The sequence below is a fragment of the Agelaius tricolor genome, unplaced genomic scaffold, assembly GCF_023055355.1.
Source record: "Agelaius tricolor isolate 1412-34295 unplaced genomic scaffold, bAgeTri1.0.p SCAF_7, whole genome shotgun sequence".
Taxonomy (NCBI): Eukaryota; Metazoa; Chordata; class Aves; order Passeriformes; family Icteridae; genus Agelaius; species Agelaius tricolor.
In genome coordinates, this window is record NW_027269267.1 from 23,837,109 (window position 1) to 23,981,287 (window position 144,179).

Consider the following 144,179-nt stretch of genomic DNA (forward strand, 5'->3'; position numbering starts at 1 on the left):
AGAGTTAACAGATGAAATCTGAAATTTTGGAGGAAAAGTGATGTCATCCTCCTTGACTGGTGACTTTTCAAAGGCTGACAGGAAGCAGAGATGACCTAATGATTTTTTTGAGTTAGTCATAGCCCTTCAAGTCAACAAGCTACGAGATAAAAATGCATTTTACATTCTCTGATATTATGACTATAAACTGGACTCTAAGGATACCTTAAAATTCAGGATAAATGTAAATATATTTGTAATTCTTATTAATAATTAATATATTTGTACTCATTTTTTTGTATACACACATTTCTCAATATTATTGAACCTACTCCACACAGAAACTAAGAAGCCTTAAATTCTCATCATGTCACTTTTAATAAAAAGGAGATGCCAAATGCCACCCGTGTGACTTCATTGACACTCAGCTTTGCAGACACCCTGCTCACAGGAGCACAGTGTAGTAGCTGTGAATAGGGTAAAACTGGGCCAGAAAAAGGAATGGAAAATATTAGGATTTCCTTCCCAGTTTTGATGTGCACGCTTTACAGTGACTTGATTCACACACCAATTTGCCTTGTCTTTCAGCATAATCGTCAACAGCTTCTTGGCTGCTCTGAAGGAGCTATATTCGGTACTCTGCTGCTGCTGCTCATGAGGCGGGTGTCTGCTCGCCTCAGCCGAGCGCAGCCCAGCACTACCCCCAGCCATCCCCAGCCACAAGAACACTGCAGGCTGGAGCAGGACGCGCTGTGACCGGTGCGGAATCCACACCTGCTTGGAAACGGGGAGTAAAATAAGGCGTGACAATCCCTTTGGGACGTGCGAGGGGAGCTACTCGAGCGCGCTCCCACGCGTGGGGAAAGACCAGCTCCTCCCAGGGCTGTTACTGTGCAGCCGAGGGGGCCCCACCGCTCATTTTTAACTTTCTGCGGGGAGCGGACGGGACCGTCCCAGGTGTCCCTACAACACTGAGGGAGCGCAGGGCAGGCGCGGCAGCCGCCCGCACTTCCCTGCACCCCGTTCCCCGCCGCCCAGCCGCGCAGCCCCTCGGGCGGGACGCAGGGTGGGGAAGGAAAGCAGAGAGCACCGGGGCTGTCACACGGTTCCGGGCCGTGCCCGCGGCGAGGGGCGAGGGCCGCCCTCCCGCTGTGCGGCGGGGCCGCGCTTCCCCCGGCCCCTCCCCGCCCCGCCAGCCCTGAGCGGGACGGTGCCGCAGCGGCAGCGGCAAACCCCGCCCTCCGCCCCGCGTGTGGCGCGGCTGGGCGCACCCTCGCCATTGTCTGCGCGGCGGTCCTTGCCTACTGCGGGCACCGGCGGGCGGCGCGGCGCTTGTGGCCGCGATGCTGAAGGGCTGTGCGCCCCCTCAGACGCGGCAGCGGGCTCCAGCCCTGGGGAGCAGCAACCCCGCCTGCTGAAGACTGAAACTTTGCGTCTCCGCCGCTCCCTCTCCTCCCTCTTCCTCTCGCCCTTCTCCATGCGCTGAGCGGCCGCGGGGCGCCCGCTCGGCCCTATGGACGCCTTCAGCGCTGCCAAGGCCAAGATGGGGGCGAAGAGCGGCGGCGAGGCGGCGGCGGCGGGAGTGGCCGCGCCTCAGCCCGCCGTGCCGGCCCCCAGCCCCGCCGGTCCCGGCTCGCCCGGCGCGCTCGAGCCCGCTGCCTACAAGCTGGAGGACCTGGAGACCCTGGCCACCGTGGGTGAGTGCGGGAAGGAGGGGAACAAAGGAGCTGCCGAGGTGCCTGTCTGCGACCGTGCCCGACGAGAGGAGGTGCCCGAACAGCTGGCTGCTCCCTTCCCCAGCGCCCTCTTTTTTTGTATTTTTTTTTTTTTTTTTTTTCTCTCCGCCTTCCCCTCCCCGCTCCGCTGCCTTTTCTCCCGCCGCGCCACCGCTGGCCGGTGTGAGGGCAGCTGGGCTGGCTGCGGTGGCTGTAGGTGCCTGTGGGCGGCTGGCGGGGACGCGCCGCAGTCTCCGCGCGGTTCGGGAGCCGGGCTGGGGGAGGCTGTGGGCATTGTACGGCCCCGGCTGCGGGATCTGCAGCGGAGCGAGCCTGCACCCGGACCTGGGTTTGGCTTGTCTCTGGGAGGAGTACTGCCACTGCTGAAGCTGAAAGACCTTTTAGTATAAAACCTGGTTTATCTGGTTTAACTTCATTTACCTGCATCATGATAAAAAATTCATCATTTAAATTAGCTGTCGGGCCAGGGAAGAGATCAAACAGGTTAACCGAATGCAGGTGAGTGTATGTCAAACCCCCGACACGCTGTTGCCCTGAATATTGATGCAAAGATGCTTTACGTGTGTAGAATTTTGGTAGAAGGTAAGCTCTCATCTCACAGGTACCACGCTTACTAAAGCTGCCTGTAATCGGTGGCATTGTAGGGTAAATGTGCCTTATAAATAGGCATTTCAAACATCAGTGAAGTTCGTGGTGTTCATGTGTGCTGTATCTCTGTATTGTATTTGAACATACTGACAGTTGCATATGTTTTTGCATCTGGTTTGAAAGCTTGTATGTTCAACTACATGGAAGTTTTATTCACTTTTTCATTATAGGGCTGTGAAATTATTTTGGATATATTTATTCCAGTAAGTAATGTGATGTAAATCTTAATTTCCCCTAAGCTCTCTTCAGCCAAAAAGGTGTGATATAAACCCTTTCTTAGTGAAGTTAATGGCTTTAAACATGGAATTGGAAAGGCACAGGAGTGGTGTTGTTAATGAAGAATGCCTTAGCTTCTCTTGAAGTGCGTTGTGTTTTGAGATAGTGTTCCAATTTGAAATGTGGGCAGACATTTTACTGATAATTTATTTGAGATTATTAAGAGACTTCTTGAAAGGTTTGTAATGTTTTTTTTCCCTCCAGAAGTGGTTGCTTTTCTTCATTACATCATGACCATGTGGATGCAGTAGTCATCACTGAGGATTAAGACTTCAAGTAAAGCACAGATTGCAGAAAAGTAGTAATTTTAAAAGAGGACAGGGTAGTCATGGAAATATTCCTGCGGCCAATGAAGAAATGTGGCAGTAATCCTGGTGTCAATCTTAAACGGTATACCTTTATTAGAGTGTTCTTTAAGATGCTCTTTAGAGGCTAAGGAAAGGGAAAATTGTGATTCCACAGGATTTAAAGAGAGACTTAAAAAAAGGGAGACACTGCCTGTTACGAAGAAACAGAGAAAGAAATACAAGGTAAAAGGAGCAGATAGTTGCCTTTCAAGGCACTGACAGAATATGTAGTGTCCCTTCATTCTCTGTCTTTCCCAGCTTGATTTTTTTTTCTTTTTTTCTCAAATAGCTCTGTCTCTAAAGATGACCATTCTTTGCATCTCTTTTGAACTGTGCCATTGGTCATTTAATAGGGAAAATAAAGATAAAAAAAGATAAAACTGGAGAGGTATAAAACTGTGCACAGATAAATACATAAGGCCTTACATTGTCAAAGAAACAGAGCTGGCTTATTTTAAGTTGGTTGAAAAATGAATTTGTGACATGCCTGTGTATCTTGCTCCTGACTAGGAAGCAATGTTGCAGCCTTAAAGTGATACTGAAACTGAACACATGAGTACCTGCTCTGAGTGTCCAAGTTTATAAAAGATGCAGTGCCCCACTAATGCTTCTGTAGTGCATTAGTCGGGGATCTGAGTCAGGTCTAAGTCTGCCTGAGGTTGGGCAGCTCTGGGTGCACCTGCTAGCATGAAGCATTGGAGACCTGATTTAAATGGGCTGCAAGTTAAATCAGTGCAAAATACTGTAGGGTAGTAGAGTGGAATTGTTTTTTAGCTTGAGAAACTTTTTTGCTTGGCTTTGACCTTTTTTAATTCAGTTAGTTAAGTACACTGTAGGTTTATATCACGTGTACTGAAAGAGTATATCTACAGTTCTTTTTAGCAGTGGTTTAAGTCAGTATTACCTTATCCTCCATTTTGATCTCCTTGCACAAATAGATGGCATTAAAGTCATCAGTTTCACTTCAGCAATTTACAGTAGTCTGCAGTTTGACTGCTCTGATAAGGATAACCATTTTCTTTCTGCTGATGTTCTTGAAAGCTGTATGCTCTGAGATAATTGGAGATGTTTGGGGATGGGAGGGGACATACCAGAACTTCCTGTTATGTAATTTGTGTGTATCTCCTTTTTACTAGAATCATTGCTTATAGATATACCCAGGCTTAGAAATAGTTATGGCCATGGAAACTATCAACTTGAGAAAGTTAAAAGTCAAAATAAGGAGGTCAGTTCCATGCTCTTGCAGCTGTTTATGATTAATATTTAAGGTAACAGAATTGTGTTGGTGTCTGTGACATTGTAGTCATCTATGACTTTATGCAACTTCTCTCTGAGGATGGAATAAAATCCATGTAAAAAAAAAAGCTGACCGCAATACCTGCTTTGAATATAGCAGCTACTGTTTTAAGTATCCTTCATAGTCTCAGAGGATTAAAATCTCTCTGTTAACCTGACCACCATAATGCAGGCTGGATTTTCTGTGACATGTGTTTTCTGTGATTTCTGTTGGGATGTTCTGCCTGGTTTAGCAAAGAACTTCATGTAAAGGTGGGAAGAGCAAAAGGGAAGTACGGTTTAGTGTAATCATTCAGAGGGCATTTATCTCCCCCAAACATCCCAGGACTCAGCCTTTGTTTGAGTGTTTGTGGACTCTTTGTTAAAAGGCAATTGAAGCAGAGTCTGGAATACAAGTTTGCTTTGGAGGGAAGTGCTTTAATATTTAGTTGATAAAGTGAAGTTACGGCTTTGGGGAGGGCACAGGATTGGGACACATACTGGTTTCTGGCACTAAGAGAAGTTAAACAGGAAAAATATTTCTTTGAAGGTACTTCCTGAGGGGTTGAACATGTGGCTTTGAACCTTTGAAGTATATGGGTTTTTTAACTAGTCTCCTTGTATGAAAGTTGAACACTCTTGCTCTGGAGCCATTGAAGGTGCTTGGTTGTCCTCATCTTGTTTTGAATTAATTTTCCTTTCAAAGGAGGTTGAAATACAAATGTTTGCTCAGCACACTCAGAAACTGCTGTTCAGGCCAGGCTGAAATACTCTGTGAATCTCAGTGAATCTATGTACTCACCTGTGCCAAGATTGAGTTAGTTCTGTGCTGTACAGAAACAAAAAAATTATATGCCATGGCCACCATGTTCATTCAAAGTTCATGACCTTTGCTTACCTGAACCTATTTCAAACTTCTTGTGAGTCAGTGAAAAGGGGAGACTGAACACTAGTGGCATAGTTTCTGAATCATCCTTTGTTGTGATAGGCATTTAACATGGGCAGACTTCCTGTTCCAGAAGCCAGAGTGCCTGCAGTTGGACACCTGACACCTATCTTGAAATAGAGATACTAAATTTTTAATTATGCTGTAATGAAAAGGTAATTCAGGTAAACTAGAATAAGTAATATAGGAAAACCAGAAGGTACTTCTTTGTTTTTGGGTACATAAAGATGGGAAAAGTGTTACATTCCCAATTGAAATGCATAGTGGTGGAAAAGGGAGAAGGGAGAGAACACCAGGAGAAGATGACAAATTTTTTCTTATCCTCTCTCCTTTGAGATCTGTTTCTTGTCCATTTTTCAAAGTGCAGTGAATTCCATAGCAGACTATGTAAATGTAAATTTGGAGTTGCAAATCTGTTCAATTGATTGAAATATTTTAATTAGAGTATTTTTATGCAAAAAGATTCTTTTAAACTACTTTTCCCATGAAGTGCTTTACACTAAACAAATGCAGAATAAAAAATTGGGCATACCAGTATTTTCATTTTTATGCACATGGGAAAATTTAAAGGAGTTCATGGGAAAAATGAGGTGCTACATATTTTCAAATACTTAATTTCTCTATGTTCACACACAAAATATGCTAGCCAAATATATTTCAAGTGGCATTCTGTCAGCATGACAGTAGGTACACAGCTGTAGTCTAATGCCAGGAATTGTCTAAGTAAGAAACTGTGCCCCAGAGTAGCTCTTTACATGAAAAGTTCTTTACATGAAAAGAAGGCTGGTGGCTTTTTCCTTTTCTTGGAGGCTTAAATTAGTTCACTTTCTTACTAAGTGTTATTTTTGGTTTCACTACCAAGGTTGTCACCTATTTTAAATTTTCTAAGGAATGTATGAGCATTTTTTCCCTGTTTTGTCACATTTTCTTGATACTGAGATGATAAATAATAATCCATGATTTTACTTGGCAATGTTCTTGAATACCACAAGTTTTGAAAGAAAACATGGTCTGAATGTTGTGACTGTAATGGTGACCTGAATTCACCATTACGCTTGTACATCTTTGAGGCTTTAGTCATAAAGCTAAATGACTTGAATTTTGTTTTCACTCTCTGTATTTCTTACTTTATTTTTACCTCCCACAAAATGACACTTGTCCCAAAATAAATCATTATTGTTATAGCTGCTGTTCTAGAGAGAAATGACCAGGTGTGAGACTCAGCTTCCTTCCTTTGCTTTTCCTGTTATCCACTGCTGAGGTGAATTTCAATACCATAATGTTTATTGTAGATTAGGCAGCAACAGGTTCTTTCCCATAAGTTTCTTGTTCTCTTTAGGACAGAAAAAAATGGATTGAAACAAGTATTCTCTTTTATCTTTCAGAGAGGTCAGAAAAGTGAGAGTGTGTGGAAGAAGTCTGAACATGTGAAAATTGAAAGTTCACATTTCTGCTTTTCTATCTTCAGTGTTTAAAATCAGTCTTGAGGTAAATTGTTAGTGTTTGCCTGTCACCTGTTTCTTTTGTCTGAATCTAGTTTAGATATTTAACTGATTGAAGAAAGAAATTCAGTATTCTTTATCTGATGTTGTGAATTTGACAGTGTGTTCTAGAATAGGCTTCAACACTCAAATATGCTTCTTAAAGATAAGTAATTTGTAAAGTCCTATAAATAGCCCAGAGATGCCCAGAAGTGCTTTTTGCAATGCAAATAATCAGATAATCTGGGACACAACCAGTATTAATATTTCAGAAATAAGAAGCATGCAAAACTCACCCACAAAATCAAAAGCACCCAACACCATACCTTTCCCCTGCCAAGTTTACGCTTAAAAAAAAACTGATTTACCAGGTGAAAATACTTTGGAAAAACTCCTCTGTTAAGTGTTGTCTTAGCCCAAACTGAAGAAGATAAGAAACCTGCAGAGAAATGGAGGTTTTAACTATTTTTTTTTCTTTTTCCTTTTTCAGTGGGAAGAAACAGGAACTTAAAAGTGCTAGGGGTTGAAAGCATGTAGGCTCTTAGGGCTTGACTCAATTTTTTTCTATGTTTAGCTTCTTGAGCATGCATATCTGGACTGCTTGTAGAGGACAGAGAGAACAGCCTTTTGGAGATGACTGCATTGGTATTTTGGCTTTCATGTAATGAAAACTTAGCAAAACAAATCCCTTCTCAAAGTGCGTTTAATCCTGGTTTGGTCCACTTTTAAAGGTGATTGTCAGTGTAAATAAAAAAAAAAAGACAAGTGTGGTGAAATTTATATACTGTTTTGTTTATTATGAGAGACATAGAGGTGTATACAGCAATGAAGAGTGATTTTGTAAAGATAGGAACCTGTGTTTACCTTCCAAGGTCTTGTCTGGGCATAAGCTGTTTTTAACCAAATTATTTAGCTCAGTGTAATTCCCCTACTGTTGACACTTAGCAGTGTAAAACATTTTCAGTATTACCTTGTACTACTCAGGAGTAATTTAACATGTTATGTTTACTTGGGAAAGCATCCTTTAAACTGTGCAATATTTTAGAGGGATTTTTAGCAGCTTCAAACTGGTACATAAAATTTTCTGAATACTGTGTGTTAGTGTGCACCTGGGATATTTAGGGTAGAGCAATTCTCAAAATTAGACTATTTCTGCTTTCCCATAGAAAGACTGTCTTTCAAATGACTGAACAAGTGTTGATTTATTTTTTTAAAAAATAAAGAAGGGAGAGATATATGATACAACATTCTTTGCTAGTAATATTCGGTTTGTGAGCTGCACTGTTTGCACTTCACATTAGAGCACTGGTTTGGTTTCTTGTATAAAATATGGATTTTAACCCTTATTTTTAATACTGGAGTGGATCAAAGATGGTGATCTGTAGAATTTGGTCATGAAAACTTTTCACTTGGCTGCCCTTTTTCTTCTGGCCAGTTTCTTCACTCACATCCCAGCTTGGAGCAGTTGCTAGGTGGTCTGTTAATTGATTGACCATAACTTTTGTGTAAATGTATTATCTTTTTTCTTCAGGGGATCAATTGGTCTACTTAAACACATTTCAAATCAGACAAATTGTGTGTGTGTGTGTGTGTTATTTATTGCCAACCTATGCACATTAAATATAAATGAAGGAAGCATCCTTTTCATGTCACTGAACTGTATGGTACAACCTATTTCTGTATGCTACTGGTGGTGATGGAATGTGAGACTTGTCTGCTGGGTTGATCTGGCCAGTGGAACCATTCCCATAGTATCTGATTTTCTAGTCTTGTGATTCTTTATTTGTTAGGGAGAGTATTTCATAGTCCTTATGCTGGCCCGTTATCTTGTCTGTATATCAAGAGACTAATTTTTATGTGAAAACTTTGCTCTTGTTTCTTTCCTGGATATTTGGTTTGAGTATCACCCACAGCTTTCTATATTGGATATATACATATATACATTATGTGTGTAAATATGTATATATATTTAAGTTTACACAAACTCATAAATTTTAAGTTTTACTATTCTGCAGCTTGATAGAGGAAGAGTGAGAATATGTAATTCTCCTGCTCATTTTCTGTCAGCATATTTGTGCTTCTAAATGGCTCTCACACCAGATACTTGTTTCTAGAAACTATTCATAAGTACCTACAATATGTAGGAGCAGGTTTTTTATTTAATTTTTAAGCTGGTATATTTTTTACTTCCTTAAAGGATTGGTTCTGAGCTAATTTTGCATGAGAGATCATGTACCTATTATTTGTTAATTTGATTCTAATATGCAATTTGTATATTCAGGTGTAATTATTTATATTTTGTGTTTATTGGAGTGCTGGAGAAAGGGAACTCAAAGCAGAAGAGCTGTATATTATAAACAATTATCAGCAGTTATAACCTGTGACTTAGACTTGTTGTTTTTTGTATGTAGTCTTGATGTTGTCTAAGGCATATTTTTAAAAGCATTAAATCTAACAATGTGGCAAATTATTTTGCCTGGAAAATGCAATTATAGAACATCTGACATTGTCTAATACAAGAGGAAATCAGGTGAAGGTGCCAAGGTGTGGGAATTTTTTATTTTGTTTTCTGTTTGGTTGATTTCTTATTTGTTTGTTTCTTCATTATTCTTCATGATTCCTTCCAGAGAGGTAAGGGCTGATTACCAAAATCCTGTAAAATGACAGTTTGAATTGGCCATTATGCTGTGTTTTTTATGAGTTTTGGAATTGTTCTTTGCTAAAATGTAGCTTCTTACAGAGCATTCTTGGTATTTGTTAAAGTGTTGTTATGTTTGTTTAGGGGAATATGGTGACTCAGAGCAATTTGAAATATTAATAGAAATGACTCTGCCATTATTGTTAAAGGTGCAGGGTGCTCTCTGGATGGAAGCAAAATGTCTCGTTAGTACTGTCTTTTATGCCTGTCAGGTATTACTCCAGTCAGTAAATTAAATGCTCTGAAATGCTTTAGGTAGATGCTAAGGGAACTATCCCTCTACAGACTCTTCCAAAAACAGGCTAAACCGGTATAAGATTTTTACTTTGCTGATCTGCTAATGAGGATACACTGTAATAGCTGTATGTATGGCAAATAGAAAAATTTGGAGGGTCTGGTGGCTGACTGTGTTCATATTCAACTTTGGGTGCTATAATAGCAGACTCCATGTGCCACCTGCCCCAAAACTGATGACAGACTTCTAGCCTCAGAGCTCTTCCCTGCCAGCTTGGAGTGGCTTCCTGCAGCTCTTGGGGGCAGGAGATGATAGCCTGTACAGTTTCAATTTTCGTGGCCTGCCAAAAGTAACTTCAGAGTATACATTGTACAATCTTTCTTTGTTTTCAGGAAAATTAGTGGGTAACTTGTTGTCTGTCCCTGGAGAACAGTGAGGACAATGGTGGTCAGTCTGTTTCTGAATTGGGATTCTTGTCCCCTCTTTCATGAAAATTTTTCAAGTTGCATGTCACTATGTTAAGTTTGCATTCTGAGGCCATTAAATTCTCCCTGACTTCTGTGACTTTCAAAGGCCTTTAAAAACTTTAGCAGTATGTCTTTATTTAAACCACCCTGTTGTCACACTCAGAAGTGGTGAATTTAGAATTTATGGTGTAGCAGCAATGGTTTTTTTCCTCCTTTTTTTAGTAACCAACACAGTTTAATTCCCATATTTGTAGAAATTCTTCATTCTTTCATATATTTGAAAATAGTGAAATTTGGGTTATGATAAATTTAAAAAACATTTCTAAAATTTTCCCAGTATTGCACCTTAATTAAAATTATTTTGTTTGAAAGCTTTTATACATCTTTTCTAGTACTTTTACCTTTTACAGTGAGTAGCTGTGGTTCCTTGGATTTGTTTATGGAAAGTTTTTCTTGATTAAAGTTGGGTTTGTTTTGTTCTGTTTTTTTTTTTGTTTTTTTTTTCCTGCTACAAATGCCAGCTGGGAAGAAGCTGTGAGAAAGAGTGTGTCCTACCAGACAGAGCCATTAGAAGGAAAAGCAAAAGTAACTGGGAAGAGAATTGGAAAAAATCGGAAAAAAAACCCCTAACAGTTGGTGCAAAATATTTTCAAATACATGAAGATATATTTCGTATGGGGGGAAAAAAAGAGGTTTTGCAATTTTTTTTTCATTTCAGTTTTACACATTCATTCAGGTTTTATACATTCATCTGTTGAAAAATAGATACAAATTGGGGCACATCCAATCCTGATGCTGTAAAGTTTGTTACGTCTATCAATTTTAAGTATTTTAGGAAAATCAATTATATTCTTTGTTCTAATATGTGAAGGGTTTCTAGATTTATCTCAACTCTTTATCTGCAACACCTGACTTACTGTAAAGTAAAAGATTTATTGTGGTGGCAGTGGTGATAGTTTTTTGCTGCCTTGGTTCTTAGGCAGACCTAAATTTTTCAGTGCTCCTAAATTACTGTTGGTTGAGGGTTAGACAGAGTACAGCCCAGTTTGTTTGATTTGGCATAATTATGTGAAAACAATTTTTTTAAAACAATTTTGAACATGAAATACATATGATTTTGCTGTCTGCAAGGGATGTTTCTTATCAGTGAATTCTTGATCTGTCGAGAAGAGCTTGCAATACACAGTAATTGTAAGTAGAGAGGCAACACTGTGAAATGATAAATGAGGAAGACAACTGGTTTTGTGACTAATTCATCAGTGTCTCAGCAAGCAGTCTTTTTTTTTCTTTCTTTTTTTTTTATCCTGACACATTTGCAGGTAAACCCAGCTAACTTAAGGATAAGGCAGGAGTTGGTTTCAAAATTATTAATTTCATAGCTTAGTGTCTACCTGTTTCACATTGCTTTAAGAGTTTCCCATGAGTGTACCTAGGTGATAAAAGCTTGCAATATAGTTAATTTTACCTTTGAATTGCAATTGAAATGCTTTGGCATAGTATTTAGAGACAGGGTTTACACTTCTGTGTCAAATATTCTTTTAGAATTTTACTGACTTTGTGTGGTTGCTATTTGCATTTTAAAAAAGAGGGTTCTTGGTGAAATAGGGACTTAACAAAATAATAATTTGGGAGAAGGTTGGCAGGCAGTGGAGATGAATGCATATCTGAGGCTATACCTTTGGTACACAATGTTCAAATTCCTACTAAAAATGATGTTGGAAAAAGAAGGGAGAAGGGGGCTTAATGCTGTTTTGAGACACTTCCATTTTGTTTAGGTGGGCTTGTATTTCCTGGATAATTGCTTCTTTTCAGAGCAAAACCAGTAGAACTGAGTGAAAGTGTAGCTAGAAGCACAGTTGGATACTCTAGATGATTGTAAGTGAAGAAACTGATGTTACTAGTTCTAGATTTGATAAGTGAATCCAAATGTGTAGTTTTTGCTAGGTCATACTGGGTCTGCAGGGTCATCTATTCATGTGGAAGTAAGTGAGCTGTGGTGCTTTTTTTATGGATTTTCTGATATGCTCAAGTTGGGCACTCCTGAGTGAAATATGGATGGTTTATGTCCTGTAATAAAATATATTGATAAGCTTCTCTCTAATCTTTGTATGTTTTGGCATTTAAAATATATGTACAAGGGGGAAAAATCTCCTATTGGCAGTTGGGTATAATACCTATGGAGAGATTCAGGACTCCAGGTCCTCCCATGATAGTTGAGATTTCTAGTCCAATTTGCTTTGATTTTTGGTAGAAATGTTAGGAGCTGCATTGTTTGAGAACAAACACAACTTCATTGCTTGGCCTCCTCTGCTTCTCTGAAATGTGAATCTTGATGTAGAATTAAACACTGATTGTAATAATAGGACAGGAAAAAAAAAAAGAGCCAGATAGAAATGCAAGGCCACTTGAGGGAAGGAGAAAAGCCATACTGTGTTTGATCACTTCGCTTTGGAGAGCCTTCCACAGGATAATTTTGTAAGTTTTATAAGCAGACAATTATATTTTTTTTGGGGGGGGGAAGGGTGGAAACTATTTAATAATTTGCCATAAAGTACAGTCATCTCTAAGGAGTTTTGTATGTTGTACACAGACCTCATTTAAAAGACTGAAAGTAAACTTGACTTAAAAGGGCACTATAGTGAAAACAGGTACTTAGCTGTTTAAGCATTGATTATACTTAGCTTGTGTACTAGCATGTCCTACAAAGGATAACATTTAGTTTTTATGTCAAGAAGTTTGAAATTTTATTAGTCATTGTCAGAGCTTTCCTCTGGTACCTTGTGAGGAGGTGTATTTTAATAGTGCAGTGCAAGTTTCTTCTTCCATTAGCGATGTATGAGGACCTCATATACATGACACAATAATTTCATCAGTCTCTGTTTTGTCTCCTGAGACTTGTTCCTAGGAAATCTACAAGCATCTGAAACAAGCTTTAGTAACAGTAAATACCTAATATGCCTGATAATGTTTCTTGTTTGGCTGTTTCATCTGTCTTCAGGGAAGAAATATGCCTTTTAGCTTTGCTACCGAAAACTTAACATGCTTCACCTTTTGTAAAAAGTGTTAATGGATAATAATATAATCACCATCAGATCACCAGTAGCTTTCAGTTACAATTGATTTAAATATGAGCCGATGAGCAGGCCCAGATAGATTTGTGTTTATTTCTGATCCTAAATTCTGTCCCTGCCTTCTAAATTTAGCAGCTTTGAGCTTGTGTTCTGAATGTAGATTCTGAATTATAAATGATATTGAACTGTTTGTTCTTTAAATTGAAAACAAATATATTTCTGTTGAGCTGTGTGCTGTGTCAGCTATAGTAGTGAGTGACCCTCAGCAATGATGTTTCAATTTTGGAGAAATACAGTCTACAAAGGGCACATCAAGTACTCTTGGCGTGTGAGCTATAACTCATGAATTCAATTAGCTGTAATTGAATCTATCCTATCAAAGTGGTGTTGGATTTGCTATTCATTACTTCCTTTACTACTGACTGTGGTCTTGTTTTAAGTGTATCAGATGAGGTGCAGGTAATTCTGAGGTTGTATCGGGTGAGAGAATTGTAGAGTAGAAGTAAGAAGCAACTATGGCAGTAAACAACAGAACAAATTAACCTGAGTTTTGATAAATTGGTGCATGTGTATATGTCGCTTACCTGAGAAATTCAATGTATGATGAAGACATACCTAGGATGAAGAGTGAAATAGCAGAGTGAAATAACAGAAAATATGAAAGGAAATGTCGATTCTTAGGGAAAAAGTGGACTTGGTTTTATTTTCAAGATTTGAGTAGTCATAAAATCAGAGAATGCTGTGAAATTCTTGAAGGGGACCTTAAAGACCATCTAGTTCCAACCTGTCTGCTCTGGGCAGGTTTCTTCACTAGGTTGCTGAAAGCCCCATCCAAGCTGGTCTCAAACACTTTCAGGGATGAGACGTTCAGAACTTCTCTGGGCAGCCTGGGTAATCTAACCTAACATCTGGCCTAAACCTACCCTCTTTCAGTTTGAAGCCATTGCCCCTGTCCTGTCACTATCTGCCCATGTAAAAAGTAGCATTTTATTTTGGTTTTTTAAGACCTCTTTAACTGCCTCAGTAAGGTCTCCCCTGATCCTTGCTTTTTCTGGGCTTAGCTACCCAGCTCTCTCAGCCTGTCAATACAGGAGATGTGCTCCAGCCCTCTCATGACCTTTGTGTCCCTCCTTTGGACCCGCTCTAACAGGTCTGTGTCTCTCTTGTGCTGAGAACCCCAGACCTGGGTACTCAAGTGGGCTCTTAGCAGAGCAGACTGAAGGGGCAGAATCCCCTCCCTTGACCTGCTCACTCACGCTGCTTGTGATGCAGCCCAGGATGTGGTTGATCTTCTGGGCTGCAAGCATGCATTTCTTGTTAATAATTTCAAGTCTGATAAATTCTTTATTAATCACATATATTTACTCTTTAAATATATTTGTTCAGGGCAGCTAGTCATTGCAAATGAGCTTTATTCTGTAATCTTGTATGTCAATCTTCCTTTTGTGTGGAAAATAAGGTATTGTGTAGGGAGTTCACTTCTAGCCTCGCCTCTTTGTGACATATTACATCTTTCCACCTGTCTCTTCAGATGTATGAAATTTGCAAACTTTTTAAAAAAAATTTTGCAAACAAATTTTTTTAAAAATAAATATTGGACCTCAGATGATGTTATGCTTAAAGAAAAACAAAAGGAAAGATTGTACAGAAACAGTGTCCAGCACAGAAATGCCATCCGATTATCAGCCAAAATATCTTTCCTTACTGTTGCAAAATTAATGATACTGTTACAATATATGCCATAGCCTCTGAAACTTATTCTAATATTGACTTGATTTCCTTTTTCTTGTGGAGTTGCTTTCTTAAGAGTAGTTTGGAAAATCAGGGTTGTTTTGTGAAAGGAATTTACTTGTAGCATGTTTTGGGGTACTTTTTCATAAATTCTCAAATGTTCTCATCCTGGTGCATTTAAATAATGTCAGTTATGTACAGTGTTCTATTTAAAGTCTTATTTGTTGATTTGGATGGGTTCCTCGTGTATGATATTGATAGGTGTAATAACAGACAGAGATTGGATCCCAGTTTTGATACAGGAAGGAATGGAAAGTGTGTGCATAAATCTCGGGGGAAGGTGAAACTGGGACATTGGTAGAGTGGCTTTTCTTTCCTATTAAGGAACTGCACAGTAAAAATAGAAGAAACTACTACATCCATTCTGTGTTTCAGTCAAATAGTTGGCTGGTATGAAGTTAGAACTGAATTTAAGTTTAGCCTTACTTTTCTGCATTGTAAAGAAAAAACAGTGACTGGTCCATACAACCCTGAATAGCATGAAAAATTCAGACCATGGTCCTTTTCTGATAGGGTATTTAAATGTTAAATTGGCATTGGCATGTCTTCAGTAACATTAGGTATTAATACAAGTGATATTTTCAGTCTTTATTCCATTAGTAATGTATTTCTTGGACACTATCAAGATTTTTTCTAATATGTTTAATTGACATTTGAGAATGCAATTTGGAGACTGGGATTTTGAAACTTAATATTTGTGTTAGGGCTTTTGTTCCAGTTCCATATCAAATATAACTTTATTTGGATATTCTAGACTTACTTCCTCTTTCTTGGATAATAGCCCTTTATGTAGAGAATATGGTGATATTCATTGATATTCATTCTAGTGCCAAACAATGGTGATTTCATCACCTTATCTTGTACAGAGTTACACTAATTTTGTAAGGTATACCATGTGAGAATTTGGAAAGGTAATGGAACACATGAAGTAAATTCTAGATACCTAAGGCATTGTTATTCTGTAGTCTCTTAGGAATATCAGTTGATACTGCCTTCTGAATATAAACAAAGCCTTCCCTTTGAGGAATATTTTGTTCCACTCATGAGTTCTCAGTGTATTAACCTTTAACCAAATAAAAGTATATTTACAGTGCTTCTTCCAGATTGAGATAGTGTTTAAGGAGAAAATTCTTGTGGGCTTGTAGTTTTTTTGTAACATTTCATTTACAGAAGATAGAATGTAGGGTTGTAGTTGCACTGCAGCTGCTCGTAAATTGTAGATGCAAAGGAATTATTTGGGTCTTTTGGAAAGGCTTTCCTTTTGCTGTGGTTACAGTGCTGAGTCATTTGTTCATTTTATAGTAAGATCTCTAGTACTCACTACAATCCATTTAAAACAAAGATCTAGCAAAATAGGTTTTTTTAGAAATAGTTATATCAGAAATATTTTTCTCTGTCAGTATAATAGCTCAAGTTTGAGAGTAGTGTTTTAAATACCTTCTAAGACTATTGTGCTATATAAACTTGAATAACATATGTAAAATTACAGACTATTGAGATAAATTCAAGCTTGCAAATCGGATGTGGTTTGAACCATGATTATTTGTATACACAGTATCCTTTCCTGTGTGGAATGTTAAACTATATCAATATTTTGAAAAAAAAATGCCAGATGAATGAACTGACATTGTGAATACCACATTTGTGACACTGGGTCAGTAAGTCAGGTAACAGTACTGAAGATTATAAAGAAGTATTAGGTATCATTTTTTAGGCACACAGTTTGTGGTAATTGGGAGTGGGGCTGTGGCTGAGCCTCATCCCCAGCGGGGCTACAGCTGTGAAAAGCAGGTGAGCAGCACTGACAGCAATGAGCCATGGAAACATGGACAGCAAAGAGACATGGAGGGCCCAGGTGCACTGACCAGTCATGGAAGGGAACAGAGGGCACACAGGTGCAATGCATGAACATGAGGGGTATAAAAGGTTGGGCTAAAGAACAAGAAGGGCAGATGCTTGTGCCTTCTGATGTGGTGTGACTCTGGATGGGTTGGAGCCTTCTGAAATTCTGTGATGATACTCTGTGCATTGTGGCCCTCTCAACTGAGACATATGCTGTGGTGTATACTGTGATATCAGTTGGTGTAGGTTTCATGGCATGGAGCCTGAAGAATTCAGTGAGTTCCCAACAATTCTTTTTCAAGCCTTGCAAATTTATATACTTCCTTACACAGATTAGCATATTCTGTTTCAGTAGTTTCTGTGCCATAAGCGTCATGCATGTATCAGGCCATGTAACTTTGAGGTGGTCTCTTCTGAATGTAGACTTATGCACTGTAAACAACTATCAAACCTATGTGCATAGAGTCAGCAGAGGGAAATAGGTACTTCTGTGTTCATAAACTGAATGTGTAAAACCACTCTATTGAATACAGAAGTGCCTTTTTTCTCCTCTGTTAAATTGCCCAGAATTCCACGTGGCTGGTCCAAAGTTAAACTGTGTAATAAGTGAAGACGTTCCAGCTCTGGGTGTCTGTGAAGCCTGTTGATTCTATGCCTAAAAGATGGGAGAAAATGTGTCTCTCACCTTGTGTTGGGTTGCATATATATGCAATAACAGCTTGCATAATCTTAGCCTGCAACTTTAATTTTTTTTTATTGTACAAAGAGTTTTATAAGTTTCTACCATAAATTGGAACAGGCCAGGAATAATGGTATTTCTTTCAAAACATACACTTACTGTGTCTTTTAATGTGCAACCATGAAGAATATGGTATGAGTTATGTGGTGCTTTGTGGTAATCTATCTTTGAAAGTGGAAGTTTTACTCCAGTTTTCAAAGATACCAGTCCTAAGGTTTTAAGACATAATGTGAAGACTGAACTTTTTGATGAATTGAGGTCTTTAACTACTACTCAGTGGTCAGGCTTTGTCTTCCTTGGGAATGTCCCGAGGCTTTGTTTGTTTTGTTTTTGTGTATCCTGAGTTAGCTCTAGGTCAGTTTAAAATTTAAAAATGAAAGTGAAAAGTTTGATTGAAAAAAAAAAAAATAGTTGTTGACCATGGCTGAACTTTGATTTCGTTTTGCTTTCTTAATATTAGTGTATCAGGTTTTCAACCTGGTCTTTCCAGCTTTCTCAATTGTGCTGGTATGTTTCTGGACTAGGGCTTTTTGTGTGGTAACACAGATAATAGCAGGGGATAGGTAATCCTGGAACACTTTTCTATTAGTTGTCTATTTACTCATTTCCTGAAACACATGAGAGAAATAAAATGTCCTGAGTGCAGGACTTTAGGTCTTAAATGTAAGTCCTTCTTGTGTTCAAGCAGAAGCTCTTCAACCTAATTCCAGTTTTATACTTTACAATCATTGTAGTACATACTAAGTAATAAATACACAATCTGTTTGAAAAGTGTTTAGAAATGCAGCTTTTGTGCACTGTGGGGAATACCTCCTCTTGATTTGTGTCTGATTTAGCACTGCTTTCAGTGAAGATGGAAGTGAAATGTAATTGAAAGGAATGTATTATAAGAGGAACTAGTCCCTCAAAGGCTTCTGTCCAGCACTGGTGAAGGAGGAAATCGGTCAAGTACAAACAATGTGGCTTTTATTACCTTGGGTCAGCAATAATAAACCTTTGTACTTCACAAGACTTTATTGTTTGCCTTTTAAAAGGACACTATCAAGGGTATTAAGCTCATGCTTTCTTTGCATTAACATGGGACTGACTTGCAGCAAGTAACTGTTTAGGAAAAGCTGAGTTTCAGGACAAACCGAAAGATGATGATTGTGTAAAAATCATAAAAGTAGGTAGATACAAATATTTCTGGGTTGAAAAGAAAGGTTGCTAATCAGATACCAAATACCCCTATTTAGACTTATCAAGTTCAGAGGGGGTTGCTGCTCAAGTTTCTATCTGTGCTCTTGCATGGATTTGATTTTTATTAGACTCTATGTAGCATGAACTTCTTTGGAACTAAATGCTTCTAAATCCTTTATGGATTATTACATTAGTTAATATTGGTTAACATTACATTTGTTTCTCAGTCATAAAATTTTTATTTTCATGTATTTTTCTGGGATGTAAATGTGAGTTTTGAGCCATGTTTTGTAGTTGTTTTGCTGGCCACTTTAAGGTTTTCTTTTTTCTTTGGGGGTAATTGTAAGCTTACAGTGATGATGTGTATAATTCTTTGGTGGTGATATATGCAACCTCATAAGTTGAGCTGTGGCAACTGAAAGAGCAAAAAATGTTGGAACAATATTTCAAGTACCTGAACAGTTGTGTATCTCCTACAGAGGTTCTGTTTTAAACTTAGAAGACCTTATTGGCTGCTTCTTTTAGTTAAAGTTACCTGAAAAGGATTTTAGTCTGCTAAAACTTGTTATTGCTGTGACATGGCAATTTGTTCAGGTTTGGATGTTTTATTTTGTTTTGCAGATTTTAATTTTTTTTTTGTTCAAAACAAGCTAAATTTCTTCATGCTGAATTTGAGTAAACCAGCTAAAACAGTTCTGTAAATACTTCCTGTCACCAGGGAAATTGAAGATGAAGATAGAACTGCTGATAAATTATGAGAGAGAGCTTTACTCTCCTTATGGGTAAAAATTTGATTATGAGGATGAAACTTAGAAACTGAGCTTTTTTTTATTTTTTTTCCAATATGAGCTGTCCCTGTTCAGGTTTTTTTTTTCCTACTTACGTTTTTTTGGAAGGGGAAAAAGTACTGAGAAACACTTCTCATTAACTGAACAGAATACATGGAAAATGGTGTGTTAATGATTTGCTTGAATTGATTCTGTATGTACTACCAAAGGTAAACTGCAAGTTATTCATCCTTGTAGAAAATGAGAAGCCTTTTGGCTTAAACTGGTTCTGGGACATCCAGTTCAAAATACTGAGTGTACTTCTAATCCCAGCTCAAGAAGCAAGAGTTGTGTATTCACAACTCACATCTATTCACAGACACAAAATCAAAGAGTATCTGAAGAAAGATCAGGATTCATTACTTTGAATTGTATTGGAAAATGTTCCAATACAATTTTTTATTACTTCTTTTAAACAATCAAGACAAATCTTGTAGACTAAAATTCGGGGTTTTATAACCTGGCTTAGTTCTTTGCTCCTCTTGTTGATTTTCCTTCTTTACTGGAGTCTGGGTTATTTTGTATCTAATTTTGTTTGTGGTAACTTGAAGTGTAACACACTAGAATTAAATGGAGTAACTTTTGTGCTAAATGTCTGTTTGTGTTAGTTTACATTTTAAGGAAAATGTTTCATAGTGGGTTTAAACACTTAAAGATAATTAACACCAGTAGAAAAGATTCACTTTGAACACATTTGTTTAGAAAGAGTCCTGAATTACTCAAAACTTGATGGGAATTTTAATCATCAGTTAATGTACAGGAGGCTAGGTGTGGGATTTGCCTGCCTGGCTTTTGTTTTTGAGAAATTATTTGGAAAGGAACGAATAGGTTAAAAATTATTCCCTTTAATATTTACATTCTGAAAGTAGTTCATGTGCTTATTTTAACCTGTCCCTACCTGAAAGAATCAATTCTGTGAATAGGATTTCAATGCTACAACTTTTTAAATTCCAGAAAACATCAGTCTTTCTTGTATAATTTCTAATTTACTGATTCTTCTCCAGCTATTAAAATGTGACACTTTTTGATAATGCTTTAATTACCTGAAATTGTCATCAGCTGGAAAACAGAATTTAATTATACTCTGTATCAGTGTTTAGCTTGGCAAGTGTTACTAGCTAGACAGGTGCATGATTCTTAGTTTAAATTTACTTGTCTTTTAAAACATGGTAGGCCAGGTTTTAAAAAAAATATATTAATACAGATTGATAAGCTTCACTTCTAGCAAGTGTTTGGTATCATTTAAAATAAGCTGTTTGAATAGGCCTCCTTAATTTAGTTGAGGAAGTAGTATAAAACTTAGTTTCTAGGTGAAAAAGGAGTTCATCATTAAAGGTTTCTATTTCAGCAGTTTTTGTAAAAAACCCCAGTTTTGAAGTTGTGATCTATCTGTACTTCAAGTGTAATATTTAAATAGGTTAAAGTAGGAGAAATAATGATTTTGCAATGTCCTAGTTTCACTATGGAAGAAAAGCTTTATCATCCACTCACTCCTATGTTCATCTTCTTTTTATCAATGTTCTTTTTTTGGTCATTGTCATGTATTTCAGGTTGTGGAAGACTTTATAGAAAGAGCTGCAAAAATACCATTGAAGAACCAAGTAGGGAAATACTGATTTTATGAGAATTGTTCTGAAGATTGTGGGTATTAAAAGTTTTGAGAAGGGAGATGCATTTAGAATCAGTGTTCTAAAAGCTGCTTAGAAATTGAGAGGATTTATGGCTATCATAACCAGCAATCTGATTACTTTCTGGTTTCATTTATTTATTGGTTCCTAGTATTCTAAAATAAATTAGAAAGAGTGAAGAGAGAGAAAAAACTTTCAAGAATTCTGCATGTTTTGCTTAAGGGCACCCTGATATTTACAATATTTTTGTAGAGAGACAATAATTTGTGAGAAAAAAAAAAATCGAAACCCTGAAATTACAGAGGAACTTGCATCATTGATGTTCAGTTGATTGGCTCTTGTTGGAAATCAGAAATGTCTCTGAACTATGTGGAAAAACAGGAAACTTGACTGATGGGTGTTAATTAGCCTGGTGATTCCCATGTCCTTAGTTCTTAAGGATTGTAGTTCAGTAAGATTTAAATGAGTGGGTAAACAACAAGAGTTGTTGACACAACTTCCTGGTATTCTCTGGCATACTTGTGTGAATCTTGCATGAAATTGAAAAGGGACTAAACTGAATTCCATGCAGTTAAATGTAGTTTTAGTGGTGTGTTGTTACAGGCTCCTTTTATACCAAGTAAGAAAGAACCAAAAATTTGCAGTGTTTTGAGATCTTTGGAAATTTTTTGCAGCATCCCCTTTGAGTCAGAAGGTAAGCTGTACTTTGAACATGCATTGCTATTTTCTTTTTAAGTTCAACTGAGCTGGGATAAAGAATTAATGATACTGAGCTTTCAATTGATTTGACAACGGGTGTGGCTATCAACCAAAACAAAAGAGAAAACCAGTAGTATGCCAGTGCCAATAAAATTTTTGGAACAGGTAATCCAATGATCTTGCCTGGAATGTGATGGGCATAGTTCTTGCTGTGTACTCTCTCCCGTTATTGCTAAAGAGAAAGTCATTTTCTTTCTTCAAGGGATGCTTGGTGGAAAGGGAATCACAGCACAACAAATGAATGAGAAGCATAGAAGCAAGCTCATCTGGCAGGGCTGCCCATGGTGAACCCTACACGTGCATCTGTTTTCTGTGCTGTTAAGGTCTTAATCAGACTGTTTCTGATTTCAGTGTGTATTGTTGAAGGATACAAAAAAAGCTTTACAAAAATTGTGATCAGACATTTGTTTTGTTGATTCAGCAGTATGAGATGCGTAGTTCTAGACAAAAAAAAGCATCCTATCAAACGTCCTCTAACTTGTTAAATCAGAACCTGCTAAAGTAATAAAGATCTATAAAAGCAGTGATCTAAGATTTACAGTGAACAATCCACAGCTGGCTTGCAGAACAGTAAAGACACTGTATTTGGCATTTTCAGTGACATTGGTTAATGGGTTGGCACATTAATGAAAATCTAAACTTCGCTACTGTGATGTCCAGAATCATCATCATCCTCATTTTGAGTTGTCCTATTCATTTGCCAGCCACATCTTTTGTTGTAGAAGCCCACAGTTGCTTGTGCCTTGTGGTTTCCCTAAATCATTCTCCCAGGTGATTAATCTTCTGATTACCAGTCTGTTTGGGCAGGCTGGTTTTCCTTTGCTGTGCCACTTTTCCACTTTTTTGTCAAGAACTGACAACCCTCATTTCCTAGTCTAGTCTGTTGAAATTCAATCCCAAAATAAGACAGCAATTAACTGGCAGACAAAATTTGACATTTAGTAGTTAGTTTGCAATCTGATACATATCACTTAGTTAATGTCTGATATTTAACAGAATAAAGTCTGTTGTGCTTGTGGCTATTAGTAAAGACTAATGTGTCCTAGTAGGAAATGTTTCTTCTAGCTGTAAATAAAAGTGAATGCATCTGATGATTTTTGTAGGCATCTGTTGAAGTCAGGGCCAACACTTCTGGGACTCAGAAAGCAGCCCCCAGGGTCACAGAGCTCACATGACCTAGTTTATTCTTCATTAAAACAGATGGTATCTATCTGAGCACGGCAAACTTGGTTTTAAGAAAGAGCTGGGGATTAAAACAGCTGGGTCTGATTAATGGGAGCAAATAAAGAGGCAATCTAAGCAGCAAATTAATCATCTACATCAATAGCAAAATAGTCACTACATGACTACTCACTAAATTGTTTTAGCTGATCAAAAGTTGCAGGATTGTTTTACCTAGCATCAAAAGTATCTGAAATTGCATCAGAAATGTTCCCACATTCTTTATTCTTTTCTGCCAGGCTTCAAAGAAAACAAAATGGAAACTGGCTCTGGTGTTTTTGAATGGTATTAGCGAATCCAGCTTGTTTTGTAAGACTGAAAATACCCTACTTGTGTGTGATATATAGCCCAAGTTGGTCCTCTGCAGATTTTGGCCTCATCTCTTTGTGTTTAACATGAGAAGGTTACCTAATGGAGAAGATTGCAGGCATTCCTTCAAGCTCTGCAACCACATAAAATTTGCAGTGGGATCCAAGAATTTTGTTTCTGTTGTAAACAGATTATACTGGATTAGTGGTTAGCATTTTGCATATTTTATTCTGTTTGCCCATTTAGTCCTGAAAATCCTGAATTGTGTTGCTAACAGCACAGGCACTCTTCTTGCTACTGGTGGCCAGAGACCTTCACTTACCATATGCCTTAGCAGGGGGAAGGGGCCTGTGCAAATAAACTACAACTCTGCCTTCAGACTTGGTAAGAACAGCTGTTTTCTTGAGGTATGATCTTATCATGTAGGTGCTTTGTTTTGCTCTGAAACTCTGGTAACATGTACTAAATTAAACAGACAGATAGGGATATATGTGTAGGGAGTGTATGAAGCCATTGCTCTTCCTTCAGCAGGATAGTACTTGGTAGATCCCAGGGCAAATCCAGAATGGTACAATGTCCCTCGAGTTCTCTTGGTTTGAACTAAATATGAAATAAACATGAGTAGACTAAAGTGCAAATCTGTCAACAGTGTTTCCCTTAATTCTTACAGACAAGTGTAGAATATTTCCATCTTAAGGTAATCATAAGGAACATTTACTCATCTGTCACAAAAGGTCAGCTTCATTTGGTTCACACAGATGAACTCTGAGGTGATCGGGGGGAAATGTTGAACAGTTCTTTCATAGGGATTAACAGAAATTGTCCCATGAGTTAGGTGTCTCCTCACCTGGAGTGGGCTTTGATGGAAGAGTAATAACACTGCCTTTTTGCTGCCAAAAATTTTCCCTCAAATTTATATAGCTGGGCCTTTGTCTTGCTCAGTGCCACTTACTGCTTCAGGTTTTTAGTTTTCTTTTTATGAATGTGAGGGGCAGAATTTCCATCTACTCAAAACACAACAATCTATTCTTATAAAACGGATATACTTGACTATGCTAATCAACCACAATAACATCTTGTTGCAGCCTCCTACCTTCTCTATCAATTGCAAGGAAGAACACTTAAAGAATGTTAGCAGAAATGGCTAAAAGTATGAGCTGGTTTGAAGTGAGATTTTTAATTGCAGTAATTTATGCAAATTTTATGTAATTTATGAAAATTTTACCTGGTTATTTGAAGACTGGCTAAGCATAAAACAAAACAAGAAAAAGGCATAGCAATTAGTCCCATGGAAGAGTGGTGGGTGTGTGAGTACTGCCAGCTAATGCAGGCTTAATGGATTTTCTGAGAAGACTTGATGGGGAGAAAATGCATATCTTGAGAAGACATGTCTCAAAACAAGTGTTAGATGGCTTCTCAGTCTGTATGGTCTTGATTTTCATAGTTGCTGGCAAGTGTGCTCAAGATGTTTGAAAATAGACTGCCTGGGATCAGTTCAGCAATAAAACTGGTTAGGGAGGTTCTATGTTCTCGCCTGTCTGTGTGGTCGTCTGGTTTTCCCTGAGGCTTTGTAGATTAGGGCCTTGCCACTATTCTGGAATAGCCTGCCAGGCTTTGCTGTTCCTGACAGAGGTGTTTTTACGCAGAAAGTGTTTCCAAAGTTAGAACGATTGCTAAATAAGTCTCTGACAGGTTCTTCTTTGAAATTAGGTGGAACTTGTGATTTCTATTATTATTGTTGTTATTTCTGACCAGTGGTTTGTAAAGAGAAATTATTAGCATAAGGAAAAGTAAAGCATTCTAAAATAAAAATTTCTTAAACAAGTAGAACAAGTCCTGAAGCATGTAATCACTATAGATCTAGGAACAATTAGATATGTGTTCACTTTTGACTTTCCTGTTCGATATGTCTGTGGAAGCACTTTGTTTGTACAAGTATCAAAATGCATGTAAAACCACATTTGCTTATGGGGGGTTAGTATTGTTAATTTCCCTGAGTCCACATTGGGAAGTCTCAAAAATCAAAGATGGTTTCTAGTTTTAGTGTGCCATATGACTAGCATTATTTTTCACAATGTTTTTACTCAAAATTTAAATTTCAGCTCCTAATTCAGAAATAACAGAGTTAATTTTCTTTTTTTTTTGTCTGTACATGCAGTGTAAATGTAAGTAATCAGTATTTAAAGTAGTTTGAACAGGTGTCTCTGCTTGGAAACTTTTGGGCCATTTTTGGTGTTTGTTTGTTGGGTTTATGTTATTTGTTTGGGTTTTTTTTACTGCAGAAGCCTGTCCCTGAGCAAATAAAGTTGTTTGCAGTTATAGTCATGTAATGTGAGTACATTGTTAAAGGATTTCATTGCATGATAAATTTTCCAGGGTAACCTGATGGTTTACTTTGCTATAAAAGCAGGCTTTCTCTGAGATCTGTATATAGTTTTCATGGTTAAAGAACCGTAACTCAGGACAGGTGGGAATGTAAAACTTCTTTGATAGAATCTTTTGTGCTTCAACAACGGTAATGCTTGATGTGTTTGTGTAGTGAGAACTTTTATCTTGAAAACTGGCTTTGAAATCTGTATTGGTAGTGAAGCTGCAAATTCCATAAAACTGGATTGCTGGAGTTAGTAGTTTTTAGTGTTTTTTAGTAAATGCTGTCTTAAACAACATTTTCAGTGATTGGAAAGAAAAACTGTTAAATAACATAAAATATTTTAGCTGAGAATCCACATACAGCAAACAATACTTCAGGCATAAATTTAAGCTAGCAGAGGCAAAAATTCCCTTGTTTTTTCTCATCTCCCCAGTAATGCAATTTTAGAAGTTCATTTGTTGGTTTCTTGCTCCTACCTATCTCTGAAAAATGTACTTCCTTTCACATACGCACTCCTTTCCCTGTACCTGTTGCACATCTTAGGAAATTGTCTTTACTATAAATTGGTCATAACTGATCAACACAATCTGAAATCAAGTAACTAACCAGTTAATAATACTGCAACAGGTCTGTGTACTGCCTTTCCTAGGGTATGTGCAAGTGAGAGGATGATAGTGAACTGAAGTATTAAGCTTTTGACTTTTCTGGAGAGAGGGACCTTTCACAAGTTAGGTGCTTGGTTTTAATGCCAGATGTCCTTTATAGTGGTACATATTGCTGTCTGAGAATGGGATTAAAAAGATCAGGTGCACTGTTGTAATGGAACCTATGTGCCATTGTTTAATGAGCAGAAAAACAATAAGCAATCACCTAATGAGCTGAAATTTGTGTTGGTCTTCAAATGTGTAAAACTCTGCTGCACAACAAATAGCAGTCTGGCTAAATGTGCCAGTTTTAACTTTGATTTCAAACTAAAAGATACTCAGTTCAGTTATATATGATTGTCTTGAGTGCAATGCACTTAAAAGGAACTTTAATGACTGTTGAATAGAGAAATGCCTAATACTTTATTTAAAAGTCACTACATTTTTATTTTCCTTCTTTATTTTTTAGAGTGAGTTCAAAAAGGAGTACATTACTGTAAAAAAAAAAAAGGAGTGCCAGACAGCTGCTGTTTCCAAGTGATATAACAGTGAGCACTATAAGCAGATTTAAAAAAAAGTATTAATTTTTAGAAGGATCAGCAAATATTATGTATTTTTTCCCATCGCTTCCTTATCCTACTGAATTGCTTTGCCTCTTTGTGCACATTTAAGTTTATAATCTCCTCACCTGAATAATTGGAGTTCCTGTAGGTTTTAATTTAGCAAATTATCTTTGTACTTTTTCCCTTTTTATGCTAAGTTGATGTTTCTTCTCCAACTTTTCAGGCACAGGTACCTTTGGACGTGTTCATCTAGTGAAGGAAAAAATGGGCAAGCGTTACTTTGCACTGAAAGTAATGAGCATTCCTGATGTCATTCGACTGAAGCAAGAGCAACATGTGCACAATGAAAAGTCTGTCTTGAAAGAAGTAAACCACCCTTTTTTGATCAGATTGTAAGTTGTTTTATTTTTTAAATTCATTTCAGTCATACAGGAAGCGCAGTTAGAGTACTCCAGAATCTCATTGCAAGTTCTTAGGTACTTTACCAACACTGAATATTTAATTTCTCATATGTAACCTAGATTAAAATAGACTTTGGAATGAAGTACATATTTTAGAAGAGTCAAGAATTTAAAATAAAGAGGCATTATTTAAACATTGAAACAATTTATTATAAGGTGTTTTCTCTCTTATCTTCACACTGCAGAAGAGACATTTTCTAAAGTGAGAGGAAAATACAAATGAAGAATTGTTAGCTTTGGCTCATCAAAATGACTTCTAGGATGATTCTTGATGTTAGAATTGTGATGAAAGTATTTCTACATGTATGTGCTGTAGATATTGGTAAATAGCTAAAGATATTCCCTAGCTAAAGACTAGGGATATTCCCTAGCTAAAGACTTAAATAGCTAGTTTTTAAAAACTTAAGTGAACTTTTGCAAACTTTATTTTTAAAGAGTTTAAATAACTGCAGCATTTCTTGGACTTGTTATTCCTGTATTTGAGGCTGTTAAGTGATGGAACCTATTGAGAAGCATTGTTTAAACACAGTTCTTAAAGAATACTTCTTTTTTAGTGAAATTGAGGTAACTCTGATGATCCCAATGGTCCCATTGTTAAAGAAAGAAGGTATCATACTTTTCTGTTCACAGCACCATGGTGCTTCTTGTGTATCTGAGTCTAGATCTATTAATGGCATAACTAAACCTCTGTTAATTGCAGGTTAATTTCCATTAATGTTTTCTCATGCATGGATACATGGCCAGCTATTAACTAAGATTTGTTTCCATTTACCTGCCTTAATCAGTTTTACATAGAATTAGACAAAATTAGCATCAGTTAATCTAGCTGCAGGGAGTGCAGCTTCCTGCCAGGGTTAGGCAAGTATCAGAGGGAAAAGAAGAAGGGAACACCGTGGTAGTCACTCAGAAGATGGAATGAGCCCTGCAGGAGGAGGCTTTTTCCCTGGTGTGGTGTTGGCTTTTCCCAGCATCATGATGCTGTTAGTTTCCAGCTAGCGTTCAGAAATCCTGTGTGTGGCATAGTATCAGTAAGACAAGTTCTAGAATATGTAGAGATTGAGATTCATGGAAGAAATCAAGACGGAGAAGCTGAGTACATCTGGTTAGACTGGTTGAAGTATGGATGGAATGGGGGGAACAGGATTTTGTATATGTATCTGTGTACATCTTGAAATTCTTGAAAAGAAAACCCTACTGAAAACAACAAGCAAACTCCCAGACAAACCCCATCTCAGTAGGTCTGTGTCTCAGAAACAGTGGGAGTAGAGAAATTTGGGTGACATGTCAGAGACAGGGAGGATTCATGTTCATACAGAAGTGATCAAAAATCCAAACCAGGGGAGTTTTCCTGGATTTCATTCACACCTTATTCACAAAATATCAGATTTTTCAGGTTGCCAAAGGACACAATTCAAATAGTCCTCTTTCTATGCAAAGCAAACATTTTTCATGTCTTCTAGAGCTCTGCTTTTTCTGTTGAAATGTCCAATGGTATGTTGCATCAGCAGCTATGTTCATGTAATTGTCCATGAGATGCCTTTTTCCCTTGTCAGAGGAGACTCCAAGCAACATAGCTGAAGTGAGGTGGTTAAAATTTAAGTCACAAAGATATTTATGTGCTTTAGGTTAAACAAACCTTTGTGGATGATTATCACTAGATTGTATGACAAATAACACTTTCTGCAGTTTTTCGTGTAACTAAAAGATTTTTTTCAGCCACCTCCTGCCCAGTATGTGTTTGGTTTATTTTTCTGTTAATTATTTTACTGTAAGTGTTTAACAGAAACAGGGGAAAATTATATAGTTCAGCTTTAATGCCTTTAAAGTGTGTTATGTACATGGTCTGGTTTTTATGTTTTCAGTTAGCTTCACCATCTTTAACACAGATAGCATTTTCCTTTGGTTTCAGTGCAGCATAGTATTTCAGGATTTTATGATGGAAAATTATAAATTAATGCTGCAGATAATTGTTTTCTGGTGTTTGGAGATTTCATATGTTTTCCTATATGTAAAGAATGTTTTTTTTTCCTTTTCTGTTACTTTTGAGAAATACCTAATCTCAATATAGGGATGTACAGTTTTGCTGTAGACACTGGAATTATTCATCTACTCATTATTTTTTTACACTATTTTTTTCTAAACGCTTCTTAAGTGCTTCTGCAACCAACTGATCACTGGAGATTCCTAGGCAATATTTACTGACAATTGAGTAATGTGTCACATTCACTGTGGTGCAGCTCTTCATAGTGAGATGTAATGTTGATGTGTTTTTGAAGAGAGGAAGAATTACTAAAAATCAACTGTGTCTTGTAGCTGTATAAGCTGAAACAGGTTGTTTGTCTGTAGGATTTCACAGTGGCATCTCAAGTTTATGTAGCAAGCTGAATTGTAGAGTTAATGACACCACATGTTATTCTAATCACAGCTTCTGTGATTTTTTTCTTTTTGTATTACATTACCATTTAAAGCAGTCTGAATTGCAAGTACAGAAATTCTTAATTTTGCTCTTTTTCATGTATACCAAATAATGTATCCATTTTTCTGTGGATAGACAAACCTTTAAGAGTCAGTTTTTTAAGAAATTAATTCTGGTAAAAATGCTGTACTTAATGATGCAGAAGTTCCATTTTTTTCCCCTCTGTATTGTCAGATTTTGCTCTTCCTCTACTATATATATATATGTGTTTTGCTTTGTTTCACCCATTTCTGCTCTTCTTTCATTGTTTATTGTAGGTATAGCTTTGCCTAATTACATAAAATACATTTTCAGAGTGGTTTTGTGTAGTCTGTAAAGATGCTGTGAACATCATCAATAGCCAGTTAATGATGTTGATGACTGTGATCAGGAAGAAGTTCCTTAAAAGAAGAAGACAAGCCTGGGCTCTGCTTTCTCCATCACTGAGGCAATCAAAGATCTGTAGCTCGTGTCTGTTAGTCTGTCTTGTTTCCTTGGTTGCCGCAGTGCTACTGTCAAAAATAAAATCTTCTGGACTAAAAGTCATTCATGTGTTGTGGAGCTCAGTTTATGCTCACCTTTCCTGAGGCTCTATGCCCTGATTAACTAATGAGGTATTTGTGATAGTGCAGAAGCACTAGCTAGAAGCTGAAGTAGCTTCTGTTCTTGTATTGCTGTATCAATAAGGTAGGTAAGGATACAGCATTCTCTATCTTTTATTATGGAATTAGGGATAGTTCTTTGGTTTAAATGGCAGTGTTCTTCAAGATGTTACCACCTATTTGTTTTCCTTCTTTTGAGCTACATTTAGGGGTAAGGTGACTTGTTTAATGTAGATACAATGAAATAAAAGATAATTGAGGGGAATGTAGAAGAGAAGATTCCTATATTCTGTAATGAAGCATTTTAAAGCCACATATAACTATTTTCTTTCCTCTATACCTGTTCTTTATGTTTCTCTGGCTACCACAGAAATAGCTCTTAAATTAAAGGTAGTAGTCTGAGGAGTACAAGGTACCTATCCTTGGATTAATTCTGAGGTACAGAAATGAACCTTGTTCTGCTATCAATTTTGTTTTTGTGAAAGAAGATCAAGCCATAGAAGATCAAGGCTTGTCATCTGATGCTTTAGTTTGGATTGTGTATCTCTAGGGAGGAAGGCATAGGACAGGAGGACAACTCTTTGATGTCTAGTTTTGAACATATTGTCATGAAAGTCTTTACAAAAGCAGGTTCTGCTTACACCCATCACTTTGGTAATGCTTCATAATATAAAATGCAAGGTGTGTAAAAAGTGCCTGGTCTTTTTATTGGGTCAGTTATTTGGTGCTTAGAAGAGACCTGTTATGCATGATGAAACAGAATCTATCAATTAATGTTTTTTTCTTGTCCTGTGCTGTATTTACCCTCAGCTATCTGGTTTTGTAGTGTAGTTTAAGGTGGTTACTCAAATGTATTACATAATCCTGCTGGATTCTTGGAGGTTTTAATGTTTGCAGACAAGGAATCAGAAATTAGTTATGTACACGGTTGAGGTAGCAGAGGCCATTTTACAGACATTTACTTGTAAAGCAAATCAAAGACATAATTTCTTTATTCAGTAAAACAATACTTTTGTTACAGATTTTGGACCAACCACGATGAACGTTTTTTATATATGCTAATGGAATATGTGCCAGGAGGAGAACTTTTTAGTTACCTGCGCAACATGGGACGTTTCAACAATAGCACAGGACTGTTTTACTCGACGGAAATTATTTGTGCAATAGAATACCTGCACTCCAAAGAAATAGTTTACAGAGACTTAAAACCTGAAAATATATTACTAGACAAAGAAGGACATATCAAGCTTACTGACTTTGGATTTGCAAAAAAACTGGTGGACAGGTAAGTCGGGTTTTGTTCTGGTAATTATATTTTGCATGCTAAATAGTTAGAAAAAATGTTTGATTTCAGGTGCTCAGCATTTGATTTAACACTCCATGTGGTTCACACATATCAAATCCCTTAATATGAAGGAATGATAATCTTTAAATGGCTGAATGGAAATCAGTATTATCCCTTAGGTATAACCAGGACCCATATCACACATAAGCAAGGACAGAAAAATATTTTTCTGTTGCTCGTTTTGTATATTTAAGTTTTCAGCAGTCATGTTGGAAAAAGGGAGTTCAGGAAAATAATATGAACCAATACTAAGATACATAAATTAATCCTCCATACATACTGAATATGTTTTATAACTCAGGTTTCCTTCTAGTTTCCTTTTAGAGATTTTTGAAGAGTGATTTTAAAACTGGATACAGAGTTTTCACTAGCCTGTGGCGAAAATGAAACTGTGAAAACCTAGACAGAAACCATAAGGCCAGCTTCAGCAGAACTGATTTATTTAAATCTAGCTTCTATATTACTGATGTGAGTTTTGATAATGCAGAGGCTCCCCTCCCTCCAGTGATTTCTCTGTTCTCTCTGTTTGGACTACTCTTTCAAGACCATAATACATGTTTTTAAGAGTAAACAAGAGAATTGGGATTCAAGAAAAGGGAGGTAAAAACCAGTCTGTTCTATCAGAAGAGTGGTGTGACAAGGCTTGATGTTATGCCTTTCAGTCATCTCTTGAGGGAGACTGTATTTGATTGTTCTGATTGAGGCAGCACAGTGCTGAGTTAGGTGCTACGTAGGTGCTCATCCTCTTCAGTCATCAACCTGTTTGATGCTGCTTAAGCAACAAACGGGCCTGTTTGTGAGGAGAGTTCTACAAAGTCAATTTGAAAGTACAAACATAATTCAGCCACCATACACCATGATGTGAACACACCATGGTTACATAACTTGTTTTTCTACCCCTGATTCAGCTCAGTCTCTTTCCCACAGTTCTTTTCTAGTTAACCAAAGTAACAGGCCTGAGCCATGATTTTACAGGCCTTCCTTTTGTAAGGTTTTACTTATCAATAACAAGAAGCTGCTTAATGTATCCCTTAGGAAGTAAAAGTCAGATGAGACCAATGATGTCTCAAAATAGAGTCAAAAGTTCTATTAACCTTTAAGGTCTGAAAATCTGTTTTAAAACCATAGAATTTTATTATGAGTATATTAATTCAGTTTTCACTGGGCAAGTAAAAAGGCCTACAAATTCTGGCCTTTCATTTTAATACTTTGTTTTTAAAGTGAAAAAACTTTTTGCAGGAAGAGCTAACATATTCCATGTAAGAAAGTAGTACAATCTCTTTATAAAACATTTTCATACAAGTACTCATGACTTGCTCTTTATATGTATATACTGCCACTTAGTGGTAATTCTTGTTTTGTGCTTCTGTGAGTTTAAGGCACAAGGAAAAGTAACCCTTCATTAAATAAGGCGATAGTTCATATCAGAGTATATTTTTCAACCCGGTAGATGAGTCTCTAAGAGTAAATTTGTTCAAATATATTTTAGGATATCAAACTTAGTTATCAGTACTGTTTTAATTGGGTTTGTGTTTTCCATATTGCTTGGGGGCAGTGGAGTTGATCAGTTTTTGTAGAATCATAGAAGATTATAGTAGTTTTGTATTCATAGCTGATTTTCCTTCAAATGTACAACAGGTAACATGAGTGCAGAACATAAAATTGAAATGAGAAAAAACGTTATCAATTAGAGCACAGGTGGCACCTGTTTGCACCTTTGCACAGTTTGCACCTATGCAAATCTGGTTGAGTTTTTTGTGTTACTGGGTTTTTTTTTTTTTTTAAACTACATAGTATTCTCCCCATTAGCTGAAGTCATTTTCACAATGTTGGTTTTGTCACTGTAAAAATACACAGTTATCAACCCTTTATTCACTAGTGCCCTCCACTATGTGCTTTTGTTTATGGCATAGCCTATTTGATCAAAATTATAGGAACTGGTGTCATTTTTATGCATGGCAAATGTCTGTACACATGAATCTTATGTATATGGGTGTCAGTGAGTGTATAGATGTGAGCATATACACAGCATACAAGAATGGCAAAAAGAAGACATGAAGTATTTATGTTCTTCAAACATTGTGAGGTAACCTGCTCTCAGGATCAGCAGAGACACCCTAGAAAGAAGACACTTCACATAAATGAAAACATGGTCTGCAGAAGACTTGGGATACGATCCCACCTTCCAGATACATAATAGTTCACTGAATGATTCTGTAGCTGTTTAATTGGGGTTTTTCTGTAGACATTTTCCTTTCTTCCCACTGCCATGTGTAAAGGGATGAAATTTTCACCATGTCCCTCTATAGTTAAGCTGCTCTTCAGAAAGAGTGTCTGGCTCATAGCTCATGTTCCCACTGTGGAAAGCAGTCTGCACCTGTACCTTCTTGTTACTACAATTTCTGAAGGGCTAGACTCTTAATTTTTTTGTTTTTTTAGAGACAGAGGAGGTTTTCTTTGCTCCTTCTGTTCCTTGTTGGTATGTCCTTCTGTTTATCCTTGTTCCTCCCTTTTTACTCATAGTGTACGTTTAAAAACTCTGAATTTTTCTCCAAAACAGTGTATCTTTGCCTCAGCTGCTGTTTATTTCTTCTCTTTTCCACCTTGATGTTGCTTAACTGAAGACTTAATAACCTTTTCAGTTTCTTGTAAGTACATTCATATAAAATAGATGTGCCACTACTTCTAAAAAAGGGCAATGTCAAGAAGAAAGTTGGGGAGGGGGTTTTTATAAATTACTGTTACCTGAAGATTGTAAAAAGGATTTCTTTTGAACTTTACAACTGCTACATTAGTAGAGCTTTCTCTTTCTGAAATGCATATACCACTTTTTGGGTATATAGTATTTTTATTGAATTTTTTTTTTCTGTTCTGATTTCCTTTTTTTGTGTGGTTTTTGGTTGGGTTTTTTTTAGTCTGGGTATTTGGGGTTTTTTGGGAATTTTTGGGTGGTTGGCATTTAATTCCCATATTCTTTCAGAGAAGCACAAAACTAATCTGCATGCAGTTTTACGGGTTTTTTTATGGGCATATGTCACTCAGAAAGTTATAAATGTTTTAGGTAAAATTAAGACTCAAGTGATCTTTTTTTATTTTTTTATTTTTTCCCTGGAACTGTTAATTTTAGTTTATTCAGTTTACATTCCTAAAAAAGAAATTTACCTGTGAGTCCTTCTCGAAACTTGAGAAGTGATTAATCTTAAACACATTGGGGATAGTTTTGCATTGTTGCATAGGCTGGATGTGCCTCATGACTGTTCCACACAGTGGACTAAAGAGAGAAAGACTATGTAAGGCATAGTAAGTCTAGTTTGCAAAGTGTACCTTTTGTCACTGTAGAAGCAAGCAAGAATGTCTTGCAGAACAAATTTTTGTTGGCTGCATGCAAAACCATCTTTGTTAAATATACTTATGGAGAAACTGACAGAATACCAAAACAAATCTGGCTTATGTGCAAAAAGCTTGTCAGGTAAGGAGATGGATGCTGAATGGTGTAGAATGCTGAAACACATTAACCATCAAGACTGAACTTCTTCACACAGTACTCTTCAGTAGTTTCACAAAATTATTTTGTCGCTTAACATTTTAACCAGAGTAGATTCTATATTTCATGTTTTAAAATTGCATATTCAAGCTTATCAATTAGCACTTTCTTGTATTTCAGCTTTTATCTTGAAAATTCAGAAGAGTAACTATTTTGTAGCAGTTAGAAGGGAACAGTCTATTCTTAGCTTTTTTCATTGTAATTTATCCTCAAATAAGTTATCTGGAATTTCAGATAAATATGGAATAGCCATAAAATAGTAATGATAAAAAAAATAATTTAAAATATTATCTTTTTGTAGCATCTAGTTGATGTGTTTTCCAAAATAATAAGTAGTCTGTTTCATGGCCAACAAAAGAGGAAACACAAGTTGTGATCTTACAGCACAAATGCATATCTTAAAAAAGAGCATGAGTTCCAAGTTTTTGTGTAGTTAGTAAACATATATTTCTTGATTGAAATTAAGGAAGTAGTTAATGTGGTGGTAATAAATTTTATTTCCTAGTGCAGCTAGGAAACTTCAAATTGCATTGGCAAGTTACATTCACAATTTTTCTCTTGCTTGAATAAAAACATGGTAAAACTGTCAGCTGCTTCATTTGCATAGCTGCCTAAATCAGTGTGATTAAGTCACATGACAGATACAGATTTTTAAATTTGGGAGAGGGAGAAGTACTTTGTTTTAAAAGATGACAGAGCTTTGCTGTTAGTCTTAATTCCATAGTCCTGATCTAGGTAGCTGCTAGATGGCAGTAGTGTAAAGCAGCACTGTATGTAAAAATTCAGTATGCTTGATTTGGAAAATAAGAGTTTATATTTTTTAGATAAATTCATGATAAAAATAAAAATGTATTCTTTACGCTTACAAATGTAGTTTCAAGAACCTTGAAGTGCATTGGATGCGAAGTGTGCCTAAGGCTTCTGGCAGTTTAGCTGGAGTAATTTGGCTTTTGCCATAGTAAACTGAAGCTTAAAGAAATTCAAGTTGTAATTCTTCAGCTAAAGCCTTAACTGACTGTACAGTTTCCCTTTATCTTATTTTTATGAATCAAATGTTCAAGGTTTAAAAAAACCAACCAACTGGAAAAAAAACCAAAAACAAAAGTTCCCTTTAAAATATTGCAAGGAGTCATAGAATATGCTGAGTTGGAAGGGACCCATCAGAATCCTCAAATCCAACTCCTGGCCTGGCCCAGGACATCCCCAGGAGTCACACCATGTTGCCTGAGAGCATTTTCCAATCACTTTTTGAACTTTCTTAGGCTTGGTGCTGTGATCACTTCCCTGGAGAGCCTGCTCCAGTGCTCAACCACCCTGTGGGTGAAGAACCTTTTTCTGATATCCAACCTAAACCTCCCCTCACTCAGCTTCATTACGTTTCTTTGAGTCCTCTCACTGGTCAAAGAGTGACGAGATCAGTGCTTGCTCCTCTGCTTCCCCTTGTGAGGATGTTGATGACCACAATGAGGTCTCCCCTCCATCTCGTCCAGTCTGAACAGACCAAGTACCCTCAGCCCCTCCTCATAAGGCTTCTCCAGACCCTTCACCATCTTCATTGCCCTCCTTGGGACACTCTGGTAGCTTAAAATCTTTTTTACATTGTGGTGCCCAAAACTGCACACAGGGCTCAAGGTGAGGCCGCATCAGCACAGAGTAGGGTGGAACAATCATCTTCCTTGCATTCTCAGAAAAAAAGAAATTGAATTAGTATTACTTCTAAAGGTGATTGCTGTTCATCTTAATGCATTTGTTCAGGAGCCTGTTACCAGTTTGATTGGAGAAAATTCTTCCTCTCACAAACACTCAGGTTTTTTTGGTGCAAGTTAGAAATCATGTGGTGACCATTTGTGATTGTAGTCTTTGTCATATTTTACTAGAGCTCCTTTTAAAATCTGGTAGAATTTCCTTTCTTATTCTGTGCTGGGATTTCAATTTCTCTTGAATAGGTGAGCACATTTTCACAGTTTCATCTTCTGACTTGCCAGGGAAGGGTAATTTATTCAAAATGAGAGGACCTTTTTCTCTCAAGTATATATTTAAACCTAAGTCAAGGGAGTGAAGCCAAGCAAATTCTACATGGGTATTTTTACAATGAAAAGTTCACATTTCTGGAAGAAATTACATTACATCAGTATATTCTTATTTTCAAATATAATTTGGTCTTTGTAAACATAACTGCTTAGCTTCAGTTTGTTTCTTGTCTTTATAGACCTTGAGCTTCAGTTAGTTAGCAATATAAGAGTTTTATTTTGACCTTACCATAGAAAGCTATGATTAAAAATGACTTAAAAATAGATCACAAAAAGTATTGCCTACTTATCTCACACTTGCTTGACTAGCCTTGTAAATATTTTAAATAACTAAAAATACAAATGTTTCCCTTTTAATGAATATTGTGGAAGTGATGAAAGGTTAGATTTCAATACTATTTGAAAATCTTCATATATGTGCTATTATTTACTGATTTAAACTACTACTGCTTTAAAAACTCCTCCTTTCCTTTTCTTTTTTCTAAATGAAACTTTGTTTTTCTGGAAAAAGCCATTAAGATTGTCTTCTGCTGGGCCTATAAGAAGGAGTCCATGAAAAACACTGTTAATAATTCAAAACAATGTATAGTCTTAATGGGCAGAGTACCACAGCACCAGCTGGGAAACACTATGCACAGGTATTTTCTGAGACAGGAGGTTTCTTAATTTGCACATATCTGTGTTCCAGGAGAATTGGACAACATCATCAAAGCAGTCTGTTTAAATTTGTACAGGCCTTTCTCATTTCTCTATTCCTTTGTATAGTAAATACATAGGTAGGTATATGTTGGGTAGTTCTTATGTGTGTGTTTGGTTTTTCCTGTAACTGTTATTTCAGTTCCACTTTGATCTGCTATTGTTGTTTGTTTTGTGCTTTTTCTTTTCCCGTTCTTTTACAACCAGAACGTGGACTCTCTGTGGCACTCCTGAGTACCTTGCACCAGAAGTCATACAAAGTAAAGGCCATGGAAGAGCTGTGGATTGGTGGGCCCTAGGAATTCTTATATTTGAGATGTTGTCAGGGTAAGTGATAATTACTATATCATAGCAATATTACGTAATACAGAATTATTTGCTAGTTCTGTTTACAATATTTGGATAAGCAAATTTGGGCCAAATTTATTATTGATTTACTGGTTTAATTTCTGCCTTTAAAGAAAGGAATTGGGAAGCTTTACAAAACTACATATATCACTTGTTGTGGGAATGTTTTAGGGTTTTGAGTTTTTTGGTTTTGTTCCTTGTTTTGGGTTTGTGTTTTCTGTTTGGTTTGAGTTTTTTGTTTTGTTTTTCTTAATACTTTAACAGCTTCTCTTTTCCTTATGTGTTTGGAAACTCAGGTTTTGCTGAAGTTTAGATTTTTATTCACAAGGTCCTTTACATTTAAAGGGTAAAGAACAGGACTACTACTGTGATTAATTTCCAGCATAGGGAAATCCTAGTTACAATGGGAGCTTTAGTCTGTAAAAATGCACAGTGGCAAGTCGGAAGACTTTTATTAATACAATCTGTATTATAACGGAGCACTGGTTTTCTTTAAACCAGAGGAAGAACAGTGGAAAGCTTTATAGGTCTGTTTGAAATCAGTTTGCTCAAATGCTGCTTTTGCTGTTTTAGAATTTTTTTGATAAAGCAATGTTTTCAGAAGATACAAATTCAAACTGAAGAAATGGTTTCTGGCATTAATACAATAACCTATTCGTTACTTGTTGTGGTTTTCCTCTTACTTTGTTTTGTCTTGGTTGTGTTGTTTGAGGGCACTTGAAAAAGGGTTTGGATTTTTGAAAGCCATTGGCTTTGCTGTGGTGGGTGCTTTAGGACAAATGCAGGTGAAAGCAAGGTTTTCATAGCTTCTGAAGAAACATTTCATCAGTTTGATTTTCATAGTTCCACCTTCTTCATTGTTTCATACCTTCTGCCTGGTACCTGGCTCTGCACTCTACACCTTCTTGGTCCCTGGGTGCATCAGGTGTCCTCTGTGGCCTTTCCTTATAAATTTGCAGCCTTGTAGAATGATCAGAACAGTGTCCTTGCTTGGATTAATTCATCCTTTTCTCTGTGTATTTCTGTCATTTCAAAGTGATTTTGCTGATTCTTCCAGTGTTTGGACAAGCTTGTAATTTTGCCTGAGCAAGTAGCTCCCGTGATGAAAGGGTGTTCACTTCAGAGCTCTGATCCATTGCGGGTACTGCTGTGAAGTTCACTCAATAGCAATACAACTTTCCCTAGCACAACATTGCTACCCACTGCTTGCTTTCTTAGTGTCCTGAAGGCTTACATATGCATTGCCTTTGAATCTCATGGCAATTTGTAGACAGTAAAGCAATAAACATAGTTGCTGGCTGACCCAAGCATGCTTGGCTGACTGGTCTAATATGAAGTTGTTATTTATGTAGGCTGATTTGTAGAGACCAGGCTTCACCTTTTTTCCATTGCTTCCTGCAAGGTGAGCAGCCCAAGTTGGTCAAAAGAGTCCTTCTCAGAGAGAAAAAAGAGATTCTCAGCAAGCTTGTTGCCACTAATCTTAGCCTTAGACAGCTGGAAGACTGTAGATAAAAGTGTCTGGGCTGTAATATGAGCATAGGTGCTGCAGTCACCCAGCTGTGATTTACCTTCCTGCCATGGGTTTCAGTGTGACCACTCTCTGTTAGGTCTGTGTGGTCTCAGTGTGATTGGATATTGGACCTTATTTATTTGCATGCCTTACAGAGATGTTGGGATGATTCTCTCCACTAGACCACTACTAGAAATGTAGTTTACAAAGTTAACAAAGTCTACAGGTGGCGATCAAGCAAGATATTTGGAGTCACTGAGACCTCAAGACCGCAGGGTGCTGAAGTATGACTTCTGTATATTCCACTGAAACATGACTGGTATATTTTGCTCATTAAAAATGAGAGCAGCTGCTGTTGTTTCTATGTAGGATCTTCTGTGTCATGACACTGTCTGGCTCAGGGGATGAGACTTGGATTTCAGAGTGTGTGGCTTAAAATGAACACTTTGACTTTTAGAGACTTTTAACCAATAGAGATAGCTTACACTGTCCTAAAAGTCAAGTGAAGTTTTATATAGGCTGATTGACAGAGCAGCTGTCTGTTGTGTGTGATTTGCTAAAGTTTTTTTTATTACAGTATTTGTATAGACATGCTCTTTATAACGATTGAATGCTGCTTTGGATAGGGACTGGATCCAAGACTAAAAAATTAAACACAGCAGCATTCAGTCATTTCCAAAGCTGGAGTAGGGACTCCATACAAGCTTGTATGTTTGGAGTGTTTGTGTTTTGAGGCTTGTTTTTTGGGTTTTTTTTTGTTTGATCTGGGCTTTTTTAAGATGGGGATATACTACTTTCTTAGGGGTTTTTTTTAGGGGATTAAAGAAGGGTAGGGATTATGGCTTGTATGTGTTTCCTTTAGATGGGAATGTTGTCACAATGAATGTATGCTTTTAGCATTTTATAAGTTTTTTGCTGTTCTTGGCAATAGTGTTTTGAAGCACTTTTCCTCACCAGCTCAAGATCTGGCTAGATATTTAGTATCAAGGCTTTTATTACAGAAGCAGTCCTAGTTAACTTTATAATTCAAAATTCAAAGAAGATGTAAGAAATCTGAAAATATTTTGAAGGTGAACAAAACCTGACTTCAAGACTAAGTTATTGTCTGCAAGTAAATTAATGTCAGACATTTGATAGTTATTTCCTGAAGTTAGTTCTCTGAAGCCCAAAAGCAATTGAAAAGAATTGGTAGGTGTGCATGTAAGGAAATGGCCTCTCTAAAAACAAACAAACAAACCCACACCTTCCTGTGTTCCATAGTGTCTTATTTCCCTAACTTAATCTCTGGAGGCCCATTGAATTCTTCTTCTGCAGAAACTAGGTTTAAGGCAAGGTCCTGTTAAGGTTTAACATAGCAAGATACAGAAGGGGGGAGGAACAGGCAGAAGCAAGGGTGAGAAGAAAACTTAACAGATGAATAATACCAAGTTCATTCAGTTAATCTAAACAAGCTAAACAAACTGTCAATACAAAAACATCTATTTTTTGAGTAAATGAGTTCTGTTACAATTTAATGCAAAGAAAAATATACTTGTTATTTAACATTAGATAAGTTAGGTTGTAATTGTACTGTTATCAGATATGCAGCTAATACGAATTTTGTGTATTAATATGGGTTTGTGTTTTTTACTTTTGCTTTGGTTGTCATATGTGATGTGGTGGTCTGGCATTTTAGGTAGGTTAATGGTTCCTGTCTGCAGTTTCATATTCTCAGACCTGTATATTTTCCCTTGAGGTTTTACAGCTTCTCTTCTTCAGACTGCCTTGGAAACTTATGTCCGTGCCATTGTTATGCTTCAGTTAGCAAAAGGAATGGTTTGCAGCTGTTCTCCCGTTTACAGAGATGATATTTTTTGTAGCTTCTTTTCAGTTGGTGAAAAGGCAGCTGTTTGTATTTGTGTTGTGGTGTGAAGAAAGTCTGAAACTCAGGGGGATTTTTGCTGATTTATTAGGTAGCTTCCAGCACAATACTTGTGTTGTTTTGTTTAAAATCTGTGCTTCATGTCAATGAAGATTGACATTTATAAAAAGCATCAAAATCAAGTTACTTGGTTTGTCCATGAGAAAACTGCAGTCTTTCAAAGCTGTTGTCATTTTGCATAGAGTTCAAATGCACTTTAATTGCCATAAAATTATTATACCGCCAACTGTGATTTAAATTTTTCACAAGAACTCTAGACATAGTAGTTTTGGGTTTTTAAAGTGGGAAAGCAAATTAAAACAATGCAATGTAAAAATGAAAAAAATTATATGTACTTCTATTCTTCTTGATTTCACACCTCAGTAATGTACAGTAATCTGCTTACTGCAGCTGGTAGCTTTGTAATACATAGTTAAAAATATTCTAATTGCTTTATGCATATACATATTCTAATAGGTAATAAATAGAATATAGGGTTTGTCAACTTGCTGTGGAGAATGTGAATGATATTTATGTTGCTTGACCAAAAAAGAAACTATATGATAGTCTTTCTTGTGGTGAAAAAACTTGTGCATGTTAAATAGCAATCATGTTTTCCTTGTTCTTTAGTGTCAAAGTACGAATTTTTAATAGCACAAGTATTATTCCTGAGATTCTTCTATTTTTCAGTTAGCTGGGAAGTAGTTTTTCATAAAGAAAATACTCTTTGTGAAAACCAACAAAAAATGTCCGTTAGTCTTTCCCTGACCAGATAGTTTAGTCATGCTTTTCAGTGCTTTGAATTAGTATGGTTTTTTTACCATAAGCCTACAAATACCTTTACTCAATTATTCTGATGGAATTTGATTATTCCTGTGGCTGAAATTGACAGTATTTCAAAGGGAATGCTAATCCACTTGATCATCAGCTGAATAATGAAGATATTAATATTTCTGAAAACATAATGGAAATCATGTGTATTACTTGTTGAAGAATAAGCTAGTTTGACTACCATAAAATTTAAAAAAAGAGCCTGAAGTGAAGAAATGTTGTTTTCATCCTTGTTTTTGTGCTATCAGTGCTTTCCAAAGCCACAAGCACTGTATTTGTGTGCGTATGCACACAGTTAAGTTCTCTGAGAAAGTAATTATGTTAGAGAGATGTGAAAATACTTTATTTAAATTGTAATAGTGGTTGGATGTTTTTAATACGGTCACCACTCAAAAGCTGCAGGTTTTTTTAATTCTGTGGGGATTTTGAGGCAGAAGCATAGTAAGAGGGTTGTTTTGGTCATATTACGGAGGGCAAAGCAGGACTGAGATTACTGAATGAGTTATTCCATTCCCTTAGAAGGTTTCCTGTTTAACTTTTAAGAGCATGAGTGACACTTGGAAAGCTATCAGCTCTTGGGCTCAGCTGCCTGTACTGGCTGTACTGATGCACCTCTTGCAGCCATCAGGGATGTACTGTACTCGTGAAGGAAGCACAGCAGAAAACTTTCAATTCTTACTGGAGCTGTACAACAAGAAGTAGTCTCTCTGTTAGCTCATAACTTCATGAAGAACTTCATAGAAGCCATAAATGTAGAATTTTAATTACATGTTATTTACTATTCATCATGGGGAAGATTTTGAAATGAAAACTTTATCTGTCCCACACAGAAAGGCAGCTGCACTTGGAGAGTTGTGAGCAGTCTGACTGTTTCAAAAACCTTATCTAGCAAAACATATAGTTGAATTCAAGACGTACAACAAATAACTGAACTGCATAATGTATTCATGTGCAGGTCCTTTAACACTTTAGAAAGAAACTGATAAATAAGGGTGTGCCGGCAGTTACAGGACAAGATCAAAAATGGTAATGCTCTTTTGGAGAGTATATCCCTGGGTTTTAGAGATAAAAGCAAAGCATTTTCTACTTTTGAACTGAAAATTTTTTTCATAAATTATATTTTATGGCAATTGTGTAGCAATTTTATATTTTTCTCTTCTGTTGTTATATTTAAATTCTAATTCTGCATTCAGTGTGTTGCGTACAAAAATGTTTTCTGTTTTACAATGGCAGCCTTAAATTATTCTTCAAGATAATATTTGATTGGTAGCATCCTACGAAAAAGAACATCATCAATTATTTCTGAGGGGAATTGCTATAACATAATATTGCTTATAAATTTTTTAGAACTTCTTTTCTAACCTCTGAAATTTTTCTGTATTAAAATAGGTTTCCTCCATTTTTTGATGACAATCCATTTGGTATATATCAGAAGATTCTTGCTGGCAAAATAGATTTCCCGAGGCATTTGGATTTATATGTAAAGTAAGTCCATGACTCCCAACACTGTCTTTTCTATTCTAAATACCTCCTGATCACTGTTTCTAAAAATCTTTTTAGAAGACCTGATTTCAGATTCTGATTTTCTGAAACATCATATTGGAAGATATTTGATACTACATTTACACTTTCAGTCCAAATAAATTTATATATTTTGTAGACTTCAAGGTGGTGATACAGTTGTAAGATAGTATCTACCTATCTTTTCTGTTTATTATGGGTTATTAAATGCTTTTCCACCTTGTGGAAACCCCATTGGCATGTCCTTTAAGGAGGTCAAGAAGAGAAATATGAGGAAATAATCTGAGCAAAAATTAGGAGAGCAGGAAGAGGACCCTAAAACTGTTTCTATCCATAGATACATACCACTTAAATCACTCTCAGCATAATTACTTGAGTGATCTCTGCTACTTCGGAAGTTCTCGTGTAAAGTCAACTTAAATTTGTGATAGCAGGGGCCCAGTTCAATATGGAGTATTACATATACATGTAATGTGGGTTTAATTTTCAGTATTTAGCAATTGTTAAAAGTGTATTGTGGATGAAATAAGTTTTTTTTCCTATTTGAAAATTCCATAACTGAAATAATTTTTAGTAAACATTGGAACATGAGGAAATGCGATTATAAACATGAAGTTTCTTCTAAGTGACAACTGAGTGAATGAGTGAGGGAGTGAAGACAGGAAGTTACTCCTTTGTTAATCACTTGTGATGTTTTGATGGTGACTTCAGAGAGGCACTTGCTTACTGTGACTACTGGGTAAACATACAAGCAAAACTAATCATTTGAGAAAGTGTTTGTTTTGGTTTTTTTAAGTCTCCACTAAATCACTGGATGCTCTGAATGAAGCATGTCTGCTTCTCCTTAGGCTGACTAGTGTCTCATATTCTTGTGTCTTTGTAACAGTTTTCTCTTAGTAGCTCCACACAGTTCGCAGTTTAGTGTAGTCTTATCTGTTCTTCCTAATCCAATTGGTCTTGGAAAGAAAACTGATTATTTCTTGTAGTATTCTGTGCACTGAGCTATAATATTGTGATCAGAAGGAGGAGCACCTCAAATTAGGTAATCATCACTAACAGCCCATCCAATATAGTGAAAGCAGTTACAGAGACTAATAACCCCTGAGCCTCCTTTTATCCTGGCTAAACAATCCCAGCTCCCTCAGCCACTCCTTCTGGACTTAGCCTCCAGATCCTTCACCAGCTCCATTGCCCTTCTCTGGCCTCACACCAGCATCTCAATGTCTTTCTTCAAGTGAGTGGCCCAGAACTGGACACAGAAACATGAGGTGTGGTCTCACCACTGACAAGTAGAGGGGGCCAATCCTTGTTCTGTCCTGCTGGCTACACTACTCCTGTGGCTTCACTTACTTTCTGCAGTGAGTTGTGAACACAGTGTCTTGGATGTCAGCCCCTCTTCCTTCTTTTAAACCACAATATGCAGAACTGGATAGTCCTTGAACATCTCTGCATCATTACCTTAAAGCAAGTGCCAAGATTATTTTGTCTAATGAAGGCAGTCTTCTTACATTCTAACCCATCTGTTTTCTCTCTTCTTCCAATAAGTCTGGTCCTGTCAGATCCAGACTGTGTCTGAAGTATTAGTGCTATACAAAGTTTTAACACTCTGTTCTGAGGCAGCAAAATTGTTTCCCTTTCTGAACTCTGAGAGCACTTCTCTCCCTAGGGATATGTACTGCCTGAGCTCACAGGCATTTACATTTTTTACTCACCAATCCCTTATCACCCTCCTGTACTCTTTACTTTCTGAATTTGTACCACTTCTGCTTTCCCTCCTGATGCATGAATGTCACTCTTCCTTACTGCTTTTTTAAGGTTTTCTTTGCAAAGCCACTTTTGGAAACCTCCAAATGAAATGTCCCTATTACAGCATTTTACTGATTATTGCTCTGCAGAGACCTTCATGTAGAATTTGGTTCTCAAAAACATGCACCAGCATATCTATTGAATTAATTTTAACATAATTTTTAAATGAGTATTTAGAACCAATGTAATAAAGAACTACTGAACTATTATTGGTTTCAATTCAATGGATATTTCACTGGTCCAATGCAGCAAGTATCATATTTAGTAACAATACTGTATCAGCAAGTAAGCTCATCCCTTATCTGTTTTATGATGAATTTTTGAAGCAAGCCAAGAATGATCTATGAAATGTTTTCTGGTTTTATAGGAATGGGAAAGTGTCTTTGCCCATAAACTCTGTGAATCTCTTTTAGGGTTTCTGGATTTCTTTTCAGTCCTACTTCTGTTTTAAGTGTGCTTATAGTCCTCCTTGTAGCCTCTTCCATGATGAATGCTCTTTGTGAAGTAGAAAGGGATCTTTCTGCAAAGGTGACTGTGAAAGGAGTTGGTCACATGATTTAATCTAATTGAAATATTGATTGTTTGGAATAATCACAAGAGTTTTAAAAACTGCTTTCTACATGGACTTTTTTATTCATATATCTGGTAATTTTTTTCCAGTTGAATTTTAGAATTGTATTTCTGCCAAATGCAACAGCTTTTCAAACAGTCTAGCATATTCAGTTTATATGTTCATTTTGCACACACTTCTGTGATTTCAAGGATAGGTGACACTGCTATTTTTGGGAGGCACAGTAGACATTACAGGTAGGGATGGAGAGAGGCAGGTGTGTCATTGTTATGTTTGTGTTCTTTTCTGTAAATAAAACAGTTGACTTTCTTTAACCTTTGATATTGTTGAAAATTTGAACTAGCCATACTCTTTAATCTCCATTTCATGCTGTATGTCATCTCTCAGGAATACTTGAGATTATAGAAATAAGGATGGTTAAACTTACGTTCTTTCTTGTCATTGGTACTTCATGCAATCAGTCCAGAATCCAGTTTTCTAAAATCAAATAGCAAAATAATCTTTGAGATAAAATGTAACTGCTTATAGAAATATGAAGCCATATTTTCCTTTCAACTTGCAAGTAATCAAGCTAATTCCATAAATTATGATACTTACGGTTTATGTCATAGTTGTTTGGGGCTTAATATTTGAAGTATTTTGCTATTAATATGGAAGAGTTTTCTGTCTCTAAACTTCTTTTAGTCACTTAAAATGTTGATTTAGTTTTATGTAGAACTGTTCAATGAGCCAGTATCTCAGTGAGACTTTGTTTTCAATTAAATTATAGATGTTACTAGTTTTAAGCAGATTACTAGCTCTTCCATGGTTTCTCTGGATATTTAGCATAAAGATGAGGATGCAGCTTTATCTGCTTTTTTAATATATTTTAGTGTTGAGTTCTGACAAGCAGATTTGAGATCTGTTGGAGAAAAAAAAATTGATGTTTTGAGATTGGGCATGCTGAGCAAAATGCAAAAAAAACAAAGAAGAAAATGGTGCTACTTGGCAAGGGGCAGGGGAGGAGAGAGTGAGTTTTTTTCCCTTTGTTTCTTGGAAGAGTCTAAAAGAAATCTGCAAGAATTCTGTTAGATTCTTTTTTATTGCTTACTCTTAAATGTCCTAAAATATGAGGAAATGAATGGTCAGAGGGAAGCATGTCTATATTCTGTAACACTTGACAGTCAAATATAAATTACTTCTGTTTAACAAAGAACATGTTTTCTCTACTTCAGAGACCTTATTAAGAAGCTACTTGTGGTTGACAGAACAAGACGACTAGGAAATATGAAGGTCAGTGTAAAATCTTTAGTGTAAGATTCACACAAGGTTGAAAGAATTCTGTAGGAAAGATATAGACCAGCTCTTCATAGAATTTTTGATTTTATAAGCATGAAACACATACATTTCCCCATACATTACTTAGGTTATGCATTGCTAAATGCAAATTTAACTGTGTATTTCTGTGTTTCTGAAAATCCTTCCCCTATTTGGATTAATGCTACTCTTCCTGGTGGTTTTCCTCTCACCTCACCACCACCCTGTTCATTAATGTGAAAACCTAGATTAGACCAGAAACATGGTATTAAGTCCTGTAGTGCATGGTGCCAGCTTCATTTGGTTCTTTTTTTGTGGCAGTGTTAATCCCAGAAGGGCCACTAATCAAACTTGAAGTCTAAAAATTATTTTAAAAACATACAGGTTGTAGTGATACCTGGTCATTGTCTTGGTGGGGCTGATTAAGCGTTAAATACTCTTTTTAAGAGTTTAAGAGTTAAATACTCTTGCACCAGGAGGAATTGTTTACCCTAATCCAAACAAATTTATGAAGACAATAGATACTGAAATTAGCGTGTATAATCTTTCTCTTTGGAGACATCTAAAATTTTTATTTCTCTGGGGAAGGGATGTTAGAGGTTTGCTTTTTGGCCCAAAGCACCTTGAATGGTAAACATAGCTGAAGATGGTAAAAAGTGCACAATCATCCAGGGTTTTCTTAACATATTAATATAAATGCTTTAACCAGTTGTCCGTTGTTTTCTTTTGGAGCTTTTTTATGGCACAAAGTTAGACTGGTAAGAAAAAACAGGAAATAATGTTTTTCTTATCCTTCAGAATACTTTGTAGCCTTTTTCAGGAGAATTTCTTAAGCTGAAAGTTTTTCAACTCATTTACCTGTGAAAACTTTTATATCTTTGGACAGTTTTGAAGGAAAACAAAAATAAAAGCAAATCTTGACTTGTTCACGCATGGGCTTTGGTAAATGTGTTTGGCTGGGTTTTCTGTTTTCTGGGGATGTTTTTAGTCCATGGTTGCTTAGGTTTGTTTTGGGGTTTTCCCTACAATTGACTAAAATTCTTAAATCAAAAACAGTTCTAATTAAGAGCAGATTTTGGGGTGGGAGCACTAGGTCAGACTTGTGTTTGATCCTTTTCCATTGTCATAATTGTTTTAAAAATATGTAAATCCCACAAAACATTTTCTGGTGAAACATTCAGTCAGATCTGCTTTTGAGGGAACTATGTGAACTGTTCTCCTTGATGCCTGATTGGATATGAGCATGGATAGTTCCACTCCAGATAAATCTGAAAAAACCCAAATGTGTAATAATGCTTGGTTTTGTGGAGCTGTACGTGTTATAGTCTTGAGTGCTGTGCTTTGATCAGGCCTGAGACAGGGAACCAGCTGTTTTTCCCCAGTGCTTAATGCCTTGAGAACAAGTCTGTGCGTGAAACAAGCTTAATCATGAAAAAAAGAGACATTTGTGTTTCTTATATACATAAATAAAACAGGCACCCCAGAGAGAATAATCATTGCAAGGCAAATACACCTTTAGCTGTATATCTAAAATGAAAACAAATGTTTTAATATATTTACTTTCGTAACAGTACTGAGAACCTCTTGCTGTCAGCATTAAATGCCTGTAATATTTAAAAAAACCTATGTGCTTCCCAGACATTATTTTTATTTAAAACACCATCAACCCTCAGTTATTTTTTTATAGTGCAAGGATTAGAAAGTATATCTGAATATAAGGCATTCTCTAAAATGTTGGTGAAAACAAAAGTAGATAGGACTGTAATGAATGGTTTTGTGGGTACTTTAAAGCCTGTTCTTGATCTCCATTGTGTCAGAAGAATGCTAAAAAAAGCCCAAAGAAACCCCAAATCAAAATTACTTGGGTTTTATTGCTGGAACTCAGGACCTACTAGGTAATTAACACTATGAATTTATCCTTTAGATTCTTTTTATGATTATCACCTGAAAAAAAGAAAAAAGGTTAGACCTGATATTACAGTCCTTGTAATGAAATACATGGCATATATGTAAGCTTAAAAAATAGTAATTTTGATTTCTTTCCTTAAAGAATGGAGCTGATGATGTGAAGAGACATCGATGGTTCAGGTCTATAGACTGGGATGCTGTACCTCAAAGGAGACTAAAGGTACATTCTGCAAATACTGTATAGGACATCACAAGGAGAAATCATTGTTCATTTAGGCTGATCTGTTGAAGGTTTGTTGGCTGTTGCATCTGTGTGTTTGTGTGTGTATAAGCACATGTCTATAAGCACACTTCATAATTACATGCATATTGGCCTCTTTGCAATGTGGAGTTAATTGTATGAATGTCTGTTTGCATTTTTGTCTATATACAAACTGTCTAAAAAATCCCTGCTTTAGTTCACTGAGGATGATTTGTTAATACAGAATTTAGTTTTCACGTTTAGGTTTTTGTAAGTGATTACTTGTTGTAAGTGTTTTTTTATTTGCGGACATGGAGGGGATTGCTAATTTGTTGGTTTGATTTCGTTTTTCTTTTTTCCTTGTCCTTACATATATGGAGGTATTTTATTCTGGACTTTAAATTTTTGTACCAAGTTCAATTCAGGTAAATGTTTTAATAAAATGTAGAGCACATGGGAGTAGGAGGAATAGGGAAGGTGAAAGAGAAGGATTTATGAATGTAATTCCAACAGACTTTTTTATAGCACTGAATTCTAGTATTATATGAGGGCAGATGTTTGCAAAAGCTATCAACACTACAAAATGTTTTTAAAGTACTTTAGAAGTAAAACTGCTTTCTTTCTTTCCTTCCTCGGAGTTTTAACTTGTACAATTCCTTACAGCAGTGGTTTTCTGTAGCAGAGGTTGAGTTACCACATGCAGTCAGTCAAGTACAAATTAAACATTTGTTTTTATTTTCTTTGCATTAGTTTCTTCCACTTAAATTCCAGGTAGATACCTTGAGTTCTTGCAAAAATGAAAAAAAAAAGGAGACAATATTAATTTTCTTGATGTATTCTTGTAAACGATATCTAATACAAAGCTATAGATGTCTTTTCTCTCTAAGAAAAATAAGTTTACAGTGTTTTAAATGTGTGGGTTTGTTTTATTTTTAATCATTACTGCCACCAGTTGATATTTTTATGTATATGCATTGTAATGAAGTCACATTTTCCTAGGTATTTACTATAAATTCTGTTTACGAAACTTGCAAAGAACACAAACTGGATGATAACTTGTTTAATAATATATAAACTCAGAATATGGCAATCAAAGCAATAAAAAACAAATAGTATTAAAAATTATTGTTAGATGTACCATCAAATGTCTCAGGTCCAAACATCCTTTATGTGGCATTTTTATTTTAAAAATGAATCAAAAAAGAGTCACCATAGCATTCAGATTACTATAAATACAAAACTTGTTTCTTAATCTTTATGATGGTTGCATTAAGCTCTTGGAAGATGAAGTGGTACTTAATTAAACTTTAGAGTAGGGATGTGAAGTGGATCAGAATTTAACTTGGTTATTTGAAGACTATAGCTGCCTTTATAGAATTAGTTTTCATGATTTCATACTGATGAAGAGATTGAAAATATGAAATAATGCATACAATGCTCCATTTTCCTGGTAAAAAGCGTGAATTTGTCTATTGTATAAATTATGCATGGATTCATGGTCCCAATAAGGTCCTAAATATCAATATCATATAAACAATAGCAATGGCTGAAAGGGAAAAAATTGTTTCATTAATCATCCTTTCTCTCTTGTTTTTTTCTTTCTATGTGTCGCTTCACAAAACTCTCTTTTTTCTGCCAAAATGCTTACAGGGAGGGGGGGTATCAGGTGCTGCCCACAGTGGGGCAGACATTTCTCAAGGGCAGAGCAGATTCTGCACATTTTCCTCACCATCTGGGCAGTATTACTGTGACTGCCAGACACAAAATTAGGACTCTGCTTTTGGCTGAAGGTTAGAAGTACTATCATACAGGGACCTGTCTTTCCCATTGAAAACCAACTGATGATGACATCATTTTGAAAAGCCCATAAGATCAAATAAGATCTCATAAGCTAGTGGAAGCCAGACTTTTATCTTTTTGAAGATGTGCAGAATAGCATTTTGCTATACTTTATAATTCTATCTGTGGTATAACTTGGAGCCAGTTCAGTGATCATCCATAGGGTTTTCTCATTCTAAAGTGTTCTGTTGGATTCAGCATGATAATTAAGCTCTCAGTTGCTGAGAAGAGAATAGAGATGAATGTCCCTTGAGAGAGGAAAGGGGGTTTGCCCTTCATTAATACCTGCAATTAGTGAAATGTTCCTGAAGGGATCTTTATCTCGTAGTCTGTGGCCAGAAGCACAGAGCATTCTCAATATAGGATTTCAGACAAGTTAAAACTGTACTCTAAAGCTGATGAGCAATGCTAGAAATTGAAAGGATCCTCTGTGAAAACAAAAATAACCTGATACTTCTCTTGGCACCTTCAAGTTTCATAAAAACAGTCTGTTTGAATTAAGATGCTTTTATAACCATCCTTTTGAAATGAGTTATGGGGAAGCAATTTCTTTACCTGCTTGAATTTATTGCTAGGTTAGGAAAAAACACAGTTGGTAGACAGAAGTTAGTAATTTCAACCTCTTTAAAAGCAATCAATCTATTTGAAAGCAGTGAAGAGGAGGCTACCTTCAATATGGTAGCAGTTTCCCATGCTGCTATGAAGATTCTTAGTTGAAAGGAAGCTAGTGCTCTCAATAAAATAGGTATCTATATTAAGTGTATTAATTATCTAAGTGTCTTTTAGCCACATTATTTAAGTCTAAAATTGACAAAAAGTAGGAATGTGTATGTGTTGCTGCAAGTTTCTCTCTCTCGTGCCATTCATTATTAGGGAACAGGTGAACAGTAAATCTGTACTCCATTTGTTTAATAGAGCTTTTACAGAATAGTATGATGGAGAGGAGCTCATTGAGGAAACTACTAACATTTTTGTTGTGCTTCTTCTGACTAGCCTCCCATAGTGCCCAAAGTATCCAATGATGGGGATACTTCCAATTTTGAAGCTTATCCTGAAGATGACTGGAACAAGACACCTCCGGTACCTCCTAAAGATCTAGAAATTTTCAAGAACTTCTGAGTGTAACATCTACACTCAACAAGGTATGTCCAAATGTCAAGAGTGCCCTTGAAAACATTGCAGACCTGTGAGTGAGAACCATATGCAGAATTACATTTTCTGATTTATAATGGCTTGAGGTGACAAAAATCGCCTCACAGGATTTGGTTTTCTACATTCATGAAGGTTTATTTGCTTACAAATATTTAAGTCCTTCTGTCCTTAAATTTTTTTAAATAATGTGTAAAAAGAAATACCTAGAATGATTTGACAGATAAGGAAATGTGATAGTTTTCAACTCTAAGGTTTTACTACTCTAGAGGAATAAGGTTGTCAGATTAATTCTGTACCCTAGATATTCTCTCTTATAAATGTGATAGGTTGATACTTATTACTGAGTTCAAATAGTCCACCTTGAGTTTTGTGTTCTCTTTTTTTGTCTTAGAAACTGGAAGGAAATTGAAGTGCTAAGAGCAAGTCTGAAGAACAATGGAGTTCAGATATAAAGGAAGATTTTCTTTGTGGCTAAGAATGATACTGCATTCAGATATGTGTATTAGTAAATGTCAAAAAATATGGAGGCAGGCAGGAATAATTTTTTGCTGTAAACATTTGACCTTAGTTTATTAAATTGTAATAATGGTAGTCTGCTCTGAAGTAGACTAATTAAAATGATATTTTTAGGATTTTTTTTTTTTTTAACTTATGGTTGAATTAAGTTTCCTGCTATTCCCAGATCCTTTTTGCATAGTTAACTCATAGACTTAATTTTATAAGTTTATACTAAAGTTGTGTAATTAAAAGCACAAATTAGTATATATGTATATAATGGATACAATACAGCTAAAGCACAGGAATTGTGCAAAGATGTAAATTTTTGTACTTTGCAGAGTCTATGATTTTTATTTTTCAAATAATGTTTTTCAAGAAGTTCTTTAGGAATAAAAGTCTTAAAAAAGGATAAATGAGTTTTTCATCATCTTATATACATTTTATAATTCTTTGTAAAAAACAGAAATAATTACGTTTTAAAAAAGATTTGTACCTAAAATTTCCAATGCCTCACACTTACAACCATAGTACTTGAAAGCAGAAAGACCAGGGCATGTTTTATTGTCGTTAAAGATGTATCTTAAAGGCTAATTTAAGAAGTTCTGTTGCAATTAAGTCTTTTTGAAAACCAGAATTTTGAGTGATAATACCCTGTCTGAAATGAGATTCCTCACATGAAAACTCACTGTAAACATGCAAGTCAGTCCATCCTGATAAAAGGGCTTTAACTGGCTCTGACAGGAGTTCTTCCCTCACAAGTTTGTTGTCATCTCCAAATGTAAAGCATGAGCCATAACAGACCTTTTTCATTAGCGAAATAGTTGTTGTTGTATGCTGAACACTTCAGAATATCAGAGGGAAGACTGAATATTTAGTACAGCCTTATTTTTCTCCTCCTCCTTTTTTGAAATTGTCCTAGTCCCTGCTGCCAGCAATTTCATATGTACAGAGTTCAAACCCTAGATGCAGAGAGTCTCTTTTTTCATCCTGTGTTAACATCTTTCTAGCAGCTTGAGCACACTTTTTTGGAAGTATATGCAATATTGCTTATTTTTAAGTAGCACTAAATATCAGTATGTGCATAAGTATGTATCTCTATATATGAATGCACAAAAACATGAAGGTAGATTGAATACTAGGCAGAATGTCTTTTTTTAGGTTTTTTTTCATGTTTCATATTGTGAAACTTGTATTAATATAAGGGAGTTGATTTTGAAGTGCTTCAATTACAAAAAACACAATGGCATTTTTTAGGATGTTGTCAGTTTAGATAACTTCTAGTGAAATTACCATATTATATTTAGGCCTTTTTTTCTTCTCAGAACACATCAGCTCTCTGAAGGTCTACTAGTATGACTTCTGGCTCTACATAATACTGTTTGATTAGATCATACAGACAGTGTTTTCCAAAAACTACTCTCCGTATTTTTGATCTGAAAGCTATAAGAACTGTAGGCTGAAGATTTGTTTTTCTAAACTAAATCCTGAATGCCTACCAAGTAGGCATTCTAGTAATTGCTACTGAAATTACCATATTTATGATTTTATTGCAGATCTGTTACTGGAGTCTCCTTGTGGAAAAGTGATCTCAATTTTTTTTTTTTTGTTTAAACAGTACAGAAGTGCTATTGAGAACCTGTAACTTCTAGGATATTAGATTATTTCTTCATAAAGCAAATCTTCCTTAAAGAGATTGTATAACTCTTGTCAAAAATGCACGATGTGTAAAAAAATCAGGATATTTCAAAATGAAAATTCTGGAATATCACAAAGCTGTCTTGATGTTCTGTAAGTTGATGGCCGCAGCTGCCACTCAGTGAATATTGTGTAGGAATGTATAATGAAATACAGGACAATCCATAGGAAATTACAGTTTTAACCTAGTGTAAGTACCTTATTCTCTTGGAAAGATGAATCTGGCCCACTATGTTTGTATCTGTGGAATTAGTTATTCTAAATCAATTGGAAAAACTGAAACACATGAAACTCAGCTTACTTTGTGTAAGGGGGAGCAAGCAGTTGGAGAGTTTTCTTGATGTGTAAGTGTATGGTATTTTATGGACTCTGAATACATACATCCATTTCTTATTAGAAAATTTACATACTACAAGAAAGTGTGCTAAATATAGGATTTTTCTTCAAATTTCAAAGCTGCTCTGTGTTTAAGTCTTCAGATCTGAGTAAATTAAGTTGAAATCGAGTAATTTACCTCAGTGGCGGTTAGAAGTTTTGAATGCTTGAACAACAGGAAATAGTGAATTTTCTTTCTATGACTTTTATCCATTGCTGGCAGTGGATGCACTGACACTCATTATGATGGAGACTAATGTAGTGAATACAATGTTATTAATAATGATAATCCACTGACTTTACATTGTTTCCGAGCCATGTGTACCTATGCCTAACTACCAACCTCATCAGCATGCTTTCTAGTACAAAACTGCTTTCAGGTTTTTTTAAATTAAAATACTGAAGTAAAAAGTAAAACCAAAACATTTTTGAAGCATTATTTTAAGCGATCAGTTATTTTCTCTACAGTCCTGGACTTAATGAGGTGTTATTACCTGGCTGTTTTATTTATTTGCACAAGTGAGTCTGCTTTAAGTCTTTACTGGGACTTCATGGCCCGCTAATGTAGTTCTGTCTGAGTGCTCATGCAGGTAAACACTGCACTAGGAATTCTGGATTTATGGGTTTTTTTAAAGAAGACTAGAAGATTTTTTTAGTTCCTATTCAAGTAGGGTGTTCTCTGAAGTTCATTTTATTTTGATTCTTTCTGTTAATGTGTGCTGTTGCATATAGACTGTTGCATAAGGACTGTTGTCTTGCAAGAGAGCCCATAGGCCTTGGATATTCTACATCAGTGAACAAGAATGTTAAACATTAAAAAAACAACCTTTATTTTTGAGTTTTATATATATATATTTTTAATTGCCCAGTCTGAGGTTTTAAGTGATAAACATGAATTGTAAACTCGATTGCCTTGTAACCAAATGATATAAATGCTTCATGATTTAAATGAAGAACATGCTGTAGATTTTCCTGTAAATGAGCTTGATCAATGAATATGTGTGCTACTGAGCTTTAACTAATGTGATCTTCCACTGTAGAAAGACATTGTTATGGATCAAATATAGGTACTAAACTATGTTTAAATGGATAAACAGGGATTTTACAGTTTTGAAAGCAATGAAGATATGGCTGTTCCTCAGCCCATCTGCTTGCCATTCAGAAGAGTTGTGATGCAGTGCTTCCTATGCTATAGAATTATTTTTCAGCTTTCAATGACTGTAGCATGATTCCTTCTTGTACTGTACTGTGTACAGACTTCCCATGTTTTGCACTTTTCTATGGCAAACCTTGACTGCTTTATAAATACTCTGTTGTGTAGAACGTAGTGATAGTGGTAGCAGGCATTTGTGTGCTGCATAATCAGTTTGGACTGCTCGACTTGCGAGGTTCACCTGGGCTAATGTTGTGTGTTGCTGGTTGCTTGTTGTAGCTCATGTGTAAGTACTGTTCAAGTTACAAAGTCAGCCCTCATTGCACAATGAAAAATCACTGTGATCTGTACATAAACCCTAGTAAAACTTTATTGCTGTTTAATTTAATGTAATATCTGTCAAATCTGGATTCATTTAATAAACCTTTATATCTTTTCAAATGTTTAAATCTAGTTTGCTTCCATTTATGCTGGAAGGAGATTGGGGTTCTTCATCCAAGAAAATGGTGAAGGGGAGATGAAAGTAGCAGAAAAACAATTGTTCCTTCTTTTCACATTTTAATCCTTTCCAGAACAAGATGCAAGTATTGGAACAGATTTCAGATGGTGTCGAAGAAGCACCAAAGGTACATTTTCTAAACCATTTCAGGTAGTGCACCAATAATCAAAAGTGTTAATTTGAACTTCTCATTAAACTTTGATTATATGACTCTAATTCCTTTGGCATTTTAACAACTTAATGACCTGAACACTGTCCAGAACACTCAGTTCAATGTTTCTTTAAGCATTGAAAAATATTTTTACAATGTCTACTGACTTACCCTTTATTTCATCTTCCATCAAAACTTGAAAAGTTCATTTTTAACAAAATTTGTTTAGCTGTTTAAATTCCTTCTCTTGGGTCAAATGTATTTTATTTCTTACCACCTAGGTATCATAATATGGTGATAATTACATAGTCATAGAACCTACTGGATACGGTTTGGGCTAGTTAGGGGTTCACTTTTTAAAGATGGATTTTTTTTCTGCCTGGCTTCATTATAAATTCTGTGCATTGATGTTTTTCTCTTGTAAACCACCATGTCATGTGCTTCAAGAGACTGCTAATGGAAAGTGAAGGAACACTGCAATGAGCCCTGGCAAGATTTTATTCATGTCTTTGTCATGAATCAAAATAAATTTTCAGTTAAAACACAGGAAATTTTTTAATGGCAACAAGAAAGAATTTTGTTTGGTATCTTATTCATACCCCAGCCATGTGGCTGAGTTTTTGTTCATTTGTCCTGAGTGCTACATCTTTTTTGAATGCACATGTAACTCTTTTTATCTTTTCCAATAGAAGCCATTTAAAATACTTTTTCACTCATTCAGGGCAGGTAGGTTTTGTTCACTACCCCCAAATCTCTCACTTCATGCTTCATTAGGCCTTTTTAAGGCAAAACACTCTTAAAACTGCATTTGACAGTAGCCCGCTGTTCTGTGACCCCCTGTTAACCACTAAAGGTATGATACTATAAGGAATGGTGGAAAGCAGCTGGCACTGTTACATCTGGATCCTGCCCAGTACTTTGTGAATTCTTACATAATTCACAAATCAAGCCCTTCCACATGCAAACCCCTGCTAGCTGCTTCAATCTCAGCTGCAGAATTCAAGTGGCTTTTCACAGGGAAAGTAAAAGGCTCTTCTGCTACTCTCAGTAGAAGACAACTCCATTCTGTCTTTCATGCTCCCTTTCCATCTACCCTTCAAAAAATCACCACATATGAATATGTGTCAAGCTTTGTATTTATCCTTGAAACCAGAAATACTGTAAAATTTTAATGAGCTGAATTGTACAATTTTCCATGTATCCAAATACTTTTCCAGTTTTGTGCAATCATATTTCAAACTATTATTCTGTAAAAGTGCAGTGGTCAGTGGGGCTATTACACCAACTTTGACTTAAGGTAGGTTTATCTGATTCACTGCACTTGTTTCAATGCTAATGAGTTGCTGGGGCTGTTGAGAGTCTGACATCTCTTACTGCAGCTGTAGTTCAGGCCAGTGAAGTCTGTGTTGCATCCCAAAACTGATATGTGACCTTAAAGAACAAAAATGCAGGTCTGTCTTACTCCTAGTATGCAGAACTCTGTCGTGCCATGTAGGTGTGTCTCTACTGTACTTGTTTTTACATAGCCAGAGTACAGATAGATACCTTGAAAAGTGTAGTTGGTGTCGGATCAAACAACTAACCAAATTCAGATTTTTGCTTTTAGTTGTTCGTTGGGGTTTTTTGTTTGTTTGTTTTAGTTCTTCTCTCCAGTATGTTGTCTGTATTCTGGACAATTTTTTGCAATAAAGCAGGCAAATTAATGGGACAAAAATATTTGGGGGGTGGGAGGGGAAAGCTTGATTTGGACTTTAATTCGAGAAGAAACTTGATATGCTTGACCAGTACATACTTGCAAATGTAATCTATCCCTAAGTGCTGTAGTTCTATCACTGAATATTGTAGAAAAGATGGTGCCTGCTTAGGTTTATGCTGGCTTTTAAGTTAAAATTCCTGTTTTTCTCAATATTGTATCAAAAAATGTAGTTTTGGGAGTCAGAATTTATTTCAATTTAAGTCAGTAATCAGTCTAGTTTAGAGAATCCTTGGGACTAAAATCCCTTGGTTGGAGAAGGACAATCTTTACAATCATCATGCTCCTAATTTTCTGCCCAAGTGTAAGCTATGCAGAGGAGGTGGCCATGCTTTCATTGCCAATACTGTTGCAATTCACATGAAGAAAACAGCAGCTTGCTTGAGCCTGCAGAGCCTAAACTTAAATCTTTTCACCTTGAAGGACCAAGTCTCTTCTTAGAGCAGCTTTGAGAGAGTATAATTGAGCAACTTAACAAATATTAAGACAGGTATAGAAAAACTCTGCATTTTACAATGCCAACTCTTCGGAAGTTAAGCATTAGAGAGCTCAGTTTTTGATTTGGAATACAAAAGTAAAATATTCTGTGCTATTATGTGCTTCTGAAGTTTGGTGAACAAATGCCAAAAATATGGAATGTTTCAAATTGTGTATATAATATCTAGTAGCTTCTTTGGCCTGCTTTTATTTTATCAGTTACAAAGAAGCTGTAGTTGAATTTAGGGCCCTCTTCTAAATCAAGATGCTTGTGAAGCACTATTGAAGTGAAGCAGTGCTAGCCTGTGTTAATATAGTAAATAAAACATTCACAAGTTGCATGTCTTCTATTTGTACTGATAACCAGTTTCCTTTGATGCATGTTAACTAGATGGCTTAACATTCTGTTAGGTTTTGGTCAAGCAAATAAATAAGCAGCTAAGTAAACAGAAATAGTTTTTTTTTTTCCCTGTTAATAAAGCTGAGCTGTCAGTTGAAAACGTAAATGCATTATCAAGGAACAGCAACCTCATGTAAATGCATTATCCATAAACAGTAACCTCTTCAGATTAATAAATTCCTGCTTTGAATGTGTTCAGATTTAGAGTTTTTCTTATTTTTCTTTTATTTTTCTCTTATTTTTCTGTGAATTCTTACTGGGCTGTGCCTTGAAGCAGCACTGCAGTCCTGTGCCATGGCACTTGCTCCTCCTGCCACTGCCATCATCCATGTAGCAGCTGTAAGTGAGCCTGCTAACCCAGCTGATCTGTCAGAAATGTTTCCCTGCTGGCACCTGAACTTTGGATCAAAAGCGCTGCTTCCACCTAGCTTATATGAAAAGGAGTTTTCAAAAGCTGAGTGTGACTGAAGTCTTCCTATTCCCTGCAGGTACTTGCCACCAGGGAGTGTGACTATTGCAATGTTCTGTAAAATAAAACAAAATTCTAACAGTACATTTTGAACCTGTCTTCAAATATTTACATAAAGCTCATACATGTAATCCCCAGCAGAATCTTGATGATGCAACAAGGAAAGTGTGGTGGTGAGTCACTTAAGCAAATGTTGTTAGGGACTGAATCTGTGGTTTAATATCACCATCTGGCTATTGAGGAAAGGGAGATTTATAATAATTACAATAATTAGTAATTTTTTTAAAATAGATTTTCTAGGCAGTGTATCAGAACATGAGTGACCATTCCACTTGAGTCAGGTCTTTTTGCTGACTCTTGGTTTTGGATTTTGAATACATCTGAAGTCTGGTTTAGGGACATGGTTCTGCCAGTAATTTTCTGGGGTACTTTTGGGGGCTTTTTGTTTGAGTTTTTTTTTTTAATGTGGCTCCTGATTGTTGACATGCAAAATATGGCAGAATTGAAATTATTACATTAATTTGTTTAAAATTTTAATTAATACACTGAACTGGCAACCAAACAAGAAAAGACTATGCATTCAGTTTAGGAATAAGATATTTACCCATAGCAAAGCTTAGGATGCAAACTATTTTAAGGTTGGAAATAGAGTAATATTGTCTAAATAATCAAGTATCATGATGGTGGGCTGATTTCAATTCTTCAGCTGGGGATTAACACTGGGAGCTACTAGATAAGGAAAAAAAAAGAGGAAGTTTCCTTCTCTTCCAACCTGTCAATAATTATGTAGTAGCAAAAGTGTAGCTATGGCACTAGCCAGTATTCGGGAGTGAAGCTGGGATATGTACAGGGCATTTCTCAAAACTGCACTCTGGCTTGTGGTGATCCCAAGCAGCTTGTCCTGTGTTCTGTATCAGGTTTTACTGGGGTGCTCTCATGTTGGGAGTCACTCCTGAGAACGGATTGTTTGTTGTTGTCACTCTAAATGCCTCTTGTATTACTTTGAAGTATGTTTGATAGAAGTATAAAATCTTGCTTATTACCCCCAAAACCAAGGTTCACCTCAATAGAAAAGGAGCGTCTGAGTTAGTTGAGTTAATAGTATTAACCCTATCTTTTTTTTTTTTTTGTTACACTATCTTCATGAAATATTAAATGGTTCAAATTTTGGCATGTGATGTCACATTCCTTAAGCAAAGGAGGCCTTGCAACTTTAAAAGATGGGGCTTTTTACCAATTTTAATCTATTTATGTGACACATGGAAGTTGCCAATACAAGACAGTTCTCAGCTTCTGAGTTTGCTGCGGAGTAAAAATCTTTTGATTCATGGAGTGAAATAGCCTTCACTAAGATAACTTATCAGTCTAGGAAACAAACTTCCATTGGGCTTGTGGTGACAGACAAGATTTGGTGAATATTTTATATATTTCCAAGTATAAAATAAAAAGATTGAATGATCAAGCAGTGAAGTGATTATTTTTGTCAATGTAATTAAAAATTAAAACTAAATCGACTTTCTTATCATGCCAGTGCCAAAACCATGAGCAGTACCAAAAGTTACTTAATTTGTTGTGGTCTGTGTGCTGGATTTTCTATTTTCAAACTGTTGAAAAGAATAGTAATTAATACAATAAAAAATGCAAATGAAGGGTCATTTGCCTTGTATTGTCTTTAAGCTTCTAGTGTATTCTGTACATTGAGTGGAGATGTCATCCTACTTGAAATAATTAATTCCATAAGTTTTCTCTCTAAATCTCTTTAGTTGATCTGAGATTGGCATAACTTCAAGCAACTAAAAGAAGAAAATCTGCAAGAGGAATATAGAAACAGTCAATGACATTTAGAACATATGTTGTCCAAGAGTGTGAGGGTTTTGTTGGGTTTTGGTTTCTTTTCTCTGCATAGGGCCATATGCATATGATATATTGGAAGCTAAAACAAAAGCCACCTTGAGACACAGCTTTGAGTTACAGTATAGTTTCATATATTGCCAATAAAGTTCTTGCATTTACTTTTCTTAGTTCCTTTTAAAGGCATCAATAGCTGTATTTTCCTGTAATGTTTTGCAAGTGATTGCTTCATGTTCAAGCTTGTTTCCCTGTTGCCCCGAGGGTGACATTCAGTGGAGTTCACTAATGTTTATTTTATTGAAAAAATCTGTGATCCTGTTGTTTGTTTTTTTTCCTCAAAGTATTATGAGCAATAGCAGCAATACATTACAGATTCAAACAATGAATTATCATGAAAGACAATTAATGGGGAGACAAACAAAAGAGAGAACACATCCTATCATGGTAGAATATTTAAAAGGATTTCCAGTAGCATGATTAAATTAAAATTCTTTCAAACAAGACCTTACAGATGTAAAGTTTAAGGAATAATAAATAAGATTTCTCCTATTAATGTCAATAGTTCCATTTACCCAATTTATCTCAGTTTGCATGTTTTGAATAGTGGGAAGTTAGTAGGGCTGTATGTAAGCGTCTGGGAAAGGAGGGTGTCTGGGTAATGTGAAAACCTTGCCTTCTACAAAATGCTCTAGAAATGTAACACTGCAGAACAAATATTTACCTGTGGCAAGAAGCGGGGAAAAAATATATCTGCATTGCATTTATTGCCTGGTATCACCACAGCACATTTAGGCAGTGTACCTTCCTTTGCTCACGGGGGTAAATTTTTTCAAATTGGAAAAAGGACTATGTGAAATAAAAATCTTCAGTACTTATTTCCTTTGATACTGTATCCCTTTCTATGAGAATAAAACCAAAACCAACTAAAAAAACTCCACCACCCATGCAGTAGTTGATTTAAGGCAGATGCAGTTTCTAGGGGTGGAGAGAGGACTTGAAACTAAAGAACAGCAATGTCTTGGGAATGGGAGAGGAAGTGTTATATCCTTGGGTTTGAAAGTTTTCTGTCAGAATCTCATGCAAGTACTTTATGTTACACCAGAGGAGCTCAGGACTTCAAGGATCAAATTAGGTGGATTAATTTGAAGCAGGGGAAGGAAATACTTGGGAAAAGTTTTGACTTTCACTTGACCATCTCACAGAAGCACAGGGAGGTTGAAGTTGGAAAGGCTCTCCAGAGGTCAGTTTGCCCAACACCCCTGCTCAGACAGAGCCATCTGGAGCCAAAGGAACAAAGCAAAATTTTGTACTCATCTTAAGAGACATTCTTAGAACTGTCCTCAAAAGCTGAGAAAATAAAATATACACTTCTCTTTTTTTCCTGTATTTCACTGAAAAATAAAGCATTTATTTTTAGATTAATATTTTTTCCATTTTAAAGTTTTCTAAGCAGCCACTAATAACAAGTTATTATTTATTACTAATATAATTCATTGTTCTCACAACTTAAACTTCAGTGGAGTTTAAATTACAAAGTATGAATTTTGTTCAGTTCCTTGTGTTCTCAAATGCTACAGAAGGACTGTTTAACCTCTCTGGACTTAATAGAGGTCTGAAGTTGTGAAAGGGACCATGTGTTGGTGCCAGCTGCTGCACACTGGTTGCTCATGACAAGCAAGTCCTGATTAAAGGTGGTGCTGGATTTGCTGTCTACAGACAGCTTTGAATTTTCATTTGGAAGAAAAATGATTTTGTTGCTCAGCAAGTTCATGGTAAAAATTGTTACCTCAGTGATTTCCATGTGTAGAACCACAGTTTTCAGTAGTCACTAAATCTTTTTACCTCAGAGGTGTTCTAAATGGCCATGCCATTCAACCTCTGTTCTCTCAAGTGTGGAAGCTAGTGTGTCCTTCCTGTGGATTGCAAGGGCAGGTTGAATTTAATGCAGGACTCGATTCTCTGAAAACTGAGAAACAAAACCTGGTGTGCTCACAAGTGGCTGGGTGTGCACTCGATCCAAAGAGTGCTGCTTGTTGTGCAAAACACGTCTCTATCAGACAGAGAAATTGCACAAGAAACTAACTTGCAGCCAGTTCTTTCTATCGTGGAGTGACAAGCTGACAAATAATCACATCTTGTGGGGTTGTGCTTGCATTTTCATTTTCACCAGACACAGTCTGTCTGATTAATAAATGCTGATCCTACATGGCTGGCTGGAGTGTGGGAAGGGAATGTGTCTCCACAAAAAAGAGCCCAAGCATGATCCTGTTTGGCTTGCCAGCCAACATTTATCCCAGGCAGATGGGAAAGAAGCACAGCAAGACCTCTTGGAAAAGAGGTGTCCTGGGTCAGGGAAGGTGTCCAGGACAAAGGCTGGAGCAGGCTCATGTCTGTTCCTGGGGCTGGGTGGCAGAGTTGTGCCATAGGTCTGAAGACACATCCTTGCCTGCTCCCACCTGGTTTTACTCAAGCACCCCAAATGTAGAACTTCCATATTGATCATGCAAGGGCCCTCATGTCAACAAAAGAATTCCCTTTAATATTTTGGCTTTTGCTAATGCACAGAGTACATCTTCTTTTCTCCTCCCCTGAAAACTGTGCCATGGGAATTGGCCTGGAATACATGTAATTGAAAACAGAGAGAAACTGATGCCACTTCCAAGTCATGCCTTTCTTGTGATATACTCCTCATTTACTTAAGCATCGGTTTATGTACATACATTAGTAACACCATATATTTTTAATCCTCCTCTTTTGAAATACCATGTAATAGTTTAATAAATCATTTCAAAGTCAAGGAATATTTTTCCACTGTTAATTAACAGAGCCTGAGTTGTTCTTTGTCCTTTTGGTGACAGAAATATAGAGGAAGAATTATTCTCCCTCTAAATTAAAAAAAAAAATTAAAAGGAATAAAATAACCACAGAAGTACTTTTAAAGTATACTCTGGAGTCATATTTATTTTTAAACAATAGTAAATCATTTAATTGTTTCAACTAGGCTTTGTTCCAAGCAGTTCTAAATTTGGAGTTAAAAGAATTGATCTTAAAAAGATGTGCAGGAAAACAAAACTCTCTTCCTCTCTCCTTTCCTGTTTGAACTGATGGGAATTTGGGCTCTTTAGTTAATTTAGCATGCATTGTTCCTCCATGAACCCCTCTAGTCAAGAATCACAGAATGTCCTCTTCTCACAAGCAAAGCATGAATTTGTAATCCAGTATGTAATTTTTTTTTTTTCTTTAAAAATGAGAATGAACTATTAAAAACATTTCAGTAGTTTTGTACTACTGGGTGCAGAACCGATTGCACTTCCAGCGTGCAGCGTGTTGAATATGTTATACATTGCCCTCTCATGCTGCTGATCGCAGTGCTGGAAGTGTAATACACAGCAGCAAAATCCCAGCAAGATAACAGGAGCATCAATTGACACACACCAAGTGCTCTGGTTCCTCCCAATGGTCCTGATTCAAAAAGGAGGGATGTAACCGTATCAGGAGATGGGAACTCTGCCCCAAGAATTTAAGTAAATGGCCAGGGAGCTTCAAAATGTCCTCAGACAAAAGGAGATTCCACAGTAATGGAGAGGCTGTGTCTGCTCGCTTGGGGCATCACAGGCTTAGGACATTAAATGTGGACTTGGAGTATAGGGGGTTTCAAGAGTTTTTATCATGTTCTTGTGAGTCTGAAAAACTTCACAGAATTGAAATATATAGTTTATGATATTTATGTCTGCAAATACAACATCACTGGGTCAGGGAGGGTAAGAATACAAAACACAGTGAATTTAACTGGGGGGCATCTCATGGGACTATTTTATAAAACAAGGGTAATTTTGTTTTTCTTCGGGGGTTTTATTTCTTTTTGGTTTTTTTTCTTTCTCTTTTTTTTTTTTCTGGTGTTTTCCGAGAAGTTCTAGACTAGAGTGACACTTGTAGGTTAATCCAGATGAAGACTCTGAAACTGTTTAACTGAGTAACCATTAAGGCTCCCTATTCAGGTCAGCCAAGATCATAAAAGTAGTTCAGTTGTGATTTAAGAAGGCTGTGATGTTGCTATGCTCTGCTATCCTTTTAGGTTGCCTTTACTCGCTGAAAAATAGTTTTGTCATCACATTAATGTCTAGAATTTTGGCCAATACTTGAACATGGTCATGAGATTGGAAAGATTCTTTCTCCTATAATAGTTTAGGAGTTTCCAAACACTTAAAGAACATCATTTCTTTGTATGTCTACAAGTCTGTCTCCCTTAAGCCAGTAATAGGAGGTTAACATCATAATATTTCTGTTTTAGTTGAATGCAATTGTCATTATTAAATTGAATATATAAGCCAGGTATTTTGAGGGGAAAAAGGTATAGTATGTGGACTAGCACCAGAGAATGTGAAGGAAAAAAAAAAAAACAAAACAAAGTTGAATCAAAATTTCTATTTTATTTTGCTTTAAATAGTCTCACAGAGAAATAGCTGGGAGAGAAGTTAAGGACAAAGTGATTCAAGTGATTTGATTCATGAGAATGCCTCAAAACAGAATTTCACAGACAAGAAATATTTTACTAATACACCAAAATACTTTCAGATCCAGGTCCCAAATGGAGTCTTTTAAAGGTGTGATTCAAGAGGCTGGAAATGAGTCATCTTCACGTACAACAAGTGTGCCACGATCCAGTAAAGAGCTTCTGCAGACCTGTCACAATATGAGCTTTCCATAGTGTCCTACAGACCACATCCAAGTAGTGGGAGGAATTCTGAAGGCCTGCAGTACACTGGATTTTTGATTGTTGTCAGACACAAGTGCAGGGAGCCTGGCACCCTGAGTCACATATTTCAGCCTGAGTCAAGGCTTTGTACCTTCCAGGTGCTTATCCAGCACAGTCACTGAAAATGACCTGCTGGGGTCAAATCAGTCCTTAAATTAGTACAATGAGTACTTCAAATTCTTTGATACTTTTGTCTCTGTGAGTGTTGAAGCATCCTGGCCTTCAACATGCAGATCCAAGCAGCCACACATCTCCTCTGCCTCTCCTCAGGCATTCTGTAACTGCAGCATAAACACAGGAGTCAAAACGAGGAGTGGTCTTTTTCCACTGTGTTTTAGTAAGATGAGAATCTGTAAGCACAGTCCAAGGGGAAGAAAGGAAAAAGGGCTTGTGGGGTAGAGTCTGTGATCTGGGGTTTGCACTAAGAAGTGACAGCCAGGGAGTGAAAACAGAGCTCTGACAGCTCGTGGGGGGAAAAGTGAGATCTGAAAGAGCAACAGGACAGGAAAGGGAAGCTGTCACACAGCCAAAATTAATTTAAAAAGGAATGAGTCTGAAAGAACTTGAATGGAGAGATTTCATTTGCCTTGCATTCACTTCACTCAGATGAAAAAGCAGCCTCCCTAAAAAGTAAAAATATTTAAGGGTTTTTAGAAAGTTAGTAATAAGCTTGTTCTTACAGCCTGGGTCAGTCAGCAGAAAAATCCTCTTCTCCTGAGTGAAAACAGACCTGGCTCACCTCAAGCAGCTTTGCAGAGCTGCAGTCCTGTTCACTGCACGGGCAGGGCTCCTGCTCCTGGGGGCTGTTGCCATCATTTCAGCAAAGCTCGTTGCCTGCTGGAAGTCCTGGTTTTTGCTTTGGAGGCTGTAAATATAAATATACAGTTGTTTGTCCTCTCCTTGCAGTCCTTTCTTTTTTCTTTTCCTTTTTTTTTTTTTCCTTGTTTTTTTTTTTGTTTGTTTGTTTGTTTGTTTGTATTTTTGTTTTAGTGAATACTATTCTATTATATAGTGAGTTACTTAAATAAACTTATCTATTACTGTAGTTTTGTGTGAAATAGCATAAATTTTAAACTGGAATAGTGCAGAGGAACTTACTCTCCTTTCTTGAGCTTAAGTAGGCAGACAGATGTGCTCATAAAATGCCTCAATCTGATTGAGTGAAAGCCTCAAATCCTCTCCTACAGATTGACAAGGCAACTACAAAAACAGTCTCCCAATTAAATTATTTCCTTTAAAATAGTAGTTATTTAACCAGAATATAAAAAGGAAACAGAAGTTAAAGACCACTGTTTACTTTCTCATCCCTCACCATGTTTTTTCTTGAAGCTAGGTGATGCTAGAGGGGCAAGGATCAAGTATGGATGGGGTTTTGCAGCCTGGTAAGGAGGCTGGCATTCCATCCCCAAACCAGAGATTATTGCTGTGCAAGGTAAACCAGTCTAGCTGGGAAGCACACATCCCTTCTTTCTCAACATCCTACCTACTTTTGTAGTAGTCATAATTTGTAGTTGAACTCTTAGGAATTTGCTCGCTTTCTATTCCTGAGCCTGTAGGATAGAAGATCTTGGAAATACTGTGGCTCCCTGTCTTGGCTTATTAAACTTGTTTTGTTCTTTTCTTTCCTAAGGAAATTGAAAGGATAAGGAATAAATAATGAAAACCAGATTATTTTTTGTAATTATATAACAATCAAGTAAATAAGCAAAATGCAAACAGCTCAGATAATTACAGCTGTGTTGCCAAGCCTTGGCATTCTGTCTTAGTGAGTTTGACTGTCTCCATCCAGCTGAGTTTGCAATGAGACCGTGCTCATGGGAAGGGGGCTTGCTTGCCTCTCTGCTCTCTACACTTAACAGTTTCCAAGAGGGAAAGAAAAGCAGGATGCCAGCACAAATCCCATTTCCTTGCTCTCCATGTATTTTTAATCCTCTCCCAAAGCAGGAGCAAACAGCTCTGAGGAGAATGTGGATCATTTGTGCACGGTTGTGTGTGGAAGAGCTGCTGTGCCCTTCCATGGCTGTGAGCACAGTGATGATTAGCACTTACATGCAACACAATTCTGGTACAGCTGCAGGTCCTGGAGTGCTGCAAGTGAAGTTGGTCAAAGCCCCTTCTATCACAAGGCATTCTCCAGCTCGGGGGTTTACACTTGTATTGTGTTACAAAGGCCAAACTCCCTTCTTCCCCAAGGATACTCAGCACAGCTCCCTCACCCATCGCAAAGTCCAAATCAGAATCACATTTCTGGACAATGAGCCGGACTCCTGGCCCCAGGCCCAGCTCCTAGGTCTGGCTGGGGAAGCATAAAACAGCCTTGAAATCTGCCCTGAGCACACTGTGGAGCAAGACAGAGAGGAAAATGCCTTCTGCCCATCCGAAAAGCAGTAAGGGGAGACGGATGTGCCAGAGCTGGATGGAGCTCTTGATGGTGCCTAAATTAAAGGAAACATAACTCTCCTCCCACTCCTCAAATATTTGCTACATTGATTTTTGTCTGATTTTTCTCTAGCATAAGAAATTTAGGGGGTGGAAACCGAGATAATTTTCTGATAGAGCAAAAACATATGTTAACCTTGAGTGCTATCATGTTTGCCTCCAGCAGCCAAGAAACCTCAATTTTTGCTCCACATTATCACTGGGCAATACTTTGATCAGCAGAAAAAGTCTAGGGAAGTCCTCTGTGGAGATCAGAGGTTTGCTGGTGTGAATCAGAAGGGTGGCTGCTCTTGCTCAGCTGTGAGGTCCCTTGAAAGGCAGCTCCTCTGTTTCACTTGCTTGGTGAATAAGCTGGGCATGGTCTGTGCTGCTCATGGAGGGAAGGAAATTCTGGTAGATCAATAGGAAGTGGACTTGTAGAGGATGCAGATGGCAATCCAGTGTCTTCTCAGAGTTATTTTCAGTGACAATATTAGCAGGGGTTTTTTTGGGTTTTTTTTTTTTTTTTTTGGTTTTTTTTTTTTTTGTGTGTATATAATGATTCCAGCTGTCACTGCATGGAAGTCTTGCTTTGTGAAAGAAAACATTTGACTAAACAAAAAAGCTTGGGTTTTTTTCAGTTTGAAGTTGTCTGTGCAATCTTGTACATGTAGGGATTAAAACTGAGAATTAGTTACATTAAGAAAATAGCAACAAGAAAATTCTTCATTTAAGGTATCTGTGACAGTCATACCAGGTGGCTCTCTCTCAAACTTGAAGGGTGGACTCTCCCAGGACCAAGGTAATCTGTACTCTGCCTTTCTCTGTGTGAGAATGGCAGAAAGGCTTAAAACTTGCATCAATATTTTTTTTTCTATATCTGTTCCTCAATCTTACCTCTAAATGACCTGAGATGGTATTCATTTTTCTGAAACCCATGGCCTGGGACATGGATACTCCCCTAAGTATCTCTAATCAGAAACATTTGTAATTGATATCTGTTTGTGTACTTTTGGTCATTGAGAATGTAGAGCAGAGAGACATCTACTAAATTATTTTGATTAAATCCTGGACACTGTGTTCTAAATGGAAAATCAGACATTTTGCAGAAAGGTCTTTGATGTCTAACAAATCACCAACCATGTAAGTGGGATTTTCTACCTAATATTGTTATGGGTATGTAGTTGTTACTCTTTGAAGGTTCTTTAAATACATCTCAACAGGAGTGTTGACAGCTGTGGATTCAGGAATAAAGAATGCAGTTACTATTCAGGAGATCCAACTGAATTTGGAAGCTTTCCTTCCAATTTACTGTAATTATGTCACTGGAAGAGGTGCTGTTAAATATGTTAAGGGTCAATGAGAGAGAATTTAATTATATCATGCTGACAGTTCTTTTGCTTTCCATGCATAAAGTATTAAGTGTTAAAATCCTTGGACTGATTAGTAGAAAAATGAAGATTAATGTCTTATATTGTAAAGAGAAGGAAATCTGCCCATTGTTAGCAAAAAATGAATCCTGATAAACTAGACAGCTATAATCCTTTTATGGGAAGGACTAGGATAACAGAATATGACATTTGGCTTTGTGAATGAAAAAAGGCTTATGAAATAACACAGAACTCAGAGGTTTGATCACTTCAGGGTGATATCATGTGGGCACTCACTGCCTCCACATATACTCACTGAACACTTTCCATGCACAGCTCACTGTGGAGGGGGATGACTAGAAACAGCTGCCTTGCCTCAGATATCCCAGATAGCAGCTTGTCAAAACAATCTGCTGGTGAGCAGGGAACTTGTTGTGACTAAGTAATCTTTAGTGGATGTTTTATCAATTTGTGTAATTTTCAAAGCTCTGCTTCCATCGGGATTTTCTATGAATCATGGGCAAGAGTCATAAAAGACAGCTAATCTTACTGTTATTTGCCATTATGGATTATTGTTACTCTGCCCCTAACACACAATTTTACAGTCTGTATATGTGTGTTTATCAGTTTTGTACTGTGGTCAGTGCAGATGAGTTTACTGTGTGACCAGGCCTCTTAGATGTGAGTCATGGAAACAATTAATAAAAGTGTCATTTACCCAAAAATCTCAATCTCCTGAATATTACAAATGGCAGTTACAATGGAAAACTGATGTGCAAAATTAAATTACTTGCTAGGGGTCACTTAAATGGTCAAATTCAGCCTGCCATCCAAGACTCCAGACCTCCAAAGCCTGTTTTTTCTCTAACTGATCCTTTGGTAATATCAATAACTCAGGAGCACAGCAGAAAAAACAGGCACCGTGTAGCTTGTGCTCGTGTCCACCAAAGTTATAATGAAAAGCAAGAAATATGATGGACCTGAGTTAAAAAAGACTTCAGGACAGCTGAAATCATTCTCCTAAAACAGCCTTCTAGGAAGGTGCTCTGCAGCAGTAATAGTATTTCAGATTTTTTTGAAGTGAAGACAAATCCCTTGCATTTACAGGCTGTCTGAAAACATAACTCAAAAGATTGGGGTGAACACATACTGGCTTTTTTTCTCACTTACAGTAAAACAAACACAAACTTGTAGTGTTTCTTGACTTTCTTTAACTATGCATTTGAGTATGAAGTATAATTGAGAAAAATAGTGTTTGAGTTCAATGGAAATATTATCGGGGTTTTTTTCAACTGTGAAGTTACACAGCTTCATAATCCTGAATGTTTTTTTAGTACCCACCTGCCATTTTTTTTCAATATTGTGATTAATAAGTATTTCATCAGCTCCCCACAGCTTTGTACTTACAGTATTTTATCCAAGCCACATGATGAAAATGTTTATCATTTGGATGAAATAATGAAAATGACCTTATCTGATTTCCTCATGTATTGCTGCCAAAGTCTGTAACAAAAATGAAGATAAATACAAACTCAGAATATTTTAGCCAAGACTCTGCAATGAAAAAGCATCAAAGACATTATATTCAACTGTGTTATTGCTTTGTAAGGACTCTGAGACAGAGCAGCTGGTTGGAAACAGAAATAGTTCATTTGCCTCATTAGGGTGGGTGTTTATACAGTGAAATATTCTTGATTTTTACATTAAAATTGTGCAAGAGTATAAAGACACCCCCAAGGGACCATATATGAGGGTGTAAATATGATATAGAATAGAGCCACAGAGCTATTTTTTTAGAAATAAAAGTCTTTAGTTCTAAAACCAGAATATCCTTCAAAAATACCAAACTGCAACAATAGCTGTAGCCATTTCCATGTTTACCCCCTAAAAAGCACTATTCAGTCATGCAAATCAATGTGCCCATTAATATATCCACACAAACCTCTGCTCTTTTCTGGTATGTGTGTGTCAGACATTTAAACCTGTTTTAGCTGCTCTGTTTGAGACTGTCTGCAGAGGAAGAAAACAGGAGCTGTGGGAAGAAGCCCACCAGTGACCTATTGGGTTTCACTGAAACTGCTGTGTGGGATTAAGCAGAGAGATTGCAAGTAAAAGGAGAATGGAAAAATCTATGCATCTTTGTGTCCTGAGGCAATGTCTGACAGTTAATTCAAGCCTTCTTAGTCCCATATATGCAGTGCTATATCAGCTGAGAAGCAAGATTTCGCTGCTGAGTTGGAGTTCCAGAATTGCCTGGCTGCTGGGAGGACATGAGAATTGCTGGTGTTCCCAGCTGACTTGATAACAGCAGCCCTGGTGCCTTCTGCTATTGCCTTGGTTTCACAATAAATATGTAGTTGGTGGGTGGGTGTTTCCAGTCAGTGGTGTCTACAAAGCTGTGTTTAGCAATAGTCATGGAGCTGTAAAAATAACCATGCCAGACTTTCCCCACAGCTCTCTTTCCCTTGCACTGAAAGGCAAAATATATTGCTTGAACTTCCCACATCCTGGACATAATTTTAAGGATTTTCTTTTTTAATCTCACACATCTTACTTTCCTTTCACCCCCTTTCTACCCAGAAAAATACTGGACACAGAGGAAAAGTTTCAGGCAAAGACATGGGTGATGGCAAGTCTAGAAATAAATATCACAATCCTGTAACATCCTCTTTGGCCTATATGAGATGTCCTCATATCCCTTGTTTGGTTTTCCCATCTTTGTCACTATCAACTCAGCTACAGTTTCTAGTAGCTCATAACCTATGTTAAAAAGATTTTTCTTCTGATGGTAGCAGAGATGGCATGAAGCCTCAGATTTTGGAGTCTGGATCTGTTGTGCTCGGGGCTGTTTTCAGATCCAAGGGTGCTATGTGTGGAGAGCAAAGGGTTCTGCACATCTCTGCCAGGCAGGCGTGTTCCCCACAGCACATTTTCTAGTGTTAAGTCTAATTTTAAATGTGGTTTCCTCCACCTCCTTGAACTAGTCTTTCATACTGAGTTGATCTCATTGTCTGGCAGCTTTTCCATATGTTCAAGTGTTTTCCTTCTCAGTTCCATCCTATTACTCCTAATAAACTCCCTCATACCATGTTTAATAACTTCTCCTCTTACTACCTCCAACTATATGCAGACGATTATGTTTCCCTGTAGTCAGAACTTAATCAGTTTGCACATGCTGAACACATTAGGAACTTCCAGAGCTTTATGTGTAGAATGGCTGGCCACATATCACCAGGATTTTCTGAAAGAGTCCAGTCCCTAATATGTGCCAGTGACCTGGGACCACATGTCCTAGGATCTGCTGAAGGTTGCTCAGGTGGGAGAGTGGCCAGGGGATGTCTGCCCAGGTGGGAAGGGAAGCAGGGGGAAAGAAAGAAAGAGAAGAAGAAAGAGACATTTCATTCCCTTCCAGCACCTAGAGGAGAGCTGGGTGTGGGTGGCAGGAAAGGAATTTTATTACATATTTCCTCCATCTCTCCCTGCTTCCTGGTGCCTAATCTTTATTTACCATTGCCCATATATTTTCATCTTCTAACACCTCTAAGATGTGTGTGTTCAGCTTCACTTGGGGCAAGGGGCCCTGGACAAGTGCAGTGTGACCCAGTGGACAGTCCTGTGGGACCTATTCCTCCCAGCTGTAGAGGAGAAACAGGCAATAGGGAAGGAAACAGTGAGAGGGAAGAGGATGTTTGGATAAGGTCACTGCTAATTCACTAAGTAAAAACAATAAGGACTCATGTTAAATTTAGATGTATCTAGACAATGCTTTACTATACTATTTGTCTGGAGAGATTAGGTTAGCAGATCTTATCCATCCCACTGCATACAGATTCCCCAGCCATTTCACCTCCTTACCATGACAGAACTTACATCAGCATCACGTGCTCTTGAGCTGTACGAACCTTTCCTTCAGCTGCCACCTTCTCTCAAACATGTAACTCCCACTGCCTAAACAGGGCAGCTACATTTGGTCCATCATAGCCCCAGCAGACACAGTAATGAGTATGTTTTTGCTAATGCTGCCCAAGGGACTGATTTTACAGATATATGATGAATATCTAGATTAAATAGGACTGAGTGGGCCCTGGCTTTCCTAGTATTTCTGTAGAGAAAATATTCATCCAGTTTGTGCAGGATCCATTCAGTGTCTTCTCTTCTTGTCAAATGTGAACAATCATCTCTTCTCCCAGTGAATGTACCACTAAGGAAAGTCCTTTCCTGCTCACAAATTTATGCTATTTACATTTGATATAAAATTCTTTCATATTAATGAAAATGAAGAATGGATTCCAGCTTATTTGCTTTTATGGAAGAAACCTGGGACAGGTGCTTCCAATGACAAGGTGTCATTCCAACCCTTGCTCCTTGGTGTTGGGATTGATTCCTGGGTAGCTAAATTAGTTCACTGTGGGGCTGTTTGGATCTCCTGCTCGAGTGTCTGTACTTTTAGGAGTGATTTTTGCTGGGGATATGGACTGGGCTTTGCCACCTGGTACAAAATATAAATCATTGGCTAGACTCCTGCCTTCCAGGTGGATGTCCTACCAGGGTGCTATAGATTCCCACCTTCACTGTATCTCTCTGCTTCCTCTTAGAGTGAGCTTCAAGGGCCTTCCCTGTGCAGCTTCACTGGAGTATCTGAGGCAAGTTCCCACCCCAGCTTCATGGAAACTTTGAGTCTGAATCCCTCTAAGTGGACAGAGATTTTCACTGTTACAGTACCAAGGGAAATTCTGTACAGGAGTGTGCCCAAGAGAAGCACTCTTTCTTTATACCTTCCATGGACCATTCTTAATGAAAAACTGTGCCTAGGCTTGCATTTAGCAGAAACTTTTGTTTTTAATGGGGTTTTTTTGTTTGTTTGTTTGTTTGTTTTTTGTTTTTTGGGCTTTTTTTATAAAAAAGGCACTTAAACACCAGGAAGCAGGACTGAAGATACCTTCCTACCTAACATTTTCATGTAAATACTTTCCTATTCACTGGGTTGCATTTTTAAGATAATTTTATTTCAACCTAACTATTTTTTCCCTTGCACAATGGAGGGAAGCATTAGTTCTTTGCTCCCTGTTCCACTAGAAAGCAAAGCACCAAAATCTATCTGATCTGCCCATAGATATTGGCCATTGCTACCTCTGCTAGTTCATCATAGAGAAAGCAGTGTGTTGGGGTTTTCTTAATATGAATGAAATTTAAATTAATATTAGGCAATAAGGTGTTCATGAACTTGTGAGCCCTTGTGGCCAAGAAGGCCAATAGAATCCTGGAGTGTATCGGGAAGAGCATTTGGTCAAGGGAGGTGATCCTGCCGCTCTACTCCAGATGCAAAGCCACATCTGGAGTCCTGTGTTCAGTTCTGGGCTCCTCAGGGCAAGAAAGACATGGAGCTCCTGGAGCTGGTCCAGCAGAGATCAGCACAAATGGTTTAGATACAAATGGTTTAGATACAAATGGTTTAGTGTGTTGTATGAGAAAAGGCTGAGGGAGCTGGGCCCATTCAACCTCAAGAAAAGACAACTGGGAGGGAACCTCATCAATCTCTGTCAGCACCTGAAGGGAGGGTGTCAGAGAGGGAGCCAGGCTCTGCTCAGTGGTGCTGAGCAATGGGCAGAAACTGAGGCACAGGAAGTTCCACCTGAGCATGAGGAAGAACTTTGCTGTGCAGTCACCATGCACTGGAACAGGTTGCCCAGAGAGGTTATGGAGTCTCCCTCACTGGAGTTGATTAAAAACCCTCTGGACACAATCCTGGGCCATGTGCTCTGGGATGACCCTGCTTGAGCAAGGAAGCTGGACCAGATAACCCACTGTGGTCCCTTCCAACCTGACCCATTCTGTGATTCTGTTTGTGTAATATAAATAATCTCTATTTTTCCTTCCCTAAATTACATGTGTCAGAATATGAAAGGAGTTGAGGCAAGTTATACCTTTTCTAAAAATATATCGATATTAAAAATATACAGATGTTTGTTTTATAGCTCACTAATTTGACTGGCCAGTTGCCTAGTGTTTTGCATCATAATGTCTCCTGGGTAAGGACCATGCCCTCTTTTTGGTGTTTAGCACACTGGAAGTTTGTAGTTTATTTTTAGGTAGCAATTCTAGTAAAGGGATAAATTAAGAAACATAATCAAGAAATAGATGAAAAAAGCTACCAAGATGTCTGTGTTAAAAACACTTCCATTCATGACATCTTCCCAGAGCTCATTGTTTTTCTAGCATAACACTGAGCAAAATGAAAATAATTTATTACTGCTTGCATTGTCTTGAAGCCCAGAATGTGACTTAGAAAAACAATTTGGGATCACAATGAAAATGGCTCATTACTGAAGAAGCTGAAGGAACACCAGATTTAATCCATCATCTATTTGTCTGCCAGTAAAATTGTGCCTTGCATGAATTTACTGCTCTGCCTTTCCAATTCTGCAAGTTAATATATACGGAAAATTTCTTTTAAAAGATCATAGAAATATTGTGCTGGCATTAATCAGAGAGATTTCGTCCTATTGGAAAAAAAACTCATCACCATTTCAGGGGTGCTACACTCAAAAGCCTTACAATAGTACTGACATGCTCTGAGGATATAGGAAATGTCTGGAAGTTGTTCAATGCAGCCTGGACTTCTTTTTTTTCATCTGAAATGAAAGCTGAGCTGTTCAATCATGAATGAGAACAATAGTGGCTTTTAAAGGAATGTAGCTGGGAAGGTTGGCTTTTATTGGCGGTTTGTGCAAGGTCTGTGCTTCCAGAGTGCTGTCAGATACAAGTCTGGAGTGACTGAGGAGCTGGACCCACTCTTGTGCTGCAAAAACTCAGATTTGGTCTTGCGTTGCACAGCCCATGATGGTGGCACCGGCCCAGCAGTAATCAAAGACAGACAGGAAAGAGAAGAGTCTCCTCTGGAAAGGGCACTGTAAAAATTGAATTATAAAACAAAATGTGCAGATTCCACTTGACTGGGTGGAAAAGTCCACTGTTTCTCTGTTGTTGCAATAAGGTTTTAATTAAAGGTAGGTTCTGGTTATAAGTATTACAAAAACTGCATCTGGATAGTACTTCGGTAAGTGACTAAAAGTAGGACTTTCCCAAGATTTCAGAGGGAAAGTTTTGTATAGGATTTTGTCTTGACAGATTTGAAGCTTCTGTGAAACCAAGACAGAAAAAGAAATATTCAGCAATTCATTGACTGCTGCTGACCAAAAATTGGGTTAAATCTGTTCAATCATTTAATGTCTCTCCTAAAAGAAAGTCAGAAATATGCATGAAGGAGCAAATAGTTCCCAGAACAGGGAATCAAAAAGCATTAGGCAGGTCAAAGCACATTCAGATGCGCTGCAGTAATATCCTGAAGAAGGAAGCCTGGCAGGCAGAATTGTTATAATTTTATTATTATTTATATTATCATCGCCCCCGAGGAGACTCCATTGTGCTACAGTTCCTCAGGCCCATCTTGGAGCTTTTGACCTGCTCTCCACCAACCTCTTTTCCAAAATCATGTTCTGCAAGAAGGACACTGCAAAAAATATGAAATACAAATTAGACATATTGTTACCATACTCTTCTATGTCTTTTTTTGTTAGTTTTTTTGGTTTTTTTTTTTTTGGTTTTTTTTTTTTGTTTGTTTTTTGGTTTGTTTTTGTTGTTGTTGTTTTTTGTTTGTTTGTTTGTTTTGGTTGTTTTTTAAATACATATGACCACTATAATGAATACATAGTGAAAAGGTATAAAAGTCAATATTGGACTTTCAAACCTATTAAAAAAATTGTTTTTAAATAGAAGGAATGTTTAGGTGATCTGAGTACATTGCAAGGTATCAAGAATTTCCTTCCTCATCTTGACATTTTTTTCTGGGACTTAAACTCCAGTAATCTATTCTTTCCTAGAAACCATGTTCTTCCAAAGCATCCTTTGATGTTATAGAGCTTTTCACCCAGTCAGTACAGAATGGTATTTATGAGGACATATTCCAGATATGCTGTCACATTTCCAGCACATGTGTGTATTGAACTATCTTTCTCTTCTAACATGACAGCTTTATCTCAGAACAAGTTTCTGAAACTCCCTCTTACCTTGTAAATTCCTTAGATGCAGTTGTATGATGTTGAGTTTTATGTAAAGAACCAGACATACATTTCAGGATTTAAAAATTCCTTTTATCCTGTTGGGTTGAACACATCAAATAACTTGAAGAAAACAAAAGGAAACTGTCCTTTACCATAATATTTCTGGAATCTCAGCACATGCAGGACTATACATGTCAGAGATGAAAAAAAATCTATCTGTGGTTATACTACATTTGGTAAACAGAATAGTCTATGAAATCAATTTCTTGGTTCTTAAGTTGGAAAATTCAATAAAATTTAATTATTTTATTAATAAAGTTTATTTTCCTTACAGTAGAACTACAAATCCTGGCTAGACCCTCTTCTTCTAAGTTTCATATAAAAATAGTCTCACCCGAGAAAGTCCACAGCCTACACTCATGCACAGATAAGAAAGCTACATAAAGGGAGCACATAAATATGGAAATAACAGTGGAGAAAATAAACAGAATACACAGAGGAGGCCAATTCTCCATAAGCATTAGCTTCAAATCCTTGCTTGTCATTATCTGTAATTGATAGACTCAATTACAGGGTAAAAGAAAGTAATTAATTTTAACATCATTATAGCTTGATTCCTGATGTTTGTCTGATGTTGGCTGAATGGGAGCCTATAATGCAAAAAGGCTGCAAAATCCTGATCAGGATTTTGGGAATAAGTTGAAAGGGGTGCATACTTCACAATATGAGGATTTGTTTAATTCCCTTCTCTAGATCCTCTGTATCTGTGGTCCAGTTGCCAAGTGGGATTATTGAACTCATTCCTCGTTAAGCTATGTGAGAGAAGCCCAGGTGTCTTTCTGCTTCAAGCAGAGAGGGGAGGGCTTCCTACCCAGGTACTTGTACAGTGCTCAGAGGAGCTGGTCTCTGTCCCTGATGGGATGAGGCTGTGACCTCTCAGCATTCTCTATGGGCTTGGGCCCCTGATTCTGGAGATCTCTTGGAGATGTTGATTTACCTTCCTACAGAAGTCAGGCTCTTGGGAAATGATATATATCTGTATCTTTTTCCAGAGTAGAACTAAGGTACCTGCCTATATCTGAGAACTGACAACTGTACTTTTAATATACCAGATATTAACTCAAAACTGCCTTTTTATTAAACAGGCATTCTGACTCTTTATTGAGCACAGAAGCTGTAGACGTCTCAATAGTTTTGCTTGTTTTTACAGAAACCAAAGAGAAAATCTCTTTTCATTTGAAAAAATATAAATAAATTCAAACAACCTGAGTTATAACCTCTGCCACTAAAGTTAGGAATGTTATGTAATGCATTAAAAATGAAAACCTTTATCCAACAGAGATGAATATTTTATATGAACATTAAAATAGGTGTGGTTTTACTACATTCCACTGCTTTAATAATACAATAGACCCCAAAACATACTGGAGTAGGGTAAGTCAGCATGATGCCTGCTTTATACTGCTGAAATAACTCCCAAGAATAGTAATGAATGTGATCTCAGTGGATGCACTATAAATCATATTCTAATGAATTTTCCCATTTGAATGACTGGTTGGCAGATGAACGTGGCTACATCAAGGGTAAAGCTGGGGGAATGAAAGTACAGCAGAGTCTGTTGTTAGGATATTGTTGCTAGCAATAAGTTCTTGCCTGTTTTATATGAAGCCATCCAGAAAATGATATTTTAGTAGAATGTACTGCTTCACCTTCTGACATCCCTTCACTGAAACTTGGGAAATTGGAAAGAGAGGAAACAAGGCCTCCAAAAGAATAACAAAAGTAATGAGAACATTTACAGTCTTCAAAATCCAGCAATTTTCATGCAATTACCTCTGATGATCAGTGCATTTGTTGATTTTCTGGGAATATTCCCTAAGTAGTTTCTATAAGGGTGTCCACCCAGGATCTCTGAACTGTCATTATGCAGTAATTCTCTCTTATTTGTGGAAAGGGACTCTCAATTTTCTAATTGTCTTAGTTGTCATATAAAAATTATTCTTCATGAGTTGTTAAAAATACTGTCACATAAGTTGTTGATCTGCGTTCCATGACCAAGTTCTCTGCTCTTGCAAATGTGCTGAACTTCACTGAAGACACTGAAATGCTTCCAGTTAAACTTATTCAAACTAAGTTTGGTAGGGCCCAGGGTAGATGTTCATATAAACATAGAAACAGTAGTGCTTTTCTCTGAAAAGCTGTATTGTAGTTTCAGATATCCTTACTATGTGTGTGGTTAGGGACCAACAGCACCTCTACTGATATTGGATTAAATAAAATTGTTCTGATGTTTTTAGAGGAAACTGAAGGTTTGTATTCCAGGTTAAGAAAGTGTGGCTAGACAGAGCTTATGATAGTTTTGCCATTTGGTACTGCCCTTGTTTAAAATTGTTTTTATTGAGAGTGATGCTCAATGAACATAATACCATGTTTTACAGTCTGTTTCTTAGAATGTTTAAGTGCTGACTTTCTTCAGTAGAAGGAAGTTTTTTGAATTCAGATTATTATTACAGGAGACAGAAGTGGTTGTCTGATTCTGAAAATTTTAAACTGAGAGTTTTCTTTTCTCTCTTGTTTTTAAAGGGATCAATATCTCAGAAAGTATGTGGGAGAAAAGATAAATTATATGGATGTTGGAGTTTTTGTGTGACTTATTGCTATGATTAGGGAAGTAGACCATAATAAAATGAGAACAGAGCATAAAATTTTTTTCTACCAGTTCAAGACCACCACAGCAGTGTGAGAAAACAGGTATGGTTTGGAGGCAGCATTTTGTAGAGAAAATAAATAAAAAGCTAAATTAAAGCATACAAGTTTCTTACTAATTCTTCACAGACATAATCTCAAAGCCCTGTAAGTCAAAGGAGAAGATAAGAGACAGAGTGATTGGCTGGCATTCGTCCCAGGAACTAAGCTGCATATATTTTGATTTCACTAGTCTTCCTTTCCTAAAAATTGAGGATTTAAAACAAAAAGCCTATTCTTTTCCTATAACATTTTATTGTACATTTTAGCAATCTAAAAGTTATCTGTTTTCATCTGTTTTGGATAGAGCTGTGTGAAGTTATGCACACATAAGCTAAAATATTTAAGACACATTAAAAATTTTAAGGAGGTATTAGATTAAAAAGCTATTTGGACACAAAAGTTTCATTAAGAATATAATTCTTAATAAGAGGAAAAGGAAAAAAACTTTCTACAGCTGTATATTTATAAAGTTTGGTTTCCAAACAATTTGTTTTGTTGCTTGTGTTAGTGTTTGAACAAATAAATATTTTTATTGCCAAATTTTGGAATTAACTTTTTTTAATATGGCATCTTCTCCTGACTGTTATGTGGACTGTCTTTTGTCTCTTCTCCTGTATCTTGCCCATGCCTGACTACTGTGCATTTTTTCTTGACAAATACAGTCAGTGCAGTGAAAGCAGAGGATGTACTCTCTCTTGAAAAAGTGTTTAAAAACACCCTGGAAAAACTGGAAGCAGCTGGTTTTATCTTAAACTGGACACTATATTTTTTCCTGGAAGACCTAGGCTCACTGATCTATTATCTGTCTGGAAAAGATATCACCACTGGTCTTTCTTTTTACAGTTTTGGATACTTTGATATTAAATCATTCACTGAATATGGAGACATGGCAACACCCATTTAGGCAGTTGCTGTGGGTTTTGCCAAGTGGGTCAAGCCTTAAAACTATGGGAACCCCTATCTGTATACCCAGGTCATATAAGAAAATCATGTGCTCATCTCAAACTTGCTTTTGAAAAGCTGGAGAATTCTCACAGATCATATTTCTTAGTGAGCCTGGCCTATTTCAACAGTTCTTTGTGTGAGTCTGCACTTCCAGAGAACTGTCTGGGAAGTAAGATAAGGATACTAAGACATAAACTGACTGCCCTATTGCAGCACCAGTGCTGTGGCCAAAGTCTTATTAAATGCACCACATATTTCTAGCAATATTCCTCCACACATTCTAAATGACTAAGATAGTGATTCTCTGTCACTAGCTTTCATGGTTTTTTAAAATTTTATAGTCAGTTGTCCCACTCTTTTTTCCTTTCTTTTTTCCTACAAAATCTTACTTCTTCTAATAAATTGTGATAGGGGGACTTTTCATTTTTATTAAAAGACAAATTATAGAAATGGCACAAGTTTTTAAAGCCTATATTCACATGGCTGAATCTAGAGATGTGAAAAGGTGATCTAAAATGAAGATATTAAAGTGATATTATTGCCTTTTTACTTGGCTTATATTCAAGGTTAAGATTCTTGGTTTCTTCTGCGGCAAACAAAGACAAGAATAACATCTAAAACACAGTAAGGAGCTGAATTACTTAGACAGCTTTGCATTTAAAGAGGAACATCTGGCAAGACTTCCATATGGATTTGACATCTACATGAAAAAAAGGATAAACAAAAAAAAAAAATCAGAAAAAACTCCCCACTCCCAGATATCTGGGGTCTGTACTTATATTTACAACTCAAGCCCATTGCTAAGACAAGGTGGCGGCGTGAACTGAATTCAAGAAAGAAATAAAAGATATTTGTTTTTAGGACTGTAAACGTGTTTCAGGTTTTACTAGGATGGGGAGAAAGGAGGTAAGAATAGAGAAATAAAAGTGATTTTTTTCCTCTGCAATAAACTGCAGAGGCAACCTTTTTATTTCTTTATTAAAGAAAAAAAAGGAAAAAATAATAAAACGTCTCAGAGCAGAGCACTTTTTTGCAGACAAAAGCTGTCGTTTTACTACATTTCTGAGTAGAAACTGCAGAGGCATAAACAGGAGAAATAAAGAAATTCAGAAATTCTTCCAAATCTTGCAAAATAAAGAAAAAGACAAAAAGAAAAAGAAAACATGTGAAGTCAGGAGTCACACTGCGTTTTCCTGTACTCTGTCAGTCTCAAGGCCACACCCAAATTTGCTGAATTGTTCAATAAACACCTCTAGAAGTGCTGATTGTCAGAGAACCCCACCTGTACCCATCAGGGTCATCTTTGCTGTATTCACTGTGAATGTGAGGCAATTAGAATAAACTTTTAATGAGCAGCATGAATTTACTGTCTCTTCCTTCTGTTTTAATGTGTTGGCTTACTGATTTATTTTCCAATCCAGTTTCAGATTTGGATTCAGTGTCTGGACTGAGGAAGCAGCAGCAGTTGTTCATTATGTTTTCTTTCTCATTCCTCCCTTTTATTTGTGATCAGCTCTTATCCTTTCCTCTCCCTGATGAAGCCCTATAAGTGCAGGGTTAATTGTTTCAAAGCAGCAAAGAGATTACTTGACTCAATTAAAACATACACACACACAAATCTTGCTTTATTTATTAACTTCTTGGTTTTTTTTTTTTTTTACTTCCTATTTCAGGAGCTTTAAGTTGATTTTGCTTCAGACTCTACAAGTGAATTATAATTAATTGCTTTATTCTTTTTTATTCAGTGTCTTTCTGGAACAAACTGAAGTGCATTTGCTTCTTACAAACCACAATTTTCTCAAAAGTCTGCTCCGTGATGATGTTTTGGAACAGGAGGACCCAGTAGAGGTCTGCCCTGCTGGCTGAGGTATGACAGCTCAGTATTTTGTAAGATGATCTTTTGCATAAAATCTCAAGCTGTTCCAGCTGGCTTTTTTTGTCTGTGTCCATATGGGAAGGGGAAGGAGAAGCTCTGAGAACAGGCTGTTTGCAAGCCTGTGTGTGCTACTGCCGAGCACTTGGCCATACCTGCTGAGTTCCCGGCTACGTTTTTGTCTGCCAGTGGTTGTTGCAGATCACTCCCATGTCCCTGCATGTCACATGAATAACAGAGTGAGGTTTTGGAGCACTGGAGTAGGTCCTGAGGGACACTAAGCAGTTTAGATATGAGCATAAGATGATGGTAAAGTGGGAGCAGCTGGAGGAAGCAGACTGATCTCAGTATCACCCAGAGCTCTCTCCAGCACTGCCCATTATTCTTTCCTGATACATGTGGCTGTATGACTGCATGCTAAATTTTTTGGAGACTGGCTTCTGCAAGAAGGACAAAGCACATTTTTATGGTAGTCTGTCAGTTTGGTGGTGATCTAGATGAACCTGGGTTGAATGTAACAAAAGCCATGTAAGAAGACCCTCGAACTTCAGTTCCCTACAGATAAGGTATGCATCAGGAGAAGCCAGTCACACATTGCACAAGCTCAGGATTTAGGTTAGATTGGGCCTAGGAAGCACTTGGGTGAGATTTAACCTAGAAGAAAGCTTAGAAAGTTGTGTCTCTTCTTCAGAAATGGCTTGTTTTCAAACATCTTCTGTGTTGTTGTAGGACCATCTGATGTATTTGGCACATTACACTTTAGCAGACTGCACAAAAAAAAAAATCCTTTACAGGAATTATGAGATCACCTTTGAAAGAAGTAAATGCTAAATAGATATATTTTTGATAGTAAATATTTCATAAATATTTTGTGATGTTTTTGAGAAGAAAAAAGCATTCTTCATTGTTCTCTTTTTCATCCTTCCACAGACTGACAAAAAGAAATCATTATAACTCTGTGGAGGTGTTGTATAGCAGCAGTTGTGGAATATCAATGTACAAGGCTCATAAAATCATTTGCAGCTTTCAGACTCTAATATCTCAGGAGAGGTTTTGTTTTCACTTTTGGTTTTTAAGAAACTGTACACTGCTAAGACAGGAGGGAGAGAATGAGAAAGGCCAGAAATTTTTCTTGAGAAGAAATTAACATTTTTTCTGTTTTCTCAATACTGACACTCAAAATATAATATGTAAATGAAATGTACAGTTGCTTTGGTTGCATAATAAGACATTTTAACAGGGCTAAAACATAGATATATTTTAAACAGTCAAGCCCTGCAGTAAACAGATGTGTTTTTTTCTTTCAGCATATGTGAACTTCCAGCTGTGTGCATTTGTTATGGCAGAGGAAGATGTTGACTTATTGTAATTTTTAATACATATAAAAATTTTATATAACTACTACTATAAATATTATATATATATTACTACTATAAGTCCCTTCTTCCCAAATTGGATTTTACTGAACTTAAATTAAACAATGATGAATCAGAATTTCTCTGTATGGTAAATTCTGTAATTCTAGTTTCATTCTAAGGATGCTGAATTTGAATTTTCGTCCATACAACCCTCCCAGGCCAACACTGGTAACTTTGCAAAAGCATTTTCCATAAAATGTCGATTTTGAAGGCTGACTGTTTATGAAGTGAGACCTTTAGCTGAGGAGTGTGGCAATGCACAAGAAATGTTTGCCATTGGAGTTTCTTGTCTGGGGCAGCAGCTACTGTGAACTTGGCCAGCACATGGCTTTCAGAGCCAGCAAAGCTGATGGTGTGTGACAGTGTTCCATGCTATTGCTTCAGCAATTATGAAGGTGATATGCCCAGCAAATAATGGGCTACATGGGATTCTCCTTGCACTCCAACTTGTGGGGAGTGACAGAGTAACAGTTAATGAGAATCCCTTCAGAGGTATTTCAAATAAGCATGGTGGACTGATGGTCATTTGATCCCATATTTATGCCCACCTGGAATAGCCATTGCCCTTCTCAGCAGGAAGTCCACTGTTCTTCCATCATGATCCAGTGGTGTCTGACACTTTGTGCTTGTTCATTTTAAGTCACAGTACCATAAGATGGAAAACGGGGAAAAAACAGGCTTTGTGCTTTTATTTATAGAAAACTTAAGAGCATTTTTGTACCATAAAATTTCTCCTGTGGAGTAGATATAAGCCATCAAAAATTTATTGTATATGTTTGTTTAAGTTATATTTATCTTCACCACCTCTCTACTTTTAAACAATCAAGTTTGTATTTTTAAGATATTGGACAAGAAATAGTAGCAAATGGCAGATTGTGGAAATTACAAGGCCTGGTCATGCATTTGCCCTCAGAAACTGGGTAAATTCTTCAAGACTCGAAGCTTTTTGATCAGTACCTCTAAATTTTATATTTTTAAACATAATAAGAGTAGAAGCTAGATTTGCATAGAAGTCTTCAGTATTAGTATTTCTGTGCCTGTGTCACTGGACACTTAAATTTGGACATTTGCAAATACAAAATTCATGTATAAGCAGACACACCCAGACACTTCAGACCAAGATATTTTTTCTGAGCAAGCTTACTATAAGTGATTGAATTTCCATTCAAGGATGCCAGAAACATTTTCCAGATTTCCTAAATAGTGTAAGAGACCACTTTTGAGATATATAGTTCAGCATGCACTAGAAACCTAGTTTACCAGTAAGGTTCTAAATCTGAGCTTTTCCTGACTGTTGATTTCAATTTTTTGTTTGGAAGATGTAAAATTGTAATGCAATAAGCAGTTACAATTTCATTCAAGGTACATCCAAAATCTGCTTTCTTGTGTTCCTTAAAAAAGTTTGGATACCCTCCCTGGGTCTGTTTCTGTAAATAATTCAGGGTAGTGACACCACGGGCTGTGGCAACAATACTTTTTTGGAATTGTTACATAATTTACTGACTTTCCTCCTAATGTGGTACAGGGTAACACAGTGTGTATGTTCATTTAGTACAAGGGTTACTGAGTATATGAATTAATCTCAAACATGTTGAAACAGAGAATTGATGAGCATTGCAGAGTGTTCAGGGCTTAGGGGTTTGAAAGTGAGTTTCCTTGTGAAGATGTATTTATGGAGAAATTGATAGCCAGTATGGACATATGTGGAGAGCTTTTTGGATAATTAGCTAGCTGAGAAAAGACATTTCGATGTGATACCGATGGATAAGGATAGGGGAAACAAGCTGGGGATTATGTAACCGGTGTCCAATCACTGACAAAGGTCATAGTGACCTTCGCTGAAACGGGAAGACAGGGGAGAAAATTGCTTGCCAGAAAATGTAGATATCCTAGGTAGAGAAGCTAGAGGAATGTAAACATAGAAACAAAATAATCATTAGAGCATAGAAGTAGGTGTGGTTGATCTAAGTGTGCTTTAACCAATAATGAGCTCAGCTTTTGCAATATGTATAAGCTTCATTAACACCAATATAAATATGTGTGAGCTTTCAATAAACTTTGGGATTTGTCATCCACGCATATGGTGTGTGGCAATTCCTCCGCCTTTCACGACAGACATATGCTAGGGCTATTTCTAGGAGAATATTGACCTATTGATTGCATATACACACAAAACAAATTTCAGGGAGGAAGAGGGCTCATTGCAAGTGATGCAATAGAACAGACATAAACAGACTTCTCAAGTTCTTTAAAAAAAATAAAATAAAGAAATGTTCACCCATTTCTGCGAATAGGAGGTGGGAAAGGAGAGTGGGGGATGCCAGGAGAGATCTGGCAGCATATGGCATCCTCTGTACAGGGCTCTGCAGGTGACCAGCCCCTCCAAACAGCAGCAAACAGCAGCTGCCAGGCAGGACATGGCCATGGCCACCCCTGGGCTTCCAGAGACAAAGTCAGGGCACTCATGCCTCACAGTAACAATCTCCAACAGACATGAACCCACTGTGAAGGATGCAGCTTTCACAAACTTCTCAGGGCTAATTTTTGTCACCTTGCCAAGGGCTGATAAAGTTCCAAGGTGCCACAAACAAGTTGCCACTTCATTGGTTTCTAAAGGTAAAGCTTCTCAGCACTGTAGATCCCAGCTGAACAATCCCAGTTAATCAAGCTTTCCAATCCCTTAAGAGGGGTTTGGAAGGATGAGGACCTTGATGAGTTAAAGTCTTACATTAGAGGTCACAAAGACAAGCTTTTTCATATTAAAAAGTCAGATCATCTGGTTTATTTATAGTGGGAAAGTATGTGAATTGTTGACCTTTATTGTTAGATTTTTAAATTTCCTCTTCTTCTGTATATAGGGATATAGCAAGGTCAAAAAAACTTTAGGACAGATCCGTGGAAAAGGAAGGTAGCAGTACATAACAGAAGGGCCCTTTTTTAAAAGAAAAACTTGGAGGACAAACATTTGTTTGGCACAAAATGAATAGGACAGGAGTCCATACATAGAAGACTAAATGATTAAGATTGAGAGTAAAGAAAAGAAGAAAGAGAGAAAGCTCTGCCTGTCTCAGTATGAAGGACCCAAAAGGTTTAGAGTATGAATGCAAATCTGGGATGTCTGTAGACCACAATGACATGGAAACTGGAAGGGGAAATTCCTGAGGATCAGCATGCAACTTTCTGGGATTATTCTGTTGCTGTTCTAGGATTTATATGCCACTGTCATTAACAGCTGTCCCCTGATAACAACAGCATTCAGAAATAGATGGGACAGTCATTGCCCAGCAGATCAGAGCTCAGTAAAAAGGCAGTAAATGATTTGCCATTTGGTACGCACTGAGAGTGACATTCTATCATTCTCCCTGCAGATGAGTTCCCCCCACAGACACATCTCATTTCCCAGTTTATTGTTTCACAATTATTCATTATATGTTAAATGCCATGGAAATGATTCTACTGTGAAATTAAATTTTTAGTTATTTCCATGCTGCAAATCTGAAATTGAGGTAATGTTTATTGGAACTAGCAAGATAACCAAAGATGATTTTACCTGCTAAATATTCAGTAAGAAAGCTTTTTGAGTGATACCACAGTGATACAAACCAGCTTTAGATACAGCCAATTACAAAGCCACCAACATTTTAGAAAAATTATGAATTATCTGAATATATTAAATGGCAACTTATAAAGCACTGTAACAGTCAGTTCAGGACATATCAAATTATTTTCAAAGCATTAATTGGTCTTCATCAGGCAGCAGGAAGCAATAAAGAATGTCTTTTTAAGCCTAGGAAGAATTTTCACATTGTTATATGAAAATAATACTGTTGACAAAAGGATCCATTTTGAACACAAATGTTCCCACAGCTCAGTCAACTCAATTTGTTTTACTGTTTTAGTGCCCAGTATTATAATGATCATACAGTTATGTTGTTTATTACCTTCTTGGGAAAGAATTTTTAAACTAAAGAATTTTTAAACTAAAAAATACTTGTCAGTCATCATAAAACAAACAACCAACCAAGGCAGAAGAGATCCTGTAATGAAATCTGCAAGAACTGTAGTGGCAGATCTGTAATTTGCCCTTCTTAAACGGATCTCTGACACATGAAGGATTCAGCATTAAAGGACAAGAGGAAATGAAAGTGGCTCTTTGCAGAGCAACTCTAACTCTAGACCAAAGCACAGCTGAAATGTTCATGGTTGGTGTGTGAAACTCTTCTGCTTCTCAGCATCACAGGACACTTGTGACCCTGGGGCTGCCTCAAAACAAAATTCTAAAAATCCTTAAAATGCATAATATTAAAGGATTTAAGGCTCTCCCAAGATTTATGCACCTCTTGAATGAGATGAGACAAAACCAAAGTTTGAGGATTTATACTTGGACTTGGAAGCACCAGCAATTTTTTTCTATGCAATTATCCTCTACACTGCAGTAAGCTCAGATGAAGAAATATCAAAAACCTATTTGCAGGGAAGATGTTTAGAGCTAAAACCTTTTGAAACTGAACTTAATATTCTTATCTTTTTACAAAGGTGTTTAAATTAAGGAATTGGATTCAAGCTAATTTTTGATTTGAATATCTTTTAATATACACACTTATATATATAAATATAATATTTATTTATTTATTTATGGCATGCTTCCTTCCAGAAGATAAAAAACATCAGGCACTTACATGCAGTTGCAAATAAACAAAGCTAATAAATATGTCATTTGCACTTACATAATATGTTTGAAATAAATCACCCCAACAAGCATGTTTTAAAACATGACAGCTGTCACATTTTGGTCTGAAGATAGGGGCCACTAGGGGCCACCATACACCTCAGAAAAATTGGATTTTTTCCCAGGGGAAAATCTCAACACACATTCCACTTGTAGGTAACTGACTTTACATTTCTCATGAAATTTAGTTTTAAAATTTTCAAAATTTGCAAAGGCATGGTTTTTAAAAAGGCAATAAGGTAATTAAGTTTTCCTTTCTATCTCATTCCCTTCCATTGACAGAGTTGTAGCATGAGAAAAGACAGAAGGCTGGGAAGCACTAAGTGATGAACTAACTCCAGGTGCTTTCTCTGTGAACTACTTCTGGATAAGATGAACTGTGTTCAGCATTAGTTTTTAAAGTTATGAAAATAGCTAAGTAGTCTGATTTGTGTTTTCAAATAGGTGTATTTTGAGAGAAGGCCATATGATTTCAGCAAGGAATTATTTATGCTGAAGGTGTAATTGGAGTTACAAGGCATTGCAAATACTTTCATAGGAGTTGGGTCTTCACTTGAGGTTGTTATCAAGTAAATACTTATTTTCAAGTAAAATGTCTGGTTCCATCACTCTGCTAACTACTTATAGTAGTTACAATTTCTGCAGGAATCACAGCAAAAATAACATTTAAAAAGTTATCTTGTTTCTTTGGCAGAGACTGCATAGACATAATTTCCATCTCCACCCCTTCTCTTTACCCACACAATAATCCCAGTTGAATAGTAATTGGCAACACAGAGCATCCTGTAAGATTGAGTCACCTGTTGGTGTTAGAAACAGCAGATCCCAGAAATCCTGAGTGGAAAGAATTGATTTTAACCAGTAGACCACTTAGCATTATTATATCTACACGTATAAGCACAGTTGCATACTTGGGCAGATATTCAGTCTTTATGTATATTGACACTATGATTCCATTGGACCCAGAAAAACTATCTGTATGGATTAAGATTTCTGTTACTTTCGCATTTCTTTATGAGTTTCATGTGAGAAATTAGAGCAAATTTCTAATATAAGGTACTAGAATTCAGACAGCAGATAAAATCTTTTTTCTTTTTCCTTTTCCTTTTAGGATTTTCCATTCTCAGAATTCTTACACTTAGGGCAAGATCTTAGCCACAGTAAAAGTTTTAAAAGTACTAATTTATATCCATTAATATTTCTCAAGTAAATTCATGTGGCATTCACTGAAGTCGTAATGAGACTCCTATTAAAATGAGAATGAACCTTGAATTTTTTAATTTACACCTTTCTTTTTTTTTTTTTTTCTTTTCTATTAAAAATAGGTCTTTACCTGAAAGCTACCTGTTTTCTGGTTATTTCTTGATCTCTATGTTCAACCAACTGCTTTGCATACCAGAACAGCCTTCAGTGCCTTTGCCTTACTGGAGAATCCTGGAGACAAAGAATACTTTATTTAGGGGCCTAGATGTGCTGTTATGCTATGATTCTTACTTGCACAGCATATCAGTTTTCAACTGCTGCTCCCTTGACAGTGTGAGATGGTCAAAGAGGGTAGTGAATTTTCCTTAATATTTATTGTGTTTCTCCTGATGTAAGAAAAATTTCATGCACGAAATTATTGACAATTCTATACTTTTACTGAAGCTTTTAGTCACTAAGGCTTTGTTTAGTCACTGATGATCTCTACGATGCAGCATCCTCACATTTGTGATCTGTTCTCTCACAGGTAAAATTCAAGGATCAAATATAATGAAAACAGACTCCCTCTAAGAAGAGTGGGTGATTCATGAGAGGGAAAGAGATCAAATATTGCTTCTGCATGCTCCTTATTGTCTCAAAAGTCAGAGCCTCAGTGTTAAAGCACATCCTAAGAAGTATTAAACAGTTGCCAGGTGTATTACTCCAGGACAATTACAGACTAGTGATTTCTGGCATAAGATACTGTTCAAGACATAAATCATAACGGGGGGTAGCAAAAGCCTTTATGATTTATTGTAGAGTAAATGCTGTTTTTCAATGGGATATAGTACATCTATCAGAAATTATGTCCTGGACTTTCAAAGGATCCTCTGGATATTAAGCATCAAGTTCCTGAAAGTGCTCAGCAGGACTTGAAGATTGTACTCCTCTAAGAACCAAATGTTGCTTGCATATTGGAAAGGGTATCTATGTGAGGGAATAGTTGTGGCAAAAGCAAATAACAGAAATTTTACTCATGAACTTTTTCAATGCCACCTTCTATCTCTTGTTTTTTCTCAACTTTCTGCAGCCTTTGTTTTTGAGATGTTTCCTCTAGACATCATTTTTCAGTGAATTTTTATTTTTTCTTCACATGAATGTATAACCTCTGCTATTTAGCAGAACTTTTTATTCTTTTCTACCCCCTGTTCACCAGAAAATGCTCATCTCATTTACTTCCCTGACATTCTTTTTTCCCAGACCGACCCTTTGGCTTACCTGGCTGTGTACACCATTATGTGTTTCTACTTGATTTTCTCTTTCTGATTCCAACAACTTGCACAGGTTTGATGTAAGGATCAGTGAATGATTTTGCCTCTCTTCCCCCATTAAATAACTCCTCTGCTCAGTGTTTCACTGCACACCAACTTCCCCCATCCTCTCTGCTGTTCCTGAGGGGTGAGATGACCCTCTGACCCACATGCAGCAAGCTGGAGCTCCCTTTTACACAATCATAGCAAAACATTCCTCTTTCGTGTTTCCCAGAGGAAGTGAATGGGTTATAATAATGAAGGGAAGGGAGAAGCTGACAGTTGTTTCCACCTCTGGATATTTTGGTTGGAAGGAGTGGAGGGTTACTGTATTATTAGGAAAGGATGCTGTGCTATTCTGAGATGTCAAAACAGGAGGAGGGTAAACAATATAATTTTTATTTCCGTATTTACAGATATGGGAGACAATCTGTCTCATTAGTCCTCTGGGCTCAGAAGCTGGTTGTCAAAATACACATTTTTTCAGGGATTTAAGTTGTACTTTGGACTGGAAAAAACTCACACTGACCTTTCTGAAGTTCAGTCACCTGCTTCACTTGTGGCCACATCTCAAACATGTCTGCAGGATGTCTGTATTTTTCCATTGATGAACCCAGGGGCCCAAAAATCAGCTGCTAAGGTTGTTTCTAGGCCCATGTGAGTGGACACTGACAGTGTTCACAGCAGGAGAAAGCTGTGGAGCAAGGCTGTGTGTGATACAGGCAGGGGCTAACAAGACATCCTACTGTTAGATGCACTTTTATCTCTGCTGTGTTCACATATTCTATTCTCTTAGCATCACTTCTCAATTTTAGATAGGGATGAGGCCCTGCAAAGTAACAATTTTCTTCACATTTTTGTAGAGCAGATGAATCTGAGATGTAGATCAGCTCCTTCCTCCCCTCTGGTGAGGTAAAAAGTTCAACATTTTTCTCCTTTTTTCCATTCATCTCTGCACAGATCAAAATCTGATTTATCAGTTCCGTACCACTGCAGCCAGCCTTCGGGCCAGGTTTATTCCACTGCTGTCAGAGCAGCATGTGCTCCCTTCACCTCCTACACACTGATCTGAGCCCCTGCTGCTGTGGGCAGCTGGGACCCATCAGGTACCACTGCCAGGGCTGAGCAGCTGTAACAGGACCTCTCCCAGGGGGAAAAAAAACTGTGGTGTTACTTGATTCAGGAGGCCAACATTGCTTTGGCTCTTTCTGCATTAAAAACCAATAATAAATTGTGGTATTCCTTCAAATCACTCTTAGAAAGAAGCTATCAGATAGACAAAGAAAAAAAGATTAAGTATCCTAATGCAAAAAGCATGAAGGTAAGACAGTGAGAGAAAGTAACAAACTAAATCCCTTCCCTTCCCTTCCCTTCCCTTCCCTTCCCTTCCCTTCCCTTCCCTTCCCTTCCCTTCCCTTCCCTTCCCTTCTCTTTGCCTCTATCTGCTCATCTGCAGTTTTTTTCTTGATTTTAGACTCCTTTTGAGAAAAAGTCACCTACAAAGTGTGTGTGTCTGGCAGAGGTTATGGTCATTGTGGCTATGATGGCTGCTTACACTATCTGCTTTATGCTGATATGTTAGGTCATGTCAGAAAGAACCACTAAAATTTATGTTCATATAGCACTGAATAAATAAAACCACATAGGGCAGAAAGAAAAAAATGGCACACCAACAAATAACAAATTTGCTCACCCCCTCTTAGCTCTTGGCACCTGAAATTAAAGACAAAGTTTGCAGCTTTGAAGAGTGCTGAATTAATGAAATTCTGCTGTTGAACACCATGTTCATAACAAGTTGTTAAGATGGCATGATATTGTTATCACCTGGGGAGTGAACTGTAATTCCTATGCATTTAAGCTGGCAGACAGGATTAATTATGCCAAGCTATGTACCTCCATCAGTGCTGAAGGATTACATATATTTATATCAGACTGTTTATACCAGGTTAGTTTTCATACTACACCATGACATGAAACTCTCCTCCTCAATTAAGTAAGTTTGGTTGTTGAGCTAAGATGGTTAGAGATTAAATAAAAAGGTGTTCCCAATGTTATTTTGATCTGGACATAATTTTCACTAATGAATTTCACATGCTATATGTTGTACCTAGTTGGTGTTTATTTTCCCTGGATGATGGTACATTTTCTATCAGTGTATTGAACAGCACCAGTTATTAGCATTATGCATGGGGTGGGCAGTTGTATGATTTAAGGACTGCATATATGAATGCAAATACCCAAATAGGACCATGGTCCCTCTCAAACAGTGGGCAGCAAGAAAATGCAGGTAGTGCCTGGGGAAAGAACTAGACTGTGAGACACTTCAGTCAGTCCATGTATTAAAAATATCATACATGTGTATAACTGGCAAGGAGTGCAGTAATCTTAGACTCGTTTCCCTGCTTCTGACAACTCCATGGTTATGAACTTAACATGTGGTATGCTATTCATGAAACTATTCTGCCATTGTCAAACTTCTTTGCACAGACAATGAACAAATTTATTGGATATGCCCACTGAGCATGAAAATTCAGTCTCTAGGGATTACTTTTTGTTTGTCAGAACCTGATCTGTTTCCAGGACATCTGAGGACTTTTCACAACTGGAAAATATCTAATTGTGGCTATGGGATAAACAGGGGCAGGAAAAATACCCCAAGCCTATAACTGTTAAAATTTCCACTACTAAGACTGAAAGCTGGGAGTAAATGTGCCTGGGGTGGGAAAAAGCATTTCACAGAATATTGCATATCCAGAATTACCTATTCTTTTTTTACATGTAGGAGATTTGTGGCACATACAGGACAAAATGCCTTGGTATGCATAGCAATGCTTACTGCAACAGAAGGAACACTTCAATAGATATCATGAGCCTTGGCTGACATTTAAAATTTCAAGGGTTATTGCTTTTTTCAGTTGCTGATATAACTTTGCTGACCTTTAAAATTCTGGGACAGTAGAAGCCACTGCTCAAAAAGAGCATTGGGAATATAAGGTGATATAAAAAACAAAGGAATGCTGTATGAGCTCCTGTTCTCAGGCTACACTTTGGATGCATGAGGTGCTGCTCTTTATTTGATGCATAAATGTCTTTACGGGTGAAGACATATCAGTGTCCTCCTCCATATCAATGCAACTTACTTCTTATTAATTTACTGTTTGGCTTCTGTAATTATTCTCATAACAACAATAATGCAAAGTCCTCAAACCTTCAATTTTACTTTACAAAAAGGATAATCATTCCAGTTTTACATATGAATGGACAGAAAGAAATCTGAATTCCAAATCAGTTGCATAACTAAGCAAAATATTGTTTTCATTGCAGTTTTGCAACCCCATTGATTTGATGAGATTAAAAGAAGATTCTAATCAACATTTAATTTGATTGTGCCCTTATCTGAGGATTCAAATTTTTAACAAGACTTTTTTTTTGTCCCAGCTAATTAAATTTTAGGTACTAAAGGCTGAAAGTGAAATGCAAGCAAAAACATGATCCAAAGCCACCTAGCACAGAAGTCACCTGAAATCATTAAGCGTCTTTCTTCTTTGCCTAAAAATTCACTTATAGCTGTATTTCTGCTGCTGTAGCTACTCAGAACTGTCCCAGTGTGAGCACACAGGTTCCTGCTTTTCCTCCATTCCATCCTGGGATCAGTGCCCGTGCTGTACCTGGCAGTTCAAGCACTCAAAGAAAGGGAAGTCTTGAGACCAGATCCCTGACTCCAGTACAATTTCGTTTGCTTTTCTTCTGTTTCCAACTCATGTCTGTATTCTGTCCCTGTTCCCAGAACCATTCACAATTTTTTTTTAATTGAACAGGCATTGCAATAAAACAAATTTTTTTTTCCATTTTCTGATATCCAGACTTAGATTCCAGAAGTTAGGTCTTATTTCCTGGGAGAACAAAATGTGCATTTTTGACTAATTTAGATAAAAAGGGCATTGAATTCTGGCTTGCCACTTCCTAAAGTACTCTCACCAAGGGCTTTCGAGAATAAAGGACATAATTTTCTATTGCTTTAACATCAGTATTTTAGAAAAGAGATCACTGAATTTTTTGAATAATATTTTATAGGTGTCTACACCTATAAAATCATATCCTGATTAGGCAGTATAACCTCTCCCAGTACCCAACTCACACACACAAACTCTGAAAAAGGATACGATTTTAGTCCCATTTTCAGCACAGCATTTCTCAAGAGATGTAGATAGTCTTCTTCTCACTTCTGTTTTGTGGAGTTGGTTCTGTGAATCTCATCCCTTATAAATCCTCAGGGTTTAATTCCGGGTTGCCAGTTCAGAATGGTAACAAACCAACCAAAAGGCAGTGTCAGGCTGGTGGTAATTGGTAAGACCTTGAGTCCAAAGTACCTAGGAAAATCATACTTAGACCATACTTAGGTCTGAAGTATGTAAGAAAAAGTTGGTCAGCCTAATCTGGTTAGGCAGAGAGACAGAGTGATTTTCGGGTAAGAAAGAGCACAGAGAACTGAAGCCCTCCTTTAAAAAAGATACTAGAAAGGAATAAAAGATGCACATGAACACTTAGATTTAATTTCATGAAAGAAGGTCATAAAAATTGGCTGTTGGATCTTGACTTTTACCCCATCATTAAAGAAAAATAGGGTTTCACAACATATGCAGAGGCTGAATGATAATTCTGATATTTCCCCCTTGTGCCTTAAAAGAATCTGTAAATAATCTGTCTAATCTGCTTATAAAGATATCAATTAATTAAAGCAATATAACTTTCTTGCACACTTTATTATTTTTATCTGTTCTTTTTTCTAGGATTTTTTTCCCAGCTGAATGTTTTTGTTGCTGAAATTCATGTTTTCCTGTTTTCCTCCACTAACTCAGAACACAGATTTTTTTTCCTTGCTACTTGTCAGAGTAATGTGAAACAGTTCTTACTTTCCTGGGGACTTGTATGACAACCTCCCCCAATTTTCTCTTCTTTAGTCAAAACAAGACTTGCCTTAAACCAGATTTTTTAGCTTCCAGATTAGTCTATTTTTTTCCCTCATGTGCCCTATCTAAAACTGGACACATTATTTTAGCTAAGGCTGTAACAATGATGAACTGGCTGAAGAACTACTTACAATTCTTTTTTTTTTTTTCACATATCTCAATATGCTCGATGCCTCTCCTACAACAGTTAAAGTTGACTCATGTTAGCTTCATATTTAGTCTTCACAAAGAAAGGCTAACTTTGTTTTACAGTGTGCCTCTGCTGTTATAGAAATCCTAAGTGGCTCTAATCTCATCTTTCTTCAGTGGTCAAAAAAGTGAATTGTATTTTATCATCTAGATGTCTAGAATCTCGCTGCAATCAGTAGTAAGAAATATGTCCACATAAAAATGAGTATAATATAACCCTGCAGACTAGGGTATGGATAAGTATGGGACAGGACTCTGTGGAACCACAGTAAAATCACACACAAAGTAAAGATGCTAAATAAAGAACAATTCTTGTTACTGATTATCAATGTCAGAATTGGGAAACCAGTGTAGAAAGAGATGAGAAATATTACTGTTTCCAACATTTAAACTCAGGAGCAGCAGAAGTAGAAGAAAATTCATAAATGTGCTGTACATTGTCTAGAGCGAAGGTGCACGTGATGGTCAGAGCTTTCTAATCATGCCTACAGCCCAAAGAAAGAGGTAACTGCAAGCCAGAAGGACAAAACTCACACAGTAAATATCACAGCAAACTTGTTCATGCTTGAAGTATTCATGAGTTATCTCAATTGTAAATGTCTTACAGTATGAGACGGAGCTTTGTTCAAGTCCACTGAGGTTGTGCTGATGTCTGGAGACTATAGAAGAGAATAGTAAATAAAAAAAAATTACAAGTGTTTTGGGATATCAGTAGCAGTGGGCAGGTTCCCAGGAGCTTGTTCCAGTTGCTATTTGTAATTATATATTTTTCTGTTATGAAGGAAATTGTAGGATATATGTAACCCTTACTGCTCCCATAGGCAGGGGTGGATAAACTGAGGTGACTGGATACAGAAATACTATCAGTCCAACTATCAGAGGTGAAGGCTGTAAAATGCTGTTCCTACTTGAAGCCTTGCTTAAACCTGCCTTCTTTCAGTATCTCAAGTGAGATATTGGCTGTGTACATGAACGAATGTACTCTCTATATTGGCACATCCATAAATGTTCAATTGACAGACACCTCAATCTAGCTAGAATTACTCAGACTAGTGGTGCAGCTCCTTATGTCTGTCTGAGTTAAGGGTATTGTATGTACTAGTATAAAATCAGTCTAGAGTGCCAGCTAAAAGGCCAGTAAAGTTCTAGGTCCACCAAGATTGTTACTGATATTACAGAAATTATCAAATTTCATTGCATAAGCTACCTTTCTACTTAATACCAACATACATCAGTTTTCTCTTATTCATGGTAGGATTTGCCTCTGTGTAGGTGAAGTTAGGCTGCTTATTTTTAAAAGAAAGAAATATTTGCTCAGTTCCAATGTATTATTCTGGTGATTTCCTTTCTAAAACACCAAATGAGACAAAATAAATACAAGAAAACCAGTGGGATATTCTACTAGGGTAATAAAATGCAATTCACGTGGAAGGAGTTGGCAGCCTGTTACTTGCCATGTCTTACTTGAGGAAGTGTAGGCAGGATGTAGCAGAGAAAACTCAGAGATCTTTCCATTGCTCAGTGGATAGAGCCAGTAGAGTTCTCAGTGTCCTCACAAAGATGAAGGCACAAATACTTTTTGAATCATACATGGAAACATGTAAGATTTTGAAGCAGTCACAGTTCGCATATATAGGTTTTATGTATACAAATGGTCTGGAATTAAACTTTTAATACTGAGGTGTTGAGCCAACACTGGGTGATCGGTGCAATTATTAATGTTGTTCTGTCTAAAAAGGTTCCTGTAATGTGTTTGGAGGTTTAACAACTGAAACACACTCAAGACACTCTAGTACTGGAAAATGAAAGACTGTTAACTTTGTGTATTTTTAAAATACTTTTTCAATAAGAGATACTGTGGAGTCTGCTGGATGGAGTGACAGAAAAGATGTTAGAAAGTTAAACTGGATGAAGCTGAGCAGTGAATGAAGAGTACAAAATGGATTAAAATTAATTATGCCCTAAAATGTGCTGTGATTATGAGAAAATGCTGTTTGCTCAAGGGTGTCACAGCTCTCTGATATGAATCCTTGTATAAGCATATGGGAGGATCAGTGGCATGATCAGGTTTTCTGAAATCCTACAGGTCACATAGACAAAACCTATTTAATTTTTGCTTTGAAAACCACTGTCCAATGGGAATATATGGAGCACTCTCGGTTTCTGTTGTAATTACATATCCAGATTAGTTTAATATTCTGGAAAACAATCACAAGCCAAACAAAAAATCATAAAAAGGAGGAAAATGTACTGTTTACTGACTTTAGTTTGGCACTAAGTTGCTATTTTATCAATCTTGGCTACCATTGCAGATCAGGATCACAACAATGGTCAACAAAACCGGTGCTTAATTTTCTGTCCTATGACAACATTAATACCTAATTTCACTGGACATTCAATGTTTACCAGTGAATTCAAGTGGCAACCATGTGTTAAATATTAATGAGTGTCATACAATTTACTCATCTTGATTGTTATAACTTCCACTCAGCTATGATGGAAAAAAAGTTGGTTTTTTTCTTGTTGGGACAGGGCCTCCAAAATGTGTTGTGCATTTGTGGTATTACACTAGAGCCTGAAATGGAAAATATTCATCCACTTGGGCAACTATTGAACAGTATGATCATAGTACTGGGATAGAAAAGTAATGATTAAGTAATTACACTGTTTTGTAACTGCTGTGTTTCTTTTCCAGGATAATACACAGACAGAAAAGACAGTCTTTTTCAGAAAATAACTAAGGAGAGTAACCAGATCACAAAATATGTCCTGGAAATAAGAAAAATAAAGTAAATACTGTGTTGGATCTACAGGACTTCAAGGCACATGGAAGTTCTTTTTGAAGATGTGTGGCATTACAAAAGTTTGTTACAATTAATGGCAATAGTTCTTTTGTCAGAAAATGCCACTACCTTTAAAATGACCACCTTTATTTTTGTTCAATAGAGGAAACACTGATGAGAGTAAAAAAAGTCTACAAAATCAACTGAAGACAAGAGACCTTATTTCCTTAGAAACTGGAAGAAACCAGCTGAAACTTTGTAGAACTTGCTGGTAAAAGATTGCATTATAAATAGAGATCTGTTTGCAGATTTCTCTCAGAAAACATCTGGTCATTCTTGGTAAATGTGATTAGTGGTATTTGAATTCAATTACTCATCAAATTATCACTGTTTAAGCTAGTGGCAACAATTCTGACTGTACAAGTTACGAGTGATTTTCTTCCTAGTATTTATCTTCAATAATTAGTGTTTGTCATCCTCATGATTAAAGAAATCATCAGTGCATTGGGATATTTTAATTAACTCTGGGTTAGCTATGTTATGCCACATGTGTGCTTTCTGGGGACTCAGAATTCATCCTTCTGAACCATTAAAAACATTTATTATTGGAGCTTTTCAGGCCACTCAGCCACAGAGTGGCACAGGAGTGTCTTGCAATCTGCTGAGGAGTAGTCACTTCCTCAAGGAAAAATGTCTGTGAAATAATGCTCAGTTTCACAATGTTCCAGGCTACAATACCAGTGTAAAACCTTTAATGTGGGGGAGAATGAGCTCATCTAAAGACTGCACACATTTTGCACGCTTGCCTTCATAGAAATGAGAGATGACTTTGCTATCCACAGTTTCTTCAAAGCAGACTAGGTGGTAATTCCCACTCACCTCTCCCTTCCAGATGTTATTTTATGCATATTATTGCTTTTCTTCAAAGAAACAATGTAGTCCAAAGCCTATCATAAAACAAGCAAATCATTCCAATTCACTGTGGCTCATCATGTTTGTATATATAAATCTATTTTTTTCTTTTGGCAGCCTTGACCCAGTGAAATAGGAGACTGAAAAGTTTAATCAAGTCATCTGTGGCTTGAAATTGACTGCTAATATCAGTTATGGGGTTACCAGATGATACTTTGGAAATGGGATAGGCATACCAGCCTTAAAATGAGGTGGAAGAGGTCTCTCCAGGGTTCTCCCAAACTATTCTGGCATCACAGCTCCCAGCTATCTCAAAAGCATCAGAAACCATATGGGGAAGGCCTCACACATCTCAGGCTAAGCTTGCACACTTGGGTTTTATTAAATCAGTGAAAGCTACACAGAAACCAAAACTGTGCTCTTGATAAAGTGGATTTGTCATGTGCCCAAAGGATGTCAACAAATGATTGGCAGTCAGACTTTTTATCTTTTCTCCACACAGCTTTTAATAACAGCTGCACCATTTATTTTCTGAGACTATCTTGTTAACCAGAGTCCTCCAGAAAACAAATACAACCTCTCAGTCAGAATCTGACATTCTTTTTGCAGATTTCTAAAAAACTGGCATATCTGTCATATTCCCAGGCCAGGAATGTTTCACAGGTGTATAAGTTCATTGGTGGTCAGGCTGTATGAGCTTCTTGGTTTTCACCAAACCCATCTATGTCTGGAGGCTCAGAATTGACCAGGCTTCTCAAGAAGGCTACAGGTAAACAATCATGTGTGTTCTGAAGAGATATTAATTTTTTTTTTTGGTGTCTAATACTACCTTATATTTTTAAGATTGGTGATTGGTATATATTTGTATTTGGATTTGACCAGACCCTGTCTGCCCATGTACCAGATCAAAGTCAATACTGGAACATTCATATGATGCTCATCAGCTTCAGACTGAAAATCACTAGTGCTGATTTTTTCTTAACATTCCTTGAGCTGAACTTGTAACAAATCTTGTTAAAAATCAGTTTACCTGCAACTGAGACCCAATCAGTACACACTGAGTGCTTGGGGTTTTTTCTTCCTGTGAAGTTGAGCATATATATAAAATAAAATCAGTCCTAGACATGAAGTACATATAAACTGTATCTATATAAGCTGTGTAAGAAAAATATATAAACTGTGTAATATATATATATGCATATAAAATTTATAAAATAAATATATAAATTGTGTAAGAAAACATGAAAGAATGTGTAAATAGGGACAAAGGAAAAAATTAGATGCTTTGATACATATTTTTTCAAATAAAAGTAAAGGAAAAAGATGCACTCTTAAGCACACTGCACAAAAAAAAGCTTCCAACAGCTGTCAAAAGACATAGAATTTACCTGTGCTTACTAAATTTTTTTAAATGAAATTAATACCATGAATTTTTTTTTAATTTATTCTTCATGGCCAGTTAATGCTTTTCTAGCAAGTCTCTGCCCAACAAGTTGGACTCTTAATCCCTGTCCAAGTAGCCACTCAGATATTCTACCTTGCACAGTAAAAGGGGCATCACAGACGTCACATGGCATTGCTAAGGAACTTATCTTAATTAGCATTGTTGAGAAGTACAACCAAAGGCCTGTGTTCTGTTTCTTTTTTTTTTCCTGTTATTTTCTACTTACTTTTAAATCACTGCTAAGTGATAAAGAATCATAACCTCATCCCTTTCATAAGGAATACTGAAATATTACTTATTTTTTACACAAGTAAAATATATTTAGTGCTCTGCAAAATTAAGCCCCTTACATCACATATTTGAATTATTACATTGCTACATCAAATGCATCATCACTCCAGCTAAGAATGAAATTGAACTTAAAAAATTCTAAGATAAAGTCATAAATTGCAATATGGTCAAAGATAATTTTGACTTAAAACAGTCATTTTTACTTGTGTTCTATTTTTTTTTCTTTCACCTTCACAGTATAACAAGAAATGTCACAAAAGGGAAAAATACTTTCAAGGAACATATTTCCATTAATGGCAAGACATTTTGGATTAGATCCTATGGCAAAACTTTTTATCTTGTGAAATGTTCAGTACATAAAGAGCAAAAACATGTGGCAGCTTCTGAGGAAAGAATTCAGGGTTTTATGGTTCCCATTGGTTCAGAGCTAAAAAGCACTGTTTGTGTTCATTAAATATGATGCCTGCATTAGTAAAAATAAAATTAATAGTATCCTTTGGAATCAATGAGTATCACAGATAGAATTAGGTTTAATGATGAAAACATTAAGTATTTAACAGAAAAATCAGATATTAAAACATAGGTTTGTTTAAATAGTTTTTGGAGGATAAAACAAGAAAAGGAAAAAAATGGTTACTGTTCATACACATTCATGATTTGTCTGATTTTATTTATTTACTTATTCATGGGCAACTGATATTAAGTTTAGTAATTTTGCCATCCATTTATTCAGGCTTTACAACCAGTTATTAGTTTATCTAGGTATATATCTTCTTAAACATCATCTTTAAGGCTTTTTCCTGAAACTCATCACCCTGAAATCTGTATAGCCAGCTGAGACACAGCTTGGTATGTGTATATTGTGACATAGATTTGTGTCAAAGCAATCCCATCACTGTTTGGCAATTTACAGGCACTGTGTTTCAATGTTGACTTGGTTGCTGTGGATTGACTCATGTCTCAATTCCTCAAAACCTTATATGGCCATATAACACTGCCTGTGAACCATAAAACAGTAAGTCTTGCCATATTTTGTTGAGGACATGGAGTAATGAAAAAAAAATCCTTCTTTCTTCATTCTTCCTTCATTTTCCCTCACAATTCCCTCATCTTCCACTAGTAGTGATAAACTATGAAAGAAAGAACAAAATTATCTCTGTTGAAAGTACACTGGATCATAAAAACAGAACATCATATAATCATAAAATAGTTTGTGTTGGAAGGGACTTTTTAGGTAATTGAATTCCAACTCCCTGCCATGGGCAGGGTTATCTTCCTCCAGACCAGGTTGCTCAGAGCCCCATCCAACCTGGCCTTGAACTCTTCCAGGGATGGAGCAACCACAGCTTTTCTGGACAACCTGTTCCAGTGATAATCCAGAAGATGCTGTAAGCCAACTGTAATTAGGAGAGAAAAAAACTTCAATTCCAGGCCAGGACTAATAGAATTTATTTAATCCTGGCAGCTGAGCTAAGAGGAGGATCTCAAATTTAAAGTAGGACACTGGGAACTGACATGCAACTTGCATACTGTGTTATGAAAGCCTGCAGAAGAAATAGTCACAGCAGGTTGTGTCAGTAACAGTTTAGTTGCAGAGAGTTGACACAGCTAATGAAGAAAACAAATTACCATTTAATAAATTATTCAGATTTCATTTTTCTCCCTTTCCAGGTTTCTTTAAAGGCTGCATATCAATATACAGGTAAAATCTTAAAAACAAACTTGTGCAAATTTTTTTTCCTTAATTTTTATACAGATTATGATCCAACAAGGGTTTTGAGATCTTCATATACCCTTACACCATGTGATTGCTCCTAAGTAAATCCCGATCTTCTAAGTCTGTACCTGAATTGTCCAGGGTCCCAGCAAGCAGAACAGCCTTTCCTGTTCTGCACCCTGGAACACTGGAACTCATAGACAAGTAAATGGCCAGAATAGAATGAGGAGGAGAGAAAAGTACTTGTGGTGGCTTTATTCACAGAAGTGACTTGAAATCTAATTGCAGTCATCTGAAGTGAATGAAAGATCATAGAGCCTGATTACCTCCACTGTCTGTGGGCAACATATTTTGGCTCCAGATAATCTGTGCCTAATGTCCACACTGCCTAACCACAGTCCATCTAGACTGATCATATCAGGCCTAATGTCTTTTTCATGTGCCTTCATTGCCTCCAGATACCAGAAGAAGAACAGCACGAAACAAATCTGCTGAGCTTTGTGGAGCCTCTGTCAGTCCCTGTAGAACCAGACTGCACCGTGCTGTGGTACAAAAAGAACTGAGCATAGTTCTGGTGGGCCAAGCTCAGATCCAGAGCAGTGGTATTAATTAGACTTAGACTGTCCCCCCTCACCTTGGTTTTGGAAGAGTGGTTCACAGGAGGCAGAGACCTAACTTGTGCTGGTGCAGTGGGGAGCTGTGCTCCCAACTCCTCTGTGTGAAGTCTGACCATGCACTGGCACCCACATGTCAGGAGGTGAGCGTGGTGTGCACTGCCTCTGTGTTCTCCTGGTTCATTGATGCAGAACACAATTCTGCAGAAAGACTCTGTGTTCCTGAGAGCCCTGCTCCAGGTGCCCATGGATGCAGAAGACAGGGCTGTGTAGGAATACCCTCTGGCAGCTTTGCTCTGCACAGTCTGTAATTTCCCACATGTGTCTGAACTACTGAGATAAGGAAATGGAATTTAAAATTTCAGATACAGTCTGTCCTATAGGTGAGAGGAGACGCTGAATTTCTTTTTTTTTTCCATGAGGGACAGACGTGTTCTGAGTGATTCCTTCCAAAGCAGTAAGAAGAAATTCCATCTATCTATCACAAGCATATAGGCATTTTCAAATCATTCTTTTAAGCAGAAATAGAAGCACTCTATAAGTTCAGATCTATTTTTTCCACATAGAGGGAGGTGGTAGTGCTCCAGTTCAGAACCATCCTACCTTTTCCTTATGATTTCTGCATATTAGAATAATTTATCAAACTCAGTGGAGAAAGAAGTTTGGGACTATTTTTCTTCATTTGGCTTTTGAGTGTCTTTGAGATGAGGATCAAAACAAACCGTATCCTGCCCCTGTGGAAAATACATTTATACTCAAGATATGCAAAACAGGATATGACAAAATTCTGGAAAAAAAGTACAGCAATGCTGATACATGAGGTTCTGGTATAAATCATTCCCCAGCTCTGGGATTCATGTTGGAAACTGCTCAGATAGATGATTTGATGCTTCAGAACTCCAAAGGAATAAATAGAAATGAGAACAAAAAGACACTGATTTAAAGTGAAAATGAAGTCATGTGTTTACACTGAAGGAGTCTAGTCATCATCAGAATGTAATTAAAACATATAATCTACTTTGGGTTTATATCTAGCACATGACAGAATTAGGATATACTTATTTCACCAGAGTTTTCCAGCTTGGTCATGTGCTAAAACTACTTAGTTCATCAGCTACAATGCTGGCTTACTTTTTATTTTATTTAGTTGCTGTTTCTTACTTCTACTTTTTCTTTGCCTTTATTTTGAAGATGATTTATGAAAGGTCTTTCTGTTAAAGTCACTTAAAAGATCAGCATTTTCAACATAATCAAATCTAAATAAGTGTCCTAGGTGTATAAAAATTAAAGCATTATTTAAATGGGGCATAAACTACTTCTGACAGAAGCATCTATGTGATCTGGATCTATTTTTTAGTACAAATTTCATGTTGGTGCTCCAGAGTTCCTGTTTTGCATACAGCTCTGTGATACAGGCAAGAGCCATACAAAAGCAATAATAAAGATAGCTTTTCACCTTAAGTGAAACTTTTCACACTAGACAGAACTTGGAGGATGTACTTGTTCCTAAGCAAAAATGACTAATATTGTCAGTGGGATTTCCCACTGAGGAATTGATGTTTATGATCAGCAGAAGCTACATCTCCCATCCACCATGTGGACACTATCACATCATTGCAGATGCTCTCACTTCCGACTGCGCCTTTTCAGCACAGTAGGCATCTTCTCAAAGTTTAATCTAATGCAGAAAATCCAATCTTCCTGCCTTGCAGCAGAGGACTAACACCAAAGGAAAACAGCTTTAGATCCTAAGAGTTATGTAGCTTCATGTCTAATATTTTAACTGTTTGGTCCTGGAATCGTACCTGAAAATTATTTAAGTATTTAGATTCCATGAATTAAAGTTGAGATGTGCTGAGGGCAAACTGAAGAGCTACATTCCTGCTCAGGGCTGGTTGGAGAGGCTGTTGAATACTGAATAATCCTGAACTTCTCTTATTGCAGGCAGCTCTTCTGATGTGGTGCAGGCTAGAAAAACCTACTGAGAGTGGACACTTTCATCTGTTATGCTTGAATTGTTAAATAAGGCTGATATACTTATCACATGCAACTGTTGCAGTGGAAAATGGATGTGCTAAATAAGTCTTCAAGAAACTTTGTTATCATCATTTCCTGGTTTGCTTCATCCATTCTCAATTTTCCACCTCCCAGAAAAAAAATCCCCCTAGACAAAACTTAGGTAAAGACTCACACCCCAAATTCTACCACACTGTAGCAACTAATTTTCTGGATTCTGTCTAGTTTTAAGTGGAATCTGGGTGCTAAAATGCTTAGAGCCATTTGTATATTGATCAGAAGAAAAATGCTAATTAAAGTACCTGAAGTTCTTCTTTTAGCCTCCAGCATTCTTAGCAAAACCAATCCTTTAGTACAAGATCTTAGGCAAGAGTCAACTTCTTTCATTCTGGCAGAATTTGGAATAGTGATGATTAAACACAAAATGAATGTTACAGTAATCAAGCATAAAAAATAAGAAGCAATCAAAATCTATTAATCAAATAACTTGTAAATTCTTGCTTAGCCATATAGTCATACTTTAAAAACTTCTAAAATCTACAGTGCTAATGATTTCAAGTATTGCAAGACAAACTTGAGAATCTTGAGTAACTTTTAACAAAGAAACTATGTCAGTATTGAGAAATGCCAAAGGCAGCTGTTCCAGATGTTTGGATTGTGGGACAGAAGAGATGCTTTTATGAATGCTTCAGTGTTTCCTCCTGTCTTCATATGGATCTTTCTTTGGGTGGTAAAAAAACCTTCCTTACATCTTTCTATTTTATTTTCTTTCACAAGATGTTAGACACATTTTCTCCTATGATCTTTGATCTTTTTGGTACAAGCACCTACAAACATGCTGAGAGAGGAGCAAGCAGCAACAAAGCTAATTTACCCATTTAAATGACTTCATCTCTGTCACAGACTCTTCCATATGCTCCTCTTTAGTATAAACAATTCCATCCAAGCCTCTGGAGAGTAGCAGTGGCAATGAGGTTACTAAATCCAGTCTGTTGAGATAGACAGAATCTTCAACATAAAGAATAACCTTGCAAAGCAAAGATCCCACACATTAAATTGTGGAACTGTATGAATTCCTTATCCCTTTGGAATAAGCACATGGTAACAACTGTCACTCCTCTGCAAGCACCTTGTGCCTGAGCAAGAGAGGACATTCAAAACTGTCTTCCATCATCAGTTTACATTTAGGAAAACTGAGCTGATGTGAGGGTCAGTGACTTCCCCAGATCACACTTTTGAAGTATATATTCCAATCCTTCTCCACAGAACATGCTCAAATCCAGTAATATTTTCTTAGGTTTGTCTTTATCAGTAGCACACAAATTAATAAACTCAGACAAACTCCTTTACTTTTTCAGTTTAATTTACAGTCTGTTTTTCAAACTTGCTTTTGCTGTTACCTTCTTTCTTTGACTTGTGCTCCCCTTGTAACATAGTGAGGCAAATAAATCCTTTCAGTATCTGTAGAGTAAAAGGAGAAACTGAAATATACTTATTGAATATAAGAAGGTAAACAGGTAGACAGGGAGAGAGAGGTAGATATATATGTAAGAGAAGGAAGGAAGGTTAATTATAGACGTTGTCAAAAATGCTGACTACAACCACGTTGTCATTATAGTGCAAGAGTTCTGTTGTCATTACATTGCAAGGGTTCCATATTGCTAGAGTTTCGTACCTCCTTGATGTTTCTCATAGGCAGCTCCTCTAGGCACTGACTCTTCCTTCTTCTCACAGCAGCCAACTGACTCCAGTTCCCATCAACCAACCAATCTACTCTTTTATAACACTCTTACTATTGGCTACAGATGTGGCCTGTTAAAATCAGGCCTGTTCCCAATCTCTAATAATTAACCCACCTGCAACTCTTTGGGGGGGGGGGGGTAACATTACTTTCTATACTACCTTTCTTTACTTATATTCTATCCCCCTACAATTCCCCCTTTTTATTTTAATTACAGAGTTGTAGCATTTCTAGAAGGACATGTTAAAATAAGTTAACATTATGACACATTCATATATTTCATTCTGAACTAATAGTTATACAAATGTTCAGACAACATATTATAGTACAAATATATACATATGTGTACTAAGTGTTGGTTCAGTTTTGCAGCTTCTCAGTTTACAAAGTACTTATCTTCAAAATCTTTTATACTCATATTTAACAAACATTAATAGCTGCAATTGATATATTTTACCAATCAATAAACACATTGTACCAAATAATAGAACTATTTTTTCCAGTTCTTACAGTTGCTTTAACAAATTCTGTCCTTCCTCTTTCAGTTTTGTTCCTTTTCCTCTTTCAGTTCTCTACCCAGATCACCATGGGATCACATTGCTTAATGTTTAAGTCTTCTTTCCTAAGTCACCACGGGATCACACTAGTCGATACTTAAGTCCTTTTTCCAAATCACTGTGGGATCATATGGTTTAGTATTTGAGTCCTTTTTCCCAAATCCATGGGGTCATTTCTCCCAGTTCCAGGGGTCATATTGTTTAGTATTTGAGTCCTTTTTCTCCCGAATCCACGGGGTGATTTCTTCCGAATCACATTGGGATCACCATTCGTTGTCATTATAGTGCAAGAGTTCTATTGTAATTATATCGCAAAGGTTCTGTATTGCTAGAGTTTTGTACCTCCTTGATGTTTCTCATAGGCATCTGCTCTAAGCGCTGACTCTTCCTTGTTCTCACAGTAGCCAACTGACTCCCCCTCAACCAACCAATCCACTCTTTTATAGCACTCTTCTTATTGGCTATATGTGTGGCCTGTTAAAATCGGGCTTGTTCCTAATCTTTAATAATTAACCCAGCTGCAACTCTTTGTGCGGGTAAGATTACTTTCTATACTACCTTTATTTACTTATATTTTATCCCCCTACACAACCACCTTTCAGGAAGTTGTAGAGAGTGATAAGGTCACCTCTGGGTCTCCTTTTCTCCAAGATAAACAACCCTAGCTCCCTCAGTTTTTCCTCAAAGGGCTTTTTCCAAGCCCCTCACCAGCCTCGTTGCCTCCTCTGGATGTGCATCCAATAGAGAACAAAGGTTCTTTTACGATTAATATATTTGTAAAAACATTTTTTATTATCCTTTACAAAAGTTGCCAAATTAAGTTTGAATTGAGCTTTGGCCTCCCTAATTTTTTCCTACATGGCCTAAAAGCACCCTTAAATACTTCCTGAAAGACCTTACCCTCCTTCCAGAGATGATACATCCTCCTTTTATTCCTAAGTTCCTTCAAAATCTTGTTGCCTATTCCAGGCTGGATATTTGCCTCATTGACTCATCTTTTGGCACACAGGGACGGTCTGCTCCTGTGCCTTCAAGATCTCAGTTTGGAAGCACACCCAGCTTTCCTGGACTTATTTTTTTTTAAGGGCTTCTTCCCAGGTAACTCTCTGAATAAATCTCCTAAATAGGCTAAAGTTTCCCGTTTGGAAGTCCAGTGTAAGAGTCTTATTGATATTCCTCTTCATTTCACCAAATATTGAGAACTCTATAATTTCATGATCACTGTGCCCCAAGTGGCCTCCAACCACTACATCTCTCATCAGCCCACCTCTATTTGCAAAAACATAGTTCATCCACTGCTGGGTTCACCCAGCAGCTGTGACAAAAAGTTGTCCTCCACACACTCTAAGAACTTCCTGCACTGCCTCTGTTCTGCTGTATTAATTTCCCAGCAGATGTCTGGTAGGTTAAAGTCACCTACAATAACAAGGCCTGGTGATCCCGACCCATTCTCCAGCTGCTTACAGAGTAAGTTGTCCACCTCTTCTTCCTGGGGGGTGGACAATAACAGACTCCCAGTAGGATGTCAGCCTTGTTGCCCTTCCCCTTAATTCTTACCCACAGGAATTCACCTTCATTAGTTTCAATACCCATGACATCAAAATATAAATATAAAGGGCCACCCCTCCACCTCCTCCCCATTTCCTATCTCTCCTGAAGAGCATGTAGCCATCCAGTGCAGCACTCCAGCCATGTGGGTTGTCCCACCACATTTCTGTGATGGCAATTACATCATAGCTCTGCTGCTGCACCATGGCCTCTAGCTCTTCTTGTTTGTTACCCATGATACATGAATTAGTGTACATGCACCTCAGCTGGGCTGCTGATTTCACTCCTGTCTCAGGCTTACCACCCTTGGGTCTGCTTCCAGATAGCCCAGCTGCATCCCCTTTCCCGTTCAAACCTAGTCTAAAGCCCTCTGAATGAGTTCCACCAGTTCATGAGCTAAAATCCTTCTGCCCTTAACAGACATGCAGCCCATCCAGTTCCAGCAGGCCAGGTGCCAAAAAAGTTGCACCATGATCAAAGAACCCAAAATTCTGCTGATGACACTGACCCTTGAGCCACTTGTTGACAATGTGGGTTCTCCTATTCCTTTCACCATTTTTCTCACCACCAAAGGGACGGAGCAGAATACTACCTGTGCTCCTGCCTTACCAAGCACTTGACCCAGTGCCCTAAAGTCCCTTTTAATTGCCCTGATGCTCCTCTTTTCAATCTCATCACTGCCAGTATCCTGCCAGATACCACTGGAGTATCAGCAGTAGGTAATAATCCGAGGGCTGAATCAGCCCAGAGAGTCTCTTGGTAATATCCCATACCTGGGCCCCAGGGAGGCAGCAGACCTCCCTGTGGGATGTGTCAACAAATACTTTGTTTATATCCATCTACAAGACTTGCTCTTGACATAAGTAGCAAATACAGCTTCTGGTAAAGTTTGTCTTCAGTGTTATTAATAGAAATCTCACACCAGTTTTCAGTATTCTGGCATTGGTTCCGTTCAGTGAATCAGTAACAGAATAAAATCATGCTGCAAAAAACTTACAGACATTGGACAGTGCTTTCTCCTGTTCTTAACATATATTTTATATTCATGTGAGGTAGGAAAATGTCGCTGTCGAGGTGGTCACGACATAAAGCAGAGACCACAAGCAGTCTCAGTTGGCAACACTTTATTATTGAACATGGCTGACTTTTATACACTTTCTAATTGTTTATGCTTCTTCTATCTTTACTATTTGCCACAATAAATCAACATAATACTATTGGCAAGAAGTTATAGTGACTTAACTAACTTTCTAAAAATACTTCGTCTAGCTGCAAAGTTCTTCTATCTTTCTTCTCTCAGTCTCCTTAGTTACAGCCTTAGAGAGAGCTCCTTATCAGCTTCTTCTTACTTCTCAGCTTCTTCTCGCTCCTTTAGCTAACAAGCCTGCTGTTAGCCTCTTCCACAGGAAAACATGAGGAGTATTATTTTAGTCTCTGTTTTTAACCTTCCTTTCTTTTACAAGATTAAAAGAAAATAATTGTCTCTCCTAAGCATTCCAAATTAAATTACAGAATGAAACAGTGTCCCACTAGTTTTACATTTAAAATTACTTATGCTCAGTTTAGGATTATTAATCTAAATTTGTAATCATAACTGGTGATCAAATAGAAAAACATCTATTGTTTTGAAACCTTAATTCCCTTTCTGTTTAGCATATTCTCTACACCTTTCCATTTTTGACCCCTAATTCCAGGTTCATTCTCCTAAAGGAAAATCATCCTGGAACTCTTTTACCCTCCTGTCCCTCTGTTCTAATTTTTTCCCCCCAACAAACAGTCCCAGTGTCCCCAGCTCATCTTACCTCTTCCCATGTACCCCCATAAAGGCTCATGGAGTTCTCATGGAGGCTGAGCAGTTATTCAGTGAAGACTCAACACAGAAATTTCCAGTGTGGATCAAAATGGATGAAAATTTCAATGCAGAAAGCACAGAGCAGCAGACCCAACAGGGTGGTCTCCCCATTACCACAGCATTTTCTAAATCTTAAAAGAACTTGATCCTTATTTTGAGAAAAAATGTAATAACCAGATCATTTGAAATTGGCAACTAGAAAATGGATAATTGTAAAAAGCCCTTATGCAAGTCACAGCTGGAAGTCTCAGAATCACTTTGTTTTTCAGGTATCCATATGTTTCCTTAATGGTTTCAGTCTGAGATGGAAAATGTCAGTAAAAGCCACCAAGGCTTTTACTGAGTGGAAAATACAGCTTCCTGTGAATCCATCCAGATTAGTTTAGTTTTTTGTGGCCATGTGGAAGTTCTGCAGATTTTGAACCTGGTATGACCAAGGGGTTTGTATTAAACTGGGTTATATTGACAGACTCCATCCTTCTGCTCCTTGCTCTTTCAATTGAGAGAGAAGAAAATGAAGAGGGTAAAAATGGATAGGAGAGATATACTTTTTCATTTGGCTGCTATTTGAAGCAAAACCAAAAATGGAGCCTGTGGAATAGATTCATGGTAGTCCCCTCAAAAAAGACTTGAGGCATGAATACTACATGTTTCTGAAATGAGACATGCACTTTTGATATATGAATGTCTCCCACTGCCAGCCTTTTGTGACACAGATATTGTATAGTTCTTTTGCAGAAAAAATATAATTTCAATACTAAATAATATAGCTTCAATTACCAGGAAAAATACATAATTTGAAAATTAATTTATCTATTTGTGTTGAACACATTTATCAACAGACTCTTTCAGATGTGTGTGAAGAGACCAACAGCTTTCGGCCACATACTGCTGCAATGATTTGTTTATCATTTTAAGATTCATACACAATTTTTGAGCTTACTGAATTTTCTGTTTTCTATGCTGTCATCAGATGCATTTTCAGTGTGCAGCACCATGAGTCAAACTTGATTTTTTAGATTTGATCTATGTCTTTGCTGTAATTTTAAAGTGTGTTTTCTTTTTCTTAATTAATATTTGAATTATTTATTTATTTTTTAATGTTACCACATAAATTCTGGTTTTTCCTTGTTTAAGATATTAAACACTGCCCCTATGGCTGCTGGCAATACCTTGATTTTATGACAGACAGAATTGTCATTAACAGCTTATACATTTTCATTTGCATGCCATATTTAGATATTTCTACTCACCTCTCCACACATATCTGATGGTAACTAGAATGTAAAGTTAAAAAAATATATTAAAAATATATTAAATGTATTTAGTTCTTTCTGTTGATGAAATGTGGGCAAAGAGTTTCCTTCATTTTTATATTCATTATTAATATTTGTAATTATTCACGAAATATATTTCAAAGATAATCCTTCTTAACTTCTGCAATGTTATTGGATGTATTAGTCAAAAGCAAGGTGGCACAAAAGGGTGATAAACAGTAAGAATTCTTTTTTGTTAAAAAACATATTTTTTTACATATTGCTCTGAATATCTGAAATTTTTCTTCTTTTAATATGAAATATTGAAATAGATAGCCTTTAATATTCAGTTTTTGAGTGAGCTAATGTACTTCTGTTGATCTAGCAATTAGCTGGTTTTCTAGCCTTAGAATCATTGAATAGTTCAGACTGGTAGGGAGCATTGAAGGTCTTGCAATCCAAGCCCTCTACAATGAGCAGGGACGTCTTCAACTGGCTCAGAGCATCAATCCAACCTGACCTTGAATGCTTCCAGGAATGGGACCTCCATCTCTCTAGGACACCCATGTCAGTGTTTCACCACCCTCATTGAAAAGAATCTTCTCTTAGTCTTAGAACGAGTTTGTTCTACCGTACCTATTATGTTAGAAAACGATGCTACTCTAAGTTTTCTAATAGAAGATTAATTGTTGCTAATACTGTGATTACTAATATTAGAAAAATTGTTCCTGTGTTCATCTGTAAATAATCCAAATAATTCCAGCTACTGAATTTACATTGTTTAAAAATGGAAACAGGAAAAACCAGCCCTAGCAAAGAGCAGTATTGGGTCTGTGCCTAGACAATCACTAATTCTGCCAAGAAAAGATGAAGTATTTTGTTTTCAGTACATTAGAGGCTAGGCCAAGAATTATATAAGGTAACTCCATTTTTATGGTGAATGCATTTAAAAGAGTGTGGATTTCAAAAGAAATCAGTGAGAGTTTACTAGACATGTAATAGGAGAATAAGGCAGGATATTCTAGGTACAATCATCTCAGAGCTTCTTGATAGGTCTCAGCTGCAGCATTACAGTACAGTATGTCTGTATGTATTTGACACCAGAAATATTAGGCCTGAGGGGGTAGCAAAATAGTGTAGCTGAGAGGCAGTCTTATTTTGTTTTTCATCTATGAAAGAGCATTTTTGCTTGAACACCTTTTTTTTTACATGAATCTTTAAAATGCAGAGCACTTAATCTTCACACAGCAATTTTCACACTTCTCCCTAAAATCAAATATATTTTTAAGTATTGATTGTCCTAAAGCACATATATACATTACTCATTTTTTTGGGACAATTTTCCCCTAAATAAGTTTTTGCTTGAGAATGTTATTTCAAAAAAACTAAAATTTTTCAACACAGCAACAACAACAAACTCAGTCTGGGGACACCATGTTTTAAAGCTCAATGACATGCTTTGTAGTTGCCAGAATTTCTCCTTAAGACACTTTCAGAAACACCCTTAAAGTTTGTTTTAAAGCTAGGGTGTTCAGAATTCTGTTTTGACTGAATTGTTGAAAACACTATGTTGAATTTACAAAAAGTGTATTCTAAGCATTTTCCTCAAAATGTGTTTTGTGTGTTTCAAAATGCACCTTTTTTAAAAATTCTATTTTGTCTGCAGAGAAATTTAGCTAAATCCTATAAAAGGTGGCTTTTTTCCTAAGCACATACATACATGAACTTTGGAAAGAAAGAATCCAAAATATTGGAACATAAAGGCATTAATTTTTCTCCAAATGTTCAAATAGTGAACATCTGGTTTAGGGAGATTAAAAAAAATAGAAAAGTTTGTAGCAAACTTTACTCATCTGATCTTATAAACTTGCAGCATCCTTCATATAAATGTATGCATAATCCACATAATTCCAAAATATTAGAACTGAATTTCTGCAAGTATAGATGTGTTTCCATGATAGTGAAATCAGGATTAAAAATGGGGCAGTACACACATATCATAAAAACACAGCTGAAGCATTGCTCTAATTCCTGCAGTTGTAGCCACTTCTTTGAGATCAGCCTTGTTATGGTTACATGAATCTTCATGAGCACACCAAGGCTGACAACCACTGATGTGTTGCACTTGTGTAACTTTTTAAGATTTTAAAGTTTTGCTAACAGAATTCTCTGAATAATAATGATTCTTCTGGGCATTAGTCAGAACTGAGAGAAGGGGATATAAACTAAGATTTATTGAGGACTTTGCCTATGGCTCAGACTTAAACACACAAATAGAGAATTACAGTCACATAAGGTGTCTTACCAGTGGTTGGTGTGAGCACTGTTGGCACTCCAGATTTCATGAGCTTTTACTCCAGCAGCCAACCTGTGATTTGGGAGAGATTAGTACTAAACTATGCACCACCATAAACACTGAAAGCATCATGGGATGACTCCATTTTGTCTGTGCCAGTTGCAATTTACCTTTGTGGAACTCATCGGGCAGTTAGGCTGTATTCACTGTGAGGCTTGTGGACAGAATAACTTCATTAAAACCACAGCTTGTTTTACTTTATATTATTCATCATTATTTTCCAAAATAATTAATTAGTCAATAAGCTCAGTTTTACATCAGAGAGTTGTTGCTGTTGGTTGCTGTTGTTGTTTGTTGTTGTTGTTGCCATTGTGATGGCTTGCTTTTTTTTAAAATGTGAAATTTCAGAGCAAATAACTAAATGTCAAATTCTTTGAACATTTTTATGGCATTCCAAAATGGAATTGCACCAAGTTGCCACTTCATTATTAAACTGATGTGTGTCCTTTTACCAGCAGAGACATCAAATAAATCCATTGTGCTCATTAGCTATTTGTGAAAAAGTATATGACTTTCTCAGTATGTCTTTTTGTTCTAAATTGCCTTCTACAACAGGTCTTGTCCCAATGATTAGATTTCATCAAAGTGTGATTTTATTCCTCTATCTGATTTATATTAAAAAAAGCATGTACTGCATTTTTTCCATCTTCACTTTCAATATTTGCCTCATACATATTCTTTCAGAACAGAAATGTTTCAATTTTTCTTTTTCCTTTTATTTAGTGCTATTGCACATACATGTGAAAACAATTCTTGATCCTCTGACTTATTGCCAAGGCTACAATTTCAGTGAATTACAGACACAAATATGATCTCCTATTTGGGCACATTGAATTCAAAGCCCTGGTAGATGAATTCCAGAGTTCACGACTGCCCCTAACCTTTGGGTAACAGTGTACAAGACGATCAGCATCATTAGAAATCTAAAGTCACTCATACGATCTACATATGATCTATGATCTGCATAGATAACACAGCAATAAAACACAGCAATAAAAATCTGCTTGGAGTTCTCATTTCCAGAGCAACAGCAAGTTCATTACAAGCTACAATAGCACAGAAGCAAAAAAAAAAAAAAAAAGTCTGGTAAAAACACATATGTCCCATAAGGTTTCTTCTGCATGCAAAAAAAACATTGCCCCACTTTTTCCTGCTTCCTTTAGAAGTGTTTGCTTTCATTGTAAGACATGTCAAGTTCAAGTGAAGTTTTCTTCCTTGATTCACAAGACTGTCAGTGTGTGGGGAGATTTTAAAAGTACTGCAAACCAGGAGGACTTTCTCAGCAATTAGAAAGCACATAAAGAGCTTTCTCTTTGCCATCTCTGGACATCTTGAACTTTTCCTTCAAAGCTCAATATTATGGGAGGAGTAGGGACAGTAAGGATATGATGCATGCATGCCTATATGCACAAGAAGAAGAAACATTCTGTATGGTTCACTGTTTTCTGCTGGCATTCCTTCACAAACTGGTGCTTATCTCGTTCATAGGGACAAAACTTGAAAATGTTGCTACCCATGATGTCTTTCAGTCAACTCTAGATATATATTTTAAACCATTCACATTCTTTCTATTCAAATCTCTATTGTACTAAGTTTTGAATGTGTTTTGTAAGCAAATCTGTTACTATGAGACTACACACACGGAGGAATGACATATTTTGTGTCTAAGATGACAGTTCATGGAACTTATTTAAAATGTGGTAAATATTTTTCTTTATGTCTGAATTCTCAATGGTCAAATTAAACACTTTTTTCATTTTTGCAAGTAAATTTAATTAGTTTCAGGACATATTTTTAGGGATCTTTATTTGAATAGTGAAAATAATTCCGCTCAGAGAACTTGGAATCCATGCAGATTTAGTAAGTCTTTGTTTCCTTTTTAGTATCTTGATTTCTCATGCTAGCCAGGATGCCTACAACATCCTGTGTCATTTCTGAAAAAATAGGGGATCTCCATCTATTCTGAGTGTACTAAGGGTTTGGCTGGCAATATTTCTTCAATGTATGTAAGCTTCAAAGACTGCAAGACCTCTCACGTCATCAAAATGCTAAAGAATGTCAAGAAGTGAATAACCTGTCAGCAGTCATTGAGCATGTACAACATGAACAAAAACCATGTGTTCTGCAACTGCAAAATGAAATGCTATTAGTAGCTTCAAAGTCCCTTTTAATTTCTGGTGTTTATTTTCCACAGCACAAGCCAGCAGAAAATACTCAAGGCATAGTGTCACTTTGGAGAGCTGATAATGATATAAGTCAGCTTCATCAGAAAACAGCAGAAAAAAAATTTACAATGCAGGTTTCTTATTTTTCTTTAAGTTAACCCTGACAGGATATTTCAATATTTCATGCATCATGAAACAGCTCCATTTGCTGTGGTGATCCTTTGCTAAATAACTAGGCTTCTTACTAGTTCTCTTGATGCAAAAATTGTTTCTGTAGATGTGGTCCAGTTTCAGGTAGATAAATCTTAGAGGATAACAATAGTTATATGAAAGTCCCACCTTTTACCTGAGATGATTTTTAACAATTAATCACAAATCATTTGACAAATTGTTTCCTAACATAAAATATACATGTTTTTTTCTAATAATTACTCATCCTCAGTATTCACAATGAATTATTTTGATTTTTATTATTCAGAAAAATGCAAAAATTTTGCATCAAATTCTGTCAGAAAGGCACACTAAGACATCTAGAAACTATGGAACCCAGTATGCACAAGTGCTATGAGTAGGTGGCTGTGATCAGTCAAAGTTTTGTTTTCTACTTGGAACAGGAATATTTCATACAGAATATTGTGCCACAGCATCATACAAATCCTCCCCAAATGATTCTGGGAAACTATAAGAAAATTGAAAATAAAACAGAACTAGGCTATTTTATAGTATTTTATACATTGTTCCATCTTTTGTTTTAAGAAAGCCTAGTATTTGGCAAGCCAGCCTGAAAACATATTTTAAAAATAATGAAGCTTTCTTCCTCTGAAAAGACATCAAAAAGAGGCATACTTGACTATCTGAACCATCTATCAGAGTCTGAATTTAATTTTTTTTATTTGAGTCATTTTCTGTATGGCAGTAAATCTTGTATGATCAGTATCTGGATGTGTCAATGCAGAATTATTTTTTCTTTATTATTGTTTATTCCTTGAGTTTGTCAGTCCATTAGTTGGTCCAGTTCAACTACATTAAATAAATACTTAAGGTGTTAAGAAAATTTCTGGATTAAACTTCTGTCTGCACAGAAAGAACAGATTGTATGTGAGGCACACTATGAACACTTAAAACCAAGGGGACCATCAGTGTGCTTTGAAGTGAGAAGGAGAAGTGAACTGGCAGATGCAGAACAGCACGTGGTTTGGAAATTTCATTATTGGTAAACCATGCTGCTACATCTAGATAAAATAAAAAGGAAAAAAAAACATGGGCCATGCTGATGTTAGATTACTTACCTGTTACAAAGCACCTAGAATGAAACCAAATGAAAAAAAAAACCCTAATCATCTCAGTAGTTAACATGATAAGAATAGTACAATTGAAGTTTCTATTTATTAGCTACATGTACAAATGACAAAAATTACTTCAATAGAGAGCAATGAAAAGCAGTGAAACCAGAAAGCACCATGGAAACCCATGTGGACTGGGAAAATATCACATGTGGCTGCAGTATAAAGAACAAACCCCTGGATATCATCAGGGACCGTTTTAAACCCTCACTGGCCTGTATCACATTGCAAAATATGCAAATGTTTGACTGGTTTTTAGGAGCACCTGGGACTCTACATCTTCAAGACCAATTCTACAGCTGAAGACTGTTGCAATTGCTTTGATTCAAAAATCTCACAGACTCCAAAAGGCCAAAAAATTTAATGAAATTTTGTTTAAGCAGTAAGAAGGTGATTAACACAGGAAAAAAGTTAAAATGAAGTTGAAAATAAAGCAGCTGAGAAAATTTAGTCCTTGCAAAGGTATGCTAACACAACCCAGGCCAGAAGATTCCTCAAAATCTCAATGGCAGCTTTATAGAACAGATCTAATGGAGCAGACTTAGAAAGATTCTCTCCTTGATCTAGTGCTTGTCAACAGAGTGGATCCCATGAGAGAAGTGGAGATTGCCAACCCTTGCTTTGCTATACTGAGGGCAGTTTTCCAAAATCTTTCCAGAACCAGCACTGGCCATCATGTGAGTCTCGAGAGCATATTGCATATTAGATATCAGACTGGGGAGGATCTACTCTGTTTTCTTCTAAAGCTGGAGCTCCTTTCCCTTGTTTCTAAGCCTTTAAATAGGAGCCTGATTTTTCTCAGTTTTTTTACAGCATTGATGGGAAAACTGCACAGACAGGGCTGAGAGCTATCAAGATGGATTTCTATGATGTATTGATGTTTCACATTCTTCTGTGACCACAGGCTAACTTTTGTTTACATTTCTTAGAAATTTGACATTATACCAACAGCTTTCACTCATTTGTCATATTGATATTCCTTTTCCATTTGCTTTGGTTATACAACAGAAATTAGATCAGTATGGACCTCCCATATGTTTTTTTATTTAACATAATTGCCATATTCTTTCTCTTTCTTATTATGCTTTTCAATATTTCTTATAATGCTCAATCTTCCTACTGGTAGAAGAGGAGGCAATGAACCCAAATAACTAAAATGTGGTGGTCAAGATACCCTGTGACATACATACAACTGATGCTTCTGAATCTGCTTTGAATGCAAAAATGACCCAGTGGACCTCCTGCGTTTCAGATGGTTGTCTCTTCCCCTGAGCTATTTGGTGTTCTGAGAAGGACTTCAAAGGGTTTTCAAGCAAAAATCTCACAGATCCTTGGGCTCATTGAAATGTCAACAATGAGGATATTTTCTGCTCCTCAAAGCTTTCACCACAAAAGAAAATGTTTTACCATCTAGTTCAAATTAGTAACTCTTGCTTGCAGAACTTACTGCTGCAAAAATCTTGGGTTTGTTCCTTCTTTCCACTGTTATAAAGTATGAGTCTTCTGGTCTATATGCAAAAGGAAAAAAAATTCAGGAGCAGCTGTGTGAAGTCTTTTCCAGCAACAGCTGGCTAATAGAAGGAATAGGGGCCTAAAAATGGCTGTCTCACTCATTTGAGTCCAAGTATACTCCCCTGGTATGTTTTAATGTTAAAGTTTTATTTAGCAGAGTAAAATGAGATGCTCAGTCCAGCTATAATAGAAATTCTTGAATTTAAATCAGTCATTAGTGAAGCATTAAGGAGGTCAGAAGCAAGGTGCAGTCGTGAAAGCCAGACCCATCATCTGTTCCTTGCAGACAAGTTCACCCTTCTTGTTTCTGTTGTCCCTGTCATTGTCTGCCAGGTACCTTTGCTGATCTCTTCTATATAAATACGAAAATGAAAACAAAATTTTTCTCAGGAAATGTTGATGGCATTAAAAGTTTTGAAGGTAAGGTATAAATTTATTCCTCTGAGATTGCAAATTACCTTAAGACATCATTAAAAAAATACAGAGACTTTCTAAAGATGGCAAGAGAGCCAAACAGACAAAAACTCTGGAATGAGTTTGAAGAAAAACTGAGCCAGAGTCTTTAAAGGGATAAGACATTACTGGATTGATATGGAGGTTATGTATTAAATTCTTCCATTTGGGAATGATTTGGCTCAGCCAGTCTTTAGGAGTAAAGACTATCTGCAGCCTCTTCTACCACTTTATGTTTCCCAAACCAAACAGAATCTTGATGTCTTTCAGGACATGGAAGCAGCAGGAAAATGCAGTCAGGAGATCTGTACTAGACTTGGTTCCATTCAGTGGGTCTTGCTTTCACTTGCCTCATATATTTCAATATTGAAGTCAACCATCCTTCTCTGTAATTATAGGTTTATGGTTTGTATTTACAGGCTTATGAAGAGAAGTGATAAAAGACCTTTAAGTTGATTGCACACCATGCAGAGCCTGAAAGTACTCTTCAATGATTATATTGACTGACTTTATGACCCCTTGGTGCTGACAAAACCTCATAAAAAAGCACATAATGTGAAGTGGAATGCATCATTGCACAGGTGTAAATGACTGCACAAGATGCAAGGAAAGCAGAATCAAGCCAGTGGTACCTAATAAACACTTCCAGCCCAGGAACTGTCGCAGACTGTCACGTAAATACTTAACATGTGGTTCTGCTCTGAAATGTGACTATAAAATGCATTGTGGTTTTTTACTGCCTTTCAGTGATACCATATTACATTTGCTAAGCTTACAAGTAAAAAACATTTTTTTTCTAATAGACATGTTAGCAAACTTCATGCAAACATTTAAATTCAATTTTTGTTTTCTTCTAATGCATTTCAAGAGTAAAGTTTATCCAGACTCAGCTTTATCTCACAGATACCTCTGGAAATGTACAGATTTTTCTTCTCACAGAACCAAAGCATGCTGCAGTTTCTGAACATTGAATTAAAAGTTTATTAAAAGTTCTCAAAAAGCATATCTGAAAAATGGTACACTGTGGTCATATATTGAATTTCTGATGAACCAGATTGATTATAAAATCCAGCCTAAGTTCTTATTCATGTTGAATTCTTCAGTTTTTTATCTTCAGAGATTTTCCCCAAATTTGCAGAAATAAAACCCAAGTAACTTTATTCATTTAAGGTATTATTTCTCATGCAAAATGGCTTTTTTGAATTTAATAGTAGTGTGGATAAAATAAAATTTAATTTAATAGCTAAAAAATTGTAATGAAGGCCACTTAAGCTCAATTATTCCCCACAGGGGCAAAACTCCTATTGTTTAAAATACTAGGAAATCAGGATATAGGATATTGTCTGAGTCTGGAGACAGTATGAATAAAACATGTTCACAGTAATGATGTTGCAGTGGCAGGGAGGCAGACTAGGTAATCTCACAGGTCATTTCCCCGCTTATGCTTTGCATTGGCATTCTCTGCAGCACTGAAAATTTGATTAATTTCCTTTTACAGGGGTCATCACAGCCTGGGAACTGAAAAGAGAGGGATGTAATTGCTTAATGCACACAATTATTTTGGTTCTCCTAATTTTGAGCTATAAAGTGCAATCCACTCTAACAACCATCTCTCCAATAACCAAGCAATCTAGTGCAGGGAAATTTCAGACAACCAAGAAATTTCTCAATTGTTTCTACATACAGTGTACTGTTTCAGTGTAGGAGTCAAAGGGGTCTGTCTGTCTCAGGTTTGAACAGAATTAATTATAATCTTGATTCTAGTATAATTCTTTTATGTATATACATTTTGTGGGGTAAAGAAACTGTCCCAGCTGTTTGCCATCACATCAGGCAATTGCCTGCCAGGGAGCCATGGGGGCTGGGGTGTCCCTGGGCGCTGTGGGAACACCCAGGACAGCAGGGCAGGGCCTGGCACTCAGGGACATCCCACCCTCAGCCAGGAACTGCAGCCTGGGGCACCAGCAAGCCCCAGCCCCAGGCAGCAGGGAAACAGCAACAGCTTTACTTTATGCAGTACTGAAGCAAGAACTCCAAATGCTCATCTTAGAATCCTCATCTATGTGAGTAAGAGAGGATAAAGATATAATATTTAGGATTTCTGGCCATGTTCTCATTCAAACACAGAAATAAGGGTATGAAACCAAAATGAGGCTTAGATACTGACTGCACTACCTAGATCCTAAGTGGGAAGAGAAAATCATGTTAACAGATGCACAGGCTCTGTGCAGGACAAGTACATTTAGAAAGAGCTTAGTCTCACACTTTGTTTTTAACCAATTTGAATGCTGTGGGAGATTTACCCAAAAGCAGCACTCCCACCTGCCTCTGGTGAGGAGGAAATCCTTAGGCAAAGATTCCTGCAGCTGTGGTCTTCTGGTCTTCTCTGGGGCTCATGGGTCTTCTCTCTTTTTTTATCATAATCAATTAATTCTAGAAGTTTCTTCAGTACAACAGGACAGATATAAGGTCTTCCTTGACCTGAGAAGATACTGAGAGAGTCTCACAGTGTCCTCACTACCACACTCTATGCATTCCTCAGCAGGGCCTGGGAAGCCACACACTGGGCAGGAGCCCCTTCTTGGGAGGTACCCAGGTCTGTCTCCTTGTCCATTAACTGCTTTACACCAAGTGCTCAAGTGATCTTCAGAGCAGATGTTGTCACCATGCCCAGCACAGAGCCCTGCAAACACCTGGAAGAGCACAGTGATGAGACAGCCAGGGGTGAAGTCCAGTGGGGGCAGTAGGTGATGGACAGCAGATACAAGCTTGGGTATAGGCTGTGGTGTAGCTCAGGCAAGGACCCAGGCTGAGGAACTGGTCACTGGTGCAGTTCCCAAGAAAATGGGAGCTGTGAAGTTGCCCCAGTGAAACTCCCCTCTCTTTCTGTGCCAGGGCTTTGCCAGTGGTGTGAGCCCAGGTTCCCCAGCCAGGCTCAGCAGTGCCAGCTGGAGCAGGGGCAGCCTGTGCCCTAGGGACTGGGAAGGATAGCAGGGCCATGGGCTGCCCTCAGAGCCTGGCAGCATGCAAGCAGGGTGCCCTCCTTGCCACACATTCTTTAGAAAGACTAATCCATGGCCACATTGCCAATTTTGTGTTCTGTCCAGGCAGGAATAGCCTGGCTATGGATACAAGAATGCCCTTTGAACGGCAGTCCTGTTGAACGGTGTCTGTACCTGAAAGCTGGAGAGAAATCTCATCCCACCTCAGGGCTACAAAGCCCAAAAAACTGCTGAGTAGCCCAGGAAACACAGAGCTGGGGGGTGAGCAGCATAAAGCCAAGACCAGCAGTCCCTGCAGACTGCTGTGCTTTATGGGTTTGAGGGATTTTAAGGACTGCAAATCTTTACATCAGTGCTGTTTTCAAGCACTTCTGTCTGGGGCTGTGTGCTCCTAGGGAACTGCAGACATTGTCTCAACATGGAGTGACACAGAACTTACTCTGCTGCATTTCCTCCATTCTCCTCCATCAGGGAATGACAGACAAGCATACTGCCAGATCCACAGTACTGGGCAGAAAGATATTGTTGTTTTAGGCTCTCAGCAAAGAACTATGAAAAATACAATGATTTGGAGAGCTATCCAAGGCATATACCGTAGAAATTACAAACATCTGTCAAAATATATAAGCAAAATACAAACTTGTATGAGAATTGTGTCTCTGAGACATAAGCCACTGTTTGTAACTGAACACACAGACTATATTAAGGCTGCATGTTTCTTATTTAGTACAAAAAAAGGAGTTACATTTATTAATGCAGGTGAAGTCTATAACCACATTTGTTTTTAATAGTAAATTAGTTCACTATTAGGTCTTGATAATATCTCAGGTCTGGCATAACTCTCTCCTCTGCCTTTTAAATGTTTGTTTGTAACTATAAATGGCTCACAGTGACTTAATAAGAAACAAGAATTGCTCTGGTTTGGCTGAGATATATGTTGTGGGAAGTGATTGTCCTCTGGTCTCCCCTCCAGCTATTTCTTAACATCTTAGAGTTATGTGGAAGTGTCTTCTTTGGAAAGTAATAGCATAATACGTAATATTATTACAATATTATTATGACAATATTATTACAACTCTATTTGTTGGCCAATGCTCACAAGTTTTTACTTCTCTGTTTTGACACAAATGAACAATATATTCACTTAAGGCAATATAATATGTGAAAGAGAATCAGAGCATAAGTCTGCAATTCAGTTACATATTATACCTACACACTTGTAGGAGTCATTAGACTCAGAAGATATTCAGGAAATTCTGAGATTTTTCTAACCTTAACAAATTCTTCTCTACTCTGAGAAGCCCATTGCAGAGTACATTAACTCATTGATTAATGAGTTAAGGCAGCCTGAGTCTTGGGCAAGTCCATGTTGTCATGAGGTGAGATGGCAGCCTAAAGTGTCCTGGGTTTCTGAAAACCCTCGATATTTTTTAATGAAGTTGAAACTAAAGGGCAATTGCACTGAGCTCTAGATCACCATTGACAATAGCTAAGATCAGGTACTTACATCATATTCATATCCAGAAAATTAGACAACCCAGTCTCTCCTCTACAAAACTCTCTGTGTTCTGCCTGCTTTCAAAATTAGCTTTGTCCCTTGCTGTGGCCAAACAGTCCTTCAATTGCTGATATTGCTCTCTTCTACTAATATCCCTAACAAACAGGGATGATCTTAATCAGGATAAGCTACTATATATCACAATTTTGAATTTTGGTAGAGCAGCATGGAAAAGTGATTTCTATCCCTTGGAATACATGAGGAACAAAATATCTAAGAAGTCTACATGATACTCCTAGAAACAGCACTCCTTTGCACAAGTATGTAATTCATTACAACCAGGATTTGTCTGTAGTCCTCCCTTAAAGAGAGGTTTACCTAAGAGAGCATGTTTTAAAAACCTTTTTTTTTCAAGGTAATAAACAAACTCCCAAACAAGCACTATATGTGGCAGGATGAATGAAGTAATTTGAATGTAAAAATGTCTGTAGGCAGATTAAATGGCATGAATGAAAGCAAAATGACAGGGTACCCTTCTTCAAGATATTGTGTCATTCTTGGTATTAGGGAGTTGAGTTGAGAGCTGCCATAGCTGTTGAACTGCTAATAATTTCTACCTCCTATTCCTCCTCCTCTTCTTTTCCTAGTTTCCCCCCATCTCTTTGCATTTTGTTCTGCTTCTTTGGCTGCAGCTGTATTTCTCTACATGCTTTTCACTCACTGGTAGAACAGGTTGCTGGTAACATCTCTGTAGTAAATTAACCTTTGCGGCACCTTTTGCATAAGAATTAAATTGATTTAGATCTTTACACTTACTCATCAGCCAACAATGCTCAGCCGCCTTACAACAGTTCTCACAGCACTGGTCTCTGGTACTCATATGCTCTGGGTTTTGCCTATTCAATTTTTTCTTCCTTATTAATTAAACCCAATATTTTACCTAGGTTGTAATCTTTATTTCTTTCCAGAAATCTGCCCAGTTTAAATCAAGCAATCAGTAAATTACTTTTTGTTGTTACTGACTCCTTTCATTTTTAACAGAAAATCCTAGAAATATTATATAGAGATGCAAGAGCAAAATGTACATATGAAAAACATTTTTTTTCTTGATATTTGAAATTTTCTGCTCATTAAAGACCCCTGATCAAGAGAAACTGAACTTGATATTTTCTTAATTTCTTCCAGACATGAAACTTGGACAAACAAGTGTAGCAGTGCTGGTTCAGATGTGGCATAAGTCATGGCAAGGAGATCTACTCAGACCATATTATACATTTTAAATACCATGATGTGCTTCTATAATTTTTTCTTGTAAGGCAAGATATATAGTCCTGCTCCTTTTAACCACTGGGTGCCAACTAGTCTGAGTTTGTGATACAGAAAGATTCTTTGATATAAGCAAAAATACTGAGTAATGTGGTAAGTCTGTGACTCCAGCAAAACAACAAAACAGAGCTTCCAACAGGTTATGAGAAAATGCTATCCAGACTTTGACCAACACTAAGATACTTAATCCCTTTGTGTATTACAATGGCCTCAAAAGTGTACTTCTTCAAGTTTATCTTTCTCCTTGATTTCCTAGTGCATTATCCTCGAATCCACTATACAAATGCCTACAGTTATAATGAAATCCTGGAAAACAGTGGAGGTGGTGTTGCCCAGAATGACTCCACAATGCTGAAGTTTTTAGATAAGTGTACACAACAAACCCTGAAATGAGTGCTATTGAATCACTTGGTTTCAATTTCCTATTCATGGGACAGCTTTTGTACAAAAACAAGATCTAAAACCAACTTTGATCTTCTTTCTGATTTCTCACCAAATCCCTTCTTTGTTTCTCTCCTCCCTGCTGGATACTCCTTGTAGCTATTCAGGAAAATATTGAAGAGTCAGATATTTCTGGTGACAGGCTAAATACTGAGCTGGAACTTACTTACTTTATATTTTATTCACTAAAAAATGTGGATTTAGCCACCTCAAAAATATCCATACATTTGAATGAAGTTTTCTGAATACATTCAGCCAAACAGTGCTTTGTGAAAAGGGCCCAAACTCATAGAGGGAGGATGTACCCCTCTGCCTTTTCTTTTCCTTCTCTCCACAACTCTGTTGGTAGGGATCAATCTATTAAGTGCTATCTTGATTTAGGCTATTAGTATTCACGTCTAGAATACTGTATGCAGTTGAAAATATACAAGGACTATATGATTCAATAAAGTGGAAGTATTCTGGGATAAGTCCTCCTTTGCTTAATGATCTTCTACATTTCTACTTCACAGAAAATGTTTAAATATTCACTGGGACCATGAGAGTGGTGATTAGTTTCCATGTAAATGTCCAAATACTTCATCTGCATCTGTTCTGTGCCTGAATTCTTTCCAGGTCCTGTGGTTAGCTACCGCAACCTGCTGGGATTGCTGGATCTCATGGATAGCACTAAAAGGCCAAAACAGGATATCTCAGGGCTTCCAGTGTCCCTAACATAGAATTTGGTTCCTGCTACATGGCTCCTGACACACCAGATGTCTTCAAACAAATTCCTATGAGGTTTTTCCTATATTCTTCTTTTTAGAAAATTTAAAATTAACAACATCTATTCCAATTCAGAAAGTAGAGGTTTGTGGAGGTTTTTAATTATTTACGTAAGTAAGAACTGCAGGAAACCCCTCATTATGGCACTTTTTCTCCCCAGCACAAATGCTACTAGGACTCTATTTGAGGAAAAGTTATATTGCACTCTTAACCTATGTGGTATATATACTGTGATTTGTATCATTGATGACATAGTAAGTTGTACAGCAGAATCTATCTGTTCATTCAGCTGAGGAGTGAAAAGTGACATGAAGACTTAGGAAATTGCCCTCCATTTCCAAAATAAATATTTCTTTCTAACAGCAGAAACAATATGAAGACCTGGGGAGAGATTTCTTGCAAAACATAGCACTGCAGAGAAGCATTCATCACTTAAAATCCTGACTGACCTCCAAAAATTCTCATTTTAAATATTTGGATTTAAGTAGATTAGCCTAGATTTAACTGGACAATGAATGTTTATGCTGTCAGCCAGGACAAAGCTTTCAGCTGGACATCTGTCACGAGAACTCTGGTTGTAAGATATTGTTTGATCCTTCTGAAGATATGTTGCCAAACACTCATTATTGCTAAAATGTCAGCAACATTTGTGCCAAGTGTGGGGAAAGTGAGGAATGTGGCCTTAAGACTGTAGTAATTTTTCTTCCCCAAAACAACTGTAAATGAACCAAAATTAATATTTTATTACAAGCTGGAAAACAATGACACTCTCCAACTTTTCTTAGATTCAAAGGCAATTTATAACTATTTATTACACATGATGTTGTGTAATCTGCTCTGAATAAGAGAACAAACATTCAATTACATTAGAATTGCTATAAAGTGACCAGAATAACTTGTTTCATATTGTTTAGGTGTAATTTGCTTGATCTTGACTCCCTGTATCTCCAAAATAATAATTAACGAGTGTTTGTATGGAAGAGAAATAGAAAAAATAAATTAACATTACAATTAATGGGAATAACCAGACTGCAGAAAATACTTAGCTAAGTCCTTTTTAATTTGGTAGCTAAGATATGTAAATAGCCTTAAAATTCTCACCTTTTGGGAAAGAAATGGTTCCAATATTCTGAATAAAATAAAATTTTAAAAAATTAAAATTCTCCTACCAGAAATCTCTGCTGATCTCATGCTTTTCCTCATCTGGTTTGCTAGGAGTTAGCCAAAAGCTAGAATATGTGGTCTAATGGATAGAAGCAATTAAACATTATGTATTACATGGTGTCATTGTTTTCAGAGGAATTAGCTGATACATGATGCAAGTTATATTCTCTCTGCTGGCTTTAAGATTCACTGAATTGGCATAGTCACTAGTCTTGACTAAATATTAGAAAAGGGACTTGAGTAAGTAGTAGGAAAATTCCATCATTTAATCTTCAGTTCTCCTATTAAACTTATTAATTGTAGTATAAAATTGAGTATTTTGTAATTAATATTCTATTCTGTGCTGTAATAATGATATCATTAAGTAACATTCATTGTGAAATAAAGTTTATGCCATACCCTAAGAGGCATCTTATCATGAGTGAAGGAAATATTGATAATATAACCACAGATATATTTGTGATAAATAATGTGTATGCATTTATATGCAAGTTCATAATAATATTGGTTTCAATTGCACTAGACAGATTTCAAGAAGGGCCAAACTATCCTAGAGGGGAGATCAAACTGATCCCAGAGGGGATGGTCTAACCATCCCAGAAATGGGAGGACAGACTGAAATGATCCCAGGATTGGGTCAGGGGGCTCCAACAGAGTAACAGACAAAGGCTCACTGCAAAGATGATCCATGACCTGAAGTCTAGGGTCAGCCAGAACTGTCCCTGGTGAGTGACCAAGATCTCACAGGAAGTTCGTCTGGAGAGTTTGGGAAAGTACATGCAGCATAGGAAGTTCTCAATGAGAGAAGCTCCATTTTAAATAAAAATTAAGTCATTAATATATGATAGGAATGTAAGAGAATGTAGAACACCACCCTTTTGATTAGCCAGTAGAAGCTGTTGATTTTTGCTTTTCACAAGAGTCAAAGAACGATGTTTTCTGTTCCTTCAGAACAATTTTTAATTTTTTAATTAAATTAAAATTTTCCAGATATCTCTTTACTTGCAGTTAGAACTACTCATGGCATTTATGAAATCCTAAATTCTTAGGATGATTTTCCTTTTTTCCAGACTATTTTTCATCTTTTGGATGGTAAGTTGCAATGACAGTTTATTGTTTTCTCACTTATTGATGGTATATATCTCACGATGTCATCAGTCTCTACATACCCAGATGCACTTCAAAGATGCCACCCACAATACTCAGGGATGCTTCTGATTCATGGGTCTAATTCCTAGGCTCTCAGCTCCTAGGCTGGCAGGCATTTTGGCTATTGGCAATTCAGCAGGTGTTTTCTGTTTGGTAATTTTCCCCTTCAAACCAGGTCACATCACACCTCAGGCTGCTGGCATCGCTACATCACTCTGAGTAGGAAGGGGAAGTAAAGCTTGTCTAGTTGGAGTGGAGCCTCTCTATTTGACATATTTGTCAGCAATATTCAAGTTTCATTGTCACAGTGCCATGTGGGAAGCACAGAGTGTTGCACATGTAAGTTTATATTTTATAACACTTTGTTTGCTATAGCAAAAGTAATTTTACAGCCTCCTTTCCGGCTTCAATCTAACTAGCTGAATATAGACTATTGCAGGTATGTCTAGTCCATGCTGAGATACACAACATGTTAGTATGGTCTCCAATGTACTATCACTATAACTTAAAGCAAAGCTTATATGTTGAAATATGGGTGCCAGTATCAACATTAGTTAGAAAATAATTGTATGTGTAGTTTCTTTTGCTCTTTGTTCAGCTGGACACTGTAGGAAGTTTAAGAGTCATGGGAACTTCCTTCCAACTTCATTCCCCGTGCAGAGCCTAAGAAGGTCTGTTCCATGTTGGGGTCAGGTTTCTAGTATTTCAAAAATCTGCAGGAGACTGAAGATAATAGAGTAGGATTTCCTGTTCCAGTTGCAATAGATCCCTGTTTGAAGCATAAGTTCTCCTGGACCATAACTTAGAAGTATATATACATATATATTCTGCTTTTAGATGAAAGGCTAACCATCCATCCAGACAAAAAACCCCATAATTTTAATACAATATTGTGAATGTCAGTAATGGCAAGGTTTCAGACCTGCAAAGAAACTTTTACACCTTAAAATATTTTTAATTCAGGAGGAAACATTAATTGAATCTGAATTGAATTTACTTTGCAAGGACAGCATTTCTTGCTCTGCTACCTGCTGTTTGATTGCATGTCCACTGGAAAGCTTTCAGTGTTCATTTTCATTTCAGTACATGGGTGTAATTTTTCATCAAGCATGAAACATGCTGTACCAAGTGTTTGTGAAACAGTAAACTATTCTACCAACTGGTGTCCATATCTTTGCATAAAAAGCCATTGGTATGAGAGAAGCCAGTATTCTAGCTGACTAATTATTTTGGATTTGACACTTAATTTTCAAAACCCAGCAGCACTGATAGTGTTTCCCATCTAATAAAAAAAAAAAAAAGTCATTTTCACGTGTTACCAGCAATTGTAGCAGGAAAAATAAATAAATGTAAACTCAACAAAATGAAGATGAAATACCACACAGACACTATACAGAAAAAGTGTAAAGTGGTGGGGGCTTTTCCCAGTGTTGGTCTCACTGCTTCTGCTTAGCCTACACGACTGCAGCTGCAGCTGAGATGCCCTCTTCAGTGGTGTCTGTCTGACAAGTCCCATTTAGAGACTCCCTCTGCACATATTAATCTTACATTTTTATCTGAACCAGTAGCTCAGCTTTGCCAAGGGGCTCCTAACATAACCTCCAGTCTCATGGGAAATGCCAGCTGGGACTCAGATTTGACTGAGGACAAAATTTTGCTTCAATCTTCATCTTCCTTGGCAAGGACTGTGACGGTTTTGTGATTGTAGGATCCTGCTCACAAGCCATGTTTGCAGCAAACAGGAGGGAGCCAAGAATGTGGATGTTTACATTTTGGGGAGGAGAGATGGGGAGGAAGGGATCAGTCACTGAAGCTTACAGACACAGTGTTTGTAAGTCCAGGAGATCTCAGGAAATTCAGGATCCAGGTCATATTCAGTATCTACTAGTTGCTTCCCTAAGCACTTCTACAGCTGAAACCATGAACCCTTTTCCTAGATACATACCATCCAAACCCAACCATGCCCAGCTTGGGAATGGAATCCATCTGATAGAAGAGTAAGAGCTTAATTTATCTCATCTTATGGATGATGTAAAAAAAATGGCAGATTAATCACCCTACAACGATAAATATTCTAGGTGACTGTCTTTGATTTAGTCCTGTTCAATAAAGACATAAAAAAAGAAGTTTGAGTTATGATGGAACTGACCTTAAGGGGCTTTTCAATTCCCTAGACCTGATGAAAACCAAGGATGCTAATGAATTTATATTTTTTTATTAGTCAAATAGAAAATCTATTGTTTTGGTGAAGCACTGTGAATGATTGGCAAAAAGTGTGTAATTATCTGTCTGAATTTATACTTTAAATTCAAATTACAGTGAATGGCAAGGAGCAGACATGTAGGAGTGCAGGATATGACCATCACATTCTGAACACCGCATATTCAGCAATTCTTCTAAAACCATCTGTGATCTGAGATGCAATTACACAGAAGAAAAGTTACACAGCTTCAGTAATATGGATTTCTTTGAAGAAACATTCTACTACATGCAGTCCTTATCTGAAATATCACACAATATCCTTTTCACCCATGAGAGCCCCAAAATCCAGAACAGTGCTGAGACTTTTCAAAGACTGTGGGTAGGCTCCAGCAAAAGCAAATGGCTATTCACCAAATACACTGTATTTTTGGTTTTGTTTTTTTAAAGGCTTGAAACCTATATCACAGTTGTTTTTTTCCCTTTTTAAATTGTATTTCTAGAAAATTAGTGTTGAATGGTTCCTCTCATGTAACCCTGAGGTCTTGCTTGTGATCTATTGTTAGTTAAAGTAGTACTGAGAAGTTTCTGTTCACCAGATCTTTGCTTGGATCACAACTGAAAATCAATATAGTCATTTTGACCTGAACTGCTCACATCTCAGTAAACATCCACCTGGGCCTGACTGGCACTTTGAGCTTATGTTGCTAAGCTGGTATGGGCCAAAATATAGGCACACCTGTGTGAAGTTTTTGCACAGTGTGTAGTTGCATTTTTCTGGACTTCAGCCAGTACTAATAACTGTCTGTACTTTCAAAAATACCATGTTCATGCACAGGTTCTTATGACATATTTGTTTATTTTACATAGATATTAACTCAAATTCTCTCAGTTTCATCTCAGCCGGTTCACAGTAGTTAATTTTTTCATGTTTCAGCTCTTTTCTAGTAATTAATTTCAATTTTTTATTGGGAGTTTTGTTAATTTAATCTTCAGATGCAACTTTATATTCCTTTTATTATTAAAACCCCCTCCAAAAAACCAACAAATAACCCCAAACCTGTTGCATTTCTCTTTGGGGATGTAAAAGCAGAAAAGCAGCAAGTTGATCCCATGACTCCTGCACAACAGGCAAGAAATATGTTTCTAATGTAGATGCAAGATAGTGGGAAGAGAGTCTCAATATGCTAACTTTCATTCCTAATCTCACTCACACACACATACACCTAGAGAGCCACACACATGCATGTGGGGTTTTTTTGTAATTTCCATCCTGATGTGATTATTCTCTGGAGACCAGCTCTAGAAAACCTTCTCTGTTGTAAAATGCTATTCATTTTAATGCTATTTATTTATAGTAAAATGCCTTGATAATCATTTAAGTCTTATTTTATGTAATTTAAACGATCATGGGATAGTATTATTTAACTACAATCAGCTCTGCATTTCACAATGAGCATTCAGTGTTTTGGTCAGCTTCAAAGCTTTTAGGCTAAGAAGAATTATTATTTTTATTACTATTAAGCTGTTCCAGTGGAATATGCAAATCAGGGAAGTTCATAACATCCTGTTTTCACATACTCAGAACTCCCTGAAATACTTACAATGCAACCCGAAGCTTCAATACTATGGTTATGTCCCAATATGATTTTCTTGGAAACAGATGAAGGTTGAGGACCTTCTCATATTATTTCCATTGCTTCTCCCCAAACAAATGTGATTAAACCCCAGACAATTCCATGAAGAGCAGAACTAATGAGGCCTGATTTCCTGTTGATTCTCCTTTTGTCTCTTGGGATTTGCCTAAAAGAAATATGGGCTGGAGAGACAATCCTTTCTCCATTTATTTTATGTGCACTCCAAAAGAAAAGAAAAGGGGGGGGGGGAAGAAGAAAAAAAAAAGAAAAGGAAAAAAAAAATAACCAAACTACATCATGTTTCATAGTTTAGCCCCAGTTGGCAAGTACCCACCTTGTCATGCCAGGTGCTACATCCTACATTTTCCAACACATCCCAGTTAAACCCATGCCCTCCCCTGTCTTTTGAGGTATATATATACACATACATACACACATATGATTCTCTTAGTCTGTGGCCATTCCCAAAAAAGTCCATTGAGTTGACTTTATTTAATTAATTGGCTACTTTAATCCAAAATAAAATCCCCTTGAGGCATTCACTGGATTTCCAATCTTCCCACATTACCCACCAAATATACCCAGGTTCTTGAGCAAAACCAGTCTCTCTAATTGTTTTGCCTTTGCCTGAGACAGCAATAACCCAGACTGTTTTCCCCAGCATATTTTTTTCTGTGCCCCCTGGGATCTTTACTCCCTTCTGCAGTATGTAGAAATTGTGATTGGGCAGGGCCAGCCTGATCAGCACATCCTCTGGTGTCAACTAACAACTGTGGCTTTTACACAATGTGCATCCCATAATGCTGGGATTCTCTCTTGAATAACTTTTTAAAGGCTATGGAGAATATTTGCAACTGCTTCATGTGTAATGCAACAGGAAGGTGAGCACAGTAAAAAGGAAGCAGGCTATTCCAAACACCCATAATGTTCTGTGTGGCATCAGGTCAATTATAAGCAAGGGTATGTCTAAACTCCAGCCTTTATGCAAATCTTGGGTCTTAGGCACTTGTTTAACTTTCTCAGCTTAATCTCTATTACACAGATGTACTGGCCTGCCACTTACCAGTCTATCTACTGGTAATCGATCTACTACTACAGTATCTATCTACTGAGAAGAGTCTTTAGAATGAAATTCTGAAAAAAATTTCCTTTTTCCATGAGAAAAATTCTGTCTTTTACATGTGTTTTATCAGATAGTCAGCTGATGTAAATCTGTAATCACTACAGCTAAAATTAATTTCCATCTGAAATTAAGTTTCATTCACTTACTGACAAATGGAAGGATAATCTCCTAAAGTAAAAATTATCTCAATTTGCTGTGTCCATAAACATAAAAAATGTTTATTAAAATTATTTATCCACAAATAAAAGAATGACATCAGTAGCATTTGATATAGTCGAGCAGCCTTTGAAAAATTTTAATTTGCCTCAGACAGACTTTACCAAACCTTATAATAAAAAGAAGAAACAAGTCCTAGGAAAATGGTATATTGGAGACTACAAGTCTATGAGCCAAGGTAATATAGCATTGCCAAGATGACACCAATAATTAAGAGAACAGAAATATCAACAGCATGAGAAGGACCCTGGTTAACGAAGAGGCTTAGAATATATGAACTATATCAACGGAAGGCAGAAAGAAACAATTATGTCAAAATTAAAGTACCATTATATATACATCTTCTGTCCAGCTGTAGTTAGTAATTCTGGGCTAGTTTGGTGGGCTGATTTGCAGAACCTCACTAAGGTGACAATGCTCATCTGACATCCACAATATTGTTGTGGACACCACAATACCACTGTAGTGAAAGAATGATCCCAACACAGGACAAGTGATGTGTGCAAACAAAATTCACAGTGCATTCCCTATCAGGACCACTTTGTGCCTGAACAGTGCTGCTGCAGTCAGCATTAGAGGAGGGAGCAACTGTGTTTTCAGGATCAGAACCCTCAGTGAAGTATTTATCCCTTTCTCTTAATAGGCTCTGTAGTTTCCGTTCTGATATTATATTGGTACTTATTCACTTTTTTAAAAGCTTTTTCAGAGTGGGAAGAAGAAAATGTTGGAGGTTTGCAAGAAGACTGAGAGCGTACTGATGGCAGATCCACACAGCAAACACACCAATAATGAGGTTGCTTTAGTCTTTTGACCTTGGGGTCACTAAAAGCTGTTCAGCTCTTTCATCAACAGTGTGGTGCACCACATGCTGATATAGGACAGCTGAACATCTACTAGCCTGGTCCCAGCAGCAGCCCAAATTCCTGATCACTGTCAGATCTAGGGCTCTCACCACTGCCTTTGCTATACATGGGCTGTGGAGTCAGTGCCTGCAGTTTCCTCTGTGAACGCTATGGAGAGCAGAATTTTCTCAACCCCATTACTGAAGTTCACTGCATTTCTGTCACTACAAATCAGGCACATGCCAATTTTTCTTCCTGGGACAGGTCATCACAGTGCTGTGCAGCCTTCCCCCTCCACATCTCAGAGGCTGGGACTGCACCAACCACTGCCTGTGTCATCTGTGGTCTCTGCCTCCCAGCACAGCTCTGCAAGTCAGGCAGGCTGCCAGGGTGACATGGCCATATGGCCTCTGATCAAGGAGTAATTTCCATTACAGCTATACACTATTTTGCTGAGCAGCACAGACATCCCTTTAATATAGTATCTCTCTGCCTCTGCTGCTAGCCAGATGTTGGGAGCAAACCAGAATGATTATCCCAGTGGGCTGATCTGTAGGACACCAGTGTGACTAAAGCTGGCACATGCTGTAGTATGAATAGAAAAGGAATGACCAAAAAACTCCAGACCATTTAGATCAGAACTCTCTTTGCTTTGATTTAGAAAACCTTATTAAAAAAATACATATATATACATACATATATATGTCAATTAGCAGTGAACTCATAAAGAATCAAATCCTTTAGTCAGTGGAATGACAAATAAAAATTTCAATAGGAAGTCAAGTAACAGGAAACAAGATAGCAGAATATGAATCAAATTGTAAATGCAGTTAGGACAGCAAGTTTGAAACTCCTCCCTGTTTTGAAAAATGCTAATGAAAGGAAGGAGACAGTTTCAGACCTGGGAAGTTTTCATAATAAAATATATTGAAAACTAGGAAAAGACTTGGGGTTTCTCAGGGAAGGTTGGTTATTTTTCTTAATTAGTCCATACTGTAAAAGTAAAAACAATTAGATCAACTAAAGAATATCATGAAAGAAAGGCAAACATTTAATCCGAGACAAAAAGAAATGAAGACTCATCTTTTCTAAAAAGGAACTTTTTTTCTCACAATAGCTTTAGAAAGCATTTTACTATCTATATCCTACTTCAAGTCAGCTTTGTGCTTCAGAAATCTAGCAGCTGAGTCAGTGGCAACTGGCAAAAAGTTGTCTCTCTTCACAAACTGGTAGAATGTAATTTGAGCTGTCTCAGAACTTAGAGATGACATAATAGAGAAATTTTGGGTTTTTTTCATTATTGATATACTTGTGGAGGGTATTCATTTTGTATTGCAGTATATGCTTGAGAGAGAGTCTTCAAAGAGAAGTACAAGTTCAAAGGTGGATTGAAGAGTATGTTTTCCATTTTAGAAATATTTGAAGGAAAATTATAATCTCAGTCTATGTTTTGTATGATTTTACTTTTTTTGTAATGTTAGAAGCTGCAAACAATTATTTAAAGAGAACAAAAGTCATTATTTCATCATGAAAGTTCCAAATACAAACTGGGAAAACTAAAAAATTGAAGCCATGGAAATTAGATATATGAAGTCAAAATAGAAACAAGATATATATTTTTATATAATAAAAATAAGAGAATTTTTTTACTATAATTATAAATAACACAACAAATTTATGTACCGTTTTGGGCTCAAATATGGGAAACTAAAACTATACTGCTACAGTTCTGAATGCAGTATTTGGTATAGAGTTTTTGGTACATAGTATTTGCTACCAATCTGATACTGGGCAAATGAAACTGAAGTTATGAAGTGGTATATAAGAAAGAGTAGAGCTGAATTAGTCAACAATATTATACTGAAGGCTCCATTCTTCCACCATGGCTTTTAGTTTCTTGGTCTTAAATATTTCCTAAGATTTTTCTATTGTTTTTGCTTATTTTGCTTCTCTGTGGGTTTACTCTTCTTCAGGGCCATCTGACCTCATTAAATACTGTCTCATAAATCACTTTCAAGAAGAAGAGGGTGAACCATCTCTGATCTAGTTATTGTTGGCCATCTTTCAGAAAGCAGTCATCTATCCTTATTTTCAGAAATGGCATCACTACATTCAACTATCTAAACCTCCCCTTCCCTCCCTGCAAAGAAAACAAACATTGACAAGAATAAGAAATAAGGGATGAATTCTGTTCAAAATTGAAATTGAATTAAAGTAGGAAATACCAATTTATTTTTTTTTTTTCTAGGGAGCTCTTATTTACTAGGTACCTTATGCATAAAATGCTAGTTTGATGCATGCAAAAAGTAATAAAGTGCACAGTCTTTATCAGACAATTTAGGCAATTCTGATCTAAGGTTACAGCTCTGAGTGTCTTACAGACTCTTGTGCAGACCCTGTGCTCACCTGTCTCACCAGCCTTGATCCAACACACATTTTTTAGCTTAAGGAAAATAGGAAATCATACCTTCCTTGACCCAAGCAGGATAACAGCTGCTGTCAGGGGTACAGATTGCTCGGCTTAGGCCTTAACCAGACAAAATGATGAAATCTGACCCAGCAAAGCTCTGGGGTAACATTTGTTTGCCAAAACTTGAACAAAGGTAAGACAATACAGGACGAGGTGTGAAGCGTTTGAGTGTTTATATGAGCATGGGATTGTCTAGACACTTTAAAGCAAGGGTAAAATCAGCTCTAATTGCATCAAATTAAAACTGAAGTGAGTGGGTGGGAGGGGTTTGCAGGGCTTAGCAGCAAAACAAAAGTGAGGTTTAGTGAGACTGAATTGCTTGGCTGCTCCTGTGTAACATCTTAGCAAGAAGCTAGGAACAGTCTACTCAGCTGCAACTAAGACAGACACTTCTGGAGGGCTTGCATGAATATTGTAAACTTCTTTTTCCTTGTAGTAAAACCGTTTCATGTACAATTACCAGGTTATTGGAGAGTCATCATCCCCAGATGGCTTTTAAAGCAGGTGTGACAACGGGCACTGTAATTTATGGGAATAAGGTTAGACAAGATTACAGACAAGTCTACTGTCTGCCTCCACCAGCACACAGGACTGTGATGCCCCAGGGAGTGGAAACAAACTCTATTAGTGTAGAAACAGCAGCCAAAACCTTAAAAATCAAGATTTTTTTTTTATTTTTTTCCCCCATAGGTTTTACTTTTGCTTTAAAAAAGGATAAAAGCTATACTGGCAAAAGGACCTTTTCCTGGTAGAACTCCTAGGCCTCCTTCCAGCATAGCTCCATCAGCAAAATATATCACTTAACTAACAGACTGAAGTGAGCCAGTAAAATTTCTGAGTCTAGACCAGTACTTGGCATTCTATTCCAAATCCAGTGTGGGGAGATGCTATGTGTTCATATTAAAATCCTAATTGGCCATGAATAAGTCATAATAATTATAAACATAATGTATCTAGACAGCATAAAACCCAGGCTTATTGCTTTGCATTTTGATATTATCTCAGTACAGCCAAGAAAAATGCCTGTGATACATCTTCTTTGTGAAAGCTACTTGCAAATTAGTTTCAAAATATGAACCACAAGATGAAAGCTACTGGAATAGCCCCAAAGCCAAAAATCAGAACCTGGTCAGTCTTTCTTGACCTCTAACTCAAGAAATTGATGATAAAATGATTATGAGCCACTTGCAGAAAATATGAATAGTTGGATGCATAGAAAGCAGATAATGGTTAGTTGTTTCATCACAAATCTCTGCAGAGCAGGGATTGCTGCCAGCAGCTGAGAGTTTTGCCCTTTAAGCATGCTTAACCTCACAGAGTGAAAATCTTTCCATGTTTAATAAGGTTTTCTAAATCATTTAGAGATTCAAAATCACTGTGCTCCTCCAGATGTGATCTTCCCTTCCCCACAGCCAACAAAGGCAGCTGGTGAAAAGACTGGATCATTCTTCCCTACTATAAATTCCACAGAAAAGGTCTAGGGAAAATGAAAATTCTATGAGTTTATTTTTTTCAAAGTTTCTACAATTTTTATTTAGCCTGTAGAATGACAGGGATAAAGCATGGAGCCAAAAAAGAAAACCAAAACAGAAAACAATAAACAGGAGAAAAGGAATGAAAAAGTTTAGCTTTTTTTTTCCAAATGGTTTAAAAAATTAGGTCAGTTTTCTTTTAAAAAGAAAAGAAAATGATTAAGGGACTATCTCCTAAAAATGAGGAATTATTAATGTGCTTCAAACACAGTATTTTAACAAGGTTATTGAAAAAGTCACATTATTTAAAGTGAAAGGAATTGCAATTGTCTCTGTAACAAATTTTTAAAGCATACATTTTTGACTCAGAACCAGCTCAGAATTAACTTTTTTGTGCTTACTAGGCTTAATCTGGCAAATATTGTGCACATTTTCTAAACACAATATGCTAAGCTAATAAATGCAAGTATCATACTTATCCACTAGTGATATACCAGAAAAAGAAAAGGTGCTAATAAAGGCATATTAATCAGCTTTTGTGTTCCCCATGTTCTTCTTCTAAGAAGACATGTATTGTTCTGGACATTTTTATATCACTTCCTTCTCTGCTTTGAGCAATGTTGGTAACTCAAACATCAGATTATTTCTTATAAGTATCATGAAGGATTTTTCCTTTCAATTTGATAATGCCCTTCTTAAAACACTTTTGGGGATTCTTTTTCTTTGCTACCTTCACCTATCAAATATTTGAGATTGGTCAAAAGTTACAGTGTTAACCAGATGAAAATAGCCATTAAACAAAAATACCTACCAAACAAAATGTGCCCAAAATATAATCTAGAAATCCCTAAGCCTCGATTCCATTAGTTCTTTATTTTATTTTATTCTGGAATGAATGCCTTTCAAAATGTGAAATCTAATTCACAGAAAGGCTGTAATATGAAATTGTACATAGAACTGAGAAACAATAGCAATATTTACAACTGAATAGAGACTACATGGCAGCTACTGTTTTGTGAAGTATTTCTACACTTTGTCTTTAAAAAGAACATAAAAATTATTTTAAAAAAAAAGTATCCATCTAGTTTGGATTTGACCCTTAAATCATTAACCAGAACAACTTCATTTGGTTTTTTTGCCTTTTTACACGTGTTCCTGTGTCCATGTATGATATATATAGGCTATATACATATATATGTATGCCATATAAATATAGGCAGTTCTAGAAAGGTACAAACAAGTCTTCTCTCCTGTGAGACACTTATGCTCTTTCCTAAAACACAGAGTGCTGTAGGACTGTCCTAGGTAACTCAAAATGTTATTGTAATCCACATCTATCTATGCTCATATTGCTACCATCTCTTGAAGGCCCCTACAAAGATAAAAACCTTCCTTTTTTTTCAGAAATACACAAGTATCAGTTCAGAAGGATGATTTGTCCCTTCACACAATGAGAACTCATCATTTTAAAACACATGGTTAAATCCCACATCTCATCCAGTCCCAAATCTTCTGCCTGAGGGATTGCCTATGTAACACTGGAGCTAAAATGAGCAGTAATGTAACATATAGGTCAAAGTAAAGATTAGCATAGGAGGTCAGTAATTTAAATTCACTTTATAGGCAGTCCTTGTGGCAGTAAATGATGCAGATACAGGTTCACTAGACTAGACTGAGACAATGTGAAGTTTGCTAGAAGATCCACCAAAGAGAAATCAAATGGAAGCCATAAGGCCCTGCTGGAAGTTGAACTCATACTGTGGTATAGGCACAGTTTAGCTGTGAAAATGTCACACCAAGTTTTGTAGTGTTTCACAGGCCAAAAGTTAGGCACAAGAGCTAACATCAGTGTCCATAGATCCTATTGTAACTGTTCTTATTTTTAGAAGAAGAAGCACACAGATTTGTCAACTGACAACAACTGGTCCTGCAGTTTCC

At 37.0% G+C, this 144,179-nt stretch overlaps 1 protein-coding gene across 1 annotated transcript; it reads left to right on the forward strand.

Moving 5' to 3' along the window:
* The first annotated feature begins 1,162 nt into the window (after nucleotides 1-1,162).
* Nucleotides 1,163-57,258, forward strand: PRKX (protein kinase cAMP-dependent X-linked catalytic subunit). The gene is made up of 9 exons (XM_071430587.1): nucleotides 1,163-1,676; nucleotides 27,256-27,424; nucleotides 31,572-31,835; nucleotides 38,373-38,492; nucleotides 44,144-44,239; nucleotides 47,867-47,924; nucleotides 49,999-50,076; nucleotides 52,930-53,078; nucleotides 53,480-57,258. The coding sequence occupies exons 1-8, from the start codon at nucleotides 1,493-1,495 to the stop codon at nucleotides 53,053-53,055; spliced, it is 1,095 nt and encodes a 364-aa protein (XP_071286688.1). The 5' UTR covers nucleotides 1,163-1,492; the 3' UTR covers nucleotides 53,056-53,078; nucleotides 53,480-57,258.
* The last annotated feature ends 86,921 nt before the right edge of the window (nucleotides 57,259-144,179 follow it).

What these genes read in the sequence shown, in the direction of transcription:
- PRKX (XM_071430587.1), top strand. Translation starts at nt 1,493, where the DNA reads ATGGACGCCTTCAGCGCTGCCAAGGCCAAGATGGGGGCGAAGAGCGGC. An exon ending in ATATTTGAGATGTTGTCAGG is followed by an intron (nt 38,493 to 44,143) that starts GTAAGTGATAAT and finishes GTATTAAAATAG; the next exon opens with GTTTCCTCCATTTTTTGATG. An exon ending in TACCTCAAAGGAGACTAAAG is followed by an intron (nt 50,077 to 52,929) that starts GTACATTCTGCA and finishes TCTTCTGACTAG; the next exon opens with CCTCCCATAGTGCCCAAAGT.